Source organism: Microtus oregoni, unplaced genomic scaffold (genome assembly GCF_018167655.1).
Source record: "Microtus oregoni isolate MIOR12 unplaced genomic scaffold, Mior012 000050F_ref0000143, whole genome shotgun sequence".
NCBI classification, from domain to species: Eukaryota; Metazoa; Chordata; class Mammalia; order Rodentia; family Cricetidae; genus Microtus; species Microtus oregoni.
In genome coordinates, this window is record NW_024543256.1 from 8,730,850 (window position 1) to 8,874,536 (window position 143,687).

Below are 143,687 nucleotides of genomic sequence, written 5' to 3' on the forward strand. Positions count from 1 at the left end.
CCATGCTTTTGAGGCTCCTTTCTTATCAGTCTGTCAATACAGAAAGTTTGTGGGGGGCTATTGTTATATAGATTTGGCTGTGAGAACAAAGGCTTGATTGAATCCTTTTCCCACCATAGATTCATGGTGTGGGGGTAGGTATGTGGTTACCCCACAGGAAATTCAAGTTTATACACTGCTGGGAGACTATAAAAGGGAGAAAAGCCATGATTTCAGATTTCTACAGAATTGACAGTGACTTATCCACAGGACAAGTATGCCCGTAGCTCTGCAAAAATGGGTTAGTCCAGGTGGAGTGTACATATATGATGTGGGAGTCCCCTCTGTGTGCTGTGATTACCATTAATGAATAAAGAAACTTCTTTGGACTTACAACAAGGCAGAACTTAAGTAGGCAGGGAAAGCTAGGCTGAATGCTGGGAGAAGGAAGGGTGGAGTCAGAAAGAAGCCATGGAGCTGCAGCCGGAGACAGATGTGCTAAAATTTTGCTGGTAGGCCTCAGCCTCATGGTGATGCACAGATTAATGGAGATGGGTTAAATTAAGATGTAAGAGTTAGCCAATAAAAAGCTAGAGTTGATGGGCCAAGCAATGATTTAAATAACACAGTTTCTGTGTGATTATTTTGGGGCTAAGCTAGCCAGGCAGCTGAGAACAAGCGGCTCTCTCCTCCCAACACGTATACACTACCCGTGGATAGTTCAATAGATCTGTCAGCTAGAAATTCACTGTGTAATACTTGTCTCTTTACCTTTCCTTCAATTTTTTTATTTCCCTGTCTATCCTGCATTCTGTGTCTGATTAGTTAGTTGTGCTTGTTATGTGGTATACAATATCCACTGAGTTTATAATCCATTTGCTATGTGGTTTACTATATCCACCGAGTTTGTAATATAATTGTTATGTAGTTTACTATATCTATTGAGTTTGTAATGTAATTGTTATGTGATTTACTATATCCATTGAGTTTGTAACAGGTTTTTGTTTGTTGTTATTTTTCTTGTTTTTTTTTAAGTTCTCACAATGTAACCCCAGTTAGTCTATGACTTGTTATATACAACTCAGGGTGGCTCTGGATTTACAATCCTCCTGCCTCAGACTACAATTTAGTAGGGTTAAGGCATTGGTGCCAAAGAACTAGCTTCAGCAGGTAAAAGACTGGAGAGGAAATATGAAGTTAGTAAATATTAAACACACAGAGAGAAGTCTTATCTGAGGGGGCAAAGCTTAATTCTTTATTTTTCTCCTCCTCCTTCTTATTCTATTTATTTATTTATTTATTATGTATACAATATTCTGTCTGTGCATATGCCTGCAGGCCAGAAGAGGGCACCAGACCCCATTACAGATGGTTGTGAGCCACCATGTGGTTGCCGGAAATTGAACTCAGGACCTTTGGAAGAGCAGGCAATGCTCTTAACCTCTGAGCCATCTCTCCAGCCCCATCCTTCTTATTCTTATTTTTCTCTTATCCCTTTTATACCACCCAAGATAAAATTCTCTATGTAAGAAGGAAATCACTGCATAACCCCAAATTACATATTTTCTGAGAATGAATTAGAATCTTTACACAGGAAGATATCACATTATGATCACAAGTCACATGCTTTTCTTAGATGCCCACAAGTAGTTCAAAAATTTCCTTTGTATTAAGTTTCCCACCATAACGTCTTCACCCCAAAGCAAAGATTCTTTTATCATTGATCAACAAAGTTTTAAGTAGGCCAAGTATATTTGAGCCAGTTCCTTTGTACTGGCAGGCAGCTGTTTGTGGCTTCAGTGCAGCAGATTCCTAGCCTAATTCTATTCACAAAACCTTAAACAAGTGGTCTAGATGACCATCTACATTTCTTTTCTCTGTACATGCAATAGGGTCATTTAATTTTCTTCTACAGCTTTGTTTTTTTTTCAAGGTGCCTACAGAAACCTGTGATTAATTCTATAAGTTATATGACCAATGAATTCTGCCCTAACCTTGGGTGTAGGGACATGGTTGCTTTCTTTGATTATCAGCCTGTTTATCCACAGATAGAATTCATGGGTTTATAATGTATAAAACTTCCTTGTTCTTATTTTCCATCCTCGGCAAACCTCACATCTAGCATAAAGAAGGCGACGCCAATCTTATTTCTATCTTTTGCATTTCTCATTGGAGCAATTGGCAGAGCAGTCTAAACCATTTCCCTAATCATCTTTACTAATGGTACCAAATACCTGTATCTTTAAATCATTGACCCAACAAAGCATCATTGCTGTAAATGGAGACAGCTCTTTCGTTTCCCTACTGCTCAGACCAGAACAATCACACAGAAACTATATTAATTACCATACTGTTTGGCCAATAGATTAGGCATATTTCTAGCTAGCTCTTACATCTTAAATTAACCTATAAATATTGTCTTAAAAACTGCTTTAATGGCCTGGCATGCTGTCTCTCACCTTTAAGCACTCAGGAGGTAGAGACAGATGGTTCCCTTATCTTCTTTTTTTTTCTTTTTCTTTTTCTTTTTTTTTTTTGAGACAGGTTTCTCTGTAGCTTTGGAGTCTGTCCTGGAACTAGCTCTTGTAGACCAGGTTGGCTTCGAAATCACAGAGATATGCCTGCCTCTTCCTCCTGAGTGCCGGGATTAAAGGCATGTACCACCACTGCCTGGCGAATCCCTTATCTTCTAGGATGAGAGTCTCTCACTGAATCTAGTGCTTACCTGTTGACTAATAATCTCCAGTGAGTCAGCTGCCTCCCAGCTCTCAGCCTTGCTAAGGTTGCAGATGTGTGCATGACTACACCTTGATTTTTATGGGGTGCCAGTAATTGCAATTCATGTCTCCTTGCTGGCACAGCAGGTACTTTACTGAGTCATCACCCCAGCCCAAAATTATACATTTTTAAGGATTATATATACATTTTATAACTTTGTATGATATATATGCTTGTGCACCAGAAGAGGGCACCAGGTCTCAGTACAGATGGTTGTGAGCCACCATGTGGTTGCTGAGAATTGAACTCAGGACCTCTGGAAGAGCAGTCAGCACTATTTATTTATTTTTTTGCCACAATAATCATTTTTATTGAGAAATAAAATCACATGATATGAAATTAGGATCATCAAGGAAAATTCGTGCCATAAGGTCACCAAGGTCAAACAGCTGCAAAATGTCTGGAATGAAAACACTGTGAGGGCCCAGGGAGAAATTGTTTTATTAGCGTTGAATAATGCCTGATGTTTGGAGTTAGAATTTTCTCCGTTTCAAGTCAACTATAATCACCTCTGAGGGCTAGATTGATTGGTAAAGGACAAAATTAGCAGAGCAATGGTCATCTTGAAAAAATCCTTGTGTAATTGAGAAGTTAGTCTTGCTTTCATATTACTCAACACACTTCTTTGTGGGTGGAGCTGGGAAGCAAAGTGTCTTGCTGTCCTACTAACAGAATGTTTAAGCTATTCTGCACACCAGGAATATGGGGATTTGGGCATTTCCTCAAGGTAGTGTGATATGAAGGGTTCAGATGGCTGTACCTCCCAACTGGAGGGGAGAAGGGGAGTTATTCTGAAAGGGTCGCAGGGCACAAAGGACAAGAATTTGGCAGGGAAGCTACTTCGTTTATAGTTGAGCTAAAGATCTAAGAGCTTAATTTGGGTAAAGCCATAGTTTCAGTTTCTTCAGCCTAGACAGAAAGTATAAGGCATTTTACGAGAGGCAGAGACAAGTAAGGCAACAGATAATATATCAACGATGAAAGGAACAAGGACAGAGATCTGCGCGTGTCTGGCTCTCAGCTTTTGTCCTTGGCTATAGCCAGTTTTTTGCTCCTCTGGATAGTCAGCATGACAATGTCAGAAACTAGGAGAAAGGATTTCCAAAAGGGCTTCTGCGGGCATCAGAAGATGCAGGCTGAGAAGCCATGAGAGGGAAGGACTGTGATGAACTTAAGCATCCTTTGAAGAAGGGATTCTCAAGTGAATTGTCTGCAGACTTGGTACCCGAGAGGAGATCTTGTCTGGGAACTGGCTTGGTGGTTCATTAATCTTGCTCAACAGTTGATTGGCATGAAAATCATCATGATTTACATGCTCCTAAGGAATACCAGCTTCATTGTTGAAATAACTGGAAAAGGCACTTGAAGTCCCTGTGGGAGGTGTCTCTCCCTTCCTTGAGGGTACAACAAGGAGCAGTCAGCACTCTTAATCTCAGCGCCATCTCTCCAGTCCAAAAGTTATACAATTTTGATGGTAGTTTAGTGGTCAGTGTGTTCTTTGAGTGGCAGTCCCTGGGTTTAATCCCAATACCACAAATAATAATAAAAATAATTATTATACGTTATGTACGGAGGCAGAAGGAAAGGGCTCCTGCCCTCTTGGCGTTATGTCTTCGGTGCCTGCGGCCTCCCATTCGCCGGTTCTATCCTCAGACGCTGGGACATCTCTCTCAATGCAGAAATGTAGCCAGAACCGGCAGTCCCCTCTATGCGGTACTCAACGCTCTTTTATTTTGGTTTCAGGTCTGTGGATGACGCCCTGGAGTGACAGCTAACGTCTTTTCTTTTGCGGTTTATTGTTGAACCAGTAAAGTCAGTGAACCCTTAAAAAAATTATTATTATATTATTTTGAATAAGGAATGTAATCATATTATTAAAAAACTAAAGTATAACTAAAATCATATAGTAAAAATGTCCTTCACATTGCTACCCTCAACCACCTAGACTACTTTTCCCACTTGCAACCAATATTAATAATATCCTTCAAGAGATCATTTATGGGGGGGCTGGAGAGATGGCTCAGCACTAGCTGTTGTTCTAGAGGTCCTGAGTTCAATTCCCAGCAACCACAAAATGGCTCACAACCATCTGTAATGAGATCTGGTGCCCTTTTCTGGCCTACAGGCATAAATGCAGACAGAATACTATAAACATAATAAATAAATCTTTTTTATAAAAGAAAAAAAGAACCTAAAAAAAAGAGAGATCATTTATGGGGGCTGGAGAGATGGCTCATTGGTAAGAGCACTGGCTACTTTTCCAGAGGATCCAGGTTCAGTTCCCAGCATCCACAGCTCACAACTGATTGTAGCTCTGATTCCTGGGGATCTGGCACCTTCACAGATATACATGTAGGCAAAACAACAATGCACATAAAATTAAAAAAAATAAATCTAAAAATGAGATCATTCACAAAAATGGGTATATGCTGTAATTTCCATTTTTACACAAAATGATAACTTTATCAAGACTGATTCTTGGCATTTTGACCCAACAACATGTACTGATATACTGGAGCTTATTCTGTATTAATATGAAGAAATTCCTCATCTTGTCTGTTGCTGTACAGAATTTCAATACAGGATTGTTCTGGTTGGTTTTTGTCAATCTGACAGAAGCTAGAGTCATCTGCTATGGGATAATGTTCTTGTACCCTGTAAAGATTTGTCACTTGTATTGGTTTAATAAGATGCAGATTGGCCAGTAGCCAGGCAGGAGGTATAGGCAAGATGATCAGAAAAGGAGAATTCTGGGAAGAGGAAAGCCTCAGTCTGAAGTCACCAGCCAGATGCAGAGGAAGCAAGATGAGAATGCCTTACTGAGTAAGGTACCAAGCCATGTGGCTAAACATTGATTAGAATAATGGGTTAATTTAAGTTGTAAGAGCTAGTTATAATAAGCCTGAGCTAATAGGCCAACCAGTTTATAATTAATGTAAGCCTCTCTGTGTTTTGGGGACTGAATGGCTGCAGGACCATGCAAGACAGAAACTTCCATCTACAGTCATCCAAGAATAGGGAATCTCAATTAAGACAATGCCTCCATTAGATTGGCCTGAAAGCAAGCCTACAGACAATTTCTTAATTAATGATTAACGTGGAAGGGCCCAACCCACTATGGGTGGTGATACCCTTTGGCAGGTGGTCCTGGAGTACATAAGAAAACAAACAGCAAGCCATGGAGAGCAAGCTGATAAGAACCATTTCTCCATAGATTCTGTTCCAGGTTCTGTCTTGAATTCCTGTCTTGGCTTCCCTCAGTGGACCATGACTAAAGAAAGGTAAGCAAAATAAACCCTTTCCTACTAAAGTTTCTCTTGTTCAGGGTCTTTATCACAGCCACAGAGAGCAAACTAACACAGAGATTATTCAAGTACTACATTATTGAGAGTCCAATGGTTTGGCTATAGTTCCTTTTTATGGCAACTTTCCTGTGTGTCAATCTTTACACATGGGTACATTCACAGGATGAATTCATAGAGGTCAGATTCTGGAATGAAAACCGTGTACATTTGCAACCTGTCAAATGCTATTAATATGAAATCCATGGCTATAGTGCCAATTTACAATCCCACCAGTAATAGAAAAAAAATTCCTGTTTCTTTACACCCACACATAACAGGATGGTATCCGATTTTTGATTGTATGTTTTAAATATACAACCAAAAAAATCCCAAAAGAATAAAAAAAGTCATATATAAAGTGACATTTTTATTTCTTTTAGATATAAGCGACTATTCTCCTTGTTGTGGGAAAACAGGAATGGGAACCACCACACCCAGACCAGGCACCAGGGACTGCATGGAGAATCGAAGGAATGTATTCACTTTGGCAGGGACTCGGGAGAGTAACCTCCCAAAACCTGGGCACGCGGGCCACGGTGTCTTGGATAGGCTAGTCAGCATCATTTCTGACTTCTTCTGTCATTGGTAGGTTCGAATCATAGCCTACGTGACCGAGGACCATGAGTGAGAACTCAGCCTATTTGACTGAGGATGAGGAGTGGGAAACTCCAGAAGTAAGCACATTTACAGCAACGGAAAGAGGGACAGACAGGGCAGGTCTTTTACAAGCAGCTGCAAATTTGAGATAAAGCCCTGTGCTTTTGCTTCCTGAGACCAGTGTTTTTTTCCCAATGGTCAAGAGCCATTTGCATTTCCTTATCTTTGAACTGTTTCATCCCTTATGCTTGATGGTATGTGGATTTGAGTAGGTAAAGGGGTACCCTGAGGGTTTGGAAACACTATTTCTGGATGTGCCTGGTGACAGTGTTTCCAAAAGAGGTAACATTAGAAACATCAGATGGAGCCAAGAAGACTCATGTTTATGAGAGTGAGCAGCTTTCCCTGTTTCTGAATTCTGTATTTAGTGGGAACGTCTGATTGAAACCCACTCAAGGAAATAGACCGAGAAGGACTTGGGTTCCTGTTGTTTTGCTTTGATTTTAAAAGCAGTATTATTCCTTGTAAGAGGCATCATGCCATAATGTGAACTTGGTGGTCAGAGGACAAATGTGTGGTATCGGTTCTCTCTTGTCACCCAGAAGTAGGATCCAGGGATTGAACTCCGGTTGTTCTGAGTAGCATGGCAAATGCCTTTGTCCACTAAACCATCTAGCTATCTCTGCTTTTCTTTTAGAAATGGCACCCCGCTCTATAGCCCAGGTTGACATCAAAGCTAGATTAGCCTTTGCTGCACCAGGGGTGATGGGATTGAGACATGGGGGCTTCTTTTCAGGTGGAAGAACAGAAAGCTTTATCTTGCCCCAGCAACCTTTTATATCTCTACTGCTTCTGTGGAAACCCACCGGCCAGAACGAAAACAAACATCCTTGTCAATTACAGACCACAAGGAAGTTCAGCTGTCAGTCAGGGGGAGTGAGGGCAGCTATATCCCAACAAGCCTTGAATTCAAGAGCTTCTTGCCTCAGCCTCCTGGGTGCCTAGATTTCAGGGATATACCACCAAGCTTGGTTCCTGGGAGGGATCCATATCAGTAAGAAATTGAATGTGAATCAGAGTTTCTATTAGAAATGTGTGTACACCCTTGGAGATAACCCTTATAAAGTGAAATAGATGGCTGGGCAGTGGTGGCGCACACCTTTAATCCCAGCACTTGGAAGGTAGAGGCAGACAGACTTCTGTGAGTTCAAGGCCAGCCTGGCCTACAAGAGCTAATTCCAGGACAGGCTCCAAAGCTACAGAGAAACCCTGTCTCAAAAAACAAAAACAAAACAAAACAAAATAAAAATGGGAAATGGATGGGACTAAAATACTAAGAACCACCGACTGGTGATCATAATCAATGGGAAGAAGAGCCCCAGTGTTAGCAGCTTTGAAGAGGAGCAAATGTCCATAAGACCTGCCTGAGGGAAGGAAAAATCAGAAAGTACATGGAAATAGAAATTAGCCCGGAAAGATACGGTGTGTCCTTATACACAAGGATGGCAAAGAATCGCTGTTCAGAGGATAATTAGGCAGTGTTGATAATCTTTGCTTTGTAGCAACCAACTATGTCTAGCAATGCTAGGTTATGTTAGATTAAATTGGAATGATACTGCATTACTAAATCAGGCCAGTCACATTATGTAGCAAGTAGCCTAAAGCTTGAAAAACCATAACCACAGGGCTAAATCACAGCCTAACAAATAACTGCTGAGTCCCTGAGGCAAGATGCCTTGGATACAGCCTTCTAAAGACAGCATGATACAGGTTGAACATACCTAATGCAAAATTAGAGGATCTGAAACACTCTAAAACTTTCTGTGCATTGCAGAGACCCAAACCCAGGGTCCCATGCATGGTAACAACAGTTTCTTTACTTTTTTATTATTTTTTCTTCCTTTCTTTACCAAAATAAGATGCGAAAAGCCAAAATAATCTGGGTGTAGTAGTGTTGGCCTGTAACCTGAACACTTCAGCAGACCGGGCAGGTGGATTAGGAATTTAAGATTTACCTTGGCCTGCTTGGGTCATATGAGATCTTGTCTCAAAACAAAACAACAAATGATCGATAGTTCACCTGTTTTTTGTTATTCTTGGCTTGTTTATTCATTTTTCTGTTAATATTTTATAGACTATTGTGCGTTACCCTTTAATTATTTCTGAACTTGTAGGAGGCACTAAATAACTTCAGGGGGTTACTCAGTCTGGGAAGTGAGGATCTCTGAATGTCAAACTCCATGAGGCCCATTCAACTTGATAAGTAACACTGTCTCCTTTCTGGCCATGTTGTTTCCACCCCCACTGCCACATTATTCCCCAATTTAGCTCTTCCTCCACTGCTTTTTTTTTTTTACAGCAGTAGGGATTGAACCCAGGGCTGTGTTCATGCAAGGCGAGTGTTTTATCACTGAGTTACATCCACCACCCCTTTTAATTTTTTTATTTTGAAACAGGGTCTTGGTACATTGCTCAGGCTGACCTTGAACATGCAAACTTCCTGCTTCAGCTTCAGGAGTGGCTGGAATTACTCCTACTCCTTTCCTATACTACCCACCATTCTACCTCACTCCAAATTTCTCTCCCAAAGCTTCTTTCTGTTTCTAGTATTGCCCCTCTTCTTCATCTGCACTTCTACCTTAAGTCTTCCCTGTTGTCTCTTCTCCCAACTAGTGAAATATCCTTACTACTATTTTCTTTTTCTCCAACCCAGTGTATGCACTGCTGTTAAAGTGATCTTTCTAATCTGTCAACGTAATCCACCATATAAACAAACTGAAAAATAAAAACCACATGATCATCTCATTAGATGCCGAGAAAGCTTTAGACAAAATACAACATTCCTTCATGATAAAGGTCTTGGAGAGAACCCAGATACAAGGAACATACCTAAAGATAGTAAAGGCAATATACAGCAAGCCTACAGCCAACATCAAACTAAATGGAGAGAAACTCCCAGCGATCCCACTGAAATCAGGAACAAGACAAGGTTTTCCACTCTCTCCATATCTATTCAATATAGTTCTTGAGGTCCTAGCTAGAGCAGTAAGACACCAAAAGGAGATCAAGGGGATACAAACGAAAAGAAGTCAGACTCTCATTATTTGCTGATGATATGATAGTCTACATAAGCAACCCCAAAAATTCTGCCAAGGAACTTCTACAACTCATAAATACTTTCAGTAATATAGCAAGATACAAGATTAACTCAAAAAAAATCAGTAGCCTTCCTCTACACAGATGATAAAAGGGCTGGGAAAGAAATCAGAGAAACCTCACCCTTCACAATAGCCACGAATAGCATAAAATATCTTGAAGTAACTCTAACCAAAGTGGAAGACCTGTATGACAAAAACTATAAATCTTTGAAGAAAGAAATTGAAGAGACACCAAAAAAATAAAAATGGAAAGATCTCCTATGCTCTTGGGTAGGCAGAATTAACATAGTAAAAATGGCAATCTTACCAAAAGCAATCTACAGATTCAATGCAATGCCCATCAAAATCCCAGCAAAATTTTTAAAAAACCTCAAAAGAACGGTACTCAACTTCATATAGAAAAGCAAAAAGCCCAGGATAGCCAAAAACAATCCTGTACAATAAAGGAACTCCTGGAGGCATCACAATCCCTGACTTCAAACTCTGCTACAGCTACAATATTGAAAACAGCTTGGTATTGGCATAAAAACAGACAGGAGGACCAATGGAATCGAATGGAAGACGCAGATATCAATCCACACATCTTCAAACACCTGATTTTTGACAAAGAAGCAAAAAATATCAAATGGGAAAAAGAAAGCATATTAACAAATGGTGCTGGCATAACTGGATATCAACATGTAGAAGAATGAAAATAGACCCATATCTATTACCATGCACAAAACTCAAGTCCAAATGGATCAAAGACCTCAACGTAAAGCCAGCCACGCTGAACCTTATAGAAGAGGAAGTGGAAAATACACTTGAACACATTGGCACAGGAGATCACTTCCTAAATATAATCCCAGTAGTACAGACACTGAGAGAAACAATTAATAAATGGGTCCTCCTGAAACTGAAAAGCTTCTGTAAGGCAAAGGACACAGTCAACAAGACAAAACGACAGCCTACAGAATGGGAAAAGATCTTCACTAACCCCACATCAGACAGAGGTCTGATCTCCAAAATATACAAAGAACTCAAGAAATTGGTAATCAAAAGAATAAATAATCCAATAAAAATGGAGTACAAACCAAATATGAGTGAGTTCATCCCATGTTCCTCTTTTTGGGTCTGGCTTACCTCACTCAGGATAGTGTTTTAGAAGGAGGTGGGAGGTCCTTGGACTTCTCACAAGGCAGGGAACCCGGACTGCTCTTCGGGCTGATGAGGGAGGGGGACTTGATTGGGGGAGGGGGAGGGATATGGGAGGCGGTGGAGGAGAGGAGGCAGAAATCTTAAATAAATAAATAAATAAATAAATAATCCAATAAAAAATGGAGTACAGACTTAAACAGAGAACTCTCAACAGAGGAATCTAAAATGACTGAAAGACACTTAAGGAAATGTTCAACATCCTTAGTCATCAGAGAAATGCAAATCAAAACAACTCTGAGATTCCATCTTACACCTGTAAGAATGGCCAAGATCAAAAACACTGATGACAACTTATTCTGGAGAGGTTGTGGGGAAAAGGGAACACTTCTGCATTGCTGGTGGAAATGCAAGCTGGTGCAACTCCTTTGGATGTCAGTGTGGCAATTTCTCAGAAAATTCGGAAACAAGACCCAGTAATACCACTTTTGGGTATATATGCTAAATCGTGCTACAAGGACATGTGCTCAACTATGTTCCCTTTTCTCTTACAGATTTCTCTCAGATTAAAAAAAAAAGCAGCTAGATTCCTTTTCTACTAATCCTTTTGCTTACCCATTTTATCTCTTAATCAATACCAGATATTAGGAAAGAGTTAAGAAAGGTTGAGGAGGGTCCCCAAACTCCTATACAAAAATTGGTGAAAATGGCCTATAAAGTTTTTAATGCCCGAGAGAAATCAGCTGAGTCTTTTTGCACCAGATACTAGGAAAGAATTAAGAAAGATTGAGGAGGGTCCCCAAACCCCTATACAGGAATTGGTGAAAATGGCCTTTAAAGTTTTTAATGCTCATGAAACTGAGTCTTCCTGACAGACAAAGCTACAACAATCTACAGGCCCAGACCTTAGCAGCTGCCCTAAGGTCACAGGACAGGGACAAGGGAAGGCAACCACAAGGCTCTACCCTGATAGAGCCCAGCCAAAGTCAACCTCACAGACAAGCTGTTTCAAGTGTGGCCTAAGTGGTTACATGGCATGATATTGCACTATGCCTCCTCCGAGGTTATGCCCTCTCTGCCAGCAACCTGGACACTGGAAACCACAATGCCCCCGTGTGGGCTTGTCCTCTGTGCCACACCACAGAGGTCCAGCATCACCATCAGCAAGTGAATCTGTGCCAGCCAGCCCTCGAGCTTCTCAGCCTTGGTTGGTTTATCCCGTAACTCTATCCAAGCCTAAGGTAAAGCTGCAGGTAGTGGGTAAATCCATTACTTTTATTCTCACTTGGGGATTATGTTCCCCTCACCAATTTCAGTTATGGGGATAGATGGTACCTGTTACTCCCCCACTTAAAACTTTGCCACTGCCCTGCATTCCTGCAAGACAATTTTTCTCTCATTCTTTCTTAGTGATACCTGTTTGCCCAGTACCTTTACTGGGTGGAGATATCCTTAGCCGCTTCCCCAAAGCTTTGTTCTGCTTCTTGGAGCCCCTTTTTGACCCCACCCATCTCTGAGATCATATTTTACTGGTTCAGTTCTGCCAGATGTGTGCCTGGGCCAACCCACGAGGGGCTCTCCACATATACCAGCTTCGCAGACACCAACCAGGCGAAGATTGGAAGGTTAATTTCACTTATATGCCTACTCATAAAAAACTTCGTTATCTCTTAACACTTGTGGACACTTTTACAAGATGGATATAAGCATTTCCGGTCTCCAGGGAAACAGCAGATGTAGTGGCTCAGGTACTCCTGGACCACATCATTCCCTGGTTTGGTGTCCTATGAACCATCCAGATGGACAAGGATGGACTAACTAACTAAACAACAACTTGATGGAGGAAGGTCATTGGTTAATTAATAAAGAAACTGCTTGGCCTGATAGGTTAGAACATAGGTGGGTGGAGTAAACAGAACAGAATGCTGGGAGGAAGAGGAAGTGAGCTCAGACGCTATGCGTCTCCTCTCTAGGGCAGACGTGATGAAGCAAGCTGCCAGGTCAGACATGCTGAATCTTTCCCGGTAAGACTGGTGCTACACAGATTACTAAATATGGGTTAGGCAAGATTGTGAGAATTAGCCATTAAGAGGCTAGAACTAATGGGCCAAGCAGTGTTTATATGAATACAGTTTGTGTGTTGTTATTTCGGGGCATAAGCTAGCCAGGTGGCCAGTAGCTGGGCGGCAGGAATGCAGCCCGCAGCTCCATCAACAACAACTAACCCAGCTCTCTATTGAACTCAGGTCTCTCGAACCTCGATGGACAGGACCTCACATGGTAATTTTCACCACCCCCTCGACTGCCAAGCTCTTGGGACACCCATGCTGGTACCATCTCTCCAGGCTCAAGCAGGCACCTACTTAGTACACTTGGTCTGTCCAGCAGACAGGACCTTCCACCCTCCGGTTTTCCAGGATGCCACAATGAAGGGTCTACCTGCTCCTCATTCTGGCACACTCATCTTTGGTGATAACAGTCTTTTTTTCCTAGACACCTGCCTTCTCACCTCCCCCAAGGAACAGATGCCTGCCTTCTCCGGGATGACAGTTCATGGGATGCCTCTCCAGCCACACCTCTCGCTGAACATGGACACCTGGCTCTCACCTTCCCCACATTGCCCCATGCCTGCAGGAAGTAGTCAGATTTGAGTCTATCTCCTTTTTTCCCAAAAAGAGCCTAAATGTTTGTCATAATTATCACTTCAATGTTCTGTCTTTCCTATATCTAAAGAGTCTGAAATGCTAAGTTGGGAGCATAGGCCCAGGCCCCTCGCATCTATCCCAGCCCCCAAGCCTGAGAGTTATATTGGTCTGGGCTCCAAATCCCAGCAGACCAGGTCCTGACCCTGAGAGTTATATTGGTCTGGACTCCAAATCCCAGCAGGCCAGGTCCTAACCCCCCCTGGTGGGGGGGGAGGGTCAGGACCACTCCCACAGTATTTAAATGAACTCCCAAAAGAGGGACACTTGGTCTATTTTTCTTCCTCCTGGTGGTTGTGTTCATGGCCTCCTGGTTCCCCCTTGGGGCCACCCGAGAGTGCAGAACTCCCATTAAACCTGGATATTCCTTTTTTAAAAAGAAAATATGTATTTATTTATTATGTATACAATATTCTGTCTGTGTGTATGCTTGCACCAGACCTCATTACAGATAGTTGTGAGCCACCATGTGGTGCTGGGAATTGAACTCAGGACCTTTGGAAGAGCAGGCAATGCTCTTTACCCCTGAGCCATCTCTCCAGCCCAAACCTGGATATATCTTAATTTGGCTTGTTTTGATTTGGCTTGATTAGGATTGTGCATTGGCAGAGAGCTCGTGTTAGGAAAAATTCCTAACAATATATATGACATTTATTAAAAGTAATTAAAAATATTCAAAAATATTATTGCTTCACTGTCTTAAATCTTCCAATATCTTTCCATTGATTGTAGGAAAAACTCCAAAGTATATTCATTTTATGTGTATGGATATTTTGCCTGCATATATGTTTGTACACCCCCTGTGTACCTTGTGCCCAGCAAAGATGTCAGATCTGGTACTGAAATTATAGATGGTTGTGAGCCACCATGTGGGTGCTGGGAATTGAATTCAGGTCCTCTGGAAGAATAACTGGTGGTTTTTAACCACTGAGAAATCTTTCCAGCATTTCAAGATACCCTTTTTAAAGGTTTATCTTGGCTCACAGTTCCAGGAGACATGGTCTGTCATGCAGAAAAGGCAGGAAAGATCTGGCCACATTGCATCCACAATCAGGAAGCAGAGACTAGTGACTCCAAACTCAAAATTCTTTTTAAAAAAATATTTATTTATTATGTATACAATGTTCTGTCTGTGTGTATGCCTGCAGGCCAGAAGAGGGCACCAGACCTCATTACAGATGGTTGTGAGCCACCATGTGGTGCTGGGAATTGAACTCATTGGAAGAGCAGACAATGCTCTTAACCACTGAGCCCTATCTCCAGCCCCCAAACTCAAAATTCTTAACATAATACATTCCATTGGCTCTGGTACTTCATCAGTTAATTAGCTATTGAAGTGACTCTTTAAAGGGGGAGGGAGTGGTTAAAAGGTTTCCTGCTCTTCCAGAGCACCTGAGTTCTCAGCACCCACATAAGGGGACTGTGTAGGCATTCAGAGGCTTGGATATCCTCTTCTGACCTCTACAGGCCCACAGCCACATGTGGCCTGCAGACACACAGACACACAAAGAAAAAATAGAAAATAAGGGCTGGAGCACTGGCTGTTCTTCCAGAGGACCTGAATTCAATTCCCAGCACCCACATGGTGGCTCACAACCATCTACAATTTCAGTACCAGATCTGACACCTTTGCTGGGCAAAAGGTACACAGGGGGTGTACAGAGACCTGGTGCCCTCTTCTGGCATGCAGGCATGTTTGCAGGCAGAATACTGTATACATAATAAGTAAATAAATCTTTTTTTAAAAAACAAAAACAAAAAAAAAAAACTAAGACATACCCTCATGTAGCCTCACACTCACTATGTAACCAAAGATGAATTTGAACTTCTCATTATTCTTCTTTCATCTACTGAATGTTGGGATTGGAGACACATGCTGCCACAGCAGGCTTTAAAATGATTTCTTATTTTTCTCTTTTTCTCCCAAGCGATTACTTTGCCAGCATTATCAGAGATGCTCAGTTCTGGGAAAAAGCTACAATGGACTTTCAATAAAATTTGTCCTTGAGCCACTGAGATGGCTGAGCTTACTGCCAAACTTGACGACATGAGTTCAATCCCTGGGACCTACATAGTGGAAGAAGAGAAATGAATTTTGTGTTCTCTGATCTACACTCACATACATACACACACTGTAAATGGAGACTGCACTTTCACTTCCCAGCTGCCTAGATTTGAATAATCACACAGAAACTATATTAATTACAACACTGTTTGGCCAATGGCACAGGCATATTCTTAGCTAGCTCTTACACTGTAAATTACCCCATTTTGATTAATCTATGTATCGCCACAAGGTTGTGGCTTACCAGTAATGTTCTGGCATCTTTCTCCTTCAGCAGTTACATGGCATCTGCATGACTCCATCTTCTTTCTCCCTGCATTCAGTTTAGTTTTTCCGCCTAGGTATATTCTGCCCTGCCATAGTCCAAAGCAGCTTCCTTATTAACCAATGGTAATAATACATATTCATAGCATACAGAGGAGAATCCCATATCTCACACACGCAGACACACACACACACACACACACACACATCTCCCCTCTCCACATAATAAATAAATAAAAAAAATAAATTTAAAGTGTTCAGTTCTGAGCAACAGTAATAATAGTTAGCATTTACAGTATGCCAAATGCTTTTCATGTTATCTCATTTTACAACCCTCTGAAGTAGGTTTAATAGATGAAAAAATGATGATTAAAGAGGGCTGGGTGAGGAGCTAGAAATGACTCAGAGGTTAAGAGCACTGACTACTCTCTTCCAAAGGTCCTGAGTTCAATTCCCAGCAACCTGTTGGCTCACAACCATCTTTAATGAGATCTAGTGCCCTCTTCTGGCATGCAAGGAGACATGTAGGCAGAACATTATATATGTAGTAAATCAATCAATCAATCAATAAATAAATCTTTAAAAAGAGGGCTGAGAGATAACTCACTGGGTAAACTGCTTGCCCCACAATCATGAGGACCTGAGTTTGGATTCCTAGCATGAGCATAAGATGCCAAGCATGGAGGCATGTGCCAATTACCCCAATGCTGGGGAATGGAGATATGCAGATCCCAGGGACTTGTTAGCCTCCCACTCTAGCCAATATGGTGCTCCAGATTCAGACTCTGCTGTAGCAACAGGCCACTTATTGGTTCCCGGCTGCTCAGCCCCAAAATAATCACACAGAAACTGTATTATTTAAATCACTGCTTGGCCCATTAGCTCTAGCTTCTTATTGACTCTTTTTTTTTTTTGATTTTTCGAGACAGGGTTTCTCCGTAGCTTTTTTGGAGCCTGTCCTGGAACTAGCTCTTCTAGATCAGGCTGGCCTCGAACTCACAGAGATCCGCCTGCCTCTGCCTCCCGAGTGCTGGGATTAAAGGCGTGCGCCACCACTGCCCAGCTTCTAATTGGCTCTTACATCTTAACTTTTACATCTTAATTTAATCCATCTCCATTAATCTGTGTATCACCATGTGGCAGTGGCTTACTGGGTAAAGTTTTCAGTGTCTGTCTCAGGCAGAGGATCCATGGCATCTCCTCACTTTACCTTCCTCCTCCCAGCATTCAGTCCAGTTCTGCCCACCTACCTAAATTCTGCCCTATCAACAGGCCAAGGCAGTTTCTTTATTCATTAACCTATAAAAGAAACACATAGACAGAAGGACCTCCCATACCACTCTATATCTAAAAATAAGGTAGAGAATGATATGGAAAGATAATGTCAATCTCTGGCCTCCATCTGTGTACACAGGCAAGGGTATGTGTAGTGTGCATGCACACACACACACACACACAAAGTTGGGCTAATAATATAGCTAATGTAATGATGTAACAATTCTAATGATTGTTAGAATGCTTGCCTAGTATACAGAAAGTTCTGGGTTCCATCTCCAGCACCATATGAGCCCAGTTTTCATTTGTGAGTTTTTAAAAATTATTATTAATAGTAGTGGTGATGATAGTAGTAGGTCTGTGTCTGTGTGCATGTGTGACAGAGAGTGCAGGTACATGTGCCATGATGTCTTAGTGTTCTGTTGCTCTCAAGAGACACCATGGCCAAGGCAACTCTTATAAAAGGAAACATTTAACTGGGGGCTCGCTTATAGTTTCAGAGGTTTAGTCCATTATCATCATGGCAAAAAGCATGGTAGCACACCGGCAGACATGGTGCTGGAGAAGGAGCTGAGAGTTCTCCATCAGGATCTGCAGATAGCAGGAAGGAGACTCTGGGCTTGGAATGGGCTTTTTAAAACCTCAAATCCCATCCACAATGAAACACACAATTCCTCCAACAAGGCCGCATCTCCTAATCCTTTTAAATAGCGTCATTCCCTGATTACCAAATATTCAAATCTATGAGCCTATGGAGGCAATTCTCATTCAAACCTCCACACATGGCATGTGTGTGAAGTTTTGAGGACAACTTTTGGTAGTCTATTCTCTCCTTCCACCATTTAAATCCTGGGGATGAAATTCAGGTCGTTAGGATTGGTGACAAGCACTCCTAATTTTACCTGCTGAGTCATCTCAGCAAACCTTATTTGGGCTTTTTGGCCCGTATTTCAGAGCCTTGGTTTGCCATATCCTATTGTCCCTTCTATACATTTCTGTACAGCAGACTGCCATGATTATGCTGCATAGGCTTTACATCTGTGAGACTGATTTTTGCAAGATGTAGGTTTATATATACAAGTCTATTTTTAATCAGTCCAAACACGAATTGTTCATGTGTTCAAATGATGCTCATTGATTAAGGTGCTAAGGAACCAACTACCAACCAAACTGCTTCAGCTTTCTTATGAATCAAAAGAGCAATTCAATTCCTTTATCACAGGAGCTGTCTTTTTGGTCCTGGGTATAGTAGTCAGTTCTGCTTTATTCATCCTCAGTGAGGCCTTCCTATAGCCAGAGTAACTAACCTAACCCCTTCGAATATTCTTTTTTTTTAAAGATTTACTTATTATGTATACAGTGTTCTGCCTGCATGTATGCCTGCAGTCCACAAGAGGGCACTAGATCTCATTACAGATGGCTGTAAGTCACCATGTGGTTGCTGGGAATTGAACTCAGTACCTCTGGAAGAGCAGCCAGTGTTCTTAACCTCTGAGCCATCTCTCCAGTCCCCCTTTGGATATTCCTATCTGTTCTTTAGAGTCCCACTTTTTGTTAGGTGACAAGAGTTGGACACCATCTTGAAAGTACTGACAATTTTAAAAAGCTAATTAGGAGCACAGCACTAACCTGGATGTGCTTGATTTGGCATGTGAGCTTTGTAAGCATTTAAATGAACTGTCTAAATCGGGGCTTGGATATATTCAGCACATCTGTAGTCCTTCCTACGTTGTCCTTTTCCTAACTCAAGCAATAACAACCTACAGTCTTAGAAATTTTATTGGTATTATCTATGGTTTTCTTTATGTATTTTTAGCCTCTTTTTTTCTATGCCTTTGGAGATGTTCCTTTTAGTTCATACCTGTTGGCATTTTGAGAATATGGCAATCTGGGACTTTTTGTTTTGTTTTTCAAGAGAGGGGTTCTCTGCATATCCTTGGCTGTTTTGAAACTTGTTCTGAAAACCTTAGGTTGACCTCAAACTCACAGAGTTCCACTTGCCTCTCCCTCTCTCCCTCCAACTGCTGGATAAAAGGCATGGGCCACCATTGCCTGGCTGGGTAATATAGTAATCTGCTTTTTTTTTTACTTTAATAAAATGCCTCTAGCAGGCCAACTCTATAAATGTATATAAAGATGTATATAAAGATTTAAAGTGAGTGTTCAAACACATTTGCTGTGGCAAGGGCTCCCCTAGAAGCTCTGTCACTTTATGGCAGCTGTCAAAAATGGGAGCATGGATGGGGTGAAGAGATCAAAATGCCAAGTAAGAAGGCAAATAGCAACCCAGGTCAGGTTTGTTCTAGTAGTTCAGTCTCTGAGGATCAGTAAGTAGCCTGTGAATGGTACCTTAACCCTATTCAAGGTCAACTTCACCAAAGACTTAATGACCTGCCCTCAGGTCCTACCTCTATTTTTTCCCACAAGAGGGCGCCAGAGCTCAGGACGGAGGGCTGCAAGCCACCGTGTGTTCAGCGGGAATCGAACTCGGACCTTCTGGCAGGAAGGGCGATCGGGCCACGAACCGCTGAGCCATCTCTCCGGACATACCTCTATTTTTTATATGAGTGTTTTGTCTATATGTATGTCTATGCATCACATGCATGCCTGGTGCCCACAAAGGCTAGAGGAAGGAGCTGGATCCCCTGGAGCTGGGGTTACAAACAGTTGTAAATCACGGTGTGGGTGCTGGGAACTGAACCCTGGGAAGGTCTCTTCAAGAGCAGCAAATGCTCTTACCACTGAGCCATCTCTCCAGCCTTAAGGTCCCAGTTCTTAAATAGCCCTTTCATTACCACCACACTGGCCAAGCTTTCAGTACCTGAATGCATGCTGAATACTATCTAACCCATACACTTGGGATGGTTAGTCTGAATACCCGTATGCCTACATAGACAAATGATGCAAAATATGAGACATTGCTCCACCAGCCTTTGATTCTATTATGTGCCAATAAACATAGGCCTGAAGGAAGTTCTAAGGGAACTGTGCCAGAATAACTGCTCCCTAGGCCAAGATTGTTTCAGTAGTATATCAGAGGAAAGTTTGGTATTGTGATTCTTATTTTTTGTTTTGTTTAAAGAAAGGGCTATCAATTGTTTCCTGTAAAGACTTTCCATGGGTTGACTTGTTACATTTTAGACTTCAAACTCCTTCTAAAGGTGCTTGTTCTCATTTTGAAGTCCTGGTTTCCCTTCTACCATTGCTAATATTAGTTGGATTTTAGACAGAACACTTAGGGTCTCTAAGGCAATGGGTCAGGCTCCAGTCAGTGTCTGGGCAGACAAGGCAACAGCACAGCTCCCAAGTAGGTAGTAGCATCCACATTAGAGCAGCCTGGCCTTTGTTATTACATATTAGACTTCTAAGATTCATTTTAGACTTTCCTGTCACATTTACTAAGTTAAGCCTTTTATTTTACAGTTCAGTCTTGAGTTTTCTAATGTAAACATATCTGAAATCAAGGTTTGGAATTTCAGGACTAACAGTATTCCACTTTTAATCAAGGCGTGAAAACACATTCCTGAGACTGCCAAACTCCCAGTGGTTGCTCATAATTACTAGAAGCTAATTACTAGAAGCAGGGGCATATGTCATGCTTTTTCTTCCCCATTATCTTGTATCTAGTGGTGCTTAACTCAGCAACGGTGCCAAAGCATAATGTATGCAGCTGGCAGAACCTTCCTCATTGTATTCACTGATTACGTGGTAAGATTGGAAGAGAAGACATGTAACTTTGTACATACATACAATGAGAATACTGCTAAGTGAGAAACCAGAAGGAATAACGATATAACACAATATTTTAAGAATGGAGAATAATTCTAGGCATAATAGTACATGTCTTTAATTCCAGCTCTTGGGAGGAAGAAGCAGGAGGATCTCTTTGAATTTGAGGCCAGTCTGATCTATCTAGTGAGTTCCAGGACAGCCAAGACAAAGAGAAATTCTGTCTCAAAAGACAAAAATAGAAAAACAAAGAGCAAATAAAAATAAAGAACACTCTATGCCACTTGTTTTACTTTAACATATAAAAGGTATGTGTGTCAGATACCTGAGAGCTTGAACTCTGCTCAACATGAAAATGGCATTATTTTTAGTAGCACTACTACACCAAGCAAAAAGTTATATGACACCCAACATGTTAAAAAAAAAAAGTCACTCGCCGGGCGGTGGTGGCGCACGCCTTTAATCCTAGCAATTGGGAAGCAGAGGTAGGCGGATCTCTGTGAGTTCGAGGCTAGCCTGATCTACAAGAACTAGTTTCAGGACAGGCTCCAAAGCTACAAAGAAACCCTGTCTCGGGAAAAAAAAAAGTCAAATGGCTTCCATCATGCCAGGTAAAAACCAAAAGGTCCCAAACTGTCTTACCTTTCTCAATGGCTTGTTTCAACCTACTGGACTTTATAGTTTTATCTCATGGCATATAGCTTCTACCCCGAGGCACCTGGACTGTTAGCTCTCCCCAGAATTCTCCCTGATACTCATAAGGCTTGCTTACTTGGTTCTTTCAGGTCTCAACTATTTGTTAGAAAATAATAAAGCTCCATAAACATTTCCTATCACCCTTATTGCACTTTTTCTTTTTTCAACTTCTTCTTAGAATTATTTTCATGTGCATGAAGACCTGCCTGGATGTCTGTATGTGTAGCATATGTGACTGGTGCACTAGAAGTCAGAAGACAGCCTTGGGGGAGGGTTGTGAACCATAAGGGTAATGAGAATTGAACCCAAGTCCTCTGCAAGCGCACACTGGAGAGATGGCTCAGAGGTTAAGAGCACTGGCTGTTCCTCCAGAGGTCCTGAGTTCAATTCCCAGCAACCACACGGTGGCTCACAGCCATCTGTAAAGAGATCTGGCGCCCTCTTCTGGTCTGTGCTCTCATGGAGGCAGAATGTTGTATACACAATAAATAAATCTTTAAAAAAAAGAGCACAATGTGCTCTCTAAACCACCTAGCAATCTCTCCAGTCCCATGCAGCTTCCTAATGGAGCTTATTACACCAAAATCTTTATGCCTATGAAGAAATGCTAGAGGTATATATTTGCCCAGATTCATGGATTAGTATTAAGCAGTTTTCCTTTAAGTCTACACTCCAGTCTATGAGGGGAATTCACTCTAAGGGCCCTAGGTATTAGCTAAGATTTTCCTCTTCTAATCATATCTTAAAGTACTCTCTTCTCAAAAACTTCAGGGACCTCTAGAAGAGACTTAACTACATTTCTGTCTTGAAATGCGCCCACATGAAATCTGAGTTGCAGATAAAAACCCAAAATAGAAAGCCTCTCCATCACAAGTTGATCTTGCAGAGCTTTTATTTCAGTGACCAAAAGAATGCAGTTAATGAATTTATGACTAACGTCAGGCATGCAGGTCTACCTGAAACTGTTTCATTTTTGACTGGCCTAAATTGTTATCATTTTTAGGCACATCTGTGAATATTCTGTATCCTGCTATACAGAGTAAATTAACTTCCTCCTGCGCCAGTCTGGTAGTAAGAATTATACTCAGGAGCTAGAGTCCTTTTTAACTAACTAAAGCCCTCTGGATTCTCAGGCTGCCACTACCTTGAGATTGTGTTTACATTCAGGATTGAAGTAAACCACGGCATGGGGAGAAAGACAACCTAAAAGGCTGGATTGTATGAACACCCAGAGAATTGCTTTCAGCTCCGATAGTCAAACTTGAACTATAAGAAAGCTTGCGGTTAACAGTGCCAGGTTGTTTCCTCACTGCTGCTCTTTCTGATGCAAAGGGCTCCTTTAAAAAATCAGAAATTAATCCATACAAATTTAGAGTTACCCTATGTGGTCCCACTATCAAATTATAGAAAGCACTTCCACTATCAAAATTATATAAAGCAGTTAAGGGACCTTGAGAAAGCAGAGTCCCATATACAGTAAAATGCATCTTGTAATTTCATTTATCTCTCAATTATTTTCACAGATTAGCTTTAAAAAACACAACCAAATACACATGACTCTCAACTCCCATACATAAAAATTGGTCTTTGTTCAATCTCAGGTGACAAGATGTCCCAAGAAACTTGGGAGCCAACCCCCCCCTCCCAGAACCATTTCTTCAGTTATCCCATCAACAGCTTTTCGTTTCTTGAACTACTTTTCCACAGAGGTAATGCTGAGATCAGTCAGAAAGGCTTTCTGAGAAGACTGGCTTGGACTTCTGGGTCTGTTCCAGTCGATTTAAGATGAATTGGCTTGTATCAATGAAGCACTCAACACAGTTCATAAAACAGGCCTCAGCCCGACTGTCCAACTTTGGCCCAGGTTTATCCATGCACTTCTCCTGTTCAGAATAAGACACAGAATCACAAAGGGCACTTACAAATAAGCCTTTTGCTTGTCCAAATAATTTCATCTAAATTATCTTATTTGCTAATTTGGACCCCAATTTTTCTCTTACCTGTGACACCTAGATTTAAAATCGCATAGTATGTATCTATACAGGTGTGATGTAACTAAGAAAAAGACTGTGAGGAAAGAAATTGTGAGGGAGGCAAGAAAAACACATGAAAAGAACAGATATGATGAAGCCCATGACTTTTTAAGCAAAAAAAAATGAATATAAAAAATTTCACATTTGGCATCTTTCCAATTGGACACAAGCTTCTATTACATTTTTCAACAAGCCAATGGAAAACACCATTCTCCATCCTCATTTTTACCAGTGGAATCTCTGGCAGTATTTGCTCAAAAGTCAAGGAGCCAGAATATGGCACATCTTGAATATAACAGAGAAAAATGCCAAGCAAAATAACCTTTTCCAGGTGGTAGCACACACCTTATCTCAGCAGCTGGGAGGCAGAGACATCTCTGAGTTTGATGCCGGCCAGGGCTACACAGAGAAACCCTATCTGGAAAAAATAAAACAACAACAAAAACCACTTAGGTGCCCTAAAACCAATCAACAAAGGAAATCTATGAATGAACATTTTTTAGCCTTGTTTATTTAAGACAGAGTAGTTTGTCTTTTGAGACAGGGTCCCAAGCTGGCCTGGAACTTGAGATCCTTTGTTTTTCATCTTTGCTTCCCAAGTTCTGGGACTGTACCACCTACCCAACACGCATCAAAGGCTCTTGAATCCCCTTGGGAGGAGTGAAAAACTGGAGTTTTGTAAAGGCCCTATAGTTCACAGATTAAAAAAAAAAAACACTGACAATGGGCGGTGGTGGTGCATGCCTTTAATCCCAGTACTCGGGAGGCAGAGGCAGGTGGAACTCTGTGAGTTCGAGGCTAGCATGGTCTACAGAGCTAGTTCCAGGATAGACTCCAAAGCTACAGAGAAACCCTGTCTCAAAAAAAAAAGAAAATAAAAAAGAAAAACATGGACAATTTCATACATATGACACTCATGTATATAATTTGACCATATTTCCCCATTACCCTCTCAACCCCCTCTACTTCCCAACTCCTCATTCCCAATAAGTCCTCTTCCTACTATATGCCCTTTCTTTAGGATCCACTAGATTTTGGGTTGCCTGCAAGAGCATATAAGGTTCTTCTACTGGAGCATGAGAAACTTTAGGGACTATATCATTTATTGAAGAAAAATGAATTCTCCTCTCCTGGTTCATTACTCTTAAAGTAGTTATTAACCATACCACTTTCCACCCAAACCTAAGGCATCAGAGACTTTTTTTTAAAAAAAGAAAAAGCTGGGCATAGTGGTGCACGCCTTTAATCCCAGCACTCGGGAGGCATAGACTTGATCTCTGAGTTCGAGGCCAGCCTGGTCTACAAAGTGAGTTCCACGACAGCCAATGCTGTTACACAGAGAAACCTTGTCTCTATCTTGGTGGCAAATACCTTTAATTCTACCAACCAGGAGACAGAAGCAGAGCGATCTCTATAAATTCCAGGCCAGCCAGGAGTGAATAGCAAAGCCCAGTCTTAAAAGAAACAATTTAAAAACCGAAGCAAAAAAAGCTGGAGGAGGCAGGAAGCCCATTTTGAAGGTCATTTTCGGCTATTCTCAGCTATCCATTCAGTATGAGACTAGCTTGGAATACATGAAAACTTGTCTCAAGAAAAAAAAAAAGAAAACAAAGAATTGAAGCCCTCTGATCCAAGGCAAACCAGAATTAATCCAGTATTTCTAAAGAGCATAGTCCAGCAACACATAAGTTTACAGGACCAAGCAAATCAATGCATTATGGTTAGAAGCTTTTAGAGTAAATTTCCTTCATGCTTTATACACAAGACTTAGAGTCTCTCTAATTCCAAAGAATTTCCCTGGCCTCTAAATTCTTTAAGTTTTTATATCACAGGAGGGCAGTGTGCTTGTCCTTGGCAACCAGAACGCTTTGATCTCAGCTACAAAGGAATGCCTTCTGCCCCTCTGCCAAAGTCCCCTCACCGAGACGATTCAATTTCTCAACCTTCAGACCTTAATCTTAGTATTACACAACAACTCACAGTGAAGGCAAATAAATGTGTATGCTGGGAGAGATTATGCCGCTTTCATACTTAATGAGCTAGAGCCGCTTTTCTTTTCATCAGGAGGGGTTATGACTGGGTAACCCAGGCAAATTCCCGAGGAGTCCAGAAATAACTGTCACGGACTCTCTGGGATTCGGGCTCCCTAAAATTCCAGGACTGGGGCTTTGATTAGTCTTAGTGGCCGGCATTACTGCCTCAACCTCAGGTGCCTCTAACACCTCCGAGTGCTGGGTGGGACAGCGGTGTAATCCCTTGACTCCCAACCCTTTGCACCTACGGTCTCCCAAAGTAGTCACCATGGTCCCTTCAGACCTGGCCTAAGGAAACCAGAGTGCAGTCCGAACCACCCACTCTGGAGTTCCCTACAACCCAGCAAGACCCGTGGGGCAAGGACACAGGGAAAAGTAGGCACAGCGTCCAGATCCGAGCCCAGGGATCCTCACCCAACAAAGTTCCGTCATCTGGTGCACCAGCTGCTGGAAGCGCTGTTTCTGCGTCTCCACCTCGATGAAATGCTGCAACTGCGGGTCCACGGTACCCAAACCCGCGCCCGAAGACGACGACGAGGAGTCCATCCCGGGGCGACCACGCGGGCCGAAGCGAGCACAGAACCGACTCGCCTACCTTCACGTGTCTGGGTGATGGAACCGGAACCACAACCTCCCCCGCCCCACGCCCTCCCGCGTGCGCGCCGCCCCGCCCCGCCCCGCCCTGTCCCGCCTCAGGAACCGCCCTGTGAGCGCACTGCATCTGCGCGGAGCCCGCGGCCAGGCCGGTCCTGGAGGGATACCGCGCTGCGCTGGCTCAGTGGGCAGGGTCCGCTCCCCGCCACACCCCAACCGCAGCGCTCAGCTGTGGCCTGGAGCGCCATGGGAGCGGATAGCCAGAAGAAAAGAGCAGTGTAGAGGAAAGGAGGAAATTACTTCACACCACATGGTCCAGCAAAGGGCCAGCCCTAAAACTCCGCCCTACCCTCTTCCAAATTGGCCCGCGCTTTCTCAGCCTTGGCTTTGCCCCCAGCAGAACTCTTTTGCGAATTAACTGGCTGTCTTGGGCCCCTGGGTCCAGTTCTGTGATGGGGTTTTCGTCTTGATGTAGGGAAATGAGGCGCTGGCTGAGTTTGTCCCTAACGCTAAGATTCGGTCAAATGATAATCGTATGTCCACTGTGTGCCAAGCACGGAGGAAGGCTTGTGCATTCGTCTACAATTAAGAGGCAAGCTTTAATAAGAGAGAGAAGTGAAATGTGTCGAATTCTAGATTAGGAATACGCCGCGCTAATAATACGGTTTTCTGCAATTCTCAAACAGAGAGCTTCAGGGCGGCTGTGTAATGAATTAAAATAGGAGATACCTTTACTCTTTCTAGTAATTTTATTTTATCAAAACAACCCCTCCCATTTAATGGCACCATTCCAGTCTGTCCTGCCTTCAAACTCTTAACACTTACCCAACAAGCTGTTAGACAACTAGTGGAGCTATTTACATCTTTCCCTCCCCCAGAATGTTCCCATCCCAAATCCAGTCTGTTAGGAGTCTTGAAGTTATGGTCAATACCAGGCACAGAAATCCCTTGGCCTTTGCTCAGAAGCGTTATGCCAGGGACTGGAAGAAGAAAGGTGTTCCTAGATGTCTAGGGGCCTTTATGCATTCAGTAGGAGCATGGAAGGCTAGAGCCCGGGAGCCTGGGAACCCTCAGAAAAAGTGGAATTAGGGCTTGAAGGAGAGAGGAGGAGATCCACGAAGCTTATCAGCCAGTTCAGGATTCTTCATCCATGACATCTAGAATGTTACTCAAGAGAACTTTGAAACTAGGACGTTCATCTGCTTTCTAAAACCAAAGAAAACAGATAGTGTTACAGTGTAGAATCCAGAATCCCCAAGGAACCCGTATTAATCACAAAGCATGAAGCTGATTAAGCATATCCTAAATACCTAACTGTATACCTTCTTGCTACCACGAAAAGCAGAAAAATAAAAAAGCAGGTTTCCAAAATGTGCTTGTATGCTTTTCATCTCAAGTTATTTTTCATAATTTACTTTTATGTGCATTGGTGTTTTGCCTGCACGTATGTCTGTGTGAAAGTGTCAGATCCCTTGGAACTGGAGTTATAGACAGTTTGAGTTGCCATGTGGGTGCTGGGAATTAAACCTGGGTCCTCTGAAAGAGCAGCCAGTGCTCTTAACCACTGAGGCATCTCTCCAACCCATCCCTTGCATCTCTTTCCAGAAATCAGACATAGACTTCCCATCCCCACTTCCACCTGGTTGTTATACAAACAGTTCTAGGATTGCTCTTTATTTGCTTGTTTTCAAGACAGGGTTTTTCTGTGTAGTCCTGGAACTCACTCTGTAGCTCAAGTTGACCTCAAACTCACAGGGATCCTCCTGCCTCTGTCTCCTGAGAGCTTGGATTAAAGGGGTGCACCACCCACCACCACTGATCAAAACTGTGGACACATTCATTGCAAATTTATACACACTATCTCATTATTTCAGAGCTTGGAATGAAGATGGCTGTTGAGTATACTTCACTGGTTGGCAGAACAGAATTCCTACAGGCAAGGAAAATGTTTAGTTTCCAAATGTACTTCCTGTCATCGCCAAGCTAAACGGACAAAAGATTTAACTTTGCAAAGGCCTGAAATGGACCCTGAACAGCCAAGGGCTTTTGTTAGTCTGACTTTAAGATTACAGCTCTTTTGGAGATCCATGGTCAGATTAAACACTGGAAAGAGACCAAGTTGGCCTCGAACTCACAGAGATCCATTTAGCTCTGCCTCCCAAGTGCTGGGATTAAAGGCATGTGCCACCACACCTGGTTAAGATTTGGTCTTTTTTAAAAAAGAAAATTTGTTTTAGTTTTTGTTGTTTATTTTGAGATAGGATGTCACTCTATATCTCAGGTTGCCCTAGAAGGCAATATATAGCCCAGGCTAGCCTAAAATCATGGAAAACCTTTCACCCTCAGATTCCTGAGTGTTGGGACTACTTTAACCTTCTTGCCTGGAAGTGTTTGATAATTCAGGAAGGATTCATGACAGAATGGCTTCAGTCTGTCAGAACCAAAGGGTCATCAATTTCTTAGTATTCAAATCGTGGTTTTCAGAAATAGACAAGTATCAGAAGTTCCGGGAAACACAAAAGCCTCGATGAGTTCCACCGCAGATGTACTTAGGCAGACTTTCTGGAAAAGAAGCCCAGTAATTTCTGTTTTTGAAAATGCCTTAAGAGGCTGGACATGGTGGCACATGCCTTTAATCCTGACACTTGGGAGGAAAAGATAGGTGGATCTCTGTGAGTTCAAGAATGGTCTGGTCTACATAGTGAGTTCCAGGACAGCCAGGGCTATGTAGAGAGACTCAATCTCAAAAAAAAAAAATCTTTAAAAAATCCTTAGGAGTACGGCATAAAAAAGTATATGCCTGTGACCTCAGTGTCTGGATGGTAGAGGCAGGAGAACCAGAAGTTGAAAGTCAACCTTGGCTACATAATGAATCTGAGGCCAGCCTGACAATTCGAGACCTTGTCTCAAACAAACCTCTGAACCACACACCTGGCTTGTGAGGTGCTGGAGACCAAAGGAAAGCTTCATTCATGCTAAGTAAACACTCTACCAATTGAGGCACATTCCCCAACCCCAGCAAAGCATTTTTAGAATAGTGAAACCTGATCCTTATTTCTAAAATACTACAAGTGCACCGCCTCCAAATCTATAAGATATCATTTTTTTAAAATGACCTAGAAAGTTGTCACAGGCATTTAGAGCACCGAGTGCTCTTCCAGTGGACCCAAGCTTGATTCCCAGCACCTACATGGTGGCTCCCAACTGTCCATAACTCCAGTTCCAGGACATCTGATGCCCTCCTCTGGCTTCTATGGGTACCAGGCATGAATGTGGTACATAGACATACATACAAGCAAGACACACATACATGTAAAATAATATTAAAAATATTTTAGAATCAAAACCCAAAAATCAAAGCAGACAAACAAAAGCTATTTTAGGTTGTTCCTTCTGAGAGACAGGGTTTTTTTAATGATTTATTTAACTTAATTTTATGTGCATTGGTTTATTTATTTATCTCGTGGAACTGCGTTTTCAGACAGTTGTGAGCTGCCATGTCGGTGCTGGGAATTGAACCTGGGTCCTCTGGAAGAACAGTCAGTGCTTTTAACAGCTGAGCCATCTCTCCAACTCTGAGACAGGGTTTTAAATGTCTCACTTAGATCCTCAACCAGAAAAGGTCGGCAGCTAGTAAAGTAGAAGAAGGGTCAAAACTCCTAGGTGAGGCCCAGATGATGATTATAGAAACTGTAACCCCCACTGTCTCACCTGAGTGCCTTTTGGGAGATGGCATGGTCCTACAAACTTCCTGCTCTTAAAGCTGATATAGGTATTAGGGTGTGGTCTGCTCATGATACTCTAGCGAGGTTTAGAGTAGGCACAGAGAAGCCATCAGAAGACTAGGACACAGGGCAGAGCGAGAAAGCGTGTGGAGCTACGTCTGTACCCAGGCGACAAGTGACCATGGAGAGAGGAGACTGGCCAGCTAACTGAGACATTAAGGGAAGAGTTTAAGCGGGGACACTACAACACTTACCTCATGCCAGCAACTGTACATGATGGTATATACCCTTTCTGATGCCAGATGAGGCCGGTAGAGGCGTAAGCCTTGAGCAATATGTTCTGCTGTCTCACTGTTAGTAAATCTCTCATACGGCATCTTCCCCAGGGAGTAAATTTCCCACATCAAAACCCCTAGGAGATAAAAAGGAGAAGTGTATTCAGTCTTGTTGGAATATTTGGGCCCTAATCCTTCTGGATGAACCCTAAAGATTAGAATAAGTTGATTTCCTCCTCTGTGAATTTTGCATCTTTTCAGACATCTGCCATGGTGCCGGCTGCACTCCAGCTATGGGGAGTTGCACTATGCTAGATTATTAGTCACTCTAGAAGAGAGACTGGGACTTGTTTGTGTTGGTGGCTTCAGGGTCTGGCAGGGTGCCTGGTACATAATCAGTATTCAGAAGCCTTTGAATAATGAATGGTTTGTTTTCCGGGATATACTGTAAGTTGTAAGAAAACACAGATTATGTCCAGTTTGCTGTGGTTGTCCTCAGAAACCCCCATGGCTCCTGACACATAAGAGGCACCCAAGGATCAGATGAATGATGACAAGAGTGCAAATTTGTACTGTCCTGTTATGTTCTTTTCTGAGCTATATAATCTATATTCTCTCTTCTCCCCGCCCTCCAGTATGTATGTGTGTGTGTGTGTGTGTGTGTGTGTGTACGTGCATGTGTGTACATGCATGCCCATGTACATCACAGCATACAGTGGAAGTCAGATAACAACCTTGGGTGTTGATCCACACCTTCCTTCTTGTTAGAGACAGGTCTCCCTTGCCGTTTTTCTGGTAGATTCTACAGGCTGTGTGGCCCATGCGCTACTTGTGATTCTCTGGTCTCTGCCTCTCTGCTGCTAAGGGCATACTGGGATTACAGAAGCCTATGCTCATTATTGCTTCCAGGTTTTATGTGGGTTATGGGGATCTGAAGTCAGGTTGCAAAGCTTACATGAGAAGCAATTTGGTTTGCCCACTGAGCCATCTCCTCACCTTGACCAATATGTTCATATCTACTTACCAAAAGCCCAAACATCAGATTTGCTGCTGAACTTGCTATACATAAGCACTTCTGGTGGAGACCACCGGACCGGAAATTTGGAGCCTACCGAGCTGGTGTATTCATCATCTAGGACATACCTGCAAGGGATTCGAGATTTGTGGCCGTGAAGATTTAGACAGCTTGAAGTGTGCCTGAGTCTTCTCAGCACGTGCAAACAGCTACACAAACATTTACAGTCTTTCTTGAAAGTTTCTGCTAGCCAGCCATGGCATTCTCCAAATATTACTTTTAATAAAACCTCCGTTTTTATTTCTTTTTCTTTAGGAAAGTATTGATTTGCCTTCTATGTGGTTGAACCCAGAGCCTTGCATATGCTAGGAGAATACCCTATAGTGATATACACTTCTGGCCCTTTTTTGTATTTTCAAAAAATTGAGACAGTGTCTCACTAAATTACCCAAGCTGGCCTTGAACTTTTTTTTTTTTGACACAGGCTTCACAGTGTAGCCTTGGCTGCCCTGGAACTCACTCTGTAGATCAGGCTGACTTTGAACTCACAGAACCTCTGCCCCTGCCTCCAGAGTGCTGGGATTAAAGGTGTGCGCCACCACCACCACCTGGCTAATTGTGAGCCACAAGCAGCCAGGGTTCTTATCCACTGAGCCACATCTTCAGCCACTTGAACTTTCAGTCATGACACGGCTTGAGCCTGCAGAGGAGCTGGGATTCCAGGCCTGCACCATCAGGCTCAGCTTCCATATTGACTTCTGATTTAGCTTTCCTGATCCACAGGGGTTACAAAGAATAAACAACAACAACAACAAAAACTAATAAGGACTTCTTTCCTTTTTTCCACTCCACCTTTTTCCTTTTTTCTGCATTTCTTCTTCCCCTTTTCTTTCATCCTGCAGTAGGCAATCATGGTTAGACCAAGAAAGGAGTCATGGAAGAAAGTCAGCAGATTTAATAACAGGACAAGATACCTAGGAAATAGAGAGATGAAGAGGGAGGGAGGATGCAGAGGAAACTGAGGAAAGGGAAAAGGGTTACAACAATAAAGGAAAGGATGAAGCTGGGCTGGTGGCGCATGCCTGGAATCCCAGGACTGCAGAGGTTGAGTCTGGTGGAGGCACAGAGGTCCTTGCACCCATAGATCACTAGGGAAAACTGGAATGTTCAACACACAGGGGCTCTTCTCCAGTGGAGGGGATAAAATACCTGCTTTCCTACCGGGAAAGCTGGGAGTGGATTTTAACAACTGGTGACTTTGTTATCTGTGGAGGCAGACCTCACCCCAATTCCCCAGAATGGTTATCCCAGACTCCTCCCTCCTAGACCATTACCCATCCTTAGGGGAGAGGTCGCACACACTTTATGCTCTGCTGACCTCTATGCTACCAGGGACCACACTAGATTCTAGGCCTTTTAGCTAGGAACCCACCCTCATGGTCACACGTACTGTGTAAGTCTTTCTTTGGTGGGGCAGGGAGAATTCAAGGTAGGGTTTATCTGTGTAGCCCTGGCTGTCCTGGAACTCTGTAGAAGGCTGGTCTCGAACTCAGACATCTGCCTGCCTCTGCCTCCTGAGAGCTGGGATTAAGAGTGTGTGTGAGCACTGCCCAGTGATGTAAGAGTTCCCATGCAGTCACACCATAAACTTTATCGTGCACCTAGAATGGACCAACTGTTGCCTGGAAATCTTTCCCCAAATTGTGCTGTGTTTTGAAATATGCTAACAGTGAACCGCCTGGCATCAGACTTCCCAAAGTCTGATACAGGTTAACCAAGTCATGCTGCACTGGGTTTCAATTTCATCTCTTCGAGAGTTCTCTTCCCTGCCTGGATATTTGCAGGGTCTCCCTCATGAGGCAAGACACTAAAGGAGGGGGCTGGAAAGATGGCTCAGTGATTGACTGCTCCTCCAGAGATTCTGAGTTCAATTCCCAGGAACTATATGCTGCCTTACAACCATCTGTAGTAGGATCAGATTCCTTCTTCTGGTATGCACGAAGACAGAGGACTCATATATATAAAATACATGAATAAATACATCTTTGATAAAAGACACTAACAGAGGGTAATGTGGGAGGACAGCTGTAAGTTTCAGACCAGCCTGGGCTGCCCAGTGAGTTCCAGACTGGCCTGGGCTGCTGTAAGTTCCAGACCAGCCTGGGCTGCCCAGTGAGTTCCAGACTGGCCTGGGCTGCCCAGTGAGTTCCAGACAGGCCTGGGCTGCCCAGTGAGTTCCAGACCGGCCTGGGCTGCCCAGTGAGTTCCAGACCAGCCAGGGCTGCTGTGAGTTCCAGACCAGCTTGGGCTGCCCAGTGAGTTCCAGACAAGCCTAGGCTGCCCAGTGAGTTCCAGACCAGCCTGGGCTGCCCAGTGAGTTCCAGACCAGCCTGGGCTGCTGTGAGTTCCAGACCGGCCTGGGCTGCCCAGTGAGTTCCAGACCGGCCTGGGCTGCCCAGTGAGTTCCAGACCGGCCTGGGCTGCCCAGTGAGTTCCAGACCGGCCTGGGCTGCCCAGTGTGTTCCAGACCAGCCAGGGCTGCTGTGAGTTCCAGACAAGCCTGGGCTGCCCAGTGAGTTCCAGACCAGCCTGGGCTGCAATGAGTTCCAGACCAGCCTGGGCTGCCCAGTGAGTTCCAGACCGGCCTGGGCTGCAGTGTACCAGCCAGGGCTGCTGTGAGTTCCAGACCAGCCTGTGCTGCAGTGAATTCCAGACCATCCAGGGCTGCAGTGAGTTCCAGACCAGCCTGGGCTGCCCAGTGAGTTCCAGACCGGCCTGGGCTACAGTGAAATCCAGACCAGCCAGGGCTGCTGTGAGTTCCAGATCAGCATGGGCTGCCCAGTGAGTTCCAGACGGGCCTGGGCTGCAGTGAGTTCCAGACCAGCCAGGGCTGCAGGGAGGTCCAGACCAGCCTGGGCTGCCCAGTGAGTTCCAGACAAGCCTGGGCTGCCCAGTGTGTTTCAGACCAGCCAGGGCTGCAGTGAGTTCCAGACCAGCCAGGGCTGCCCAGTGAGTTCCAGACCGGCCTGAGCTGCCCAGTGAGTTCCAGACTAGTCTGGGCTAGTCTTAGAGAAAAACTAAAAAGATAAGAAATATAACCAAAGAAAAAGAAAGAAAGAAAGAAAGAAAGAGGGAGAGAGAGAGAAAGAAAGGAGTGAACTAAATAATTCAGAATATGCAGCTATTAGAAGACAGTATAATGAGAACAGAAAGCCCATGCATGATGGTGCATGCCTTCAATTCTACCTGCTCTATATAGTGAGCTCCAGGGCGGCTAGACCTTCATAGAGAGACCATGTCTCAAAACACAAAAACAAAAAAACAAAACAAAGAGATTGAAAATTATAATGTGCCCTTGTTTGCTGTGTGTTGTTTTTGCATTTAAAGTGGATGAAAAAGTCAGGTGTGGTAGCAATGCCTGTAATCCCAGCAGCAGAGAAGTGGCAAGATAGCATACTGATGAGTTTGAGGCCACCATGGACTACACAGCACAATTGTTTTTCCAAAAGAAACAATAAACAGGAAGATGAAAAAGACACACTCACCTAGACAGGCCAAAGTCGGATACTTTCACAACTCCTTGATCGTTTACCAAACAGTTTCGAGCCGCCTGCAGTACAAGAGATACCAGTGAGCCCTTGGCCCCAGGTTAAAGACATGATGCTTCTGCCTACCAGCAAAATGAAACTGGGAAGACTGATGGACTTCAGCTAAAGGCACCTCCCACCTAAAGGAGTTATTTGATGCTACTGAGGTGTGTGTGTGTGTGTGTGTGTGTGTGTGTGTGTGTATGTGTGTAGTCATACATATACATGTATGTGTGTGCATGTGGAAGCCAGAGGTTGAGGTCAGGTGTCTTCCTTGATCACAGGGTCACTGAACCTAGAGCTCACTGGTTGGGCTAGGCTGGCCAACACGCTTGAGGCCATCTGTCTCTCTGACCAAATCCCTAGTGGTGGAATTACAGATGTGGGTTGCCACACCGGGCTTTTACAGGGGTGCTAGGGATCTGAACTTGGCTCTTTTCTTACCTTGAAGGCACTTTACCAACAAAAATATCTCCCATGCCCTTAATTTTGAGGTTTTTGTTTGTTTTTTAGCAAGAGGGTCTTAACCTGTACTGCAGGCTGAACCAGACCTCACTACGTAGCTCAGGCTGGCCTCAAACTCATGGGACACTTCCTGTTTCAGTCTCGAAAGTGCTGAAGTTATGAGGGTGAGGCAGCCTACTTGGGCTGAGCCTGAGAAATTCTGCTGCTTTCTCATGACATGGAGAGCAACCCGCTCTGCATTCCTAAACTAAGCATGCTGAACAGTTTCATTCATGTGGACCACTCCGCTTCATTGAACCAATAAGAGAATTCAGAAGGAACGCTGGGCAAGCGTCTTTTGTCTTCTGGAAGGGAGACTAGAGGAATCTGAGTCTCCATCTGGCTGAAAGAAACAGAGGTACAGACTGATGCCTGCAGGGGCTAAACAGGCAAGCAGAGTGCAGTGGAGTGGGCAGAGAGTGCAGGAGCACACAGGCCTGGCATGAAGGCGACAGCTGCAACCCAACTCAAGGTGACTCTTAGCACAGACAGTGGGATTGTGGGTCCTGCCTTCTCAGATGGTCTAGATGTTCAAGAAAAACTACAAAGTGCACTGTTTTTTAAATGTAGAATATGCCTCTTTAAGTATTATAATATGTTAAGTATAATAAAAAGAGTTTAGGGCTGGAGAGATGGCTCAGTGGTTAAGAGCATTGCGTGCTCTTCCAAAGGTCCTGAGTTCAATTCCCGACAACCACATGATGGCTCGCAACCATTTGTAATGAGGTCTGGTGCCCTTTTCTGGTCTGCAGACATACACACAGACAGAATATTGTATACATAATAAATAAATAAATATAAATATAAATAAATAAAATAAAAAGATTTTAATAACCACAAGAGAGGGCTGGAGAGATGGCTCAGAGGTTAAGAACACTGGCAGCTCTTCCAGAGGTCCTGAGTTCAATTCCCAGCAACCACATGGTGACCTGCAGTCATCTATAATGATATCTGGTGCCCTCTTCTGGTCACAGGCATAACACTGTATACATAATAAATAAATAAATCATAAAAAGGGCCTGGTGGTGGTGGTGCACGCCTTTAATCCCAGCACTTGGGATGCAGAGGCAGGGAGATCTCTGGGAGTTTGAGGCTAGCCTGGTCCACAAAGCAAGTTACAGAACAGCCAGGACTGTTACACTGAGAAACCCTTTCTCGAAACAACAAAAAATAAAATAAAAATAATAAATAAATCATATAAAACCATGAAAGAACTGGAGATGTGGTCAGTTGGTAGAACGCTTGACTAGCAAAGCCCTGAGTTCAGTTGCCAGTACTGCATAGACCAGGTGTGGTGATGTCCACCTAGAATCCTAGCACTCGGGAGTAGAGAAAGATCAGAAGTGCAAAGCCAGCCTGGTCTACATGTAACCCTGTCTCAAAAATAGAATAAAATAGAAAGAAAAGAAAAGGTGGATCAGAATGTATCCATGGGTCCTCTCTGTGACTCTGCTGTAACCGAATGGTAGCCCTTGTACCAGGAGTGGCCCTAGTGGGCGACACAGGACTGCTCTTCTCTTCCAGGTCTAGAATGGGTAGTGTTTCCTCACAGGTAACAGAGACTCAGGGTAAGTGGCAAGCCTGTAGAAACTGAGGCTGGAGACAACTGATGGGCTCAACACTGGGCCAGATGTACACTGAATCTGTGATGTTTTCTAGAGAAAATCTAAACCTTGGGACTCGCAACCCCCCGCAACATTGTATGCTATATCTTCCAATGCTCGTCCCACATACTGCTCCCCACCCCAGTCCTTCTGAGGTCCCACCAGGTCTTGGTGAAGGAACTGCTTCGACTCCAAGTACTCCATTGCTTCACAGACGTCTTTGCACATCTCCAGCAGCTGCTGAGTCTGGAAGCGGTGGCGCATCTCCCGCAGGTAGTTCAAGAGACAGCCGTTAGCCATGTACTCAGTGATGATGAAGATGGGGCGCTGTTTGGTGCAGACTCCATACAACTGCACCAGCTTCTCATGGAAAAGATTACTACAAGAGAGACAGGGAGCTAGTCCTCCATTTTGCCCCTGCAGACCAGTTATAAAAAGGAAGGGGAGGGAAGGGGTTGGCCTAGCATAGAACATCCAGTAAGATAGCACTCGAACTCACAGAGGTCAGCCTGTCTATGCCTCCCGAGTGCTGGGATTAAGGTGTGTGCCACCAGCGCCCAGCACCTCTGGAGCTCTTTAAGGTAACCCACCAAAGGTCCCTCATAACAAACCTCAGTTCCTGTCACTGTAAGTAATATTAGGCCACAGTGTGCGGTCTTTATGGTTTCTAGATTCCTTCTACAACTGGACGGAGAGTTGAATTTAATATGTAACTCACATCATGACTTTGGCTTCTTCAATGAATTCATCCTCAGACATGGAGCCTTCTCTGATGATCTTGATGGCCACGTCATATTGGCCCCTCCATTTCCCATATTTCACTACACCAAATTGTCCGGTTCCAAGCTCCTTCAAGAAGGTCAAGTCCTTTGGATCGATTTCCCATGATCCTACCAATAAAGTCTTGTTGTGATTCTTTAGGATCTATATATTGCCTATACTACTATATAAGATTCCCAATTAGGGAACAAATAGGAAAAACAGTAAAGGGTGAATTCTCAGGAGTACTAATCTACCTTTCTTTACTCAGGTAACTCTCAAGGGGAGGGGATTACTGGTTGGAGAAATCTGGGGGTTTTAGGTACAAAATGGCCAAAAGGCAAGAAGGTAAACCAAACAATCTTCCAAAATCAGTTATGATTAGGCTAATTATGACAGTTAATAAACTTATGAATGATGTTGAAATTATTTTACATACTAAAATAGAGCTGGTGAGACGGCCCTGTAGGTAAAGGTGTTTTCCACCAAACTTGAAAACCTGAGTTCGATCCCCTGAACCCATATGTTGGAAGGAGAGAAACAACTACAGGTTATCCTCTGACCTATATCTGTGTGCTAATGCACATTTGTGTGTACACACACAAATAAATAAAGGTAAAAAGGTAAACCATCAACAATAAATCCTTTCCTGAAGCTGCTTTTGCAGTTCCAGAAGAAACCACCAGAGGGAGAAAATTGTTAAATATCTAGAGACAGCTGGCACAGAACAGTATATCATTTTTTGTTTTGGTTTGGTTTGGTTTTCTTTCTTTTTTTCTAGACAAGGTTTCTCTGTGGATGTCTGGCTGTCCTGGAACTCACTCTCTAGACCAAGCTGGCCTCAAACTCACAGAGCTCTGTCGGCCTCTGTCTCCTGAGTGCTGGGATGAAAGGCGTGTGCCACCACCACCCAGCTATCAGAGCAGTATATCTTAAGAACATTCCAGAAGACAAGGTCTACTGAGGCAATTCTTGTAACTGCCAGTCCGCCCAACTCAACAGAAAGAAGCCGTTACCATAGCCCAGGCCTGCAGTGGACGGTGCATTCTTGTTTTGTTTAGACACGGGATATTTCAGCCTCGATATGAGTCCTGAAAAAGAAGTTACAGTGTCAGCATAGGGAATAGGAATCCCGTGCTCATCATCTTAAATTCTCACAATTCCAGCATGAATCTTTCTAAGTAATTTTGAATCCAAGATCTCAAATAACCCACATTGTCTTCTGAAGGTTTCTTTCTTCAAAAAAGTTTTTGAGGACAAAAAAAAAGGAAAATGATAACTGAAATATATTCCTTATTGTTGGGTATGATGGCTCGCACCTGTAATTTCATCAGTCTGGAGACTGAGGCAGAAGGATTACTGTGCGTTTGAGGCCATCCTGGGCTACATGACAAGATAGCAAGACCTTATCTCAAAATAAAATGTGAAAGAAAAAAAAGACAGAAAGAAATATCCTTCTTACTGAATGACTGAATGTATCCCCACTTGCCAGCCTGGGCTTAGTTCACATCCTGCTTTCTCAAACATGGCAGAAACATGAGTAATTGCTAGTGAACACTTGCTGACTTATTCGTCATTAGGCTCTCCATTATGTGTCCTTAGCCGCAAATAAGAAGCTAGTCATGGCCTGGAGAAGTGGCTCAGTGGTAAGAGCACATTCTGTTCTTTTTGTTGTTATTGTTTGTTTGTTTTTTGTTTTGTTTTGTTTTTCGAAACAGGGTTTCTCTGTGGCTTTAGAGCCTGTCCTGGAACTAGCTCTGTAGACCAGGCTGGACTCGAACTCACAGAGATCCGCCTGCCTCTGCCTCGTGAGTGCTGGGATAAAAGGTGTGTGCCACCATCGCCCGGCACATTCTGTTCTTATAGAGAAACTGAATGCAGGCCCCGGAATACACATAACTATAGTTCCAGGGGATCCAGTGTCTCTGGTCTCCACAGGCACCTTCTCTCATATACACATAACCATACACACACACACACACACACACACACACACACACACACACACACTAAATAATGAAAATATGTTAAGAATGAGGAGGGAGAGAAGTAGTCTTGCCAGTCCTGGTGTGCAGGCCTGTAATCCCAACTCAGGAAACTGAGGCGGGAGAAGCATGAATTCAAGGATGGCCTGAGCTACAGATTAAGGTTCCAGGTCAGCCTGAATAACATAGAGAGAGCCTTGGAAAAATATAAAAATGTAAAGCTGGACATAGTGGTACAAGCCTTTAATCCCAGCACTGGGAAGCAGAGACAGAGAGGCAGCTCTCTAAGTTCGAGGCCAGCCTGGTCTGCAAAGCAAACGGACAGCCAGGGCTACATAGAGAAACCCAGTCTTGAAAACCAAAAGAAAAAAATATAAAAACAAACAAGACTGGGAAAATCGCTCAGTGATAGAACACTTGCCTAGAATGGCGAGTTCGATTTTCTGGCACTACATTAAAAGAAAAATCATTCCATTGGATGCGAGGTATGATTCCATCTTAACTGGTACCCTAGCCAGCATCCCAGGGATTAGCTTTCCTAACTACACTGTGTGACCACACTTCCTCCATCCCTCTGTCTTGGGCACTCACCTGCAGAGTTATGCTGATGGTAGTTAATGAGCTCCGGGATGGTGCTGAAAAGGTGTTTCTCAGCCAGGTAATACTGGCTCTGCGGTGTTGAACACACAACGTAATGGCGTATCACCCCTTGTGGGTCCCTGAATAAACAATATTTAGTCATCAACTTGAGGACCAGATACGGGAGAACCCAGAGAGTGAAGTGGGGTGCCTTTTGAGTTTAAGGCCGATGAGGTGAGAGAGGCAAACCATCAGGAAGTGTTGAGAGGCTACCCTTGTCCTTTGTCCTCATGACATTGGAACAGTAACACTTACCCAGTGGATTTAGCAAATACAGACACGGTGTATTTTCCAGCTTTGCTGGAGTCTCTGACAATGAAACCACCTTCTTTTCCCTGAAACAACGAGAAAGCAGTTCACCATAAGAGAAATTTGTGCTTATGCCTGCATCCTGCCTGCCCAAACACAGGAGAAATGCCCCTGATTTTCCCCTCAAGGTCCAGGTTGGAGACACAAGCTCCTTGCTTTTATTTATTTATTTTTTTGAAATTTATTTATTAAAGCTTTCTGTCTCTTACCTGCCACTGCCTCCCATTTCCCTCCCCCTCCCCCAATCAAGTCCCCCTCCCTCATCAGCCCAAAGAGCAATCAGGGTTCCCTGCCCTGTGGGAAGTCCAAGGACCACCCACCTCCATCCAGGTCTAGTAAGGTGAGCATCCAAACTGCCTAGGCTCCCACAAAGCTAGTACATGCAGTAGGATCAAAAACCCATTGCCATTGTTCTTGAGTTCTCAGTAGTCCTCATTGTCCGCTATGTTCAGCGAGTCCGGTTTTATCCCAGGCTTTTTCAGACCCAGGCCAGCTGGCCTTGCAACTGACAAAGGTCTGATCTCCAAAATATATAAAGAACTCAAGAAACTAGACTGTAAAATGCTAATCAACCCAATTATAAAATGGGGCACGGAGCTGAACAGAGAATTCTCAACAGAAGAAGTTCAAATGGCCAAAAGACACTTAAGGTCATGCTCAACTTCCTTAGCGATCAGGGAAATGCAAATCAAGACAACTTTAAGATACCATCTTACACCTGTCAGAATGGCTAAAATAAAAAACACCAATGATAGCCTTTGCTGGAGAGGTTGTGGAGCTCCTTGCTTTTAATGAATTAAAAGGTAGAACTGAGATCCCAGTTGAATGGGGACCCAATCCTTGGCTTGTATTTACTGTGTACGGAAAATGCCTTTTACTTGTGGCCCGCACTCACCTCTTGCTTTAGCAGTTGCTCAGCCTGACTCCGAGTCATGTGCTTGGAATACCACCTGTGAAAAGGGAATACTCGATTGGCTGCTAGGCCATGTCTAGTGCCTTGAAAGTGAGAGAATCCTCAGGTCTTGCTGGTACTATGATCCCATCATTTCATTCCAACACTATCAAGTATCTATCAGTATAATCCACACAGCAAACTCTTAGGTCTTTCAAAGCTCAAGCTGACCCCGAGAACTGATGTGGAGGGCAAGCAAGTAGCAGCATTTATAAGTATTAGGAATGACTCTCTCAAGGACAATCCACTTCAATGGTGTAGGAAAAAAAGGCCACCAGTTCGCTTTTGGGGTTTTTATGCTTGTAAATCTTTCCTGTGAGAGTTTCAGTGCCTTGAGTGAGATTCTTCTGTATTATGGAGTATGAGTGAGATTCTTCTGTATTTGGGAGTATGAGCGAGATTCTTCTGTATTTGGGAGAATGAAAAAACTTTCCAGCATTCATAGGGATAGGGATTTGCGGGTGAGCATCCTAACAAAATATAGACACTAACTTTGCATGGTGGCATCATTTGACTGAGTTGGTACTAATTTTGACATCAATCTTTAAATAAACAAAACTCATTAAAAGTATATATATACATTAATATATATTATGTAGTATTATGTATAAGTATATATGTGTGTGTGTATTATTCCCATAGGAATATATATACATTAATATATATATACATTAATATATATTATATAGTATTATGTATAAGTATATGTGTGTGTGTGTGTGTGTGTGTGTGCGTATTATTCCCAACACTCGAGGCAGGCAGATCTCTGTGAGTTCAAGTCCAGCCTGGTCTACAGAACAGCCAGGCCTACACAGAAAAAAAAAACCTTGTCTTGAAAAACAAAAAAGTATAAAAAAGTATATACTGGGAACTAGAGAGACGGCTCAGCAGTTAAGAGAACTGGCTTGTTTTCCAGAGGACCTGGGTTCAATTCCCAGCACTCACATTGCAACTCATCACTGTCTGTAACTCCCATTCCAGAGGATCCTCACCCAGTATCCTCACACAGACATATGTGCAGGCAAAACACCAATGCACGTGAAATAAAAATAAATGAGTTATTTTAATGTATAAAAAGCATGCACTGTGCCGTTTCCTGCAAGTCCATGCGCTGAGAACCTAGGCATACTCACTCATACATCTCTATGGAGTCTTCTGCTTCAGTGACATAGTTATTAGGGATGTAGCCTTCCTGCCTGTAGAGGAGACAATATGGTCACGCAGTGCTTCTTTACCCTCAAGTAGACAGACTCCTGTACCCACTTCCCTGAGTTCAAACCAAATCTCAGAGATATAAATATAACCCTTAAAGAAGACTATATCGCTGATACATAGTTAAGCTAGTAAAGGGTGGAGCTTCTGAACTTTGGCATTGCACTGTGTGCATCACTACAGATGTTCTTAAAGGTGACAGGTGCTGCATTAGAGCTGTACACTGGGAAATACTTGAAGGGAGAGTGAACTCATTGTGTTGTGAGAAGAATACGCTCTGGTCCAGACACAGCACAGGAGAATTCTATTCGCAGCATTTTGTGTGCAGGTGGAGCAGGCAGGCAAAGGCTCAGGAGTGGCTGCACACACTCACCCATTTTTATCCCGCGCTCGCCACCATGTTTGGCTGCTTTCCTCCAGGATAATGTACTCCTCGCCCTTTAGCAATTGCAAGTCATTTGCATTCATTGGCATATAATCATAGAGGGCCACGACCTTTTTCAGTTCACTTGTGGCTACTGGTGCTGCTGTTGGCTCAGGGGGGAGTGGCTTTTTCAAGATCTGTGCAGTTAGGAGGAAAAGTAGAAGGGGAGAAGGTTGGCTAGTCATCAGACATTTTCTTCTCCTCCTTTCTAACTCTCTGGATTACAGGAGGAAGAAACCACTCTAACTCACATCAGGCACAATGAATATCTTAGTCAACTTTCATTCCATGACGTTTTAAGTAAGCCCCAAGCAGGTGTTCCCAGCTGCAGTCCACGTGAAGATCACCTAGGGAGTGTTTCAACACTCCTATCTCCAGAAAGTTTTTTTTTTCTTTTTCGAGACAGGGTTTCTCTCTGGTTTTGGAGCCTGTCCTGGAACTAGTTGTAGACCAGGCTGGTCTCGAACTCACAGAGATCCGCCTGCCTCTGCCTCCCAAGTGCTGGGATTAAAGGCGTGCGCCACCACCGCCCGGCTTCCAGAAAGTTTTTAACAGACCAACTACATCACATTTTCTGCTTGCGGGACCCAAACATTAGCATTCTCTATCTGCGACCAGGAAACCTACTTGATACACTGATCCACTAACTGATTCAGAACCTCAGGTTCCTTCTTTGCAAAATGATCATGATAAAACCTAAAGTCAAATGGAGCCCCAAATCAAGCTTTTTAACTGATATTTCTTCCCCCACCGTGTGTGTGTGTGTGTGTGTGTGTGTGTATTCATGCAAGTGTGCCACAGTGAACATGTGGAAGCCAGAGTACAATTTTTCTTTAACCACGTGTATCCCAAGGATCAAACTTGGGTTGTCAGACACAGTGGAAGACGTCTTTACCCGACAAGCCATCTCAACAGCACCCCAAAGCACTCTGGAGTCAGAGGCAGGGGGATTAAGAGTTTGAGGTCAGTCAAACATGATACCACATATGGCAGCACTTGGCATGAGGACATAGAAAGATTAGTAGTTAAAGACCACCTGAAACTAGATATTAGTTTGAGACCAGTTTTGGCTACCTAAGACCATGTCCTCCCCCTCTACTCCACCCCAAAAAAGGAAAAGAAAGAAAGATTGAGGCCACCTTGGATTACATAGTGAGACTCTATCTCTATCTCAAAATGCAAAGGAGAAAGCAAGAGAGAAACAAATGGAAAATGGCAGTGGTAGAATCTAAAAATGTTCAGTGATAAATTCTTTTAAGATTTATTATGTATACAGTGTTCTGCCTGCATGCCAGAAGAGGGCGCCAGATCACATTACAGATGGTTATGAGTAACCATGTGCTTGTTGGGAAATCAACTCAGGACCTCTGGGAGAACAGCCAGTGTTCTTAACTGCTGAGTCATCTCTCCAGCCCAAGTGCTAAAGTCTTTAACGTTACTGTATGTTTGAAAACACTTTTAACTAAAAGAAATAAGTTGGGCATGGTGGGGCATGACTTTAATCCCAGCCCTCTGGAGGCAGAGGCAGGCAGATCTCTGTGAGTTTGAGGTCAGCCTGTCTACAGGATGAGTTCCAGGGTAGCCAGGGCTAAATAGGGAGACGCTGTCTTATCCTAGTTAGAGTTCTATTGATGTGAAGAGATACCATGACCACGGCAATTCTTATAAAGGAAAATCTTTAACTGGGGCTGGCTTACAGTTTCAGAGGTTTAGTTCATTATCGTCACGGCAGGAAGCATGGTGGTTACAGGCACACATGGTGCTGGAGAAGGAGCTGAGAGGGCTCTACATCCAGATCCAAAGGCAGTAGGAAGGGACTGCGCCACTAGGCCTGGTTTGAACATCTAAATCTTTAAGATGTATTTATTATGTATACAGTGTTCAAATCCCACCCTCTAGTAACACAGTTTCTCCAACAAAGCCACACCTATTATAGCAAGGCCACACCTCCTAATAGTGCCACTCCCTAGGAGCCTATAGGGGCCATTTTCTTTCAAATTACTGTGTCTCAAAAAATTGAGACTAAATACATTAAATAGCTTCCAAGAGCTATGTGATAGACCTCATCGAAGAGGAAGTCTAAGTAGCTGGGCAAACCCTTTTGCTCAGTGTCAACAGCAATGGGCACTTCCAAGTTCCAGGCAAGTCTAAGACTCTAATGTGTGGTCAGCAATTCACAACAGTTTTCTGTTGTTTTGTTTTTTGAAACAGGGCTTCCCTGTGTAGTCCTGGCTGTTCTGGAACTCGCTCTATAGAGCAGGCTAGACTCAGTTCGGAGATTCTCCTGCCTCTGCCTCCTGAGTGCTGGGATTTAAAGTATGGGCCACCATGCCTGGTGACAAGTTTACATTTAGCTTACAGCTGTATGTAACTTCCCATTATACCTGATCTTCCTCTGGAGTAGGGGGAAGAGGCTTTTTCGTTTTTCGATGAGAACTCCCAGGTTTTAAGCCTGTAAAACAAGAAGCCAGTGGCACTATAAGATGCATTTTAGAGGAGGGCCCAGAGACGGGTTTGGATTTGTTGCTGTATACATCGCATCTGGCAAGACAAAATGAGATTCTGGGTGCTCAGCCACTCATCTTAGAATAACACCAGCTGAATTTCAGCCCACATTAACTAACACCCCCAGCAGTCAAAATGTGCAAATTTGTGCCATGTCCTTGAATTTGACAGGCCCTTGAGACTGTGATGGAAATAATCTCAAAGGAAGGAGAAATCAGAGTGGGGACACAGTTGTCTGAAGCCTTGGGTTCCATTCCAGGCAACACACACACACATACACACACACGCACGCGCATGCACGCACGCCTGTGCACACACACAGGAGAGGAGTTGTATCGATCAGATATCTTACTTCCATTCCTGTTCTCCAAAATTTGGCAGCCCATGGCATTTTTGGCTGTCTGAGAGCAGCAGAGATACTGTCCATCAATCCAGAAGCAAGGGTGGTATTTCTGTACCAGGTCACTATTGTAGCGGATTACTGTTGCGAAAGAGAAGAGAGATCACACAGAATAGGCCAGAGAATATGCCATCTGCCTGTATCCTCTTTGCCAGAGGTAAGTGTTGATCATCAAACAACTCCTCTCTCTCCTTAACCACCCTGAAGGACACAGACAGCAAGGAGCCAGACTGGTTCACAGGGGTAGCCTGGCCTGCCTGTTCGCACTGATTTGAATTATGTCCTGTACACTTGTCTTCTTTTTTTTGGTTTTTCAAGACAGGGTTTCTCTGTGTAGCCTTGGCTGTCCTGGAACTCCCTCTGTAAACCAGGCTGGTCTGGAACCCACTGAGATTCACCTGTAGCTGCCTCCCCAGTGCTAGAATTAAAGGCTACACCACCACTACATAGCCACAGTTACCTTCAGTGGCCTGTCATAATGAGTATTCTCCAACCACAACACAATAAAACTGGCGGATGCCTCCAGAACCCAATGACAAAGATATGCGTGTTTTCCCAGTAGTCATTATAATTATTGTACCAGGCAGTTGTTAACTATGATGTTTGTTTTTCAGAAGAGGGAAATACATGAGCCTAGGTCTAACTCATTCCATATTTTACTATACCGATTTCCTGGCTCCCAATTTCTGAGTCATCTTTGTTATTGTTTGTTGAGATAGAGTCTCACTGTACAGCCCAGGTTGGCCTGGAATTCACTATGTATCCTGGGATAGCCTTATACTTAAAATGAACGACTACTGCCTCAGTCTCTCTTATCTTGAGGTTCCAGGTGTGAGCTACTCTGCTTGGATCCTAAGTCATATTTTAGGGACACCTGCCTTAGGGAGAACTTGCAGCATTTGGTTTTCTGTGTGCATAGATAGAATAGTCACCAGAACTGAGCTTGAGAGAAATTGTGTGTCTGCCTTTAGGAGAAACCAAACACACATATAAACCAAAAAACCCCACAAAATTCCACTCTTCCTTGGCCACTGAGTAAGACAAGTATATACACTCATATATATATATGAGTGTGTGTATAAATATATATAAAGATAATTATATACATAAATAATTATATATATATAATCTTCTTATTGCCAAAATACACATGCAGTTCCATTTCCCTTACAGGGCTGGTAGGCAGGCTCTAAAACTCTTCTAGAAATCAAAGTAATTGGCAAATAGTGGTTTACAGGTATGTGCAATTATTGTTCATAATTAATTAACTCAGTGGCATCTCAAGAACCTTACAGTTGGCCAGGCGGTGGTGGCGGATCTCTGTGAGTTTGAGGCCAGCCTGGTCTACAAGAGCTAGTTCCAGGACAGGCTCCAAAGCCACAGAGAAACCCTGTCTCGAAAAACTGTTTTTAAAAAAAAGAAACTTACAGAGAACTCAATTTCAAAACATTTTTTTTTTTGTCTTAGGGGTTCTTCTTGCTATTTTGTCTTGATTTTCATTTTTTTTTAGAGAGACAATATAAAGCTGGGTAGGAAGATGGGGAAGATTATTCTAGAGTCTAGGAGGAGTTGGGGGAAGGGGAAACCATGATCAAAATATATTGTATTAAAAATAGTTTCATTTTTAAAAAAGGATCCAGGGCAGGACAAATAGACAGATGGTGAAAGTACTTATCACTGAAGCCTGACACCCTGAACTGGATTCTCAGACCCCACTTAGAAAACTTAACTGCGGTCTGCAAACTGTAACTGAGATGGATGTCAGAGAAGGAAATCAAGGTGGGAGGTGGGGGCAGGAGAGTCCCATTTAAAAGGCGTCTAGGATGGTGTGGGATAACTGAGAAAAGTCAGACAGTGGAAACAAGAGGTCCTGAGTTCAAATTGCAGCAAGTACATGGTTTCACAACCATGAGATCTGGCGCCCTCTTCTGGCCTGAAGAGATACATGCAGGCAGAACACTGTATACATAAAAAAAATAAATAAATCTTTAAAAAGTGGGGGTGGGGAGTGGACAGTGGAAACAGCTGACAACATTGGGCACTGGGACAAAGACCCAGGCTGCTCCAAACACATGCACACTACTGCCAAGAAGACTCTTTTATAACATGAGATCAAAACCAGAACATTCCAGTGTAGAAAATACCTTAAGTTCTGAGAGCTTACTAGTCATTCCTTATTCGTTTAAAGCTGTGGGAAGAAGCCTAGAAATCTGAAGGGCCATTTGTATTTTACAGGTGAACAAGCTAAAAGTAACATAAAAGTAAAAAGTGCATGACTATAATCCCAGCACTTGGAAGGCTGAGACAGGAAGATCAAAAGTTCAAAGTTTGGCTGGGCTACATACAATACAAAACCCCTAAGCTAGCCAGGTGGTGGTGGCGCACTCCTTTAATCCCAGCACTCGAGAGGCAGATGCAGGCGGATCTCTGTGAGTTCGAGACCAGCCTGGTCTACAGAGCTAGTTCCAGGACAGGCTCCAAAGCCACAGAGAAACCCTGTCTCAAAAAACAAAACAAAACAAAACAAAAAAAACCCTAAGCTGAAGATGTAGCTCACTAGATAGAGCACAAGTTTAGCGTGCACAAGACCACTAGATAGAGCACAAGCTTAGCGTGCACAAGACCCTGGGTTCAATCCCTCATGAAACAGGTGTAGGGAGCCAGGTGGTGGTGGCAAAGGCCTCGGGAGGTAGAGGTGGGCAGAGTTCGAGGCCAGCTGGTCTACAGAGTGAGTTCCAGGACAGGCCCCAAATCTACACAGAGAAACCCTGTCTCGAAAAACAAAACGAACAAAATAAAATGAAACAAGACAAAAACAGATGTAGTGGCATGCACTGGTAATCCCAGGACTCAGGAGTAGAGGCTGAAGTTCAAGGCCATCCATTCTTAAGTACGTAGCAAGTTCAAGACCAGTCTGCGCTACAGGAAACCCTCTCTCAAAAAACAAACAAGCAAAACAACAAAAAAAGGTGCTTTTCACAACATGAACGGGGGGTGCAGCATGCACTGGGGAAGGGGTGCATGCAGTGCTAGGAACTGAGCGCACTAGGCTAGTGCTGTACTACCGAGCCGCATTCCCAGTTCCTCATCACGACCTTTGAGACTTTTACCCACTTTCCCCTGCCAACTTCTCAGGGTTCCTCTTCACATTACCACGCACAGTGTGGTGGCAGTTGCATCACCTATAGAGACTTGAAAAATACTAATGTAATACAAGTGACCAGCAGTTCATCTACCTGTAATTATTAGCAGGCGCTGGTATTTCTAAATAATGCCACTGAAACTCCAGCCTGCCTGGGCTAATTGCTCTGACCACAAGCGCCCTCTGTTTCTCCCCGCTCCCTTCACCAAGGGCTTTAAGACCTCCAGTTCCTCTGTGCCTTGTGGAGGACAGGCACCGATAGACACTGCTAGAATACTTAACACTGGGCCACTCTGACAAACCAGTCTATGCATATAGGCTACTGGTGTGGGTGTAGGATAAAGCTTCCTACTTTCTCCAGTTTCAAGATACTCAGTATCCTCTCAGTACGTGCGGACTGTGGTGGTGCAGCCTTTAATCCCAGCACTCGGGAGGCAGAGAGAGGCAGGCAGATCTCTGTGAGTTCAAGGCCAGCCTGATCTACAAAGGGAGTTCCAGGCCAGGACAGTTTCAAAGAGAAACACTGTCACAAAAATAAGAAGGAGGAGGAGGAGGAGGAGGAGGAGGAGGAGGAGGAGGAGGAGGAGAAGGAGAAGGAGAAGAAGAAGAAGAAGAAGAAGAAGAAGAAGAAGAAGAAGAAGAAGAAAGGAAGAAAGAATCCTTTTGCCACCTGGTATAGCGGGCTATGCCTTTAATTCCAGCACTCAGAAGGCTGAGGCAGGCAGATCTCTGAATTCCAAGCTAGAACTATCTACAAAGGGAGCTCCAGGTCTTCCAAAGCTGCATAGCAAGTGAGACCCTGTCTTAAAAAAAAAAATTATAGGCCCACGTCTGTAATCCCAGCACTTGGGAGTCTCAGGCAGAAGTTCAGGGTCAACCTGGGTTACAAAACAAGTTCCAGAGCAGTCGGGGCTCTGTGGTGAGACTCTAGCCCCAAAGGAACAACAAAAAGGAACTACTTACATTCCCGAATAGTGTCTGTTTCTTAAGAAGTCCCTCTGGGAGGGAGGGCTGGAGAGTAGGCTCAGCTGTTAAGAGCACTTGGTGCTCTAGCGGAGGACTTGGCTTTGATTCCCAGCCCCCACATAGTAGGTCACAAACATATGCAACTCCAGTTCCAGGAGACCCGATGCTGCCTTCTGACCTCTGTTGGCACCCAGCATGCACAAGGTGCACATCCATACATAGAGGCAAAACACTAACATGCATAAAATAAAATAAAATAAAATAAGAAGTCTCCTGGGATTGGTAGTTCCAAGGTAGAAGGGTTGCCTACTCTGTGGCCAGGCCTGCTGCATTATGGCTGCTTCAGCACTTGGAACTTTAAAGTAGGAAGAGCCATGAGTCTGAGGCCAGCCTCAGGGGCACAGTGAATTTTAAACTAGATTGGTCTACATAGTGAGACCCTGTCTCGAAACAAACAAGACAAAGCCAAAGAGCACAAGGACAACAAAAGTTTGAAGACAGCATCCCTACTTTTGTTGTACATCGAAGCCTGGCATTTCCAGCGACTTAGAAACGAATTATAAAAGCGGGTGTTCCATCAGGAGAACAGAGGGGAGACTGATAGCTTCAGTAAGCTCAATGGTTGGTGCTTACTCTCTGAGTATTTGAAAGCCTGATCTATGGCACTCACGCTACCAGAAGACTGTCTAAAATTCTGTTTCAAACAGGCATAATTCGCTGCCCTTATTTGTTATTGAAACTCTGCTTGTGCCATTGCGCCGTCAATTTTGATGAGATCAGGGCGGTTGTATCTGAAGGTCAATTAGGATAGGCTTTGTTGAGCTTGACCAAACAAATTCAAGAATAGATGTGAGACTGAGGTGTATAGTTCAGCAACAAAACAAGTGCCTAGCATGAGCAAGGCCCTGGTTTTCTGTACTAGCACTAAAGAGGAGGAGGAGGGATAGGAGAGAAATGCGTGTTGTTTTAATGTAGAAGTACCCATTGTTGTGTTCAAGAAAAACGGAACGAAAGAGCTCGTGTCTAAGTTCTGGTGATATGGCTATTTTATGGAAGATTCCATTGAGAAAGTCACCATAAACCTGGTGTGGTGATTCACGCCTGTAATCCTAGCACTGATAGGGTTGAGTCAGAAGGCTGGCCCTAAGTTTAATACCGGCCTGGGCTACATTATGAGATACGGTCATAAAGTAAAATAAAAATAGAAAGAGGCAGGTAAAGGCTCCTACTAGCAAATCTGCTAACCTGACTTCAATACCCAGGATCCACATGATGAGAAGAGAGACTTGAATCCCACAAGGCAAGTTGTCCTCTGACCTCCAGACTTGTTGCATGGTGCTCATGTTTGTACACACATGCTCTCAAATTTAATAAAAGGTGGAGGAGGAAGAAGAGGAGGAGGAAGGGGAAGATGCGCTGGTAAAGGAGGAAGAGGAGGTGAAGGAGGAGGAGGAGGAGAAGAAAGAGGAAACAGAAAACACAGCAGCTGGATATTAGGTCCTGCTTTAAAAATTGAGGTACAACGTACTTAGGATAAAGACGCAGACCTATGGTGTATAGCAAGCCACTTCTGTCCCTCGGTGCTTCCCCTCACTGAGATCGAATACTTTGGAAGGCGCCTCCATGCCTCTCTACGATTAATACCTCTCAATGCTACCTCCTTTGGGCACACCAAAGGAACGAACGGCGTGCACTACCACAAGCAGGACAGCTCCCCTTTTCCCCCATTATTAGCACCAAAGACTATCCTGAGATTATTAAGACTTCCATCTGAATCTCTCAGCAACAAAGCAACAATACAAATCGCCAGAAGCTGCTCCTGCTTCGTCTGCTCAGGGTGACTCAGGCAACTGAAAGCCTAGTTGATTCTAAAAGAAGTCACTGTTAGGTGAGCTCTGGCTGCTGTTTCCATGCAAGCCAGTGACACACCATACTTGTCCTTAGCCCAGCTTTAGCGCATGGAACTACTTCCACACTGAAGTTTTGCCTTTGTATTTTAATAGTCTAGGTAGCAAGGCCCAGGGCTTGCACATGCTAGGCAAGCCCTTGACCACTGAGATACATCTTCAGTCCTGTAGGTTTTTTTGTGGGGGGGGGGAGAAGAAAGAAAGACCACAATTTAAAAATAGCAAGCAATGAAACACGGTTTCTCATATAACACCTCTGTAACATTTTTTTGTGTGTAAAGTATGTTCTGAAGATATCTAAAAATAATTAAGGACAGTAATAAAGCCCAATTAAGTTGCGAAGAAGAAGAAGCAGCAGTTTCTGCTTTGTCCCCTGTGGGATGGCCAAAGAGGTCTGACAAGTTATACCGGGCGCATCTTCAGCAAAGCAGAAGGGAGCGCAAAACTGCACCTAGGTACCCTGACCTAGGTCTACTGACCATTAGCAAACCAGCTGAAGAGACAGTGTTTTTGTCATCTTGGCTTTATGCTTAGCCTATTGTAATTTTGGTTAATGAGCTTGGTTTGGAAATTAATGTTTGAAGTGTAAAAGAACTGCCAACTCACACATTTCTCCCTTGCTTCTCCTCAGATAGGCTGCCCGTGGCTTCCTGTTTCCTAACTCACTGTCAGCCATTCGTGCAGAGCCTAAATTGGTGGCAGGTACTTACTCCCATAGAAAAATCTATTTGGGTATCTGTTTATCAATGGCTTTCTGTGTGATTGAATGCAACACTGTCGAAGAAACCAAAGAGGTACAAATCTCGATGCCTCGGTAGTTCTTATACCAGTCACTAGGAATAGTTCTCTGGCCTGGCGAAAGTCTATTTGTTTTGCGAATCGAATCTCGAGCCTGTAGCCAGGCTTCACCACTGACTGGTACATGCTCATGAGCGGGCATGTCGTTTCTTTGAGTCTCAGTTCTTTCACGTGGAAATAGGAGAGAGCTAAATCAGAAAATTATTGTGAGGATTGAATAAGCCGACACATTTGAAGCACTTATCACAGATCCTGGTATACAGTCATTGCCTGTAACGTGCTAGTTACTGTTGCTCTTAGTCCAAGATTACTGTGAGAACGAAACACAGTTAATCCAGAGCTTTTTACTTAGCTCCGTGTCGGCTACACAGTAAGAACTCAATAACTAAATGGTCCTTCCCATCCTTTTCTCCTTCAGTTTGAAAGAATTGGTGATTTCAATGTGTACTAAGTATACTTTTAAGGCAAACCGCTGAGTATTGGAGTCTAAATGTTCGTGAAGACAAAGGGCTGTCGTGCAATAACCCAACTGTGCCGTTATCAGGCTGCCCTCCTTCCTGTTTCTCGAGGCAGCCTTTCCTGATGTCAACTCAACCAGTTAATCTCTCAGTCACTTGACATGTCGCTATATATACACACGAGACTCTGTGCATGCATCCTGTGCTGCAAGCATCTGCAGCGAAACTTATCTCTACCACTGTGTGGTGAAGCCCTGAGGAAATATTCAAGTTTAGGTCTTCCCAAAGCAATGACTACAAGCTAGCTCCTTCAGAGATAGTGCCCCACAGTGAGGAGATGCTTGCCCCATTCTATCTGGTGCCTTATGGTTTTTCTCATACTTTCACACGTGTTATTATTTGTTTGATTCTTAGGCAACTCTGGAGGTGGGTATGGCAGGCATTAGCATCATTGCCATTTGGGAGGAAAAGCTAGACCACCAAGAAGCCCATGGCTTACTTGCCTAAAGTCAATAATAGAAAGTGGCTTGAAACTGAACTCTTTGTCTCTGGCTTCAAGCACTGCCACACCCCAGCTAATTAATTTCTAGAGCTAGGTATTTCATATCCAGGACTTGAAATATTGGATAATCACTGAGCAACATATCACCTTTGTAAATGGTGCAGCATTTGCATGATATTGTTAGTGAAAGTTTTATATAAATAAGAAAATGAAGGTGTTCACAGTTACAAAACTGCATTAGAAAGGGCTACTGAAGCTTTGTTTGTCATAGTCAGAACCTGGAAACAACCTAAATGCTCCTCAGTCGAAGAATGGATAAGGAAAATGTGGTTCATTTACACAACGGAGTACTACACAGCAGAAAAAAATAACGACATCTTGAATTTTGCAGAAACATGGATGGAGATAGAAAACATTATTTTGAGTGAGGTAACCCAGACACAGAAAAACAATTATCACATGTACTCACTCATAGACAGTTTTTAAACATAAAGCAAAGAAAACCAGCCTACAAAGCACAATCCTAGAGAACTTAGACAACAATGCAGACACTAAGAGAGACTTACATAGATCTAATCTACATGGGAAGTAAAAAAAGACAAGATCTCCTGAGTAAATTGGGAGCATGGGGACCTTACAGGAGGGTTGAATGGGGGAGGGTAGAGGCAGGGAGGGGAGCAGAGAAAAATGTAGAGCTCAAAAAATTGTAATAAAAAATGCATACATATATATTAAAAAAGAAAGGACTGCTGAGATGGTTTCCTGGGTAAAGGAGCTTTCATATGCAATGCAAGGAGAAAGCCAACTACTGAAAGTATCTCCACATACATGTTGTGGCAGACAGACACACACATCACCATCATCAACATCATCATCATCATAGTATAATAAAGCACAAAATTGCACTGGAGAGATGACAGGACTAGGTTACAATTCAGTCTAGTATGTCATCTTCTGTTCATATGTTGAGGCAAACCGTCTCGATCTTTCTCTCCCTCCTCTGAGTCCTTTCTCTTCCGTTAATTCATTCTTTCTTTCTCTATACCTCAATTTTCCTTCTCTCTCTCACATCTCCTCTCTTTTTTATGATTTCTTTCTTTTACTTTTGTTGTTGTTGTTTTTTAATCAGGGTTTCTCTGTAGCTTTGGAACCTTTCCTGGCACTAGCTCTTGTAGACCAGGCTGGCCTTGGACTCATAGATATCCACCTGCCTCTGCCTCCCCAGTGCTGGGATTAAAGGTGTGCTTCACCACCACTCGGTTCTCTTTTCCTTTTTAAAACTAGTTTACTTTCCAAGTAAAACTCACCATTTTTGAGCTGGTGAATCCAACGCTTTCTCAGCTCTTCAGTTGGGGAGAAAACATAGAGAGGTCCTTCATCATATACAACCTGGAATTATGAACATACCACATTTCAAGGTTAGGGATCAGAAAATAGAAGAAAAATCTTAAAGCAATAAGTGAATCTTAAGAAACAACATTGTATATCTGTTGTATAAAAGAAAGAAAGAAAACCAGGGTCTTCAGTTAGCTGTGGTCTGGGGGTCAGGTAAACCAGTTGAAGAATTCCTGAACACTTAAGTCCAGGGATGCAAGACCTCAAAGCCCTTGGCTTTTCAATACTCTTAAGCCCTTTTGATGTATATTTTAATTTATGTGCCTATTTAGTCCACAATATCTCACTTAGCATTTGGTAGAGTTTTTTTTTTTTTTCTTTAACAAGGGATATTTTAGCCGGGCAGTGGTGGCGCATGCCTTTAATCCCAGCACTCAGGAGGCAGAGACAGGTGGATCTCTGTGAGTTCAAGGCCAGCCTGGTCTACAAGAGCTAGTTTCAGGACAGGTTCTAAAACTACAGCGAAACCCTGTCTTGAAAAACAAAAACAAGCCCCAAAACAAACAAGGGATATTTTATTATTAAATTTTGGTTTTTATGGAAGTAAATTGAAAGGCAATGTATATGACCTAAACTTTGATTAGTATTTGTGGGTTTTTCAAATTGGAAAAGAGGAAGTAAATTTTCATTCATGACTATTAACAACCCTTTTCAGGGGCTTTCTCTCATTATTTGCCAAAAAAAATTTAGAGCTACAAAGTTACTTCAAATTGAGTAAGTATACTTCAGGGACTATCATCAAATCAGTATTGTTTTTTAACACTTAACACGTTCATTTTTTAAGTATTTATTGATCTATTTATTATGTATACGACATTCTGCCTCCATGTATGCCAGCATGCCAGAAGAGGGCACTAGATCTCATTACAGATGGTTGTGAGCCACCATGTGGGTGCTGGGAATTGAACTCAGGCCCTCCGGAAGAGCAGCCAGTGCTCTTAACCACTGAGCCATATCTCCAGCCCATCACTTACCACGTTCATTATGCTGGGTACTACACAGACGCATAAAATATAAAAGATTTTATTTTGGAGTCAAGCATGGTAACTTACACCTGTAATCCCATCGCTGGGGAGGCTGAGGCAGAAGAAGGCTAGCCTAGCCTGAGGTACACAGTGAAATAGTGTCTCAAAAAAGAGCTAGGTCTAACCCTCACAGAGTTAGTAGGCATCATGGAATGAATTCTAAAGTCAAATAAAAGTTATTTTTGAATTATGAATTAACGTTCTTTATATAATTCATCATCATCGGCTCGTGCAGCCAAGTGAGATCATCGGGTTAAAAGACAGTGGTAATAAAAACCATGTCACAAACACCCTTCCCTCACGAGTTTTCTAACAGTCAGCCACGAAAGAGATCATTTTACATTTTTCTTTTTGCTTGCTGGTCTTGTTTGTGCTCATACATCCCTGACAGAAAGCCCCCTCCCCTGAGACTTTCCACTTCCTTTTCTGGCTTTCACTGCTGCCGAGGCTGCTACATTCACTGCGTGTTGCCTCCACAGTTCTCAGGATACAAGCAAGCCCATTCGAAGGCCAAATCGTACTCTTTGCTATGGCTTATGCTCTAGCTATCAAAACAATGTTGTTGACCTATTTCAGACTAGACTGGAGCATAGGTTTACATCTCATAAGCCTTCCCCACACTGCACTTCCTAATACTACCCCTTTCCTCTCTGGTCTTTTCAACCCACGTGACCACCAATAAGTAGACATGCAGAGCCAGAGGGAAGTGACATGAGCAGTCAACAAGCAGAGTGTCTCTTTTAATTCAGCCATCATAAACAAGACATATCAGAATAGGACTGGCATTGATTTATAGTATTTTTGAGGTGTAAATATAGAAAGAACCTGTATAGATGCGGAAAATACAAAATCAAACATGCTTGTCAATCTCATACATTGTAAAATTTTTAGATGGAAATAAACAAACAATCCTTTGCTGGATTGCCAAGAGGCTTCTGCTGCATATTTAATAAGTGAAGGGCTTCCAATAGCAAACAGATCTCATTTGCAGCTCAGAAGCATCTCGTGGGGACCTGAGAGCCGTTCTCATGAATGTTAGCATTCAAAGAATAAGACCTCTCTCTCTAAGACTCTATGGAAAGCCAGCATCATAGCTTCTGTTGTTCCCAGCCAACAAACACAGCTGGCCTAATCTCATGTACACAAGCCTATGTTTTGTTGCTTTTATTTGACTTCAAAAGAAATCATTAATCCTGCAAGTGACACAGCTGGGATATGTATTAGCCAGCCCGAGCTTTGCTGTAGATAAGACCTCTGACATAGAGTTAATTACAATAATGGTTTCCTAGGTTACCTTTCAGAGGCTGCCAAAATCTCTTAGCAAGCAGTATCACCAGTTCTGACTAGATGTGGTAGCACTAGTTAATAAACCTGTAATCCCAGCAATTGGAAGGCTATGGTAGGAGGTTGTAAGTTTGAGATCTGCTTTACAGCTCATAAAGAGACCTCATCTTTTTAAAAATTGGAGGAGACAGGAAGAGGAAGATTAAGATGGAGAGTTTAGAGTTTAGAATAGAGACAAAGAGGACTAAAAAGAAGATGGGGGTTAGGAGGGAGAGAAAGAGGGTTATGGCAAAAGCGGAAACGGCTAGGAGAGGGCGTTAGAAGGGACAGTGAGTGGGAGAGAGAGAGAGAGAGAGAGAGAGAGAGAGAGAGAGAGAGGAGAATTAGGAGAAAGTAAAATGGAGAGAGATACGAAATTAGGAGAAACCATTGACTCCCCCCTTGAGCCTGTGCAGATTCTCAAAGAATGGTCTAGTAGAGCTGAAAACCCCACCCCCATATTATGCCATTTTCTGAACACAGGTCCCATGAAGAGCTGTGACAATTGACTGTGCATTTGCTGATGACTGGTTATCTTTAACCCTGTCTCCACACGTTAAGAAGCCCCACTTATTTTTCTGATAAATGCCCTTCAACCTTTTCAGGGAAGACACTTTGAGACTCGTGTCTCCTATTTCCACGAGTGTCTTCCTTGGAGATAAACTTTTTCTCTGCTGAAAACTCATCGCAGTGACAGCATACCATGCAGGGGCCTGGTTCCCTAACAGGACTTCCTTGACTACTTCAATTTCTGCTCACCGGAACCTAGTATCCTTCACCCGATCCCTAGTGACTTCATTACAGAGGCTTTTCCGGAGTGGGTTACACAAAATAACTCACCTGGAATGGGTACGGGAACCTTTCAATGATTGAAATCTGTTCCATTTCACTAGACTCCTCACCCCTCCTCTGTAATGAAAGAAGAAAGGAAATATGGTTACCTGTGGATGTTGTGGAGGTTTGAATGTGAATGGCCCCCATTGGTTTACATATATTTGAATACTTGGTCTTTGATTGGTGGAACTTCTGTGGGGAAGGATTAGGAGGTGTGGTCTTGTTGCAGGAGGCGTGTCACTGGAGCGAGGCTTTGGGGTTTCAAAAGACTCATTCCCAGCCTCTCAGTTTCCAAATTGTGGATCAAGATGTAAGCTCTAGGCTGTTCTGTGGACATGCCTTTACTCTATCATCATGAACTAACCCGCTGAAGCCAAGCCCCAAACTAAACATTTTCTTTCTATTTTTTTTTGTTTTTGTTTTTTTGTTTTTCTATACAGGGTTTCCCAGCAGCTATGAAGCCAGTCCTGGAACTAGCTCTTGTAGACCAGGCTGGTCTTGAACTCAGAGATCCGCCTGCCTCTGCCTCTCGAGTGCTGGGATTAAAGGTGTGCGCCATCACCACCCGAACACTTTCTTTTATAAGTTGTTTTGTCATGGTGTTCTATCACCGTAACCAAAACATAAGTAAGACAGAAGTGCTGCTCTTTTCGGAATTTCTTTACGTTTGGGAGATATTTTAGCATGGATGCAGAAAACATTTGCAAAAAGCTCTTATTTTTTTAAAAAAAAATACTTATTTTTTTTTGTGTGTGTGTGTGTGTGTGTGAAATGTCTACTGAAGCCAGAAAAAAAAGCACGTGTGCCCAGGAACTGGAATTATGGTGACTGTGAGCCATCCACTCTGGGTGCTGGGAACTGTACTTACGCTCTCTGCAAGAGCAGCAATTGCTCTTAACTACTGAACCAACTCTCCGGGCCTGAAAAGAATTTCTTAATGATTATTTCCCATATACCCATAGATATTCCAAATCATTAGCAAAACTGTAGCTTCTCAATAATTGGTGCTAGGAATTGGATAGCCACTTCGCATAATACCCCAGTGTAAAGTTCAAATGGATTTAAGAGCAGACAGTGAAAGTAGAGCTATGAAGGGATGGGGCTGCAGCGCAGTGCTAGAGTGCTTGCCTTATGCGCATGAAGTTCTGGGTTCAATTACCAGCAAGGCAAAAACATATAAAGAAATTATGATCTGGGAGTGATAGAGTGCACCTGTAATCCCAGTGCTTGGAAGCCTGAGGCTCCAGAGGGAGATCAAGCCAATCTGGGTTATACCCGAGCTGTAAAAACACCCACAGAAAAAGAAAGACAGAAACAAAAGGAAGACAGAGCTGTATGTGGTGGCACATGCATTTTATCTTACCACCTGGGAGGCAGAGGCTGCTCTCTGTAAGTTCAAGGCCAGCTTGGTCAGGCAGAAATACATAGTGAGACGAGAGAGAGAGAGAGAGAGAGAGAGAGAGAGAGAGAAGACTAAGGGAAAGAATGAAGGAAGGAAAGAAACCACTAGGTGGGCAGAATAAGATAAACCAAACCAAAGTGAGAGATTTAAAAAAAACTGGAAGAGCCGGGGCGATGGTGGCGCACGCCTTTAATCCCAGCACTCGGGAGGCAGAGGCAGGCGGATCTCCGTGAGTTCGAGACTAGCCTGGTCTACAGAGCTAGTTCCAGGACAGGCTCCAAAGCCACAGAGAAACCCTGTCTCGAAAAACCAAAAAAAAAAAAAAAAAAAAAAAAAAAACTGGAAGAATATTTTCAACACACTAATATTGACAAAGGACTCTTATATCAAGATGTCTTTGAAAGTGTTAAAAACACATTAAATATCTCAATAAGAGTGGGCTAAAAGATGAACATGCAATTCACAAATGAAAAAATAGAAATGAGCAGTAGACACATTGTTTAGTCTTATAAGTAAAATTAAGTCACTAATGAAATATTTTTCTTCTCTGAAAAATTAACTAGTATTTAAAATATTTCAAGTTATAAAGATGGAGAAAATACCACCCTACATAGTTAACAGGACTGTAAGATACCACAATTCCACTTCTAGAAAATGAAATGAAATAGAAACAAAAATACCAAAAGCATTGGGGCCAGAGAGATGGCTCAGCAGCTAAGAGCACTTGCTGCTCTTGCAAAGGAGTTTAACTCTCAGGATGCACGCCACAGCTCACAAACACCTATCACGTCAGGTCCAGTGGATCCGACACCCTCTTCTGGCCTCTAGTCTCACCAGGCACATACACACACATGCTACATTTATATACATGCAGGAAAACACTCTCAAGCATCTTCAAAATGTTGGGACTGAAGGTGGCTCAGCAGTTAAAAACACTTGCTAACCTTCAAAGGACCCAGATTTGATTCCCAGTACCTACATGGAGGCTCACAATTGTCTGTAACTTCAGCTCCATGGAATCCTACGCTAGATCTGAAGCAGTGTTCTGACCTCCACTGGCACCTGGTACTAGGTATGTATGCAGGGCACATACATACATGCAAACATTCACATAATAATAAGCCTTAAAAAAAATAAGGGCGGGGTGCTGGAGAGATGGCTCAGCGGCTAAGAGCACTGGTTACTTTTGCAGAGGACCCAGGATTGACTCCCAACACCAACATGGCCGCTTACAAATGTCTGTCATTCCAATTTCAGGGAATCTGACTCTCTCTTCTGGCCGCTCAGGCACTGTAACCATATGGTACACATACAGTCAAAATACCCATATACATAAAATAATAAAATGGTTTTTCAAAATAAGGTGGAGAGGGCCAACAAAATGGCCCAGAGAACTGATTTCCTCAAGCTGTCCTCTGGTTTCCTTACTCATGCTGTGGCACGTTGGCCCTCAACCACTTACCTGCAATAGCAAGCCAGCTAGATAGCTAAATATAGAGATAGGTAAGTATAGCCAGGCATACTGGTACATGCCTTTAATCCCAGCACTCAGGAGGCAGTGGCAGGTGGATCTCTGAGTTTGAGTTCAGCCTGGGCTACAGAGTGAGATCCTGGCCAGCCAGGTGTCCATAGTGAGAACCTGTCTCAAATAAATAAGTAGACAGACAGATGGATAGATACATATAATGAAAACATTTCAAAGGGAAAAGGAGGAGGAAAATGACAGAGAATGGCCCCTGACTTGGACCTCTGGCTTCCACATGCACACAAGCAGGTGTGCACACATTTGCATACACTTAGACCACATACACCCAGAAAAAAATAAATCAAAAAATCCAAAACACCAACTCCTTCCCAAAGAAAATAAAGGTAAATTGCAAAGCAAGGTATATAGTAGTATTGTGTTCTAATTATATAATATATATTAGTGCATGTCTGCTGTTAGTAGAGAAGATATATTAAAACCTGTATGTGCCAGGATGGTAATTATTATTTAAGTGAATAGTGGGATTATACATCATTTTTCTTAGTTTTCTTATTTCTATATTTTCCAGTTTCTATACTAGATAGGCATACTCCTATAAACAGGAAAAATAAAATGATAAAAAAAAATCAGCTCAGGGCTGGAGAGATGGCTCAGTGGTTAAGAGCATTGCCTGCTCTTCAACCACATGGTGGCTCACAGCCATCTGTAATGAGGTCTGGTGCCCTCTTCAGGCATGCAAGCAGACAGAATATTGTATACATAATAAATAAATAAATATTAAAAACTCACTTAAAAAATCAGCTCAATAATCAGCAGGTGCTATTCCCTGGAAAGAGCCTGGGAATTCAGGGAGAATAGATCTTAAGATATTAAAGAATCTAATCTTGGAGATGGAAAGATGGCTCAGCAGTAAAGAGCACTGACTACTCTTCTAGAGGACCCTGGTTTAGTTCCCCGCACCCATATGGTGGTTAACAAGCATCTGGAAGTAAAGCTCCAGGTGATCCAATGCCTCCCCTGGCATCTTCAGGTAGGTACAAGGCGAGAATGTAGTGCACAGACATACATACAGGCAAAATACCCCCACACAAACAAATGATAAAATAGCAATTGTGAAATTTAAAAAAATAGACTCTAATTTCATGCTTGAGATTACAGCACTTGGAGGGCTGAGGTAGAATTGCAAAGAATTAAAGGTCAACCTGAGCTGCATGGTGAATCCCAGACAGAGTGAGACTCACATACATACATACATACACACACACATACATACATACATGCAACTCTTTAAAAATCAACTCTCCCGTGATTCAGCCTTGGCATGGAGACTTCCTCAAGCCATAACTCTGACACTGACAGCTGAAGGAGGAAATTCAGTCCTCTTTGCCCCTGTGAGAGGGCAGTCCAGCAGTATTTTATGTCAGGGGTTGTAAAGTTTTCCAGGTTAAGTGTGTACCTGCTAAGAAGGAAAGATGCTGACTTGGTATCACCAATTTGTGGGAGACTGAAGACCTTTCAGGCTGGAAAGGATGGCTCAGTGGTTAAGAGCACATAACTGCTCCCCCAGAGGGTCCATGCTTGTTCCCAAAAAGCCATGCCCACTCATAACTGCTTGAAATTCTAACTCAGGAATCTGACACTGGCCTCTGGGGGTAAACACACAAACACAAACATGCACACGCGCGCGTGCGCGCACACACACACACCACATAATTAAAACTAAGACAAATTTTTTTTAAAAATGCAAGCAAGCCCGGTGGTGGTGTCACACGCCTTTAATTCCATCACTCGGGAGGCAGAGGCAGCAGATTTCTGTGAGTTCGAGGCCAGCCTGGAACTAAGAGATACTTCCAGGACAGGCTCCAAAGTTACAGAGAAGCCCTGTCTTGAAAACAAAACAAAACAACAACAACAAAAGCAAGCAAATTCTCTTTTGGCAAATTCTTTCTTAATCTCTCTCTCTCTCTCTCTCTCTCTCTCTCTCTCTCTCTCTCTGCATGTATGTGTGTCTGTGGAGGTCAGGGCATAGCCTCAAGTGTCAGTCCTCATCTTTCACCTTCTTTGAGACGTGATCACTTTTTTAGCTGTTGCATATGCCAGACTAGTTGTCTCCACCTCCCTTACCATCAGGGTGCCAAGATTACAGATGCACTGCTGGGTGTGGCTTTAGGATTCTCAAGTCCTCCTCGGGCTTGTCTGGCAAACACTTTACCACTGAGCCATCTCCCAATCTGAATAAAAAACTGACTTTTCTTTCCTTTCTTACATTCTTACATTCTCTCTGTTTCGTGTGTGTGTGTGTGCATGGGTGTGTGTGTGCATGGGCATGTGTGTGTCCACACTCGCGCCGCAGTTCTCATGTGGAGATGAGAGGATGATTTTCAGGAGTTGGCTCTCTGCTTCCACTATGTAAGGTTTACGGATAGAACTCAGGTCATCAGGCTTGGCAGCATTTTCCCTTACCCACAGACAAGCTCGCTGGCTCCCTACAGAAACAAGACTGTTATATAGTGCACAACAGTGCCATTCTATTTGGAGTACTTGGAAGTTCCAAATGCCTTCCAACCCCGTAGCTCTCCCTCCTTGACCCTGACTTCTTCTTACCGGAATCTGTCTTTCTGGTGGAGGATTTTTTTCAGGAACCACTGTTTCAACGCAGGTGATCTTCTCCACATCTATTGAACCTTTCTTGCTGCCTCTTCGCTGAAGGAATGAGGAAGAAAATGGAAAAAGATTAAGAATGTTCAGGCAATCAGGCATTTACACATTGTTATTTAATCAGTCTCTGTGGCGAGGTGGTACATAAAGCCTAACAGAACCCTGAACCCATTTCTGTTTATTTTTGGGATGGGGTCTCACTATGCAGCCCTCGCTGGCCTGGAACTCACTATGTATACCCAACTGAGTGCTGGGATTAAAGGTGTGTGCCCATGGCAGAACCCAACATCTATCTAACCTTTAAATACCAAATTGGAGACACATTACATAGAAGGATAAACAATTATGTGCAATTTTGTCACAAGAAATAGGCAATGATGACTTCTTGGATTTTATTCTCAACAAGCATATGAATTGTGGGTTTTTTGGAGGGGGGGGTGGTTCGAGACAGAATTTCTCTTTAGCTTTGGAGCCTGGCCTACAGAAATCAGTCTGTAGACCAGGGTGGCCTCAAACTCAGAGATCCACCTGTCTCTGCCTCCCAAGTGCTGGGATTAAAGGAATGCACCACCACCGCCTGGCTCATATGAGTTATTACCAACCACAAGATTCTATCACCTTCTTCTGTTTTGTTTTGTTTTGTTTTTCGAGACAGGTTTTCTCTGTAGCTTTGGAGCCTGTCCTGGAACTAGTTCTGTAGAACAGGCTGACCTTGAACTCACAGGGATCTGCCTGCCTCTTCCTCCTGAGTGCTGGGATTAAAGACCTGATTTTTTTTCCCCTGGCATGATTGTACCTAGTCCTAGGCTAGGAAATACTTGTCAGAGTTTGTTGTACTTAGGTCAATTTTATTTCTACGCCCTCCTACCCTGACCATGGAAGACCCATCTCGTGTCTCACATAAGGCCGAAGATGACTAAATCCTTGAAATGGTGAATTTCAGACTTCACATTTGGGAAACTTACCCCACGTTCAAAGTCATACTCATAGTAGGAAAGTTTCTGCACAGTCAAGAGAAAGAGGCGCTGCTTGAAGTTTAAAGGGGATGTTTTCTTTTTCTGTTGGGAGCGCTTCAGAAAGATGCTCTCCAGGATCACTGCAGCCATGGTTTCCTCTCGCCGGGACTCGCTGCTGTGCTATGGATAAGGACAGAACGTGAGGTTTTATTTAGCACAGTCACCTCTATCCTTCCTGGGTCCTCCTCAGCCCTCCTACCTGTTTGAAATGAAACACGCATGCGCAACACTAGCAAGGCGCCTTCTGTCTGTCTGATCTCTTCCTTCCACAGTCCCCAACTCTTGTCAAATTTCAGGTTCAGTGAAATGAACACTAAACCACACCTGGCTTCTTGTGTAAGGGAACTGAATGCTCTAGCTAACCAACAACATATACCAGGCCTTTGGTAACGTCGAGACACCACTTTACACTGTTTATCCTTTTCTGCCAAGTGGCCAGAATCTGTAAAAAGGCCAGCATTTCTGTGAAACTCTTGACCCAGATATTCTCAGAAGGGATAATTCGGGCACCAGAACTTCACTATGGCAGATACTGGACTTTCCGTTGCCAGTTTCCTGAACAATAGATATAATTTTTTCAAGAGATGACCCATTCAGGTTTGTCACCAAAAGGACACCGGAGTGTTCACCTGTACTTATGAACACACAATAACTGCCATTCGACTGATTCAGCTCATGCCCTGCTGTAGTAATAGGGGCGGCGGGGCTGCATTCCCAGCACCCCGGCCGCCTGCCCGGCTAGCTTATGCCCGAAATAACAACACACAAACTGTATTCATTTAAATACTGCTTGGCCCATTCTCTTCTAGGCTAATTCTCACATATTAATTTAGCCCATCTCTAATCATCTGTGTATGGCACCCCAAGGTGCGCTTACCAGGAAGATTCTAGCCTATGTCCATCCTGGGTCGGAGCTTCATCCAGGGAGCAGGGCATGGCGTCTCTCTCAGGCGTCTGCTCCCGAGAGCGCTGTGGAGTCTCTGACCTCACTTCCTCTTCCTCCCAGTGTTCTGTTCTGTTTACTCCTCCCACCTATCCTCTAACCAATAAAATGGGCCAGGGCAGTTCCTTTATTAGCCAATGACCTTCCTCCATCATTTCCCCTTTTTCGGTTTAAACAAAAAAAAAGGCTTTAACTTTAACATAGCAAAATTACATATAACAAAACAGTTATCAAGTAAAAGTTACAATAATCTTTATCATAACTAAGGAAAACTATAACTATAACTAACTATTCTTAACTCCATCAAAGACACCAGAAAGATACAATACTACCTAAGCAAACAGGAAAAAAGCAACTTTTAAAACTCTAGAAATGACAGAGACATCTCGCTGCCTGGACAGTCACCCAAAGTTATTTTGTACCGTTGGGGCATCCATCTTCAGCCTTCCGGCCCATGGTATCCAGCAGACATTTCCATAAAGCAGGAAAATTCAAAGTCAGTTCAGTCACTATCTGTTGTGTCCTGCAGAATGTCTCGCAGACTCTTTCAAAATGAATCAGGAACCCCGAAAGATCATCTCACCTTAGGCAAGTTCAGTAGTCCTCTCTCTGCGGGTTCTCTGTGTCCAGTTTATGCAATAGTCCAGGCAAGAGCAGTTTCTTGCCCAAATGGCTATCAAAACTCCATAACGAGCCTCTTCGATGCCCATCTTCCTCTTGAAGTAGATTGGTGCTGCCAGGAGCAGAGTGTCTCATTGTCATGAAAAGTCCTCAGTTATTAAAACATTAAATGTCCTATTCTGTAATCTTTGAAAGACATGAAGAATGTCTATCTAACTGAAATACATCTCTATATATCTAGAAAATCTAACTAACATGACTACAAGCTTTACTATTATCGATGATTATCCATTAACAACCTATATGTCTTAATTATACAGTACATATTTAAATGAACTACACAATCACAATACCTTAATCAAAATCAGAAACACTTATACATATAACAAAATTGACCGTAAATCTCTATCAATAAAGCAAAATCTATACTAATGTAAATTATTCATATCTATATCATCCCCCTTTAAATGTAAAAGGACATTTATAAACCATATTTGGGAATATGGGCGCAGTTTTTTCTCTCCAAACTGCTTCCGGCTGAATGGGGGCGTCGTTAATTAGGTCTTTCATGGTATAACCTGTGTGCTAGTTTCATCTCAGTTGGCAGTTGAGCGAAGCAATTTTCTGAAGATGTTCACTGCAACCCTTCAGGAGGGCGTGGTCCATCTTACCAAATCGGAATAGAAGAAATGAACAGCATCTCATCCTCTGTGAAAACAAAATAAGAAACTCCTTTCCAAAGTTTCATGTCCTTAGATCCAAATTTCAAAGTCAAGGCATTTACAAAATATCTATGTTGGATTAGTTCAGCAGCATTTATAAACAAATATCTTTTAGTAGCTGTTGCTCCTTCCTCAGCATTCAAACAATTTAAAGAGAGCATAATAGCATACAGTATCAAGATTCTCTGTGTATTTTCCATCTTTGTTCGTTTTATTTTAACCTCTATTTTGTTTATTTTTACTTTTAACTTTTTGCTTTTTGAGATAGGTTCTCTGTGTCTTTGACCTGAAGTAACTCTGTAGACCAGGCTGTCTTTGAACTCTCAGAGATCCGCCTGTCTCTGCCTCCCAGGCATTGGGATTAAAGGTGTAAACTACTACCCCTTGAACTCACAGAGATCTGTTTGCCTCTGCCTTCTAGGCACTGGGATTAAAGGCGTGTGCTACCACACACAACTCTCTTCCTTTTTTTGTTTTTTACTTTAAGAACTTCAACTTTTAGTCTGCATATATTTTTAACACACTGTAAATCATTTAGAAATTTTCTCTGTCTTTGAATCTCTCTTTACTGTATATCTCTCTTTTTCTGACCACACGAGTCTTTAATTTACCAAGCAATGTTGGTAGGATTAAAGGCGTGGTTTTGCCAGCTAGATCCAGTCCATTTCTTAGCTTTCCAGCCTCATGGCTGAGGTACTGGCTGTAGCCAGCAAGCGAGCTTCAGCAGCCTGTGCTAGCAAACCGCACAAGCTGCCTGCGTAAAAGAGTCAGAGTTTGCCCTGGCAGGACAGCCCAGAAAACCGGCGTTTTTAAACGGCGCAGCTTTTTTCCTGCTATGGCTGAAAACCGAAAAGCATGCATTCAGCTTTTCGTCAACACCGTTTAAGTGTTTCGTGGTAGGACCTCTTAATGAGCTGCAGGCTTTGCAGCTAAAGCTGAGTCAGGAAGCCTCTCTTAGATGAGGCGCTTGCTTGCCTCTAGCAAGCAGAGCAGACCCGAGAACACAGCGAGTCTAGTTGCCATCAAACAAATTGTAGCACTTTACTCCAAATGCTCTATTCAAAAGCTCTGTCTCCCGCAGGAACCAGACAGAGATCGCAATGGCGGCACAGCCCCAGGAAGTGGCATTTTAAAATGACACAGCATTTTTTCTGCTACTGTTGCCGAATCAGGAAATCTCTCTACAGCACGCCACCAACAAACAGCAAAAATCTGTGTTAAACTCTCTCTCCCTTATTTTTAAGCCTTCTCAGGTTTTTTAAGTGGGTTTAGGCTGTCCACACGTCTGGGCGCCAAAATGAAGGCGTAAGTCACAAACAATGCCACACCAATTCGGGGTTATGATTATTAGGGTGGTATTTATTTAAAGGGGAAAAAACTTACAGATAACTGTCCCAGGCAACAGCCCTCTTCGCAACCAGGAAAGGAGTCTAGTCGCAGGCGGAGCAGGAAGTGAAGAGAGAGAAGAGGGAAGTGGCCGCTTTTTTAAAGGGAGAGAAACCACGCCCCAGTGGGCTGGTACCTCAGCGGTGATAGGCTGGAGGAGTGGGAGGACCTCCCGCAACACCCTGCTGTCTGGGTTACAAAGGAGAGAAGTTTTGTCTTCAAGTTGAGAACAGTTTTACTGCAGTGGATTGGTGCTTTGGCCTCCCCTCCTCTTTCCTTAGTTTCTTTTAGATGGCAGGCAGCAGTAAGGTAACTACGGAGCAATGGTTAAGATGGTTTAGAGCACTTGCTCTTGCAGGCATCCAGCGTTCCATTTCCAGCGCCCATACAAACGGCTCACAAGCACCTGTAACTGCAGTTCCAGGATATTTGGTGCTTTCTTCTGACCTCCACGGGCACCAGACACTCAGGTGGTGCATATATGTAATTGCAGGCAAAACACTCATGCAATAAACCATGCAATAAAAATTAAAAAGTAAATCATCCTTTTCTTTAAAAAAAGTAATGTAGGGCCGGGCGGTGGTGGCGCACGCCTTTAATCCCAGCACTCGGGAGGCAGAGGCAGGCGGATCTCTGTGAGTTCAAGACCAGCCTGGTTTACAAGAGCTAGTTCCAGGACAGGCTCCAAAGCCACAGAGAAACCCTGTCTCGAAAAACCAAAAAAAAAAAAATAAAAAAAAAAATAAAAATAAAAAAAGTAATGTAACTATGTTGCTTTTAAGAATGTCATTTGTGCTCGTGTAGGAAGAACAGTATGCTTAGAACACTCCAGAAAATTTCATGAACCACTAAAGAGTCTCTGTGGTGCTGAAGATGAAACACAGGGCCTTGCACGAGGGAGACAAGGACTCAGCCACCGAGGTGCATCACTAGCCTATTTGAAATTTATATTATATCTCTGAGACAGCATCTCCCTGTGTAGCTCATGCTGACCTTCAGCTCATTTGGTGGCCCAGGCAGGCCTAAGCTTGCTGCCTCAGCATCTAGAGTGCTATCTAGATTATAGGCCTGCAGCATCAGGCATGGCTCACCGATGGCTTCTTTAGACAGACAGACAGACACACATACACACGCCACATCAATCCATCTCAAGTTTATGCACAATTTTATAAATTCAAAGTTTTTATTGGAATCATTAATGAAAAGATGGTATCCATTAAAATGGAACAAAAACAATTCATCAACTCTCCCCGGAGCTTTGGGAGGAGCAGGACACTTTCCCTGCAAGGGTGTGGAGCTTTATTTCTTTATTTTCACCAGATTCCTTTTGCTTCTGATGGCACCACGGAAACCAAACAAGTCAAGTGTCAAGTCACTTTCCTTTTTTTTTTCTTTTTTTTTTTTTGGTTTTTCGAGACAGGGTTTCTCTGTGCCTTTGGACCCTGTCCAGGAACTAGCTCTTGTAGACCAGGCTGGCTTCGAACTCACAGAGATCCGCCTGCCTCTGCCTCCCAAGTGCTGGGATTAAAGGCGTGCGCCACCACCGCCCGGTGCACTTTCCTTTTTTTTTTCACTGATAAACTGACTTCTTTTTCAGTAGGGAGAGAAAGGGGCTGTCTTTTTTCAAAGCCCAGTGCTCTCCACAGTTATTTGGCGCTGTCTTGCTGTGCAGACAGTCCTATTATTATGACAGGAAGACAAGAACGGATCCCAGGAATGTCCAAATGCTCACGATGACCTTCGCCATCTTTCTACTGCAGAGCTGCTGCTCTCTTCTGGCAGTGGATTGACGGGACTAATGTTTTGTTGGTGATCTTTAGAGAGAAAGGATACAGAAAGGCAAACCTTTCCCTGCACCTCGCTGCATTAGTCTCCTTCTTGGCCTCTGCCTAAAATGGACTCCCACCAGAGTGACAAGCTGGCAAGATTATGAGCAATCCGTCCTACCTTCGGTTTCAGCCCAAACACCTAAGAAGTTCCTCTTAGAGCACTGCCCCCCATTTCCTAATGAGTAGTGGTAAAAGCGCAAGCATACTCCAGTCTTCTTAGCTGTTAAGTCGTGGAGACCTTTGTAATAATAGCACTCATGCATCATGGTGAATGACATCAAGCACCTTTTTTAGAACGCAGACCCAAATTACAGAAGACAAAATAAAACCCTAAGGCAAGTGAGTAGCATAAGCAGTACAGAGGATCAAAAGCATTCCAACAAACCATGCCCAGTTGTTTGTGTGTGCCAGAGAGTAAAGGTCGCGGGACCTTTGACCTTCAATTATGTTGTGAATCTTAGTGGACACACTCCCTGGTTAGACCCAGCATTGTTTTCAGTCCTGATAATGTCTTCTTATGTCCTGTAAGACATATGCTGGATGTTGCCTCTGCCTTCCTTCCTTCCTTCCTTCCTTCCTTCCTTCATTCTTTTCTTCAACTCATCTAATTCATACAAGAGGAAGCCTTCTGTTTCTCTCAAATGCCTGTGCTGAGGTAAAGTTTACTGCTGCAGTATGAGGAAGTAAGCAACCATCACCCCTCTGAGCCAGGAGTGAGATGGCCTCTAGCTAGAGCTGCACAGTTATTGCAATTTCCATAGTTTGTTATCCCCTTGACTGTTTCTCTCCCATTCCTTAGAGTAAAATCCAGACTCCCACAACCTCAAAATGTGGCAGTTCTTCCTTAGGCTCCTCTGGTCCTTTAGTCAATAATAGAAAAGGAGAAACATCTATCTCTGCATCTCCCAGAAGGCTGGTATAGTGTAGCGGACTGCTCTGTGTTAGCAGGTAGAACCTTGTAGCTACTCATTGTGGGAAACTCCTATTTTGTCTCTAAAAAGTCCATTGGCTAATAGAAGTGATCCAAACACAAAACATGCATGATGAGGGCTGCCCCTGCTCATGTTAATCAAGGGGTGGGAGACAGGGTTGAAACAGAAGAAATGTCACATATACTGAAAGAGGATCATAGAGATGATGCAAAAGAAGAGGGAGAAAAATGACAGCAAATCTGAGTTGTTTGCATGACATATGGTTTCAGTATTATAACATTACTGAAGTCTGAATACAAGGAATACACAAAGCCACCGTTTGCATCCTTCCAGCTCTATAAGCAGCAGTGGAATTCAGAAAGAGGAAGCCTGTTTGTAAGAGTTCAGTCATACAAACTGCACTATGCCAGGGAGTTAATATAAATAACACATGAAGAGTCAATAAATAAAATCATCTGTGGCAATCATCCTCACTTATGATAAGACAAAACACTGCCAGGGACAACAGTGGAGCGACATTCCATAACTACACAGCTTGCCTGTGGTTGAAGAGAGTTCATGAGACAGATGCGAATCAATAGTACCCCAAACAACTCCTTAGCCACAATATTCAAGAGGTATCATTTTCTCATTATTTCTCCTTCTGGTCATTTCGATTCTCTCTATAGGGATATGGAAGAGAACTCCTGCTCCAGTGTCATTCACCTGTCAGGCACTTTTTTTTAAAATTAGTATTTCTGGTTGTGGTGCTGGGAATGAAGCTCAGGGTCTTATTCCTACTTGTCTAGAGCTCTCCCACTGAGCCATATAGCCCAGCTTCTGATCAACATCTTATGTGTGTTATTCCAGCTGTTCTTCACAACAGACACATGGGCACTAATATCTGTAGGCTGTGTGACTTGTCCAGCGCCATCCCTCTATAGCTCTGCTGTGTAGCTCTTGCAGTTTGTGAGCATGCCATTACTTCCCAGATTGATTTAAATTGAATTCTTTTTTTTTGACACAAGGTCCCATGTAGCCAAGGTTGTTATCAAATTTTCTATGTCGTCAAGATAGACCTTGGGCTTCTGATCCTCTCCTGCCTCTATCCCCTGAGTGTTGGGATGTGTGCACCCCCACACCCAGGTTATGTGGTGATATCAAACTCAGTGGCTTTGCCTTCCTTTCCCTTTCCATCTCTCCTCTCCTCCCCTCCCCTCCCCTCCCCTCCCCTCCCCTCCCCTCCCCTCCCCTTCCTGTCCTTTCCCTTCCCCTTTATTTCCTTTTCTTTGAGGCAGGGTCTCATTATGTAGCCCTGGCTGTCCTGGAACTCACTACGTAGACCAGACTGGCCTTAAACTCCCAGAGACCCTCTTGCCTCTGCCTTCCAAAGTCTAGGATTAAAGGCCTACTCATCATGCTCAGGTAGAAGAAAGGTCTTTAAAATGTCATCTCCATAGTAACAAAGTAACCCAATTAGGAGTGGTAAATTCCCAAGGAACGCTGTTTAGACTCTACTGAAACATTGTTTAGACTCTACTTATTTTGTCAGCATTACAGGTGACCAAATTCATGGTAAAGCCTAACACTAACACTAGCAATTTTTAATTGAATTTTTGTTTCCCTTTGGTTAAACGTTTATTTTTCCTTATTATATCAAAATAACACAAATTCATTGTAGGAAATTTCTGCAAGTTCAGGGATATTAAAAATTTAAAAATCAGTTATAAACCTCATATATAGATGTGTTAGTATTTTTGGCATCTTCTTCATTTTTTCTGTGCACATTTCTTATTGTAGTTGCATTCATATTGCACATATCATGTATAGTTTGCTTATGTTTAAAATTATCTATGTATCCATTCATCTATCCATGCAACAATACTTTTTGCGAAAACAAAGTTTCTAAGATTCTTGTTTACCATTATTCCTAGCCATGCCTGTGAAGTAGGCGTGCTATCTCAGCCCTCCGGAGGCTGAGCTAGGAGGCTCACATAGTGAGTTTAAGGCCAGTCTGAGCTGCACAGAAAAACCCTACCTCAAAATCTAAATAGCAAGAGCAATACCAACAACAATAATTAATAATAATAATGAGAAAGGATCGGAGTGATGGCTCAGCAGTTAAGAAGAGGGCTTTCTACTCTTCCAGAGGACTTGAGTTCAGTTGCCAACATCCACATCAAGCCTTTCACAGCTGCCAGGAACTCCAGCTCAAGGGAATCTGACACTCTCTAAAAGCATCAGCACACACTTATGCACACACACACACACACACACACCACACAGACACCACACACACATGCATGCACACCAGACACAGACCCATACACCATATACACCCTGACACACACACACAGATACAGACACACACATACACACCACAGACACACATCCATCCAGACACACACATACCACACACAATGCATAAAGAAACGTGAAAACGGTGTGTGCACTTTGCATTTTGATACTCATTGCCAAAATCCTTTCCAAAGAGCAGGTTTTGAGAGCCTGAGTCCCCTTTGCCCTCCAGTTTTACCTCATTTCCACTTCACTGCCAGGCATTTTCTAGTCTGCCTTTATTGTCCACTAAATTTTTCACTGGGTCAGTGGTCTCAAATTCTAGTTTGTCTTAATCTCCCACTTGCCTACACTTCAAGTCCTCAGAACTCTCCGAACTTTCTTTCGAGGAGTGAGACGTCATTTTCATTTTGGTAAGGGTCAGCAGTGAGAAGAACTGAGGTTCAGATAACCAGTGTTACCCAAAGTCTTTACGTTTTGTGGCTCATTGGAAGAGGCCTTTCAAAGAGTGGGGCATGGGGAGGAATGCCTGTGCTTAAATGGTCCAGGTTTATGAAGCTCTCCCAATCATACTCAATTGCTCTATATGAACCTCTGCAACAAACTGAAAGTTACACGTGGCCCAATTGTTTCAGGCTCCTCAGAGGCGTGTTCCCCTCCCCCTCCCCTGACGGTTTCATGCATAACCAAGCAGGTTTGGAGTAAAATAAGTCAGTCTCCTCCATAACAACAACTACTTCTTCCTCCTCCTCCCCCTTCACCCTCCTCCTTCTTCTCCACATTTGTGAAACAAGGTCTAGCTCTGCTTTTCAGGTTGATCAGGAACTCCAGGTAATCCTCCTGCTTCAGCCTCCTGAGCGCTGGAATTACAAGTATGTGCCACCACACCCAACTCTTCTTTAACCGTTCCTTGAGCTTGGTTACACTCAAATGTCTAGGCCTCCTTTATCTTCAGGAATTAGCAATCAGACCCCAGCATTGCTGAGGGGAACGTAGGCACGCAGACATGTATGACTCTTGGGAGAAGGCCCAAACTTTGGTTTTCAGCAGCCATATCTTCCCCGTTAGAACTGATTTTCTGCTATGGCTCTAGACCACTGACAAGAGACTCTATGGGAAATTTGCTCAAATGGAAACAACAAATCATAGTGACTATTTAAATTGCATCAAGACCCTATGAGAAGATGGAAAGTTACACTAGTTCTTCGCCATAAGGCATTTGCAAAGTGTCTGAACAAAACATCAACAGCCATAAGCAACAAGAACCTGGATTTTTGCACAAGCAAATAGATTAAACAGCCTGAATTTTTTTTAAAAAGTCAAGTCAGGTGTGGTAATGTCCACAAGCAATACCAGCACACAGGAAAGTAAGGCAGAAGGAGCACAAGTCTGAGACTAGTCTGGGCTACATAGCCTCAGCTAAATGGGTAAAACTTTAGTTCCAAATAAAATAAATCAAAAAAGTCAGAATAGAGTGGATAAGGCAAGTCTTAAAGGATACTGCATGAGTGTAATACTTCAGGTTTCTATGAGAATTTGCATTTTGTGGCTTATTTCAAATAATTGAAAAAGGCAATAGTCTACTTGCTTCAGAAGTGTGGCATGCAAAATGAGGGAAGGAGCAGAACTAAAATGTTCATCTAACAGCAAAGAGGACAGCCTCTGAGCTGCCTGCAGTGTCCCCTGGCCAGTCTCTGGACTGCTGCTTCTCCTGCCTCTGGAATTGCAGGGCTTGGGATCAACACCCCAGCCCCACCCCCACTGCTGCTCTAGAACCGCATAGCAGGGGATAAACCTTCCAGCCTTGAGAACTGGGTAGTAAGGAAAGTACCGGCTCATTTGGAGGTCTAGCCACTCACTCCATAATGCCTCTGTCGGCTTGATCAGAGCAGCAGTCTGAATCTAAATCTCACACCATTTGCTCCTAGGCCAACCCTATGAGGCGTGGTGCTGGCAGGGCTCGGGAGGAACAAAACTAGTAAGGACCGCTGAGATACAACACTTACTTTGGCCAGGGGCCTGTCTTAATGACTTTACGTTTATTTACACACATAGTCCTGGCAAGAACGCCCAAGCAAAGCAACAGGCAGGTGAAAATGGGGAAGAGAAAGGAAAAATAGCTTGAGGAGAAAGTGGCAAGATAAATTTTATACAATTTAAAGTGCTGCTTCTGGATCAGGGGATAGCGGCCAGGAAATGAGAGGAGAAATAATGAAGGCAGTAGAAAAGGTAGCCATGCACATGGTAGGCAATGGTAAGAGGAAAAACTTTCCCGGAGACCTCAGGGGTTGGCCACACTGTCTCGGCTGGGGCGGAGGCTGCTTTGCGCTGGCCCTGTCTCCTACCCACTGTTACCACGAGGTTCCCACAGCCTCCACACAATCCTTCCTAGAAGCCAGCTCTCATCCTCGTAATATTTGGTCTGTTGAAGGCCAAGCCAAGTCGCCTCCGCCCCATGCAGCACAGGCCTTTACCCAGTTAGTACTGCCATTTGAGACCCATGAGCTATTTTAGAGGTTTTGCAGCTTAAGCGGCCTCTTAGAATTCCTTCCTCTAAGGGTCTCATTGATATGAGAACACATTTTGGATTTTCAAGCAATATCTGGTGAAAACGGCTTGCTTTCACCCTGCGGCTGTCTGTAATGTTGCTTTCCTACCAAGAGCTGCAGAGCTCCATTTCCAAGGTTGGCTACCTTTTCAGATGGTCACCTCAGGTCACTGTCTCCTCTTCCTCCAGCCACCCCACCACACTGACCCTCTCCAGAAGACCTTTACATTCCCTTCCATCATTGGAAGGGCATGCCAGGGTCTTCTGCTGGTGACACACCCACTCTCCATGAGTCTCCTCCACCAGTAGATACATGGAAGCAGCCATGTTTCCTGTCTGTCCTTTCAGGGTCCCAACAGAAGTCCTTACGGCTGCTACCCCGTCTCTGCGTCACCTCAGACCCACCTCAGTTCTGACTTAATGCAGGCAGCTTCCCAGATGTAATGAGATGCCGGGACTTGGAAGGTGGGACTCGCTCTCTGAAGACACTGGCCCTGGAGACATATTCTTACAGAGAGGAAGGACAGTCTGAACAAACCCCACCCTTTTGCAGCCACTCAGTTCCCTTTTTTTGTTTCCTGACTTAAACCAATGCCTTTTTTTCTTCTTAGCAATATGGTCTCTGGTTCCGTGCTGCTGTCCCCATTCTGCTCCCCCCAACTCTCCCCACCCTCATTTGCCTGGGACCTCTTTCGCTAATAGAGTCCAGCTTGGAGAGAACCATACCTTTACCGGGGCTGCTGAGTTCCCTAAGATTACGGGGCAGGACCGAACACACAGGTCATCAGGCTACCCTTCCTGGGGTAAAGGGAAGACATACCTAAAGAGCTGGGGTGGGGGGGGTGATCAGCACAGGAAGAGAGATGTCCAAGCTGGCAAGACACAAAACCAAGCCAGTGTCTTCAAGGTCTCTTGTCCCCTCAGGAGGGGAGACTCAGGGTCAGGCAGTTCACCTTGAAGGATGAAGAGGGCTCCCTCAGAGACCCTGAAATACATAGCCTGACAGAGGTAGAGACAAGACTTCCCCTGCTGAGTCATTTTCTAAGAAAGTTTTTTTTTCTACAGATAAATATGCCTGAATGTAAGCCCGCACAAAGACTTGTGCCCTTCCCCATTCTTTGGTGAATGTTCTTTCGTGAATATTCTTCCTTCAAGATTCAACCTCATGAGGAAACACACTTCTAATCCAGTTGCTAGGGTGATGCAGGTAGGTTGGTCACAAGTTCAAAGCCTGGACAGCATAGGAGAGTCTGTCTCATTTTTTTCTCTCTCAAAGATAAACAGTTTACAGCATTTTCTTTGATTCTGCAAAGCAGTAAACAAGACATGTTATTTGAAACCTGCATGTTACCTCAGCAGGCCCCTAGTTTGTGTTCCAGCTTCTGTTTTCTCCCCAAGGATTCTCTAAAGAAATGCAGGCAGTATCTGCCACAAACTTGAAGGTGTCAGAGCCCCTGGTGACTGATTGTCTTGTCCGTGTCATGGGGCACCTTTGTATCGCCTTCCCCTGAGATGCTATACTCTAAAATGGAAACATATCAGTGATTCTAAAAACAGATCAGAATGTCGAAAGCACCGAGAGTTTTTAAAAAAGCATTTATAAAATGGCAGGTTGGGAAATCATTGCATTGGTATAGATGGATGGGCACCAAGTGTCATATGGCTCTCTCTACTTTACTGACAAGTTATGTCCTTTCCCTGGTCACATGTAGTAACTGTTCCAGTCACCAATGGAGTGACCACAGACATTGACCACCCCTTCCCTTTTCTTTAGTCCGATGCTCCCTGTCACATGCCCCATCCTTTCTAAAGGTCCGTTTGCGATAGGAATTGCGAGTTCATAGGGGCACCGTGGGAAAATAGACAGGGAGGCAAAGGGGAAGGGTAGAAAAAGCTACTTCTTCACCCTTGGCTCCCAGCCACTCAGCTAGCACACTCATTAGTACCAACAGAACCATGCCCAAACGGAACAGTGCGGACAAATAAGCTTATAGCACAGATGCAAGTGACTACCACTGGATAGACTGGCGAGACGGTCCAGCAGGCAAAAGCACTTGCTGCCAAGCCTGATGACTTGTGTTCAATGTCCACGGAAGGAGAGGAGGTGGCAGTAGTGCTTGTGAAAATGGTACCTGGGCTTTGCTGACAGCAGCTAAAAGAAATGGCAAAGCAGAAACATATATGATTGAGAATCGAGATGACATGGGGCTTTTTTGTAGAAGTAAAATATCTGGAGGAAAGTGAATGTCTCACACAACTGTGCAATGCCCGACTAGACCTTGATTTTTGTCTTTAGTTCTGAATGTTTCATTTTAGGGAAAATAATGAGCAGAGACATGTAGACTATTGCTAAACAAATTTTGAACTATAGGATGAATAATTTGGGGGGTCTAATTAATATTCTATTGTTTGTTTGAAATTAGATAAGAGAGCTGACTTAAGTGTTTTTACACACACACACACACACTCACGTAGGCAATATTGGATGGTGATGGTTGTGTTGACTATGGCAGTTATGCAAGATAAGTGTATATCATCATATTGTATACCTTAAACAGATGCAATTTTGTCAATGAAATATTTCAAAATAAAAAGTTCTGCTGGGCAGTGGTGGTGCACGCGAATCTCAGTGCATTCCGGGCCAGCCTGGTCTACAAAGAGAGTTTGTTACACAGAGAAAGCCTGTTTCAAACAAACAAAAAAAGTTCCCCAAACCACATCATATGGGGAATGAGTCAAGAAACAAAGTTTAATTAGATGAAGAAGGCTAATTGTCTTTTTATCTCCAGATTACTTACATGGACAACAAAAACAAGACAAAACAGAAAAACAAAACAAAGAATAACTTTAGAAACTCCCTAAAGGCCAGTGAGGTTTTTAAGAGTCTAGACAGAGGAAAATACTGCTGGACTTCAGGTTGGCAGCTTGGCAAAGAAATGCTGCGGGCTATGGTGGTGTTGTTATCTTAGCCCTGGGGACCACCCAACAAAAATGTGGGTGGAGTCAACTTGTTTCTGGAGCATCATACAAGCAGATGTCCCGGGCCTCCTAACATCAGCTCCTGGGCCACTGCTGCCTCCTCTTGCATTCTAGCCCAAACATCTACCCTGTAGGTGCCTCTTTCCCTGGGCAATATACTGGTTAAGACTAGGAATTATGTGTTGTTAAATGGCCGAAGGTTGAATTCCAACTTCCAAAATAACCATGGGTGTGACTTTGGATAGGTCAGGTGCCTCAGTTTCCTCATTTGGTAAATACTAGTCATAGGAAACAGCTGCTGAAGATTGGCAGGATTCAAGAAGCAGGCATCCAGACACGGTGGCACATAGCACATACATGTGGCCCCCAGCACTCAGGATAAGGATCAGGAGTTCACAGCCATCGTCTGCTATGTAGGTGAGTTTAAGGTCACCCTGGGATGTCTGAGGCTCTCCCCACCCCAAAGACAGCTGTTATAATAGGCAGGTCATATATTATATGATCATATTATAATATTATGTGATAGTAAAGGAAATAGAGTTCTGGAATCACAGAACGCATGGGGGTTAGGTGTGCTTCTACTACTGTTGACGGTGGACCAAAGCTTTCACATGCTACTGGATGAATGCCCTCCCCCTGGAAAATAGAAGTAGCATTACCACGTTCCTCCTAGACTAACTCTGAGAATCTATTTTAAAACTCAGCTAGCTTCCTTCAACCTTTCTCGGTTGGACTAACTTGAAACTTCATACATGCCCGCTGCCAAGTACTCAGGGAAGCTGAGGTATGTTTTCTTGGTTGGCCCAACTACCTCAGAAGCCGGATAAATTCATTGCTAGTTTTCATAACTATTTAAAATCAGCCAATTTACTTCCTCAGCTAAAAGGTACTGCTTTCATTTTTTTTTTCTTCAAAGTACTTAGCCTGAGATTGGACAGTAATGAACATAATCAATTACTATGTCCTGCTCCTACAACAGTGCCTGAAACAGAATAGACATTAACTAAATGAGTTGAAGCAACTGGCTACCTCCCAGGGCTTCCGTGAGCCACATTTTGCTGTTTAAGATCGTTTCATTTTCCTTGAAGTGGAACAAGAATGTTAGGCTGAGATGGAAGACCCCTCCCACTTGATCCTAGTCCCTGGTCTGCTCCAACACGGGAGATCAGAGTCTGGGAAGAGCATTGCTTTCTTCCCTTAAGCTACTAAATTACAAAGTCCGCCAAAAGGGGTGGAGTAATGAAAGCTGACGGGCGCTAGGCGGGAGGAAGTGGAGGAGAGAGCCGTAGGCTTAAGGCGGAGCCTTGGCTGAAGCGCCTGTCTGCGGCTGATGCAAATCATCCAGCCATCCGAGGGCGCTGCGCTGGGATCCTTACAGACTCTATGGTAGCTGTCTCCCACGGCTCTGAGGAAGTGCACCCAAGCACCGCCTATAAACTTCCGTTGCTGGCTTTCCCTCTTTCTTTCTGTGCCAATATCGCACCCGCCAACATGGTATGATCGCGTATCGGGGTTTCGTAGTATCCAGCACAATCCTTGCAGCCGGCGTGGACAGTATTGTTCCAGATTGCGTCAAGGCTCCGTTAGGACCTCGATGTACCTAAGAAATCTAGCATTGCCGAGAGCGAAACGCAGGGAGCGAAGTTCTGGGCGGAGGAATTGAAGTGGGCAATTTAGCTGCGGGTGGATACAGTTTGGCGCGTGTGACTGAACCACCTTTTAAATCTACGTGGTGGTTGTGTTTTACTGAGTAGCTGTAGTTAGCTTCATCTGAATCCAGGGAGGGTGCTGGGTCATTGCGGTCCGGTAGCTGCACATTCTGAACACTTATTTTTTTTTTTAAACTAGGTGAACGTTCCTAAGACCCGCCGTACATTATGCAAGAAATGTGGCAAACACCAACCCCACAAAGTGACCCAGTACAAGAAGGGCAAAGATTCTTTGTATGCCCAGGGTAAGCTGCTTATATGTAATTTGATGATGGCTAGGGGGATAGGGATGGGGAGTTGGTGGGAGATAAACGCCAGCTATGTAAAGCAAGCTGGTCCGGAATAAGCAATCCTACCTCAGCCTCTCAAGGGTTGGGGCTGTGCCTGTTTCCTGCATGTAAACTGGTTTGGATGTGACACTTGTGAGAAGTATTAACAAGTCCAGGCATTCCCCCCTCCAATTTAAACTTGAGACTTCTACTTGTTTTGACATAGGATCTGTGTACAGCATACCATAACAAATAACTTTTTTCAGGAAAGCGGCGTTACGACAGGAAACAGAGTGGCTATGGTGGGCAGACTAAGCCTATTTTCCGCAAAAAGGTTAGTGATTCCTAACTGACATGTTTCTTGATTATTGTGGTAAGGACCTTGGCATTTGCCATCTCTAGTCTACAAGCATTAGTATAGTGTTCCAGCTAAGATATCCCCCTTAGCGGCAGGAATGTTTCCAAGGCAATGGAGCTGGGAGTCAACCCAGATCTGACTATAGTCTTGAGTAGAGCATCTCACTTTAAAGAGGCAAAAATGAAGGAATGTGCTTTCCTAAGAAGGGAATGATGTGTGTACCCAGCAAGATCGTTCATTCGTTTATTGTCATGTGTGACTCTTTGTTGCTGGAGGCTCAGTGGTAGAGTTTGAGGGCAACCCAGGTTCGATTCCCTGTATTGCCATGAAGGGCTCTCTGGATTTCTCAGTCTCATGAAGTCTTACAGTGCATGTGTAGGCCTTCCACTGGCGAATTCTAGATTCTTCTCCAGTTTCATGAAGTTCCTTCTTTAGGGAACCTGCATTTATTCATCTCTTTGTTCCTACTCTGCCAGCCTGGTTGTAGAAATTAAATGAGTTCTTTGGGTCCTGGAGTGGGTGTCGTGTAATGGGAATGCTTGTTTGTTTAAATGTTAAGCCCATTTTGTACAGAAGAGGGAGGTGTTTCCGCTTTCAGACTGCAAACTAGCAACAAACCTATCACTAAATTAGTGTATTTTTAAAAGTTGATTATTAGCCAGGCGGCGGTGGTACATGACTTTAATCCCGGCCCCCGGGAGGCAGAAGCAGGTGGGTCTATAGAAACCCTCTACTTAAAAAAGTTGATTATTAGTGGGGAGTGGAACTGATTTTAGGGCTAATTGAAGTCTTGAGAAAATTGGTGAATCCCAAAAGTTCTATTTCATATTTGCATAAATTTGGCTGGCTTTTATTTGACTTAACCACTAAAGAATACAAATAGCCTGAAAGGCTACAAATTTTAAAGTAGCTTTTTTGGGGGGTAGGGGGCGGCAATGTCATGTAGCCCAGGCTGGCCTCATTCCTGTGGTTGCAGCTTGTCTCCACCTCCAAAGTGCTGGGGGTGTGCACAACCAGATCCACCTTCAGTTTTCCTCCTGTTTAGCGCAAAGTGATTGGCTTCTGGATCTTTTTTCTCTCCATACCTGAATACAGATTGTGGCAACCTAATTTTGTGAAGGATTTGACTTCATTTCTTTTGTAGGCAAAAACTACAAAGAAGATTGTGCTGAGACTGGAATGTGTGGAGCCCAACTGCAGATCTAAGAGGATGCTGACTATTAAGAGATGCAAGCATTTTGAACTGGGTGGTGATAAGAAGAGAAAGGTACTCTCCTTTGAAATTGGCCTTACTTGTAGAGGAAACTGTTGTGAGCTTACTGTGCCACAGGGCATCCTCAACAGTAATCGTTCACAGCTGAAGAAACAAGTTCCATAGCCCACAGCTGAAATGCTTGGGACCAGAAGTTTTTTGGGGGATTGGTTTTTCAATACAGAGTTTCTCTGTAGCTTTGGAGTTTGTCCTGAACTTGCTGTGTAGACCAGGCTGGCCGCAGACAAAGAGATCCCTCCTGTCTCTGCCTACTGAGTGCTGGGATTAGAGGTGTGCACCACCACTGCCAGGAGGATGGTTTTTTTGTTTGTTTTGTTTTTTCGAGGCAGGGTTTCTCTGTGTAGGCCCAGCTGTCCTATAACTCCCTTTGTAGAGCAGGCGGGCCTCAAACTTAGATCTGCCTGCCCTTGCCTCTCGGGTGCTGGGATTAAAGGTGTGCACTACCACCGCTTGGCAAGTATTTTATTTTTAGGTTTTGTTTTTCAGATTTGTGAGCTTTTTATGTGCCTTATTAGCTGAAAATCTAACATCAGTATATCTGAATGGCTTAAGGATTTTAGTGTGTGGGCAACAGGGTCTCCTTAGAAATGTTTTGTGGTCTTGGATTGAAGCCAGGGTCATGGTAGGCAGGCACCCAACTACTAAGCTACGTACTGAGCCCACGGATAATGGAAGGTTCCTTAAAAACTACAAGCACACCACTTTGTTCTTCTGTTCTGTTTACAGGGACAAGTGATCCAGTTCTAAGCTGACCTTGTTATGAAGACAATAAAATCATGAGCTTTCACTCAACCTCGTATGATTGCAGTTGGTCTTTTGGGAGGGAAAAAAAACTGAAGCTGTCAAGAAATTCCCTCAGCTTGCTGGCTGAGTGCTACTTTAGGATTGAACCTTGTTGAGCTGGTGTGAAATGTGACTAGTCATTGGGATCCCACTTACAGCTTAAAATACACGAGTTACTGGTTATAAAATCCTAAATACTTTTATTTTAAGGTATAGGAGTCTTGCTACTTCTGGCGTATAGTGGGGCAATTTGGCACAGTTCTCCAGACAGCATAGTAGACTCCCAATACACATTGCTTGCTTTAGATTATGTTCCTGTAAACACCTTGACTTATCCACATACCTTTTAGGTGAGGCTGTTGAAATGCCCCCCAACAAACCCACCTCTTGTGGGTGCTAGGAATTGGGTCCTCAGGAAGAGCAGCAAGTGCTCTCAATATGCTGAGTTAGCTACTACGGCCCATGTCTGGGGTTTAAATTTTTTGGTGTGAATTTAGGGGGTCAGAAATCAGCTTTTGAAAGTTTCCTACTAAGGGTTCCAGGGTCAAACCCAGGTCATTAAGACTTCCTGAAAAAATTATTTGCTACCTTTAGTATCTCAGGTGGGAGATTTTAATACCATTTTTGTGGATTGAGAATATCGGGTATATATGCTTGCTCATCGCGTGGGCAACCTTGGTGGTCCTCCAGCCTTCTGAATGCTGTGGTTATGTGTATGCACAATTGCTTTGTGAGAGTATATAGTTAAATGGATGGCACGGATTGGCACGTCTGCTAATTTGGTTGAAACTGCCTGAATACCTCAGTTTGTCAGGGTAGTTCATCATTTGGTTGTCTTTATTTGCAGTGCCTCCCAGTACTGGGATTAAAGGCATGCTACCACACCTGACCATCAACTGCCATCTTTCTACCGAGGAAGCTGATTTCATTTTTCTTTTGCAATAAACTAAGCAAATCATACCAAGTGACTCACCTAGTGGTCATCGTGTGGTTGGCAAGTCTTTAAATCCAGGCTCTAGAGCTAGTGAAGTAATCAAGAACAATCCGTTATTCTGGTTCCTGAGGACCTATACCCTTTTGACTTCCTGGGCATCATGCATGCATGTGGAACACATACATGAAGGCAAGACACTCAAACATATAAAAATAAATGTAGATTTTTTTTCCCTAAAATCCTGGCTTTATGGATTCTTACTCAAATATGAACCAGAACACCTGAAGCATCTGTTAGCAGCATCTGACACAAGAGTACCCACTTTTGTTTCAAAAGCCTTTCCAAAAACTTACCAGGACAAGAAGCTTTTAAAGGCCATGACTTTGGGATACTTTATTAAAGGGATCACAGGAAAGAGGCAGGGAGCGTTTTGGTCTTAGTAACACTGGCCATTTAATGTACATCTCTACCTTCAGACATAGTCTAGCCGAAGCAGAACAGTGCCTGAGGGATTTATTCGCGTTTTTAAGGTTAAAGTCCATTCATAGAAGCCTAGCCGTTCTTTCACGGGGAGGAGCTGCGTGATGATGCAACCAGGATTGCAGGCTATTCCTTGACCTAGAGAAGAAACCTGGATGGTGTAAGAACGAGGTCCGCCAATTTCCTGCAGGTTTCTCACAGCTACAGCCCAGGCTAAGTTTGAGAGTGGTTTTTCCCAAACCTCAATGTTGTCTTCCTGAAAAGTCAAGAAAAGAAGTATGAGCATGTGGGGACCCCATTACTGGCCTTACTTGATATTCAGCCTTATTGTCAGAACTATCATAAACTTGGAGGAAAAATTAAGATCAGCCAGCAGGATGTTTTAGAAATTAAAAAGTAGCCAGGCGGTGGTGGTGCACGCCTTTTATCCCAGCACTCGGGATACAGAGGCAGATCTCTGAGTTCGAGGCCGGCCAGGACTACAGAGAAACCCTGTTTTGAAAAGCAAGCAAAAAAAAAAAAAGCCACTGGGATCCTGAGCGCCTTTAATCCTCCCAACACTCAGGAGGCAAAGGTAGTGGGTCTCTGACTTGGAGGCCAGTCTGATCTACAGAGGGAGTTCCAGGACAGCCAGGGCTGCACAGAGAAACCCCATCTCGAAAAACCAAACAAAGGAAAAACTCAGTAATAGCTCTAATTACTCAGTTCGCAAATTCAAGGGAAAAACAACTAAAAAATAAGCCAATCATTTCTTCGTGTATCACAGTTAGGCTTAAGATAATTTGGTACTTAAGTATTAAAAGGCCATCATAAGATACTGCAAATGATAAACTTTAAGGCAGGATAGTATCTTCCTGGTCAGTTTTCTCCCAGGAAGTACTACTTACCTTTCTAAAACAGTACCCCTGCTTGCCCAAGGGGTCTTGGTTGATGGCAATTACATCCTCATTCTGAAGTAGAGCTTTGGCTTGAGAACTGATTTGTCGGAGATCATTGGACATGAGTAGAGGCGCTGCCATGATAGCCCAGAGGGCCATCTGAGTTACCTGCTGGTCCCAACTGAGGCCGAAGTTGCCAATCACTAACTAGAACAAACAGGAAAGGAATGAGGCAAGGGAAAATTCAAATGTTTGGTTTTTTTGTTGTTGTTGGGGCACAGAGATCCTTGCATTCACATTGAAGCATTAAGGAAAACTGGAATGTTCAACACACAGGGCCTCTTCTCGAGGGAAGAGATAAAATACCTGCTTTCCTACCGGGAAAGCTGGGAGTGGATTTTAACAACTGGTGACTTTGTTATCTGTGGAGGCAGACCTCACCCCAATTCCCCAGAATGGTTATCCCAGACTCCTCCCTCCTAGACCATTACCCATCCTTAGGGGAGAGGTCGCACACACTTTATGCTCTGCTGACCTCTATGCTACCAGGGACCACACTAGATTCTAGGCCTTTTAGCTAGGAACCCACCCTCATGGTCACACGTACTGTGTAAGTCTTTCTTTGTTTGGTGGGGCGGGGAGAATCAAGATAGGGTTTCTCTGTGTAGCCCTGGCTGTTCTGGAGCTCCGTAGACCAGGCTGTCCTTGAACTCAGAGGTCCGCCTGCCTCTGCCTCACAAGTGCTGGGTTTAAAGGTGTGCGCCACCACACTCTGCTGTGTAAGTTTCAATGTAGCCACACATAAACTTTATTGTACACCTAGGATTGGAGTGATCACTGCCTGGAAACCTTTTCCCAAATTTTACTGTGTTTTAAATATGTTGACAGTGAACCGCCTGGCATCAGACTCCGAAGTCGGATCCAGGCTGACGAAGTCAATCTGCACTGGGACTTCATTCTCATCTCTTTGTGGGTTCGCTTCTCTGACTGGATACCTGCAACCCCGCTCCCCTCCCCCCCCACCGCTCAGTTGTTCTTTTTCTTTTTTTTGGAGATAAGGTCTTACTATATAGTCCAGGCTAACCTTTCAGCCTTGAATTTGGAGCCACTCTCCTGCTTGTCTCTGGAGTGCTGAGACTCCAGCTACACAGTATCTGTCAGAACATTTAAACAATTTCCTAGATGGTTGACTGAGAGAAACCATTTTCCACAGCACTGTGATGGATGTGCTCATGGAGAACCTAAAAACCTTGCTTGGTTTGTGCTAGGTCCTGCACTCAGACCCAGGCATCAACAGAAACAAAGCTACCAGCTCTTGAATGAGGAGGGCTCAGATCTTTACCATGTCTGGGTCATTCCAACCCCCTGGTCCAGCGACGTCAACAATCTCTTTCTGGTTAGTTGTTGTCCAGGTCAAGATATTCTTTATGCTTTCCCAGGAATCATAAACATCATCATAATTTCTCCAGTGATTGCAATAATATTGGATATCTGTATAATTGGGCTATAAAAAGACAGAATTGGTTAACTTGTTATGAGATGCTAATGATCCTGTTTAAAGGAGGCACTGATGGCCTCTATAGTATACAGATCAAAAGTCTCCCCATAACAAATAACAAAGCCTGGAGTTCTAAATGTAAGGGAATTTCACTAGAAGATGTTCAATTCATATGTAGGCCATATAATTTTAAGTTCCTGATTAAAGTGACTTTAATATTATTTATGCTGGCTATGCACTTTACTGCCTACGTACTGCCTGGCATTATGAAAGAACTTTGTTTTTGACTGGAATCTGTAAACTAGCCTAAAGTGGGCATGTTTCTATTTTTGTAATAAAATAATTACAATGATCTAAATAAGTAGAAATAAGGCTTATAAAATTATATAGGATGCCATTAAACACAATAAAATCTGAATTCGAGACAAGTAATTTGTGGAATGAATCAGTTTATGTAGATATGTAGGTGTGATATCCAAGGGCTACAATGTTGAGGAAAAAGACTATCTAAAAATTTCAAGAAAATAATAGGGCCGGGTGGTGGTGGAGCACGCCTTTAATCCCAGCACTCGAGAGGCAGAGGTAGGCGGATCTCTGTGAGTTCGAGACCAGCCTGGTCTACAGAGCTAGTTCCAGGATAGGCTCCAAAGCCACAGAGAAACCCTGTCTCAAAAAAAAAAAAAAAAACCAAAAACAACACCAAAAAAAAAAACAAAGAAAGAAAAAAAAGAAAATAATAGGGATTGATTCAGTGAGAAAGACCTACCGTCCTGGATTTACATTCTAGTGGGGAGATGGACAAACAAGTAAACAATAAAGATACGCTCTTACAGGGAAACCAAGCAGCAAATGATGAGAGAGTAAATGGACAGCAGACTATTTTAAAATGGAGAAGACTCAAGTTTGCAGCATCTGGTCAGATTTCAATGTTAAGTAGCCAACCCTTTTAAAATCTTGGTTGCAGGCTTGTCAGCAACTTTTCTGAAAAGACTTTATGTCAGCAACTTTTATGAAAAGACATAGACTTTTATGAAAATGTCTTTGTGTTGCCCAGTACCATGCACAGTGAATACACACCGACAAGGTAAATACAGTATGTGATGAACAGAAGGAAATATAGCGCAGGGAGGGAAAGAGCTGTTGGGGGATGGAGAGGCGGCCAAGAGGCAGGTTAATGGAGCCTGATGTATTCCAAATGCAATGGAAGGAAAGCGGGGGGGGGGGAGTTTTAAGGAGGGGACTGATGGGATGCCCTTGACATTTCTCAGAAGACAGTTCTGCTGCTGCTTGGAAAATGGTGGGGGCAGGGAAGCGAGCAGAAGTAGAGAGATAAGGCTGTCAGAGCAGGCTGGGTGAGAGATGAGAGTGGCCTGGAATGCCAGTGTAGATGTGGTGGGGATGACAGATGTTAGTAATTCAAGATAGAATTTGGTGCAAACATTGGCAGGATTTTCTGGTGAACAGTGAAATAAAAGGGGAAAGAAATCAAACACAGTTTTCTGGTTAGCGGAAGCTTCGGCTGTAATTATAAGCGTTCTGAAATTTAGATTCTGGGCTCACTAGCTCACCTTCTGAAAAGGTCTTATATAAAGAGGCCACTCACAGGAGTACACAATGCTTCTCCCAGTCCTGTTCAAGGCCAAGGACATGTACTTATAACCTGTGTGAGAAAACAATGGGTAAAATAAGGGAGAGAAGGAAATCCCCAGCTCGTGCTGAACATTTGAAGAAGCTCCAATCCATGTCTATATTATAAAGCAGTGACAGGGACAGGCTACTCTCTGCTGGGATTGCAATGAGGAGGTGGTGCAGAGAGGATGCAGATAGAGGGAAAAGCAGGGGTAAAGCAGCAGGTAGGATTTAGTTAGAATTACTCATTATAATTCATTTTCAGAGTCCTTGAATCACAAGTGCACAATATATGCCATGGTTAGGCATGGATGAATTCCACATGTATGAATAAATGACCGGGATTATTTCTTTTAAGGCTCAGCTTCCCTGTGGCCCTCAAGTTCTTGTCTCTGTGGCTTGATCTTTCAGCTGATGTTAACCAAAAGTCTGAGAAATGATTATGGCTGTATTTCTGGAAGAAACCATATTATTTGGGCTGGTAAAATGGTTCAGCCAGTAAAGTACTTGCAGGCAAACCTGATGACCTGAGTTTGATCCCTGGAACTCGAAAGGTTGGAGAGAACCAATTCCTGCAAGTTGTCGACACTCTGACTTCAACAGGCATCATAGCACACACCCCCACACAAAACAGTCAGTCACACACACACAATTTTGATTTTGTTGACTATAACATAATTTTAAAAATAAATGTAATGAAAAAACATACCATCTGCCAAGGACGTCATGCTGTCACAGTGACAACCATCAAATTTTAGCAGATCTATACCCCAGTCAGCAAATGTCTGGGCATCAATGTCATAGTATCCAAAACTCCCAGGGAAACCTGCACAGGTTTTATTCCCAACATCTGCATAAATTCCTAGCTTCAATCCTTTGCTGTGGACCTGAAATGAGAAGAAAGATGAATCAGGAAGTAGTTTTCTAAAACAGGAGGCTAACTTACTAAGGCTAAGAGCAGAGAGCTGTGAGCTTTCCCCAAGGCTTCGGGGCTTCCCTAAACCACTCCAGTTTCTTAGCTGAGTTTGCTGGAAGCAGAGCACAAATCCTCCAGCTCTGCTAAGAGAGTTCTAACTATACATGGTGAACTGGAGCACAGAAGTGAGGAAAAGCTGTGACCACTTTAATATTCCTCATGGGATCCCACAGTCTCTTTCCAAAACTGGAACAAATTTATCTTTTTTTTTTAAGTTTTTCAAAACAGGGTTTCTCTGTGTAATAGCCCTGGCGTCCTGGAACTCTCTGTAGACCAGCCTTGCCTCAAACTCAGAGATGCACCTGCCTCTGCCTGCGGAGTGCTGGGATTAAAGGCATGCGCCACCACTGCCTGACAACAGATTTATCTTGAGAAAGGCTAACTACATTTCAGTTAAGCCTCTCTGAATCTGGGTGAGCTTACTTAATGCAAGAATCCTGCTAAGTCATACCATTTCCTGACTTGATGTCTCCTTTCCAGTAGTTTTCCATCTACTGAACTCCCAGTATTTGCTCATTGGTTGTAGATTCTCATTTGTCCACCTGGATTGACCCTTTTTCCTACAGTCCTGAATAAAACCTGCTTAATGACCCTTAGCTAACATCAGGCTTCTTCTGTCTTTAGTAGTCTCTGCAATGTATGCGCTTTCATTTTTTAAAATTCATTAGTGGTATAACTGTGGTAGTCTTGTCACGTTGCCATAGAGATAATACAAGCATGCTTGACACAACCAAGCTCTCCTTTTCTTCTAGAGAATTCAGTGGTTTCAGAAAAAAAAAAGTTTCAACAAGACAGACAGGCCTCAGGCTCAGGAACTATTGTGAAATGTGTATATGCTGATGTGATGATAATTCCATCAGGATAAATATAATGAACAGCTAACAGCAACCATTTTGAAGTATCACGTGGCCTGTTTCTCAATAAGCTTTTTTAAGTGCACACAGACCCATAAGTAAAGAAACATTCCACTCCAAACTCACATAATTAGCTAGGTGCTGGATCCCACTAGGAAAGTGCTGGGGATCTGCCTGAAGGCGGCCCTTCGAGTCCTTTCAGGAGCCATCCAGCAGTCATCTATACAGAGGTATACATAACCTGCGTCCTTCCAGCCATCAGAAACCATGAGCTCTGCCATCTGCATGAACAGCTGCTCGCTGAAAGAGAATTTCCAATAGTCATTCCAGTTCATGAGATGAAGGCCCACGGGCTCCCAGTGTAAAGCACTTTGGGATTTGGGTTTCTAAAAATGCAGTGATACTGTGGTAATAATTACAACCCATACGAGGTAAAATTAACTCTTTCCTGTTTCTCCTCTCCCTCTCTGCCCATGATCTCTGCTCTAGGACTCACACAAGGGGTGGGGCCCTCAGTTCCATCCCTAACCACAAAAGAAATAAAACCTCCAAATAATTGAACTAAGAATGAGACATATGAAAAAAATCGCAAAGTTATTGTGGCTAAGAAGTTGTGGTGACACAGGTTTGAAATGCTGGCTATTGAGGAAAATGAGGCAGGACGATTTGCAGGTCTAAGGCCTGCCTGGCTTATATCCAAATAGAGGAACCCCAACAGAGTAAGAGTCAGTAGAATAGACAGCTTCTGCACCAGCTTTCTCTGTGTACAGGGAAACAATCTCATTCACAATAGTAACAGAAAGAAAAACAAACAGAAAAGGCCAAGCTATCTAGAGAGTATTATGTTTATCAACCATGTTAAAATTCTCATGCTCCTTAGTGGTTTGAATAAATAGAGAAACATAATCTTACTCTTGGCTCAGAAAACCTTGAACCCCAAACAGACTTTTGAAGGAATTTGGCAAAAGATTTGAAGAGCTCACCTAAAAGATGAAATGCTATAAAAGATGTGCTATAAAAGAAGGGAAGCTACTGCATGTAGCATGGCATTAGAACACAAAGATTACTGTTATTTGAAACTTCAGAAGGAGCTCCACCCATCTCATGCCATGAGTCTTGTAGTTTCCCCAGAGAATACAAGGTTTCACAATCACCTTCCTGTTTTTCTCTCTTGAGACAGGATTTCTGTGTAGCCTTGGCTGTCCTGGAACTAGCCTTGTAGACTATGCTGACCTAAATCTCCCAGAGATCCACTTGCTTCTGTATCTGATTAAAGGTGTGCACATTCCCACCAGGCTCACAATAAAAACCCAGCTCTTGTAGACCAGGCTGGTCTCAAACTCAGAGATCCGCCTGCCTCTGCCTCCCGAGTGCTGGGATTAAAGGACGTGCGCCACCACCGCCTGGCCACCCCAGCCCAATTTAAAAAACAATTAAACTGGGCATGATCTTGCATGCCTGTAACTCCAGCAAAATAGGAAGTGGTGGCAAAAGACTAGCTTGATCCACATAGGGTGACCATGTCCCCAAATCCAAAGGCAAGGAATTCAGCTTAGTAATAGAGCACTTTCCTAGCATGTGCAAGGCCCGCGGCCACGTCCCCAAATATCAAGAAAAACAAACAAGACTTAGTCTAAAAAGCCGGTTTCTTTTATGATGTCTGACCAACACCCTGATTTTATCTTTATAGGCATTCAGAGAAATAACTTGTGAACATAGAGAGGGTGTTGTGGCAGCTGCCTGTAGAGGCAGTTTTGCGCCACTGGGTGACCTTTTTATGTTTTCAATAATATTTTTAAAGAAGCCACTAATACTTGGTGCTTAATCTTTTTAAAATTACAGATTCATTTAAGAATTTGAAGGAAGGGGGCCAGGCAGTGGTGGTGCATGCCTTTAATTCCAGCACTCAGGAGGCAGAGGCAGGTGGATCTCAAGACCAGCCTGGTCTACAAATGCAAGTTCCAGGACAGGCTCCAAAGCTACAGAGAAATCCTGTCTCGAAAAACCAAAAAAGAAGAAAAGAAAAGAAAAGAAAAGAAAAAAAAATCTCTTCCCTAGAAAAATGCCCACAGATTTTTAAACTTACAATTCAGTTTTCTATACATGCCAGGATAAAGACATCTGTTTCATTTGCCTAATTGAGGAGGTCAGGGCAGGAATGGTGGTTGGTTTTTAGAATGGGTTTAACTGCAAGTTCATCTGTGTGAGATAACCGTTTTAAAGGTCTTACTTTTTGAGACAGGGTTTCACTTTGTTGCCCTGGTTGACCTTGAACTCAAAGAGATTCGTCTGCCTCTGCCTCAGGAGTGCTGGGATTAGTCCTGTGCCACCTCGCTCAGCAATTTTACAGCTTTGTGTGTGTGTGTGTGAGAGAGAGAGAGAGAGAGAGAGAGAGAGAGAGAGAGAGAGCTCCTTGAGTTAAAAAAAAGATGCTAGTTTGCAAACTAGTATTGTAAACATCAGATAGCTTTAACAAGGTCTCAACTCTCACCTTTGATGTGTAAAGTTCCTTCAGGTCAACTTTCCAGCCTGATGCCACACTCAAGGAAAAGGGGTTGAGGGACATCTCAGTGATCTCATGGTTTCTCTAACTCTCGCTTCAGTACAGCCAAAGAACCCGTGATCCAAAAAGAAAAAATGACATTGGTCTTAGTCATCCTCCTACCCATTCCAATTGTGCTTATGGCTAGCTCAAGGCTATCACTAAACAAAGGCAGAATACAAACCCAAAGTGTCTGCATTGAACCAAATTATATATGAAAAGCTCCCAGTGCAGAAAGAGAGGGAGAGGGAGCAAAGCAGTGGCTTGCTGGCTGTTTCTCATCTCGGGGCAGCTCACAGTTTAGGGGCAGTCCAGATCCCGGATGGATGTTTTGTTGGGGATAAAGAAGCAGCAACAGTAGGGGATCTACTCCTTCAGCTCAAATGTTCCCATTCCTTCTACCAAATACGCCCAAAGAAACACACGGAAAGAGAAACGGCCACTCAATATCTCATACCTGATGCAGGAATCAGGCTCTTCTTGGCAGTCGAGGTTGCACATGAACCGTTCCCAGTGCAGCCAGCCCATTGTAGGAGTATGTGCCAAGCCATTGTCCAGTGCTTTGGCCCCAAGAACGCCCAAAAAAACTAAAGCCAGGGGTCGAAGCGCAAGCTCACAGACCAGTCGCGGATCTCCGCTAAAAAGCTTCATGGTCACAGGAATTCTTTAGTTCAGTTTCCTGCAGCTATCAGCTTTAAGTTTACCCTTGGGGCGGACCAATCATGGATGAACTATTTAATAATGACATCATCGTTTCTCAGGCAACTGGACAGTTAGCGCCAGCGGTAGACCAATGAACAATCACGTAAGACATACATTAACCAATAAGATTGGCGCTCTCTTTACCTTGGTCCACCCCATTTCCAAACCGGGAGGAAGTGCGGCACCTCAGTGATCCCGAGTTTAAGCCGAGAGTTGCTCACGTGACCGAGATCTCACATGACGTAGGCGCTCACGTGATCAATCGCTTACGTGAGCAGAAGTAGTTCTGGTCGTCGTCTATCGCCTCGCTATAGCTGTTTGAGGGAAGAAGGAGGAAAATCCCCCGGTCTCGTTGGAGGTTGGTGCGTGGGTGGGAACTGGGGACCCTGGGTGGTGATAAGGAAGAGCAGAGCGGAATCCGGGGTCGCCTCCGCCTTTTTCGTGCTCGGCTTCCCCCCCCTCCGCGTCCTCCCCCCTCCCCCTCCCCGAGTGTCGGGAAGCGGCCTGCGCAGCGCCTGGTGGGGAAATGGTGGACGGTCGTGCGGTCGTGACTGTGTGCGTGTTTTTGTAAATCGGTTCGTGTGGCCGGGTCTCGGGGACCTTTCCTCCTCTTCTCGCAAGAGGGACCCATAAGGTGAAAAGCGTTTCAAAAACACGGCCCGGAGTTAGGAGAAAACCCCCCAAAAACATAATGAGACCCGCGGTCGGAGTACCGCTCCATCCATTCAGGCGCTCAACTGTTCAAATCGCCCGGTGGTCGCGAGGGGTCCCGAGTGAATTCCACCCTTAGAGTGTGAGCTGGGCTATTACTGCGTGCTCGAGAGGCGCCCAGTAAATGCGTTTACTTAATTATTCGAACGTTTGTTTTTCTGCTTATAACGATCTACGCGTTGAATTTTGGTCATTCGAAAGGTAATATATTCGTTTAAAAGGGACACTTTCCAGCTCTTATTACTGTTACAAAAAGTGTGCTGTAACACAGGTACAAATACACAGATTCTTAACTCACAAATCCTGGTTACTACGTTAGGTAACAGAGTCCTGGTGGCCTTCTCAGGAAATGTAAGGAAGCAAAACCTCCCAGCCACAAGGGAGGACCTATTGAGGCAGAGTGCTGTAGAAATCACCGTCGTCCCTGGGATGTTTTGTCAAATTATTCTTTCAGCAGACCGTTAGGCATGCATAAAAAAAGAATGGGAAAAACGCATCAATAGCCACTGCTAACATGTGAGGTCCAGTCGCCATCAGCTCACACAAAAAGGTTTTAAAATTTTTTTGGTCGTATTTCCCATGCTTGTATTTTTTTTCTAAGATTACGTTTGTTCCAATACAGTGAGTTTAAAGGATTAAGACTACGAAATTGTATAGTATTAAAGTGAAAAGCCACCTCTGCTGCCTTGCCCTCCATTTGGTCCCCAAATTTATCTTATACGAAGTTCCTTTCAGATCATCTCTCACACGTTTATACACTGTGTTTTATGCTTGTATTGTAATAGGAGTAGGATTATACTGTATATATCCATTCATTCAATGTATTTTGGAAATCTTTCTAGGTAAGCGCAAATGTCTTTCATAAGTGGTTGCATAGAAATCCGTATAAAGGTAGAAATAGAATTTATCCGTCTCTGTTGAAGGCTATTGAGTTTTCTCATTTTCTGCCATTACAGTGCTGCAGCAAACATTCTTAAGTATTTCTGTCGAGCAGATTCCTGGAAGAAACTCTAGCAGGGTCAAAGGGTATGTGAATTTTTACTTTAACATAATTGAGGTTATAAAATGGCTTTGGTCTTGACTCATTTAAAATTTTTATAACTTTATATTAATTGTATACTGGTCCACTTTTCTCCCTAAAATGCCTTTCCAGCAATAAGTCCTGCTCTTAATTTCAGATAATTCCTTAAGGCACATACCTGAAGTGGATTGATTTTCTTTCAGAAGGTGTGGTAAATACTATGAAAATATTTTTCCAGAATAGTTAGCAGTTTTTATCCTTCTAGAGAACTCTAGTTGTAAATAATGTTGACTTATTGTCACAGTTTAATCTCCACTGTTTTTGATTGGTGTTAAAAATGTTTACTTTACTTTAAATTTCATTTCCAGTGATTGAAGTTTGAAGCTTTCCCAGACATTTTCCCTATATACTCCTTTTCTGCTGTATTTAAATTTTTTGAAGTTATGATTACATCATTTTCCTCCCTTCACACCCTCCTATGTTTAATTACCTCCCCATTTTCCTCTCTTTCAAATTTGTGGCCTCTTTTTCTGAGTTGTTACTTGGCGGCGAGTGTGCATGTTCCTGAATATCCAACTCCAGCCTGCTCAGCCTAGTGTATGGGTTTTCAGGACTGACCATTGGGTGTTAGCATGTTTTGACTAATTAGTGTGTTCTTCCTACTTCTCCCACTCATTATTTCTTAGTTGCCTGCAGTCCTATATCTTCTTTTTTTTTTTTTTGGTTTTTCGAGACAGGGTTTCTATGTGGCTTTGGAGCCTGTCCTGGCACTAGCTCTATAGACCAGGCTGGTCTCGAACTCACAGAGATCCGCCTGCCTCTGCCTCCCGAGTGCTGGGATTAAAGGCGTGCTCCACCACCGTCTGGCTAGTCCTATATCTTCTTTTGTTTGTTTTGGGATAGGGTCTCACCCTGCAGGCCTGGCTTTCCTGGAGCTTACTAAACAGATCACGTTGTCCTTGAACTCACAGAAATCCACCTGCCTCTGCTTCCTGAATACCACCACACCTATCAACTCTTAATATTCATAATCTTTTTTTATCAATTCCTACAGATTCCACTTTATTATTTAGGCAGATAGCATTTTTCCCCCTACCTCTTTGCTGCTGTTTAAATGGATCTCTTGACACATCTCTAAGAGGTCATTTTTTAATTTGCTCTTTTCACCTAGCCCCCCGGTCTTCTGTTTGAAGGCTCCAGTTGCCTGGGTGATAAGTCTGAAAGGGCTATAATGACATCACTCCTGTTTAAAATCCATAAAAGGTGCTATATATATATTCCCTTCTCCACACCCAGCGTCAGAGCAGTAATGTCCCAATGTCTTAAGGTTTGGGGGAGGTATATGTCACACAGTGGTGTGAATACTGAATCATCATGCTTGGGAACCAAACAAGAGTCTAGCCTCCTTGTATTAAATAGAACCCTCAGGATCTTACCTCTTTCTTGACAGCCCTGTCTTTTGATTTCTGTCTCCTTCCATTTTGTACTCTATTAATTTTTTTTTATAAATTGTTTCTGGATCCCTGAATAGGATCAGGATCGTGTGATTCAATTAACCATTCTGCCTCCAATTGTTAACACTTCATCAACCGATCCTCCTTTATTCTGTGTATTTGCACTTACCTTTGGTAAAGGCATACAGTTCTCCTTTAGGACTGTAAGCCCTTTCTGGGCTCGTTGATTCTTATGCATCAGAACTGAGTACTGGTCCTAGCATCTAAAAGATGCTTGAATATGTAAATTCCCATTAATGTTTTTTCTCTTAGGCTTTAATAGTTCTGTATTTTATTGATTTGCATGCATTGTTTATATTCTTAGGATATTAATGGCCTTGTATCTTATTAGTTTTGTTTGTTTTTTGATTTAAAGAAAATTTTAATTGTATATAATGAGATATAGTTTTATTTGTTACCTTTAATTTTATTTTATTTATTTATTTATTTATTTATTAAGTATACAACATTCTGTCTGTGTGTATGTCTGCAGGCCAGAAGAGGGCACCAGACCTCTTTACAGATGGTTGTGAGCCACCATGTGGTTGCCGGGAATTGAACTCAGGACCTTTGGAAGAGCAGGCAATGCTCTCAACCACTGAGCCATCTCTCCAGCCCCTGTTACCTTTAATTTTAATTTTCTCTCTATGGTGTTAATGCATTGGGTCAGTGCAGAAAATTTAGAATATTCAAAAAAAGTACTAAGATATTCCATGTATATATTCATGGAAGCAAGTCTTATAGTACTGCTACCAAGAAATAATCACTATTCATTATACTGGATATATGCATATAGAAATGGAATAAGAAATTGTTAATTGAATGAATTAATAGTTTTATGCAGTCCTTTTGTCCATGTGGCTATCTTTTGAAGTTACTGATGTCAGCTTCTATAACAGTTTTGTTTTCTCTTAGTATATTGTGTACAATTTTTCATGACAATACTTTTCTAATTTTTTTAAAGCCACATTGAAATTGTGTTGAACCAAGCTTGCCACCAAGAGCCCAACAGTCACCATGATGCTGAGCACAGAGGGCCGGGAGGGATTCGTGGTGAAGGTCAGGGGCCTCCCCTGGTCCTGCTCAGCCGAGGAAGTGATGCGCTTCTTCTCTGATTGCAAAATCCAGAATGGCACATCAGGTGTTCGTTTCATCTACACCAGAGAAGGCAGACCAAGTGGTGAAGCGTTTGTCGAACTTGAATCTGAAGATGAAGTGAAATTGGCTTTAAAGAAAGACAGAGAAACCATGGGACACAGATATGTTGAAGTATTCAAGTCCAACAGTGTTGAAATGGATTGGGTGTTAAAGCATACAGGTCCGAATAGTCCTGATACTGCCAATGATGGCTTTGTACGGCTTAGAGGACTCCCATTTGGCTGTAGCAAGGAAGAAATTGTTCAGTTCTTTTCGGGGCTGGAAATTGTGCCAAATGGGATGACACTGCCGGTGGACTTTCAGGGGCGCAGCACAGGGGAGGCCTTCGTGCAGTTTGCTTCACAGGAGATAGCTGAAAAGGCCTTAAAGAAACACAAGGAAAGAATAGGGCACAGGTACATTGAGATCTTCAGGAGTAGCAGAGCTGAAGTCCGGACCCACTATGATCCGCCTCGAAAGCTCATGACTATGCAGCGCCCGGGTCCTTATGATAGGCCAGGGGCAGGAAGAGGGTATAATAGCATTGGCAGAGGAGCTAGGTTCGAAAGAATGAGGCGGGGTGCCTATGGTGGAGGGTATGGAGGCTATGATGACTATGGAGGGTATAATGACGGGTATGGCTTTGGGTCTGGTAGATTTGGAAGAGACCTAAACTACTGTTTCTCAGGAATGTCTGATCATAGATACGGAGATGGTGGGTCCAGTTTCCAGAGCACCACAGGGCACTGTGTACACATGAGGGGGTTACCATACAGAGCCACTGAGAATGATATTTACAATTTCTTCTCACCTCTCAATCCCATGAGAGTACACATTGAAATAGGACCTGATGGCAGAGTTACAGGCGAGGCAGATGTTGAGTTTGCTACTCATGAAGATGCCGTGGCAGCTATGGCAAAAGATAAAGCTAATATGCAGCACAGATATGTGGAGCTCTTCTTGAATTCTACTGCAGGGACAAGCGGAGGAGCTTACGATCATAGCTACGTAGAGCTCTTTCTGAATTCTACAGCAGGGGCAAGCGGTGGTGCTTATGGTAGCCAGATGATGGGAGGGATGGGTTTATCCAACCAGTCTAGTTATGGAGGTCCTGCCAGCCAGCAGCTGAGTGGTGGGTATGGTGGTGGATATGGAGGTCAGAGCAGTATGAGTGGATATGACCAAGTTCTTCAGGAAAACTCGAGTGACTATCAGTCAAACCTTGCTTAGGGAGAGAAGGAACATCAAACAGCTCCAGGAATAACAGCTGTGCATTTATAGGAACTGGATAGAGTAGGAAGGATGTCCAGCATATCCAGTATGCTCGGTAAATGGGTAATACAATTGCTTCTGATCACTATTGGTCAGCTTCTTTCTTTCCTTTTTCTCCTTTTTTTTAAGAACAAAATTTAAGTTTAATAGTTTTGCATTACAAGCTTGTGATTCATGCTTACTGTAAAGTGAAAGTTAAGATTGTTTTCAAACTTTAAGCTCAGCAATTTTGAACACTGAAATATTCATCTAGGACGTAATAACAAGTTCAGTATTGACCATAACTGTTAAATCCACTTTCAGCTTTCCTCAAGTTAGTTATGTTGTAGGAGTGTATTTAAGCAGTAAGCATATTTAGGTTTAAAGCAGTTTCACTTATGTTAAATGTTGCTCTTATACCACAATACATCAAAAACTTCAGATGCATGTTGAGAAACATGCTTTTCTGTAAAAATCAAATATAGGAGCTGTGTCTATGATTCAAAGTGACAACATTTGGCATGTTTGTTAATTCTAGCTTTTTGGTTTAATATCCTGTAAGGCACGTGAGTGTACACTTTCACTTTTTTTTTTTAAAAAAAAAGATCTGGGACAATTTTGAGATGTGATACCAATACTTTAGGAGTTTGGTCATGTTGTTTGTATGGAATTCTGAGGCTTTGGTTTAAATCTTACCTTGTATTGTGAATTCCATTTAGATGTATTGTACTAAGTGAAACTTGTTAAATAAATCTTCCTTTTAAAAACTGGAAAAATCTTGAATAGTTTGATTTTTTTTAATTATGTTCTATTATATGGGCACACAGTAACTTTTAAAGTTCTCTGTAGTTTAAATGTAAATTTTCAGGTTTTTTTTGAGACAGGGTCTCAAATATTCCAGGCTGTGAATGACATTTAAATTTTGATGTTTTGGGTTTTTCAAAACAGGAGTTTCTCAGTAGCTATGGAGCCAGTTTTGAATCTTGCTCTATAAAACCAGGCTGGCCTTGAACTTACAGAGATCTGCCTGCCTCTACTTCCTGAGTGCTGGGATTAAATGTGTTCACCGCAGCAACTTTAACATTTTGATCCTCCTGCCTCTAGCTCCTAAGTACTGGAATTTTGGCCATGTGTCACTTTGCAGTGCTGGGGAGCAAGCCCGGGGCTTCCTGCATACACGACAAGCACTCTACTGGCAGGTCTACATCCAAATCCCTGTTAGTTGGATTTGTGTTGGATTTGTGTGTTCAAGTGTATGTGTACACACATGTTCACCATAAAAACATTGGGTACCCTGTTTTATTGCTCTCAATTGTCTCTCACTGAGCCTGCAGCTAGACTGGCAGCCAGTAAGTTCCAGTGATCCTCCTGTCTCTGCTGATGGCCACACTGAGGTTACATGTGTGGATGACTACGACTGGAGATGTGAACTTTGGTCTTCTATGTTTGCACAACAAGCATTACATATTAAGCTGTCTCTAGCCCTGCAATTTGATTTTTTGATTTTTTTTTCTTTCCATCTTTTTATGAGACAGGTTTCTTTGTGTAGCCTTGGCTGTCTGGGAGCTTACTTTGTAAACGAGGCTGACCTTGAACTCAGAGTTCTGCCAGCCTCTGCCTCCCGAGTACGGGGGTTAAAGGTTGTGCACCACCACTGCTTGATGATAAAAACCTTCAAATACCCTTTATGGTTTGCAGACGATGTAAAGTGTGTAAGCCACTGGTTCTCTGACACTGCATTAGTGTCATTGGAACGTGTTTAAAGACTCATTGCTGGACCCCATCCTGGGAAGGTTCTGAGATATTGTGCTGAGATTACTCGAGGCCACGTTTTGAGACAGCTCACCATTCTCCCACTGCTAAAGTCTAATCCTAAAAGGAACTGGTTTTGATTTTTTTTTTTTTTGGTTTTTTGAGACAGGGTTTCTCTGTAACTTTGGAGCCTGTCCTGGAACTAGCTCTTGTAGACCAGGCTGGTCTCAATCCTGGAACTCCCTTTGTAGACCAGGCTGGCCTCGAACTCACAGAGATCCACCTGCCTCTGCCTCCCGAGTGCTGGGATTAAAGGCGTGCGCCACCACCGCCCGGCCAAATTCTTTTTTTTTCTTTTCTCTCTCTCTCTCTTTTTTTTTTTTTTTTGGTGATTTTGTTTTTTTCGAGACTGTTTCTCTGTAGCTTTGGTGCCTGTCCTGGAACTAGCTGGCCTCGAACTCACAGAGATCCACCTGCCTCTTCTGGGATTAAAGGCCTGCGCCACCACAGCCCCACCCGACTCTAAAAGGAACTGTTAAGAGATAGCGTTCTGATTCCAGTTTTCTCCCCACTTCCAGTGCTAGTAGTTCAACATTTCTTTTGAAGTGCAAGCCACAGTTGATTGTCTGTTTACCTTAGTTTGCACCTCAGGGGAGTATTTTGAGCACCTGTGGCACTTCTGCTCCGGTATCTTACACTTCTGTTTCCCGGTGGGTAGCTGTTTCACCTCTCACTGATCTTTAATCCTGGACTCCCTCAGATCAGTAACAGCTGCACAGGAACTACCTATTTCTGGATAGCTAGCTGCCCAGAAACTAGATCTTTGAGTTGCCTATTCTTTAACATCTATAGAAATATCCGGTGGTATACAGGTATACAGATTTGGATGCAGATACCAAATTTATATTAATTGGTCCTGTATTTAGGGATACTTTATTAAGCATTGTTTCTGAAAATTAAAACAAAAGATGGCAGTGAGATTTGAGATTCGCTGATGGATTCTAATTTATATTTTTGGTTGTTTTTTTAAAATTATTTCTCATTTCTATTACAATTGACAGGAAAGTAGGAAATCCATTTGACTCCTATGCCATTGTGCCATAACGGATTGGAATGATTGCCCTTTTCTCCTGAGCTCATTTGGAACCCTTTCTGAGAGGAGTAAATAAATTCAAAGCGTTTTTGCTCTCCACATTGCTGAGTAATTTTTCCAGAAGTTTCTCTCAGTATGAGTGAAAAAGCTCCAGTTAGCCACTAGATGTCACCAAGTCCCAGAAAAGGAGAGCTGAATCCTGGCTTGCTAGAATGCCCTTCGCTCCATTGAATTGGGGCCAGCAAGGGGGCTCAGCGGGTAAAGGTGCTTCCTGCCATCCCTCATCAGAGTTTGACACCTGGGGACCCACCCCAGAGAGAACAGAGCCCAGCAAGTTGTCCTCTGCCCATATGGTGTGTCTCCTACCGCAATAAATTCGTTAAAAAAAAATCAGGCTCTATAGAACAGGCAAAGGAAAAAATGGAGGATTTCAGCAGCCAGTATTAGAGGTAGCAAAGAGTCAGCAGTGCCTGTCAGGGCATCAACAGCAGTCCCTGTGTACTGCACACATCCCTAGGCACACCCCACCGCCAAAGTTACCCAGGGGAGGATTGGAAGAGGTAAAGACGATGTCCCACTCCATTGAGTCAAGGTACCTGGTAATATTAGCAAAAAGTTGTCAGCTACAATAATCATGGCCTGAAACTGTTCCCACAATAGCTTGTGTCAGTGATCTGGTGTGGTTTGTGCAACAGCAGCGACATGATCTCAGGCTTCCTTGGGAATGCAATGTTTCACCCCAGATGGATTGAAGTGATTGGGAAAGTCAGGGAGTGAGTCCCAACAAGCTGTCTTTTAACAAGTACATAATGTGTTCTGCTAATGTGCTTATTTATGTATGTGTGTGGGTTCCGTAACTCATCAATTCATTCATTCCTTCCAGAATTCATTCATCTGACCTTAAAATGGGTATCCAAATATAGACAATCATATGTAGCCCTCTAAGACTGTTGACTCATCCCCCCAGCAAAACAATAAGAAAATGTGATGCCAAATTCATTTGCAAATGAAACACCTTTTCCTTCAAGAGGATTTCTCGTGCTTTCAGTAAAAATGAGATTTCCCCCCACTCAAGATGGGCCTTGAGAGCTATTGGCAGTTGGTGAAGGAGTGAAATCCATTTGCTTGCCCAGTACCAGGCTGAGTATCATGAGAGCCCTTTTACAACCCGCTCCCACCCTGACTGCAAAGCAGCCCTGTGACTACACAGCAGAATGGCCATGGGGTCACAAGGTCTCCACAGAGGAGGTGAGAGTTTAGGTCGGACCTGTCTTGAAACCTTTTTCCAGACTCCCACCTTCCGCAACACTGGCCCGGACAGACGTTCACAGATCACACACACTGTAGCCCTCTGATGGAAGTTAGGTTTCTGGAAGAAGAGGTCGGTACTGAGTGGCAACAGCTGAGAGTTATGGTGTCTTCTTAACATATTATCCCTTTTCTTTCCTTCCTTTTCTGAACATTAAAAAAAAATGATGCATATGGGTAGGTATCTCACCTGCATGTTTATCTGTGCACCACTGTGTGTGTGGGACCAGTGGAAACTTGAAGAGGGGAACTAGAATGAGCCACCCTATAAGTGCTGGGAACAGAATCTGGGTCCTCTAGGAGTAGCCAGTGCCTTTAATCTACAGCCTGCTTTTTCTACCCCACCCCAGGCTTGAGGACAGTTTAATTAATCTAAAAGAAAGATCTCAGGGCAGCAAACTGTAAATCTTGGTAGCTGCCTGGAGGCAGAAGATAGAGGAAAGAAAAAAGAAAACCATGCTCTTCAGGTTAGAGAAAGAGTGAAGTGCAGAGTGTTAGGGAATGCATGCTTAGAAACGAAATAAAGCAAAGGAAAATTGGAACCTTTTGCTGGGTGGTGGTGCACGCCTTTAATCCCAGTACTCAAGAGGCAGAGGCAGGCAGATCTCTGGGAGTTTGAGGCCAGTCTGGTCTACACGAGCTAGTTCTGGCACAGGCACCAAAGCCACAGAAAGAAACCTTGTCTCAAAAATAAATTGGAACGTTTTTGAAAAGCGAGCAGATTAACTGCTGCTCCATTAAGTGTCCAATTTATGATTCTCTCTCTCTCCTCTCTCTCTCTCTCTCTCTCTCTCTCTCTCTCTTTCAAGACAGGTTTTCTCTGTGCAGCCCTAGCTATCCTGGAACTTGCTCTGTAGACCAAACTGGCCTCTACCTCCCAAATGCTGCGATTAAAGGTGTGTGCCCCCACCACCTGATTCCATTTATCTATTTCTAATGTACTATTTGACCAACTCTTTGTTTTGTTTTTCGAGACAGGGTTTCTCTGTGTAGCTTTGAAGCCTATCCTGGCACTAGCTCTTGTAGACCATGCTGGCACAGAACTCACGGAGATCTGCCTGCCTCTGCCTCGGGAGTGCTGAGATTAAAGGCCCAGCTCCACCTGTTTTTTTGAGATAGGGTTTCTCTGTAGCTTTGGAGTCTACCCTGGAACTAGGTCTGTAGACCAGTCTGTACTCGCACTCACCGAGATACGCTTTCCTGCTTACCTCTACCTCCTGAGTGCTGGGATTAAAGGTGTGTGCCACCAGTGCCTGACTTTGACCAACTCTTGTTTGTTTGTTTTGATTTTTCGAGACAGGGTTTCTCTGAAGCTTTGGAGCCTATCCTGGAACAAGCTCTTGTAGACCAGGCAGGCCTCAAACTCAGAGATCTGCCTCCCGAGTGCTGGGATTAAAGGCCTGCACCACCACTGCCTGGCTTTGACCAACTCTTATCTGTTATTCCTATCTTTCTTTCATTTATATATTTGTTTGTTTACAAGTTGAGCCCAGGATTGAACCTTGCCTATGTCAGACACTAGCATACCTAACCCTTTTTTATTTTTTTTTTAAATATTTATTTATTATGTATACAATGTTCTGTCTGTATGCCTGCAGGCCAGAAGAGGGCACAAGATCTCATTACAGATGGTTGTGAGCCACCATGTGGTTGCTGGGAATTGAACTCAGAACCTTTGGAAGAGCAGGCAATGCTCTTAACCTCTGAGCCATCTCTCCAACCCCCCACCTAACCCTTTTTTTAGAAGGTCTAATTGAACATTGCCAGAATCTTTCCCAAAATCCTTTTTACCCTCCTTCCTCTTTCTGCTATTCTTTGTACTTTATCTGCTTCTCCTATGCACGATGCCATTAGGTTTCCTTGCCATTCCGAACTCTTTGGAGATGAGGAAACTGAGTCTCAGAAAGTCAACTATCTTGAGGAAAGAAACTGGTGCTGAAGGGAAGCAGGAAATAATGGGGGTCGGGGAGTGAAGGACATGTCTGGGATCCTCGTGGGATTGTGTAGCCATTCCTGGGAACCTGTGGGTGAGGGCATCTGTGAGCAAGCAGCACTGGAACCTCTCTCAGTCTGCAAGCTGGTTCTCACTCCGGAGCTCACAGTAAGGGGGATGGGAGTGGGGGCTGGGGCTCAGGAGGTTGGGGAGAATTTGGCCCCGAATCCATCTGTTCCTCTCCAGATTTCCGGGGGCCCTTAAACAACCCGCTCCCCCCAGCATCTTCCAATTCAGGGACAGGAGTTGGGAAGAGGCTGCCAGGAAATGGCGGCTAGAGCCTGAGGGGGTGGGGTGGGATGGGGTGGGGTGGCACCGGGTTACCGAAGCAAATGGGGGAGTGGTCAAGAGTGATGAATGGCGGACGCGGCAAGGAAAGGAAGACGCTTAAGGTGTCTGCAGAGCTAAGAGAGGGATAAATACCACCTTTGTTAGCCAGGCATCTGGAAAGTCTGAGCTGTCTCTCCCACCCTCTCAGACCTCTCCCTCCGCTCTTGGTCCTACCGAGCAAGGTGGGAAGGCTGGCATAGGCAAAGATAAGGAAGTCTGGACAGCCACCCCACTGCCAATAAGTGATCCCCTCCAGCCAAGGTTGTCGGAAGCTCGATAGTCTCCTCCCACCCCCAATCGGGGATTCTGCTTCGAGGGCAGCTTCACAAGCCTGTGGGAAGGGACCTGCAGCACCTCTAGAAGGTGTCACATTACCCTACACAGTACTCCTGGCTTGGCGTGCAGGAAGCGGCAGGATACAAATTTATTTTCAATTGAGTGTAGATCCAACTTTTATGGCTTGTGATTAATCTTTTTCCTTCTGTTCTTGAATCTCTCCTATCGATGACGGGATCAAGGACAAACAGCTCACCAACTGTCACAACACCATATTGGAACTTTTAAAAGTTCTGAAAACATGCTAGTTGTTTTCTTTCTCTACCCATAGCACTTTCCTTTTTTTTGTAGTAAATCTCTAAAAATGTTTTTACCACTTTTGTTGAGCCTCCTCTCCCTAGTTTACACTTACGTGTTCTCATTTTGCTTTGTTTTGTGTGAACTGTGGAGGCCCACTTGACCTCACACACATAATCTGCTGCCTTCAACTTCCAAGTGCTGAGGCTTCAGGCGTGCGCTACCGTGCAGAGATAGTTCACGCTGGTTTCTAGTCTCTAAATGTTTTTGAGCAAAAAACCGGAACGGGTAATATTTATCATTCTCCAATTTTTCTACGTGTGCTTTTTGTTTTTAAATATCTCTTCTGTGGTGACAGGGCGAGCACCTAGGGCTTGGCAGAGTTCATGTGGGGTTGTCGTTTATTCATTTGGTTGTTGTTATTATCATATTATTATTGTTATTATTATTATTTTGGCTGAGCTTCCACAGGCCATTCTTTTTAATCATTAAATGTGACGACTTCCAAAAACTGCCTGGCAGGTAGAGACTGAGGAATGGTTACAAATGGACATGAAGCAGCCGGGCGATGGTGGCGTACGCCTTTAATCCCAGCACTCGGGAGGCAGAGGCAGGCAGATCTCTGTGAGTTCGAGACCAGCCTGGTCTACAGAGCTAGTTCCAGGACAGGCTCCAAAGCCACAGAGAAACCCTGTATCGAAAAACCAAAAAAACCAAAAAAAAAAAAAAAAACCAACCAAAAACAAATGGACATTTTAAGAATGTCCGAAATGTCTATTGTAGTGATGGCTTGAACAACTCTGTGAATCTACAAAGGGCTACTTTAGTAGGAATCCTCCTTCCGTTAATATCTCTCTTAGTAGTCTTCCAGTCAGAGACACCCTCACTCAGATCCTTGGCTCTAAGTCTACACTATTCTTGTTAAATTTGGACTTATGAGGTACGTGGTGGTGGCACATGCCTTCAATTTCAGCATTTGGGAGGCAGAGGCAGGTGAATCTCTGAATTTGAGGCCAACCTGGTCTACAGAGTGTGTTCCAGGACTACAGAGAAACCCTGTCTTACAAAGAAACAAAAACCAAACACAGCATATGGAATTGAGTTGTTCTATATTGAAACCCCTGTTCCATTATTATAGGAATATTACCAAAAACCTATCTAGGAGCTACTCAGTGGTTAAGAGACCAAGTTGCTTTTCCAGAGGACTTGGGTTTAATTCCAAGCACCCATGTGGCAGCTCACAAAGTAACTCAAAGGGATATGATGCCCTCTCCTGGCCTTTGTGGGAACTGTACATGCACTGTTCACAGGTATACATGCAGGCAAAATGACCTTTACATATAAAATAATTTAAAAAATTTAAAGCCTATTTAAAAATCTATCTTTACTATTATTTTCTTTTTGTGTGGTATTTACAGTATATGCCTGTGGTGTGTGTGTGTATGTGTGTGTGTGTGTGTGTGTGTGTGTGTAGTGGTGGTGGATTTGTGTGCCCGAGGAGGCCACAGTTGGGTCACTTCTCTGCTCCATTCTCTCAAAACACATTCTGTCAATGAACTTGGGCTTCATTATTTCTCTTCAGCTAGGCTGGCTTCTCAGCAAGCTGTGCTGTCATGCCTGTCTTTTTTTTTTTCTGAGACAGGGTTTCTCTGTGTAACAGTCCTGGCTGCCCTGGAACTCACTCTATAGACCAGGCTGGCCTCGATCTTACAGAGATCCACCTGCCTTCGCCTCCCGAGTGGGCCTGTCTTTTTTGGACATAGGTTCTGGGGATTCAAACTCAAGTCCTCATGCTTGCACAGTAAGTACTCTTCCCCACTGAGCCATCTTTCAGTTCACACCATTACTACCTTTAACTAATAATGTAGCTCACTTTCTTTCGGAAAAAAAGATACTATTAGATACAACATTTATGCTAATATATAATAGTCTGGCTTCCTGGAGAACAATTATTATTCTTTTTAAAGATTTATTTATTTATTTATTATGTATGCAGCGTTCTGTCTGCATGTATGTCTGCAGGCCAGAAGAGGGCGCCAGATCTCATTATAGGTGGTTGTGAGCCACCACTTGGTTGCTGGGAATTAAACTCAGGACCTCTGGAAGAGCAGGTAGTGCTCTTAATGTCTGAGCCATCTCTCCAAACCTAGGAGGACAATTATTCTTTAAGGATTTAGTTTAGAGGGGCATGATGGCACACATCCTTAGGCCTAGTACTTGGGAAGCAGAGAAGGTCAATCTCTGTGAGTTCAAGACCAGCCTGACCTACATAGTGAGTCCCAGGTCAGCCAGAATTACATAGTGAGACTCTGACTTAAAACATCCACCTAAAACTTCCTAAAATAATTATTTTATTATTTAATTGCGTGTGTGTATGTGAGGGAAATGGAAGTAGTTATGTGCATGCATGTGAGTGCGGATGCCTTGGGAAGCCAGACGCTTTGGATCCCCTTGGAACTGGCTATAAACTGTTGCAAGCCATCTGATGGGGGTTCTACATTCATTTGGGTCATCTGCAAGAACAGTATGCATGACTTCGTGTGTTTGGTTTTTTATACATTTTTTATTGATATTTATTGAGCTGTACATTTTTCTCTGCTCCCCTCCATGCCTCTCCCCTCGCCCTTTGAATCATCCCCCAAGGTCCTCATGCTCCCAATCTACTCAGGAGATCTTGTCTTTTTCTACTATGTAAGTCTCTCTTAGTGTCTGCATTGTTGTCTAAGTTCTCTGGGATTGTGCTTTGTAGGTTGGCTTTCTTTGCTTTATGTTTAAAAACCACCTGTGAGTGAGCACATGTGATAATTGTCTTTCTGTGGCTGGGTTACCTCACCCAAAATAATGTTTTCCAGCTCCATCCATTTTCCTGGAAAATTCAAGCTCTCGTTATTTTTTTTTTCTGCTGTGTAGTACTCAATTGTGTAAATGTACCACACTTTCTTTATCCATTCTTTGCTTGAGGAGCATTTAGGTTGTTTCCAGGTTCTGGCTATGACAAACAAAGCTGCTATGAACATATATGAGCACATGTCCTTGTGGTACGACTGAGCATCCTTTGGATATATACCCAAAAGTGGTATTACTGGGTCTTGTTTCCTATTTTTCTGAGAAATTGCTACACTGACATTCAAAGGGGCTGTACTGGTTTGCATTCCCACCAGCAATGCAGAAGTGTTCTTTTTCCCCCACAACATCTCCAGCATAAGTTGTCATCAGTGTTTTTTATTTTAGCCATTCTTACAGGTGTAAAATGGAATCTCCGAGTTGTTTTGATTTGCATTTCTCTGATGATTAAGGTGTTGAACATTTCCTTAAGTGTCTTTCAGCAATTTTAATTTTTTTTTTTGATTTTCGAGACAGGGTTTCTCTGTAGCTTTTTGGTGCCTATCCTGGAACTAGCTCTTGTAGACCAGGCACTTTCAGCAATTTTAGATTCCTCTGTTGAGAGTTCTCTGTTTAGGTCTGTACTCCATTTTTTTTTATTGGATTATGTGATATTTTGGTGTCCAATTGCTTGAGTTCTTTGTATATTTTGGAGATCAGACCTCTGTCTGATGTGGGGTTAGTGAAGATCTTTTCCCATTCTGTAGGCTGTCGTTTTGTCTTGTTGAGCATGTCCTTTGCTTTACAGAAGCTTTTCAGTTTCAGGAGGTCCCATTTATTAATTGTTTCTCTCAGTGTCTGTGCTGCTGGGGTTATATTTAGGAAGTGGTCTCCTGTGTCAATGTGCACAAGTGTACTTCCCACTTTCTCTTCTATGAGGTTCAGTGTGGCTGTCTTTATGTTGAGGTCTTTGATCCATTTGGACTTGAGTTTTGTGCATGGTGATAGATATGGGTCTATTTTCATTCTTCTACATGTTGATATCCAGTTATGCCAGCACCACTTGTTAAATATGCTTTCTTTTTCCATTTGATATTTTTTGCCTCTTTATCAAAGATCAGGTGTTCTAAGATGTGTGGATTGGTATCCGGGTCTTCAATTCGGTTCCATTGGTTCTCCTGTCTGTTCTTATGCCAATACCAGGCTGTTTTTAAGTACTGTAGCTCTATAGTAGAGTTTGAAGTCAGGGATTGTGATGCCTCCAGAAGTTCTTTTATTGTACAGGATTGTTTTGGCTTTCTTGGGTTTTTTGCTTTTCCATATGAAGTTAAGTACTGTTCTTTTGAGGTCTTTGAAGAATTTTGCTGGGCATTGCATTGAATCTGTTCTTTTTGTTTTTTGAGGCAGGGTTCGCCTATGTAGTCCTGGCTGGCCTAGAGATCACTATGTAGACCAGGGTGGCCTTGAACTTATAGAGACTCCTGTCTTTCAAGTTGTGGGGTTAAAAGCATATGCTGCCAGACATCTTTCTGGCTCCTGCAATTATTTTTTAGGACCCCATGCCTGTTGCCAGGCACTGCGCTGGGTGCAGAGGATGAGGGAACAGTAGTGACACCCAGCTCTTCTGCTACTTACTACAGTTAGAATGGCAGTTAAATTTCAACATAAGTTTTGGGTAGGGCAAATGGAAGTTTTCACTACTGTTTCCTGACATACAACTTCTAAAACCTTTGGAATTTCTTAGAATGAATGCCTTTTGCTCCTTAATGAGGATCATAGTAGCTTCTCAATGGAAAACCTGCAAACCTGGTGATCTGAGTTTAAGCCCCAGAACCCATGTAAATGCTGGAAACAGAGAGTTGACTCCACAAAGCTGTCCTCTGACCTTCAGATGTGCACTGTGACAACTGCCTCCCCATAGTAATAAATAAATAAAATCTAAGACTAAGGCACAATAAGATGAATGGAACATTCAGCCCCACCCCAACCTCCGAGACTGGGAGGGGCGTTGAAAGCTAAGGAGGGCCAAAGATGGTTGATTATACAAATCTCCACAAAGACATGGCATCTGAGGTGTGTGGGGGCACATTCTTCTGAAACTTAACCCTCGCCCTGTGAAATATGACCCTTATTTTTCAAAGTAGAAATTGTTAGAGTTGTTGAAAAGACCCAGATGATGCCTGTTGCAGTACTGATAGTTTTTTTTTATGAAGAAATTGTTGATACTTTTGGAAATACAAAAAGATTCTGTCAACTAGAGAAGAAGAAAAAGATGACTTTGGTTTCTTTTCTCTATAACTTATAAAGAGAGTGAGGGGGTTAATAGGATTTTCTGTCTCCCAGTAATAGGTTTCTCTGCTGAACACAATAAACCAGATCAAGCCAAATTGAAAAAAAATATAACAATGGGTGTATTTGAGCAAAGCAACTCCCAGACAAATTCTCCAGTCCCAGAGATGGGACTGGAAACCATGCCCACAAATGAAAGAAAGAAGATTATATAGATTGTAGGCAAGGGGTGATAGCATGTCCGCCACAAGCTGGGTTTGTACCCAAGTATGGTCAAAAACTGACCGCTTTAGGCAGGGACTTGGGTGACTGGCAACTTCAAGGGCGGAAGCTGCCACAGCTGCCAAGAAAGTGGAACTGGGCTTTTTGGTGCCTTCCTTTGTTTGGAGATTCTCTGAGAGGGTGCGTTTTGGAGAGGCAGGAATGGAGCTTCTTAGACTGTCCAGGAGGGATCTGGAGGTTCTGACTGAATGTTAGGTAAGGTGTCAAGGACACTTTCTCAGCTGGGGAGATGCAAGCCTCTAATCCTGCTACTTGGTAGGGTGAGGCAGGAGGTTCTGGAACTCAAGTCTGTTCTTGGATGTCATATAGTGAGTTTGAGGGAGTCTGGACTACATGAGATCCTGTCTGAAAAAAAAAGGAGGTCAATTCAATTTCTTAGTTTCTTACTTCCCTCCCCCCTCCCTCCCTCCCTCCTTCCTTTCTTCTTTTTTTTTAACAGGATTTCTCTGTATATCAGTCCACACTTGTCCTGGAACTCACTTTTTGACCAGGCTGACCTCGAACTCACTGAGATCCGCCTGTCTCTGCCCCCAAATTCTGAGATTAAAGGCATGTGCAGCTACCACTACCTGACAAATATTTACTTATTTGTTTATTATGTATTCAGTGTTCTGCCTACATGTATACCCGCATGCCAGAAGAGGGCATCAGATCTCATTATAGATGGTGGTGAGTCACCATGTGGTTGCTGGGAATTGAACTAAGGACCTCTGGAAGAACAGTCAGTGCTCTTAACCTCTGAGCCATCTCTCCAGCCCCTTAGTTTCTTTTTTTATTCCTGGATATTTGATTTGAGGTACTGGTCAGAAAAATTGATACCAAATTCAGGGAAGAAGAGTGTGAGATTGGCCTTAGATATATTGTAATGTAGGTGACTTTGAATGTACCTAAGAGAAGCCATATAGATTGTTGCAGGGGAGGATCTAGAGTTTAGGAGGAGTCTACAGACTGGAGGTATAAAGTGTGATGTGAGCTATTTGTATTCAGGTGGCGTTAATTGAAACCACTGGTGAGACCGGACAATGGTGACACATGCCTTTAATCCCAGCACTCGGGAGGCAGAGGCAGGCGGATCTCTATGAGTTCGAGGCCAGCCTGGTCTACAAGAGCTAGTTTCAGGACAGGTTCCAAAGCTACAGAAAAACCCTGTCTCAAAAAACCAGAAAAAGAAAGAAAGAAACCACAGGCGAGGCTTAAGTCAAATAGTGTCAGAATGAGACTGTAGAAGACAAGAAATGGCCTTAAGAACTAGCAGCAAACATTTCATATAGAATAAAGGAGGACCGGCATGCAAGGGATACAGGGAAAGATCTAGAAACTTCCTTTAAAAAACAATAGGAGAGGCTTCAATCATTGAAGTCAATGATAGAAGAAATGGGGGCTGGTCAGTATGGACGCCTTAAGGTGAAGTCTTAAGGTGGTTCTCTTTCTTTTCCTATCCTTCCTCCCTCCCTCCCTTCCTTCTTTCCTTCCCTTTTTCATCTCTTCCTCTCTTTCTTTCTTTGAAAAAGGATCTCACTCTGCAGTCCAAGCTGGCTTAGAGCTCATTATGTAGACCAGGTTTGTATGTACTTATGGCAATCCTCCTGTTCCAGCTTCTTGAGTGCTGGGATTATAGGCATGAGGTACCATGCATATGCCAGATCTATTTTTGTAGAATGATGGGTAGAAATCCTGACTGGAGTGACTTGAGGTATGACTGGCTGATAGGACTATCCAATAAAATAGACAACAAGGACTATAGGGAATTATTGGAAGCAGTTTGCTTGTAAAGGGAATGTAATAGTGTAGCAGGAATTTGAGAGGTCAAGAGATACCACTATCATCATTATTATTTATTACGACAGAATTTCACATCGCTCAGACTGACCTCCTCAAACATATTAAGCAGCCAGAGATGTCCTGGAGTTCCTCCCTCACCTCCCAAGTGCCAGAGAGAAGCCCTTTTTAATAGGGAGAAATGTTGTGGCTGTGAAAAGATCCTAATTAAGCATCTGTTGGGAGTGATTAGTCGAACGGAGAAAGGGATTACACTCTATTGTACATCTCTTCAGAAAGAGCAGGATCTGGGTCCGAAAATGGAGGCGGAGCATAGGAGGCAAGGTCATGGATGTCTTAATTGAGGGACTCTTCCTAAGGCTGCTCTAGCAGCTGGACCCTGCAGTGATTGCATTCAGGAAGATGGAGGGTGCTCTTTTCTGACAGCGCACAATCATCCTTTTTTTATGTAAATAGAGTGTGGTCACGTGCACAGAGAGACAATGGGAAGGCAAGCTGTTGTAAGTTCAAAGAGAATGGAGAGGAAGGTTCAGTGAGCTGGAGGGTGAGAGCTGGTTGGGGGTGACTAGCGAAATGGAGAAGTGAGTGGCTAATTCTGATTGTCAGCTTGTCAATGGTATATTTACTATGAATCCCATTTTATTTTTCCTAAGGGCTTTCTAAGTGTCACCGTGTTTTATTTAATCTTCAAAGCTGCCTAATGAGTGGGAGATTATTTTTATCTCCTTTTCAAGATGATGAAATGGAAGGACAGCAAAGCTGTCTCATTTGTTTAAGCTAGGTTTGCAGGCAGGCATCACATCCATATTATCTCGACCATTAAAGGAGCCTTTGTCCTAAAATTGCTCCATATCATCCTTTACTATTGTTAGCCGTAGGCCTCCATAATCATATTTAATGACTGTGTTGTATTCCTTTGTGTGAACACAGCACACGTTATAATATGGTCTTTTTAGACGTTTTTTTTCTCCCATTAGGTGCATACTGAGTTGCCAGAGAAGAATAAATGCAGCACGCATTATGATGTGATCTAAGCATTTTCTCTTAATAGGCACAAGCTGGGTTGCCAGAGCAGAATAAACTGTTGTGTTCCTTTGTCTCCCGTGCTGTGTAGGAAGAAAGCTCTGGAAGGCTGGCAGTTGTTTGCCTTTCTGGGCCTGATTAGAGGCTCTGTGTGAACTGAGTCTCATTGTATATTGAGCCCCGATTCTTCCATAGAGAGCTTCTCTATGGATTTGCAAATTAATTTTATGCTTGACAGTCTGCTCAGTTAATTTTCCAGAAAATCTCTAGCTAGGATTCTGCAGTCTCAAGGCAGCCAGTAATCAACACTGAATCCCAGAAAGAAAAGAGAATTTTTGAGCCCTGTTATTGGAGATTTCATTTTTTCCCCCTTTTTTTTTGTATTTTTCCCTTGGATTTTCTTTTTTCTTTTCTTTTTCTTTCTTTCGTTCTTTTTTGGAGACAGGGTCTCATGTAGTCTCAGCTGAGTTCAAACTCATTATGTAGTTGGTACGGATCCTTGTGCCTCTAATTCCCAAGAGCTAGGATTAATAGGTGTGCACCACCATGCCTGACTATTTATTTATAGACAGTATCTCACTATATAATTCTGTCTGTCCTGGAACTCACTATGTACATCAGGCTGGTCTCAAGCTCACAGAAATCTGCCTGCCTCTGCTTCCTGAGTTCTGGGATCAAAGGCACGCACCACCATGTCCAACTCACATTTACTTTTTAAATTTCTTATTGATTGACTGATTGCTTAGAGGGGACTGTCCACATGCAATCCGTGTTGCATACGTGGAGGTCAGAAGACAACTTGCAGCGGTCTGTTCTCTCCTTCCACCATGTGGTTTCAAACACTGAACCGAGGTCACCAGGCTTGGTGGTAAGTACCTATACAAGCTGTGCCATCTCATGCCCCTCCCTCCCCAGCTCCTTGTGTTTGAGACAGGGTTTCCTAAGGAGCTCCAGTTGCCCTGGAACTCCGTAGCTTAGCTTTTGTGCAAACTCACAACTTTTCTGCTTCAGCCACCTGCGTGCTAGAAATACAGGCCTGCCCCACTATATTTATCATGTATTTTCCAATGTTCTATAGCAAGTATGTGTAGTTTCCATTTTGTGAAGAATAATTTAATTTACGTAAAATCCAGGCAAGGCAGGAGACTGAAGGGTAAGGCTCACTTTTTTTTTGAAACAGGGCCTCTCTATGGACCACGCTGGCTTGGAATTCACAGAGAACCACCTATCTCTCTCTCCCAAGTGCTGGGGTGAAAGATGTGAGCCACTCCACACACCCTAGCTGAAGACTCAATATATATGTGTGTGTGTGTGTGTGTGTGTGTGTATTTACTGATCACTACACTTTTCTGTGCTCCCCTCCCTGCCTCTCCCCTCCCCTCCAACCCTCTTCCAAGGTCCTCCTGCTCCCAATTTACTCAGGAGATCTTGGAAGGCTCAGTTCTTTAAAATCAGCTAGATAAACTTGTTTGTTCTGTGACCCAACAAGTTCATCTCTAGGGAAGATAAACACACACACACACACAGATGCACACACAGCCTTTTCTACTTATTGTTATTCATAGCTGTCCTACACTGAAAACAACTGATATGTATGTGAATAAGTGAGGGCATAAACAATCCGGCACACCCATACAATGCAGTTGAAATTATTAGGAAAATACTGAGTTTTACAGAAGGTTTGGCATCTTAGCAGTTAGGTGACAGCATTAGGAAAGGGTTGACTTGATCAGTAAAGTTAGCATTCTTTTTTTTAAAAATATTTATTTATTTATTATGTATACAGTATTCTATCTGTGTGTATGCCTGCAGGCCAGAAGAGGGCACCAGACCTCATTACAGATGGTTGTGAGCCACCATGTGGTTGCTGGGAATTGAACTCAGGACCTTTGGAAGAGCAGGCAATGCTCTTAACCACTGAGCCATCTCTCCAGCCCCCTAAAGTTAGCATTCTGACTCTTCACTATAGTGTTGTGTAAGTTGAGTGGGAAACCCTGGATGAATGGAGCACGTGACCTAGTGTCAAACACTAGTTTCCCTTGCACTTCCTGCTCTCCTACCTACACTCAGATGTTTTTAGAGAATAATCCCAAGTTGTTTGCCTAGCATGCAGGACACCCTCAGTCCTACCACCGGACGGCAATGAATGAATGAATGAGTGAATGAATGAATGCATGTGAGGTCCAGTGTAGCTTAGTAGAGGAGTGCATGCTCAGCAGCTGTGAGGCGTTGGGTTCAAGCCTCAGCACCAAATTAAAAAACAATACTGTAATGGGAAATATTCCTGAGTTGGAAGCTTGAGCTTCACTTGGTGTCTGCCCCTGTAGTCCAAAGTACATAAAATAAGTGGGTTCCAAAGAACAATTGTTTCCTTGTCATGATTAATTAGCATTTTCTCTTTCTGGTTTTTCTTTTTTTGTTGTTTTTTCGAGACAGGATTTCTCTGTAGCTTTGGAGCCTGTCTTGGAACTAGCTCTTGTAGACCAGGCTGGCCTTGAACTCACAGAGATCCGCCTACCTCTGCTTCCCAAGTGCTGGGATTATTCAGCCGGTTTATTCAGCATTTCTAAGCTATGTCCTAGTTTACCCTTTCAGCCAGTATTCTTCTCTTAAGTCATTTCTTAGGCCACTGTGAGACTAGTAGAGCACATTCAGTCACTGGCTTGGGAATAAAGATCTGCATGCCTCAGTGGGGGTGGGGGTGGGGGGGGTGGGGAGGCGGGGCTTGTTTCTTAAAAGGACAGGACAGACCTTTAAATTCCCATCTCTTTTTTATAATAAAAAGTGGAACTTTGTAGATTCATAAAGAGACTAGGGCTTTGAGAAATGAAATAGCTTTCCTAAAAATGATTTTAAAGGCTTTTTTATTGCATAGGAAACCATCATAAAGGAATAGCTTGCTGGATGGAGGTGGCGCACGCCTTTAATCCCAGCACTTGGGAGGCAGAGGCAGGCAGATCTCTGTGACTTCAAGGCCAGCCTGATCTACAGAGAGAGTTTCAAAACTACACAGAGAAACCCTGTCTTGAAAAAACAAACATACATACATAATTAAGTAAGTAAGTAAGTAAGTAAATAAATAAATAAATAAAGGAATAGTTAGGAAGCCCTTATTTGGTCCAGTCTGTTCTAGAGGTAGGGAATAGAGGACAGGAGTGGTCAGAGAGGGTTTCCTGGCTAAGGTGTTGTGGACTGAATCTGCTTGTGGCAATAAGTGAGAAAACATGCAAATTTAAAGGCAAATACTCCTGAGACATTGGTCTGAAACAGAGAACTGTCTTTTTTCTTTTAAGTTTTAATTTTTTTAAAATAAATTTATTTAGTATGTATATAATGTTCTGCCTGCAGGCCAGAAGAGAGCACCAGATCTCATTATAGATGGGTGTGAGCTACAACATGGTTGCTGGGAATTGAACTCAGGTCCTCTGGAAGAACAGCTAGTGAGTGCTCTTAACCTCTGAGCCATCTCTCCAGCCTCTTTATTTTTGTCTTTTCTCAATTTTCACAGGCAATATTATTTTATTTCTGAAGCAGGGTTTCTCTGTGTAACCCTGACTGTCCTAGAATTGGCTCTGGAAACCACACTCGGGAACTGTCTTAGGGTTTCTATTGCTGTGATGAAACATCCTGACCAAAAGCAAGTTGGGGAGGAAAGAGTTTATTCGGCTTACACTTCCACAAGGTAAGTCCATCATGGAAGGAAATCAGGACAGGAACTCAAACAAGGCAGGAACTTGGAGGCAGGAGCTGATGCAGAGGCCAAGGAGCTTACTGGCTTGCTCCTTATGGCTTGCTCAAACTGCCTTCATATAGAACCTAGGACCACCAGCCCAGAGGTGGCACCACCCACAATGGACTGGGTCCTCCCTCCTCAATCACTAATTAAGAAAACACCCTACAATTTTGCCTGCAGTCTGACCTTATGGAGGCACGCTTGTTGTTCTTTCAAGACAGGGTCTCACTATTAGCCCTGGCTGTCCTGGAACTCACCACTTAGACAAGACTGGCTTCAAACTCACATAGATCCTCCTGCCTCTACTTTCCAAGTGCTAGGATTAAAGGCTTGTGTTACTGTGCCTGCTAGAGGCATTTCCTTTTCTGAGGTTCCTTCCTCTCTGATAACTTTAGCTTGTGCCAAGTTGACATGGAACTAGCCAGCACAGTCGGGTGGTGGTGGTATGCACCTTTAATTCCAGCACTCAGGAGGCAAAGGCAGGCAGATCTCTGTGAGTTCGAGACCAGTCTGTTCTCCAAGAGCTAGTTTTAGGACAGGCGTCAAAGCTATACAAAGAAACTGTAATGGTCTGTCCTTTCCCTTTAAGAGACAAGGCCTGCCACTCCTTCCCACTCCACCCCCCATCCACTGAGGCAAGCAGATCTTTCTTCTGCTTCCAGCCTGAGCTCCTTTCTTTCCATCTCTCCTGAAGAGGCAGTTTCTGCCTCTTTCCCTTCTCCCCACTCCCCCCCCCTCTGTTTTTTTCTCTCTCTCTGTTTCTCTCTGTCTGCTCTTCTCCCTTCTCCCCTTCCCCCCTTTTCCTTTCCTCTCCATAACTCACTAAATAAATACTCTCTTTCTCTGCATAGCATGTCTAATACGTCTCTGTCTCTCACCCACTATATGGCTCCCTGCCTGGGACCAGCTACCTTTATGGCTCACCATGGTCTTGTGCCTGCTGCCCACTGCCACAACTTGGGGATCTGCAGCATTTTACCATAACAGAAACCTTGTCTTCAAAAACCTAACAAACAAACAAACAGAAAAAAAAACTAGCCAGCACAAAAACATATATGTTATAAAGCCAATTTTTGAAAGAGAGATTTTAAGATTATATAGTCACAGCTTGTTTGGTTGGTTTTTTATTTTTACAAACTAGAGAAAATATGCCCAGATGTCAACAGCAATTTCCCCTGTTCATATTTTTCTCTAAATAGTCCTGTGTTTTCATAAAATTGCTATAGAGCACAGTGCTTTTAAAAGATCAGGACAATACTACCTCTTAACAAAAGCAGGAAAAATGGCTATCTCTCTTTCTGCCTTAAAGGAATTTGCTATGTAAACTTTTCTAAGACCAGATATGGGCAATTCCTCAACTGTTTATCAGGGGTTTGGGAAAGACTTTGAACTTCTGGGAAGTATAGTGTATAAAGCAGAGAAAAGACCACATGCACAGTACACATTTCGAGACAAGTATGTGCAAAGCACATGTTTAAACCTAGGTCATAATGATTTATTCATACTTACTTCACTGTGTGAAGTAATAAGGGTGGCGGCGGGGCTGCATCCCCAACACCCCAGCCGCCTGCCCAGCTAGCTTATGCCCCGAAATAATTACACGGACACTGTATTCTTTTAATCATGCTTGGCCCATTCTCTTCTAGGCTAATTCTCACACATTAATTTAGCCCATTTCTAATCATCTGTGTATGGCACCCCAAGGTGCGCTTACCAGGAAGATTCTAGCCTATGTCCATCCTGGGTCAGAGCTTCATCCCGGGAGCGGGGCACGGCATCTCTCTCAGGCGTCTGCTCCCGAGAGGAAAGCGGTCGAGTCTCTGAGCTCTCTTCCTCTTCCTCCCAGCATTTTGTTCTGTTTACTCCTCCCACCTATCCTCTAACCAATAAAATGGGCCAGGGCAGTGCCTTTATTAGCCAATGACCTTCCTCCATCATTTCCCATTTTTCGGTTTAAACAAAAAAAAAAGGCTTTAACATAGCAAAATTACATATAACAAAACAGTTATCAAGTAAAAGTTACAATAATCTTTATCATAACTAAGGAAAACTATAACTATAACTAACTATTCTTAACTCCATCAAAGACACCAGAAAGATATAATATTACCTAAGTAAACAAGAACTAAGAAACTTCAAACTCTAGAAATGACAAAGACATCTCGCTGCCTGGACAGTCACCCAAAGTTCTTTTGTACCATTTGGGGCATCCATCTTCAGCCTTCAGGCCCATAGTATCCAGCAGACATTTTCATTAAGCAGGAAATTTCAAAGGCAGTCACTATCTGCTTGTCCTGAAGAATGTCTCGCAGACTCTCTCATGAATCAGGAACCCCGAAAGATCATCTCACCTTTAGGCAAGTTCAGTAGTCCTCTCTCTGTGGGTTCTCTGTTTCCAGTTTATGCAATAGTCCAGGCAAGAGCAGTTTCTTGCCCAAATGGCTATCAAACTCCATAAGGATCCTCTTCAATGCCCATCTTCCTCTTGAAGTACATTGGTGCTGCCAGGAGCAGAGTGTCTCATTGTCATGAAAAGTCCTCAGTTATTAAAACATTAAATGTCCTATTCTGTAATCTTTGAAAGACATGAAGAATGTCTATCTAAAATATATCTCTATATATCTAGAAAATCTAATTAACATGACTACAAGCTTTACTATTATCTATGATTATCCATTAACAACCTATATTTCTTAATTATACAGTACATATTTAAATGAACTACACAATCACAATACCTTAATCAATATCAGAAATACATATACATATAACAGAATTGACTGTAAATCTCTATCATTAAAGCCAAATCTATACTAATGTAAATTATTCATATCTATATCATATCCCCCTTTAAATGTAAAAGAACATTTATAAACATTATTTGGGAATATGGGCACAGTTATTTCTCTCCAAACTGCTTCCTGCTGAAAGGGGGCATCGTTAATTAGGTCTTTCATGGTATAACCTGTGTGCTAGTTTCATCTCAGTTGGCAGTTGAGCGAAGCAATTTTCTGAAGGTGTTCACTGCAACCCTTCAGGAGGGCGTGGTCCATCATACCAAATCGGAATAGAAGAAATGAACAGCGTCTCATCCTCTGTGAAAACAAAATAAGAAACTCCTTTCCAAAGTATCATATCCTTAGATTCAAATTCAAAATATCTATGTTGGATTAGTTCAGAAGCATTTATAAACAAATATCTTTTAGTAGCTTTTGCTTTTTCCTCAGCATTCAAACAATTCAAAGAGAGCATAATAGCATACAGTATCAAAATTCTCTGTGTATTTTCCATCTTTGTGCAGCTTTGTTTTAACCTCTATTTTGTTTATTTTTACTTTTAACTCTTTGCTTTTTGAGACAGGTTCTGTATCTTTGACCTGAAGTAACTCTGTAGACCAGGTTGTCTTTGAACTCTCAGAGATCCGCCTGTCTCTGCGTCCCAGGCATTCGGGATTAAAGGTGTACACTACTATACCTTGAACTCACAGAGATCTGTTTGTCTCTGCCTTCTAGGCACTGGGATTAAAGGCGTGTGCTACCACACACAACAACTCTCTTCCTTTTTTTTGTTTTTTACTTTAAGAACTTCAACTTTTAGTCTGCATATATTTTTAACACACTTTAAACCATTTAGAAATTTTCTTTGTCTTTGAATTTCTCTTTACTGTATATCTCTCTTTTTCTGACCACACGAGTCTTTAATTTACCAAGCAATATCAGTAGGATTAAAGGCGTGGCTTTGCCAGCTAGATCCAGTCCATTCCTTAGCTTTCCAGCCTCATGGCTGAGGTACTTGCTGTAGCCAGCAAGTGAGCTTCAGCAGCCTGTGCTTGCAAACCGCACAAGCCGCCTGCGTAAAAGAGTCAGAGTTTGCCCTGGCAGGACAGCCCAGAAAACCGGCGTTTTTAAACGGCGCAGCTTTTTTCCTGCTATGGCTGAAAACCGAAAAGCATGCATTCAGCTTTTCGTCAACACCATTTAAGTGTTTCGTGGCAGGACATCTTAATGAGCTGCAGGCTTTGCAGCTAAAGCTGAGTCAGGAAGCTTCTCTTAGAAGAAAGCGCATGCTTGCCTCTAACAAGCAGAGCAGACCCGAGAACACAGCGAGTCTAGTTGCCATCAAACAAATCGTAGCACTTTACTCCAAATGCTCTATTCAAAAGCTCTGTCTCCCGCAGGAGCCAGATAGAGATCGTAATGGCGGCACAGCCCCAGGAAGTCGCACTTTAAAATGACACAGCGTTTTTTCTGCTACTGTTGCCCAATCAGGAAATCTCTCTACAGCACGCCACCAACAAACAGCAAAAATCTGTGTTAAACTCTCTCTCCCTTATTTTTAAGCCTTCTCAGGTTTTTAAAATGGGTTTAGTTGTCCACACGTTGGGCGCCATATGTAGAAATAAGGGCGGAGGGGCTGGGTTCCCAGCACCCGGCCGCCCCTACGGCCAGCTTTACCCAAAATAATTACACGGACACTGTATTCTTTTAATCATGCTTGGCCCATTCTCTTCTAGGCTAATTCTCACATATTAATTTATCCCATTTCTAATCATCTGTGTATGGCACCCCAAGGTGCGCTTACCAGGAAGATTCTAGCCTATGTCCATCCTGGGTCGGAGCTTCATCCTGGGAGCGGGGGCACGGCATCTCTCTCAGGCGTCTGCTCCCGAGAGGAAAGCGGTCCAGTCTCTGAGCTCTCTTCCTCTTCCTCCCAGCATTTTGTTCTGTTTACTCCTCCCACCTATCCTCTAACCAATAAAATGGGCCAGGGCAGTGCCTTTATTAGCCAATGACCTTCCTCCATCAACTGTGCCTTGTGTTAGGAAGGGAGACCCAACCTTTCATTCCCCTAGATAGACTTGTACCCTGCGATAGCACCTCTGAAGTGGCAAGAAGTTCAAGTCTGATCATCCCAAATGAACAAGATATCCCTCAGCATGGGAGACAATAAACAAACAGCCAATAGCACCTTTATCTAGATACTATTATCACCATCTGAGACATACAGAGGACGAGAGGAAGAGGACAATGCTGGGTGTTAGTCCCTCAGAGTCCTACCTCCGGGGAAGACCCTAAGGTGCTGCTGCCTGCAGTCGAGAGTCAGCAATCCCCTTGGCAGTTAATAGGTTTTCCAGGATCTCATGAATATGATACAATCCATATTCAATAAATGTTTTTCTTCCTTCCAAAATTCTCCTCACTTTTGTACCCCAACTAGAAGGTTGTTCACTTATTTCATATTTACAATAATTATATAGTATTAATATTATTATACTAAAAATATATATTATTGTTTTATTGCACTATACAGTTTTCTCTGCTCCCCCCTTCCTCCCCTCTCCCCTTCTACCATTTCCCATGACCCCACAAAGGCTGTTCACGTATAAGAGGTCCCTAGAGGGGACTTGTTTCATTTGTGCAAGATAAAAATCTGTTAAACTCTGAGGTCCCCACCCCTCACCCTACACAATGCCTAGCACCTGGCCCAAGTACCCGTAAATCTTTGGGAGGCAATTGACCAAATAGGTGTGTAGGCAGGTGGCTACTAGATCAAAGACTTGTTGAAGATTATAAGCTTTTCTTGATCGATTACTTCTGTGGCTAAACTGAAGGGCTTTTAGTTTGAGGAAAACATCAACACTGTTGATATAATGAAATCGAGACCCACAAAGGTTGGACTATTGATACATATTTATTTTTTTTTTTTTTTTTTGGTTTTTCGAGACAGGGTTTCTCTGTGGCTTTGGAGCCTGTCCTGGAACTAGCTCTGTAGACCAGGCTGGTCTCGAACTCACAGAGATCCGCCTGCCTCTGCCTCCCGAGTGCTGGGATTAAAGGCGTGCGCCACAATCGCCCGGCTGATACATATTTATTAAACACACACACACAGCAAACCAAAGTGACAGCTGGCGGTAGAGAATAGTGCTTTTTGTCACACAACCAAGTGTCTGCCTAGAAATAAGTTCTCACCAGCAAGTTTTCTAAACTCCAAAACTCAATAGTGAGTTTTATTTTCCAGCCCCTCTATATGAAAACAAACCCTAGCACCAAGACCAACACAGAAGAGCCTATTCTCTTTCCACTGAATCTCCTCTGCAGGAGACAGCTCTGAGGTCAGCTAACTAGTACAGCATAAAATATTCTCAGAAGGGCTAGAGAGATGGCTCAGAGGTTAAGAGCATTGTCTGCTCTTCCAAAGGTCCTGAGTTCAATTCCCGGCAACCACATGGTGGCTCACAACCATCTGTAGTGGGGTCTGGTGCCCTCTTCTGGCATGCAGGCATACACACAGAATATTGTATACATAATAAATAAATAAAAATTAAAAAAAATATTCTCAGAAATGGGACAGCAAGGAGCGAACCGAACAGGCCTTGTCTTCTATTGACTCTGCCAGCCATTTCTATGGGGCAGAAATGAGTCATCTGGGAAAGTCTGGAGGAGAGAGAAAAATCACAAGATATTGTATTTACTGATGTTTCTGTAATGTTTTATTATACACGGTAAGACAGGTAGGCTAGGCCTATCACTAAGTCCGAGAGCTTCTCGAAGCCAAAAGGACCCTCTTGTCTTCAATTTTGTAACAGAATAGCAACTAGTAACTATTTCAATTTGACCACACAAGGCTGCTTATTATATAGGAAGAAATTGGATATGCACCAGGCATGGTAGTGCCTGCCAGCAATCCCTATACTCAAGGGGTAAAAGTGGGACGGTCAGGAGTTTGAGGTCATCTTTGGCCATGTGGTAAGTTCCAGGCCAGCCTGTGCTATAAGAAATCCTTTCTCAAAAACCAAAACAAGGCAAAGCAAAAGAAAACAATGAAAGGATGGAGGGAGGGGGGCCAGAGGGAGGGCAGGTAGGAAGGAAAGAAGGGGCTATGTGGTACATACCGCCAAACATGGCTCCACAGGCCTGCAATCCCACACTTGGAGAGCAGAGGCAATGAACAGATGCTAGCCAGCTGGGTCATGTGGCTCTGACAGGTCTTGCCCTTCTCCCCAATTCCCTCTGTCTTGCTAAAAACTGTGCGTTGGAGGGTCAGCTGGAATACATCAAAAACCCATCTCAAAAACAAATTTAAAAAGCTTTGTGATTGCAATGATAGATTTAAGCATTACATTGCAAGTATAATGCTTCTGCATACCTGAAGCAGTCAGTATAACAAAATTTTGATGTCCAGTGGAGGAGAGCCAGATGCCACCAAAGATTATAGGTTCTCAACCACCTAGAAAAAGAAAAGAGCCAAGCCCAAAAAAGTGGCTTCTCAGTAAACAAAGTATTTTACCTACATTATCTTGCTTAATTCTTACAACAGCCAAGGAGGTAGCAAGTGTAATCTGGTGCTCTGAATAAGAAGACTAAGGAGAGGCTTGCAGCAGTGCACGCCTTCAGTTTCAGCACTCAGGAGGCAGAGGCAAGCAGATCTCCGTGAGTTCGAGGTCAGCCTGGTCTACAGAGCGAGTTCCAGGACTGACTCCATACCTACTGGGAAACCCTGTCTCAAAAAACCAAAAAGAAAAGAACAAAAGAAAAAGGATTCCACTCTGTAATCCAGGTAGCCCTGGAGCTCACTACATAGCCCAGGCTGATCTCATAAAACTCCTCCTGGGTTGCTTCTATGAGGCCTGTACAAGACTGAGACTATCATTAGCCAATCACGGATTAGGGAGGGCCTTACTGGGTTCTCCCTCTCCCTCTCTCTCTCCCTTATGAAATATTGACTACTAGTTGATTCCTGGAGATAGGCAGCCATTGTCTTCAGTTCAGTCCTCGTAGATGAACCTACCAGACTCCAATGGATAGTTCCAAACTCATGGTCACACAGATGGCCTAGTTAGGCTCACAGGGTCACAAAACAAAGCAAAAAGTCATGCAGATAAGAGAGGGACTTGTAGGGAAGGAGAGGTTGACTGGACTGGGAGGGAAATTAGAGGGTTGGGATAATAATCAGAATATATTATCTGATTTTTTTCACATCGTATAATTATTTTGAGAGTTTCCTGTGTTGGTGTATATTATAAGAACATATGTCTTTTCAGCTAGGCATGGCGATACACTCCTATAACCTTAGAGATTTATTTATTTTATTTTTTTTAATTCTTTTTGGTTTTTCGAGACAGGGTTTCTCTGTGGCTTTGGAGCCTGTCCTGGAACTAGCTCTGTAGACCAGGCTGGCCTCGAACTCACAGAGAACCGCCTGCCTCTGCCTCCCGAGTGCTGGGATTAAAGGTGTGCGCCATCATCGCCCGGCAACCCTAGAGATTTTGTATTATTGGTTACATCCCTCATAATTGTGACAGAATATCGAATAGAAACAACTCAAGGAGGAAAACATTTATTTGGCTCACAGTTTCTAAGTGTCCAGTCCATGATCACTTCTATGTGTTTCTAGACCCTGGGTGAAACAGAGTTTGTTCGCCTCATGACAGACAGGAAGGAGAAAGTGAGGAGGGGACTGGGGACCCCGTATAACCTTCAAAGACAAGAACCCCCCCCATGACTGTAAACAATCCCATGATTCTTTCACCTCACCATGGTGAACTTGCTGAGAAACAAGCAACTAACCCTTTCTTTCATTTTCGTCAAACACTGATTTCAAGAAAAGAAAAGAGAGAGAGCCTGGAGAGGTTCCGTGGTCAGCATTAGAGACTTGCAAGGGTCAACCGTCCCCGCTAGAACAACAACACAAATGTGTATACAATCTCCCTCATCAGAGACCTGACACTCAAATCTAATGCCACCTAGGAAGGTTTGATGGCAGATAAAGTAGGCAGCCTACCCACATCCCTAGCTAATTAGTTTTGGATTGATTTTAATTTTTTCGTGGTGCTGAAGATTGAACACAGGGCCTGACCCATGCTATGGAGGCACCCTATCACTTCCATAGACTTTGAGTGTACGAGGATTTCTTTTAGATTGCACAGATGAGTTATTTGGCAGGATCAGACAGAGCGTGGGAGGGTATAATAATCACACTCATGTCCTGAGCTAGTTGTGGTATCCACCTATAATTGCAGTACTCTACTGAATATCAAAGTCCAGATTAGCCCAGGTTACATGGAGACACTTGGTTTCAAAAGGCCCAAACCAATAAAGACCAAAACCTAGGGCGGTCTCCAGCAAGGGCTTTGTGGATCACTACCGTCAACAGTAGCAGCAGTAGCAGGAGCTACAGCCACGCGACTTCCTTAGGAATGTGAATTTTCCCTTCAGGTGACTGATTTAGAAACCCTGAGAATGGGCCCAACAAGTTGCATTTTGACAAGTGTCTAGGGTAGTTCTGCTCCAAGATTCTTCATGGTTCCTGCAATTTGCGCGTTCTGTTATTCTGGAATAAGTCCATCCTATCCTAAAATAATTAAACAAGTGTAGTAATAGGGGCGGCAGGGCTGCGTTCTCAGCACCCCCGGCCGCCTGCCCGGCTAGCTTATGCCCCGAAATAATTACACAGACACTGTATTCTTTTAATCACTGCTTGGCCCTTTAGCCCTAGCCCTTACTGGCTAATCCTGTTATCCTGATCAACCCATCTCTAATAATCTGTGAGAACCGGTCTTACCGGGAAGATTCTAGCCTAGTCCATCCTGGGTCGGAGCTTCATAGCGTGCGTCTGCCCAGGAGCCAGGAGCATGGCGTCTCTCTCTGAGGCGTCTCTCTCTGGCGTCTGCTCCCGAGAGAGCTGTGGAGTCTCTGACCTCACTTCCTCTTCCTCCCAGCGTTCTGATCTGTTTACTCCTCCCACCTATCCTCTAACCAATAAAATGGGCCAGGGCAGTTCCTTTATTAGCCAATGACCTTCCTCCATCAAACAAGGAACATCCTGTGTGAGAGCAGGGTTGTTATGAAAATGCACGTCAAACTTGGCTATAAACTGTTAATCCAAAAACTCATGAGACCAAGGGGTTTCTGAAATAAAGGGGGTGTTTTAGTTAGGGTTTCTATTGCTGCAATGACCAAACACCATGACCAAAAACCAAGTTGGGGAAGAAAGGGTTTATTTGGCTTACACTTCCATATTGCTGCTCATCACTGATGCAAGACAGGACAGGAACTCAAGTAGGGAACCTGGATGCAGGACCTGATGCAGAGGCCATGGAGAGGAGCTGATTACTGAGCTCTTCATGGTTGCTCAGCTCCTTCCTTTTGGATGACTCTAGTGTGTGTTAAGTTGACACTCAAAACCAACCAGTACAAGGGTCCACTACAGAATCCACAACAACCAGAAGCAAAACTTAGTAGTAGCTGGGAAACTCTTCCAGATCTAGAACATGAAGTATTTGTGGCAAACCTTGGAGAGTGCGCTTGTTGGTTTTTGTCAACTCAGTACACACCTAAACTTATCTTAGAAGAGGGAACCACATCTGAGAGGTGTAGTTTTTGCTGGCTTGCTGCTGCCCCCTGTGTGCAGTCCCCATTTTCCAGGGGCAGGGGGTGAGAAGATGTGAAGTCAAAGGCACAGACTCAGGGAGATTCCCATACAGAAGCTCTTTATTGTAAACAGGTTGGTGGTTTATATAGGGTTAGGGAAATTAAGCCGAAGGAGGAACGTTTCTAGTCGGTCCTTTTGAAATTGGAGGTCACTGCTGGCGTGTTGTGATTGGCTAGGAGCACATCACTAGTAACTGAGCTTTTGGTCTGCTGACAGGTTGTGGCGGCCAATTTTTCTTATTCATTGTGAGATTGCACGCACTTGCTTGCGCTTGCGCTATTGCCGTGCCTCAGAGAAGATATTTCCATTGGCCCATAGGCTACCCTGTGGTACATTTTTGTAATTAGTGACTGATGTTGGAGGGCCCAGCCTCTTGTATATAAGAAAACAGGCTGAGCAAGCCAAAAAGAGCAAGCCAGTAAGCAGCCCTCCTCCATGGCCTCCGTGTGTTCCTGCCTTGAGTTCCTGCCTTAACTTCCCTTCATAATGGACTGTAGCAGTAAACAGAAATAAACTCTGGCCTCCTCTAGTTGCTTTTGGTCATGGTGTCTATTACAGCAATACAACCCCTTTGCTAGAACGGGGAGGGGAAGCATTCTTTCTGTCAGATATGCATTTACCATAGCTGAAGCGCAGAACAGTGGAGTAGGAGGCAGGCCATACAGAGAACTATTGCTGCTTTTGGAATAGCAGCCTCCAAAGCTTCTGGATGCAGTGGCCTTGATGGCCAGCTGCGCAGGGATGCAGAGCAAATATTCCACATGAACAGGTTTATGGTGATTCCATCTGTATCCATTAGATTCCTAACTTCTCTCAGCTCTCCTCCATCCATCTTCAGGCCATTATGTTCAAGTTTAGGACATCTCTGGAACTGGTTTTTTTATTTTATTTTTTTTGTCAAAACTGAGTTCTTTTATCTTTTCAACAGAGCTGATTCGTACCTAAAGGACGTTATTCTCCGAGGTGAGGGGAAAGGGATATTGTAAAACAGTTGCTGATGGGTAAAGTTCTGTCTGGTGCCAGACTAAGAGTATCCTGAGAACATTTCATAACTGTTTGGAAGGGGCTTCACCCAAGCCCCTGGCATCCATTTTGGAATGTTTGGGTGGAAAGTTCCATTTCAAGCCCCTTCCCGTGGGAGTTGCCATGGTGCAGACTCTACCTCTGAGAAAGCCCCCAAACGGTGACCCTTCCCCAGAGAGGGTCAAGACCACTCCCACAGGGTATTTAAACTGTCCCCCAGAGAATGAACATGTGGTCTTCTGGTCTTCCTTTCCCCTCTCTGTGGTCTTCCTGGTTCTCCTTCTCCCTCTCCGTGTTTTCCCAGAAGGCCACCCGGGAGCGATGGCATCCATTAAGCCTGGGCTTTTTCTAATTTGGTTTGATTTGGTCTGATTTGGATTATTGCATCGGCGAAGAGGCTTATTGAGCTGAAAAAAACTTTACAATAACTTGCTCCAACTTTCATTCATGGAATTCAGTCTTGTGAATGCAGAGCAGGCATATCCCTAGGCTCACCAGGTTCATGGGTGTGTCAGCACGATTTCCATCCATCTGAGGAGTTCCCCACTTAGGGATTTCCACTCACATAAAGCTTGCTCCTCCACTACAGTCAGAGTGAAGGGACATTGTCACGCTTATGAAGGAGTGATAAGGGACAGTACACACTTCGTCTTTAAATGTAGCTCTTTAGGAATAGGGATGTCTTTAGGAGTCTTCAGAATGGTTCTTGTGAGATGCTATGGCTTTTTGAGTTACATTTTCAAAGGTTCTAATTTACAAGATTTAAAGATCAAGCAAAATTTAAAATTAAGTCAAGTTTAAAAATTAAAAAACACTAGCTGTGGTGACACATACCTTTAGCCCCCACACTAGGAAGCAGAGGCACTCAGGAGGCAGAGGCAGGCAGATATCTGTGAGTTAAAAGGCCAGTCTGTTGTACTTAGTGAGTTCCAGGCCAGCCAGGGCTATCCATAGACACCCTATCTTAAAAAAAGGGGAGGTTTGGCCAGTCAGTTGTGGCACATGCCTTTAATCCTAGCACTTAGGAGGCAGAGGCAGGTAGAGCTCTGTGAGTTCGAGGCCAGCATGTTCTACAAGAACTAGCTAGTTCCAGGACAGGCTCCAAAGCTGCAGAGAAATCTGTCTTGGAAAAAAGGGGGAGGTGTTAATACAAACTAAAACTGTAAAAATGAGTCTGTTTACTTACTTTCTTTTAATCTTAAGAAATTTTCCTTTGTAACTTACAAGAATGTCTTGAGATGCAGTGTTTAGATTGAGGGATGAGAAATGATCTAAATACAGTTAAGAGCATTAGCATTCTGGCCCTTGATAAGTCCAGCTTGGTTTTCGTTTATTTGTTTGTTTGGTTTTTATTTGTTTGTTTTTTTGAGACGTGGTTTCTCTGTGTAGTCCTGACTGTCCTGGAAATTTCTGAAGACCAGGCTGGCCTTGAACTCATAGAGATCCACTCGCCTCTGCTTCCTGAGTGCCCAGATTAAAAGCATCGGCCACCACTGCCCAGCCCAGTTTGTTGTTTTTAGCATCTTTATTTGAAAAGCCTTTAGGAAAACAAGCACACCTCTATAAGCAGCTTTGATCTATCAGCTGTGTTGAAGCTTCTGATGCTAGCCAGATTCATTAGTGAGCGGCTTTTTCTCCATCTCTTGTGCTCATAATTTCCCGTCTTTCTATCCTGTCAGCAGAGCAAGACTCCACTGAGAAGGTGATGGGCTCTGCCTATCCTGGAGCTTGTTTCTGGATCCCAGCACACCAGCAGTGGTTAGCACAGAAGTGCAAAGAATATACACGGTTGCAGCCCTTTGGCAGAAATGAGGCTTCTGGAAGCAGAGATGGGTACTGAGTGAGAGACATCAGCTGAGGGTTCCTGTGATCTCTTCAGTGATTCAGTTCTGAGTCATTTCCTTGTACTTGCCTCAGGGCTGCTTTTTGCATCGCTCTACTTCCCTAAAGACAGAGCTTGAATTCTGAGCTGAGCTCCTTGTACTTAGCTCTGTTTTCCATTCGATTGGATGCCCTGCTAGTGAACGCTTCCCTACCTACAAGACCTGAAAACAGTCAGGTCTCCAAACCAGGTCTCCAGAGATTGCCTGGATCAAGCATGGGACGCAGCTTGAGTCCTTTTCTGGAGCATGTACTGCAAGTAGACTTTTAGTAGGTCCAATTTGTGCATCATTCCAGGATGTCTGTCAACCAACACATTTTTTCTGCTTTCCTCAAGGGTGGGAATTGTGAACATCTCTCAGGAGACTCCCCAGCCAACCCACAGTGGACTTGTTCAAACCTTTCCTCATGGTCTTTCAAACTTGTCCAGTCTTAGTAGTTTCCTAATATGCTCATAAGTCAGCTGCCAGAAAGACTCAGATCCATGTAACCAAAGCAAGTTTCAGTCCCCAACTATGTTTGCTGTAGTATTACTGGAGTTGCTGTGTTCAAAGCCTTGATCCTTCCTTGAAGGTCCAACAGCTAGGCTCTGCTACCTGTACTCAGTAGGCCAATTAAAGGGACAAGTATCCCAGCACTTGGAAGGCAGAGGTGATGGAGGTGGGTCATTTGTCTATCTGTTGCTTTTATTGGTTAATTAATAAAGAAACTGCTTGGCCTTTGATAGGACAGAAAATTAGGTAGGCGGAGTAGACAGAACAGAATGCTGGGAAGAAGGAAAGTGAGGCAGAGTTGCCATGATTCTCCTCTCCGAGACAGACACAGGTTAATATCTTTCCTGGTAAGCCACACCTTGTGGTGCTACACAGATTATTAGAAATGGGTTAATCAAGATGTGAGAATTAGCCAATAAGAGGCTAGAACTAATGGGCCAAGCAGTATTTAAAAGAATACAGTTTCCGTGTAATTATTTCAGGTAAAACTAGCTGGGCGGTGGGAAGTGGCCCGCCGCTCCTCACTACAGAGTGGCACCCAACACCGCTCCTCACTACACAGAGGCAACCGTATCTTTGAGTTCAAGGCAAGAATGATTTATATAGTGAATTTCAGACCAGCCAGGTAAAAACAGTTTATTTATACATATGGGTGTTTTGCCTGCATATAGGTCTGTGCACCAGGTGCATGCCTGGTGCCTGCAGAGGCCAGAAGAAGGTGTCAGTTCTCCCTGGAACTGGAGTTACAGACAGATGTGAACCACTAGGTGGGTGCTGAAGGTGGAACCCTGGTCCTCTAGAGGAGGAGTCTGTGCTCCTAACTGCTGAGACTTCATTCCAGCCCCTGCTGTGCTTTTTCCCCCAAAATGATTTTTATTTTTATGCATATTTTTATATTGCCTGCATAAGTGTATTGTATTGTGTACATTTCTGGTGCCCGTGGAGATCAGAGGAGAATATCAGATCTCCTGGAACTGGATGGTTATGAGCTACTGTGTGGCTTCTAGGAGTTGAACTCAGATTGTCTGTAAGAACAACAAGTGCTCTTAACCATTAAGACAATGTCTCCATCGAGACAATCTCTCCAGCCCCTAAAAAGAGGGCCAGGGTATTTGTTTGTTTTGAGATGGAGTCTTGTATTCCAGGCTGACCTCAAATTAGCCATGTAGCACAGGACTGCAGACATGTATCACCATGTCAGGTTTGTGCAGTGTAGATGGGGACTGAATGTTTCTTCCTGGCTGCCCAGACCCAAATAATCACACAGAAACTATGTTAATTACAACAGTCTTTGGCCAATGGCTTAGAAATATTGTTTACTTAGCTCTTAGATCTAAAATTAACCCATTTCTATTAATCTGTGTATCACCATGAGGCTGTGGTGTCTACTAGTAAGGTTCTGGCATCCTTCTCCTTCACCAGCTACACGGTGTCTCCTGACCCTACCTACTCTCTCTCTATATCTCTGCTCAGATTTCCTGCCTGGCTTTATTCTGCCATGCCATAGGCCAAAGCTGCTTCTTTATTAACCAATGGTAATAAAATGTATTCACAGCATACAGAGGAGCATCCCACATCAATGCAGTGCTGGGGATGAAACCCAGGACTTCATGTGTACTAAGCACTCTACCAACTAAGATGCATGCAAATCATTTCTGTCTTTTTTGATACAATATGTCACATAGCCCAGTCTGGCCTTGAAACTCACTGTATAACCTGAACTTCTTTTTTTATTTTATTGATATTTATTGAGCTCTACATTTTTCTCTGCTCCCCTCCCTGCCTCTCCCCTTCTCCCTTCAACCCTTCCCCAAGGTCCCCATGCTCCCAGTTTACTCAGGAGATCTTGTCTTTTTCTACTTTCTACTTCCCATGTAGATTAGATCTATGTAAGTCTCTCTTAGTGTCTTCATTGTTGTCTAAGATCTCTGGGATTGTGGTTTGTAGGCTGGCTTTCTTTGCTTTATGTTTAAAAACCACTTGAGTGAGTACATGTAATGATTGCCTTTCTGGGTCTGGGTTACCTCACTCAAAATAATGTTTTCTAGCTCCATCCATTTTCCTGCAAAATTCAAAATGTCGTTATTTTTTTTTCTGCTGTGTAGTAAGTACTCAATTGTGTAAATGTACCACATTTTCTTTATCCATTCTTTGGTCCAGGGGCATTTAGGTTGTTTCCAGGTTCTGGCTATGACAAACAAAGCTGCATATTTGAGCACATGTCCTTGTGGCATGACTGAGCATCCTTTGGATATATACCCAAAAGTGGTATTGCTGGGTCTTGAGGAAGTAACCTGAACTTCTGATCCTTTTGTCTCCCCATCCTGAGTGCTGGTGTTATAGACATGCACCATTATATCTGGTTTGTGCAATCCTAGCTTTCAATGTGCTAAGCAAGCAGTCCATTAACTTCGTGACACCGCCAGGGAGGTATAGGCTTTACCAGAGGATAAGAAGTATGCATAACTGAGCAATTCCAGTCAAGATATATTTTACCCATCATGGACATAGCCCTGTCACGGGACATAGTCTGTCCCGTGAGATGGTCTGATAATTTTTAAATACTGTGTGAACTCTCTTTCTTGGAAAACATCACACCTTTCCATTCCTCCCCACCCAGTGGTACAAGGGTCCCAGCCTTTTCCTTCTGGGCTAATGCCAATTCCTTGAGGTTCATTGCCTCAATTGTCTACTGGTTGAGGAGAGAGGCACAGTCTGTGAAGTGAAGCTTGCATTCCATTGGAATCATCTTCCAAGTGTGGCAAATGAAGCCGGGACAGTACCGTTATAAGTCTGTGCTATTTTTTAAAAATATTTATTTATTTTTTATGTATAAATAGTCTATCTGTATGTTTAGATAGGCCAGAAGAGGGCATCAGACCTCATTACAGGTGGTTGTGAGCCACCATGTGGTTGCTGGGAATTGAACTCAGGACCTTTGGAAAAGCAGGCAATGCTCTTAACCACTGAGCCATCTCTCCAGCCCCCAAGCTTGTGCGATTTTAACTGACTAAATGTGCCTTACCAGCTCATTGCTGTCATTTTCCTTAAAACCGAGATTGGCAGGTATAACCCTTCAGGTTTCTTAGGAGTTTTTCTTTGCTGAGATGATGGTCTCACTCTGTTGCTGTGATGGTTTGAATGAAAATGTCCACCACAAGCTCAGATCTTTGAATACGAAGTCAGTTGATGATGCTGCCCAGGGAAGTTTGTCAGGTGATGGTGCTGTTCAGGTAGGTTTCAGAGGTGTGACCTTTCTGGAGGAAGTATATCCCTGTTGGTGGGCTTTGAGGATTCAGATTCTCTCTAGTTCTAGTTCTCTTGTTTACTGTTGCCTGTACATGATTTGCACATGATTTTACACCTCAACAAAACACTTGCATCTACTAAAAACATTTTTTAAATGACATGGAAAATCTTTCCTTCCTATAAATATGAATTTATAGCCTTGTGTGTTGGCTCCCACTTACCATCTCTCAGCCCTGGACAGGATGAGGCAGGAAGACTGGCACAAATTTAAGGCCCTGCCTGGCCGTAATGAGTTCCAGGTCAGTCTGTGAGACTGTTGCAAAGGCAGCAACCCTGACAAGAACATCGCCAAGTGGCTTCATTTTCAGCTGGCATTGTGACATCCACTTATAATCCCATCACACAGGACGTGGCAGCTAGAGGGTCAGGCGTTCAAGACAAGTATACAGTGAGTTTGAGGTTAGTCTGGGCTACATGAGATCATGCCTCAAAAAATGTGTTCCTGGAGCTACTGAATACTAAAACGTGTCCATTTTAGAGAGAATTGGTGGCAGCCATGACTCTGTGCTACAGGAGGGAAGTACTGGGGTCAGCAATGAGACTTGATATAAAGATGTCAGTTGTTCTTGGATTTTCTGTTCAGTCCCAACAAGGGTGGGGCTGTCCTTCCTCGCTTTTGTTTCCTGCGGTCTTTGCTAGCCTCTGTTGTGCGATTTCATTTTGCCTCTCTTTCCTGAATGCTTGAACTTTTCCCTCAAGGCTTATCTTCTTCCTGTTGACATTTGCTTTGGGCTTTGTTTCAACTTTTGCAGCAGCAGTAACTTTAACCAGCAGGCTGCAGATCTCCCGACCTCTTTATTTACTGCCTCTTTAACTGAATTAACTTTCTTTGTAGAAATCTTGGTATTGTCCACAGTGGGAAAGGTGGGCTCCTAGGTGCCTGTGGATCTTCACAAAGTTCATCTGCCCAGCTACTTTCAATACACACCCCTGAGCTACTGGGGTCCTGAATTAAGAAAAATTGTCTATTTTCTATCCATCGCCTGCTTGTCTGTCTGTCTGTCTGTCTATCTATCTGCCAGTTTCCTTCCTTCCTTCCTTCCTTCCTTCCTTCCTTCCTTCCTTCCTTCTTGTTTTCCTAGACAGGGATTCTCTGTAGCTTTGACTGTCCTGGAACTCCCTCTGTAGACCAGGCTGGCCCTAAACTCACAGAGCTTCGCCTGTCTCTGCCTCCCTGAGTGCTGGGATTAAAAGTTTACACCACCACTGCCCAAATTTGGTAGTTCTATCTACCAAATCTTATGTCTTTTTTAAAAAAATATTTATTTATTTATTATGTATGCAGTGCTCTGTCAACATGTATCTCTGCAGGCCAGAATTGGGCACCAGATATCATTACAGATGGTTGTGAGCCACCATGTGGTTGTTGGGAATTGCACTTAGGACCTCTGGAAGAGCAGCCAGTGCTCTTAACCTCTGAGCCATCTCTCCAGCCCCCAATTGAAGGGGCGTGGTCGATCGGTATTTAGAATTAACCAGACCAGTTTAATATAATAGACTCAGCTTTTAATAAATGGAAGAAAGAGAACTTACAAACCCAGGGTTCCAGCGATCCGGAAGCACAGGGAACAAGAAAGGAGAAGGCAAGCACACCTGGATCTTTTATCTGTTTTTCTGTGGCTCCAGGAGGACACACCCTAAACAGAATGTGATTGGCTGAAGTTCCCCATCATCCAATCTTATGTCTTATATGAATGCAATGCCCCTCTTTTTCTTAGATAAATAGTAGTATACTTATGTTTTCTCCATTTTGATTTTGTTCACCTAGTGATAGATCAGAAGATCACTTCAAGGTATATGGAATGCATTGTCTTCATTTTTAATTGCTTCATAAATACTTCGTCTAATTAATATACTGAAATTGTTCCAAATAGTCTTACTGATGAACATTTTAGTTTGGTGGGTTTTTTTTTTGGTTTTTCAAGACAAGGTTTCTCTGTAGCTTTGGAGCCTGTCCTGGAACTAGCTCTTGTAGACCAGGCTGGCCTCGAACTCACAGAGATCTACCTGCCTCTGCCTCCCAAGTGCTGGGATTAAAGATGTGTGCCACCACTGCCCAGCTCTAGTTAATTAAAAAAAAAACTATCTTGGTATTACATAGAGAGCTGTAAAGAATGACCTCATACATATGTCATAGTGGGTTTTTGTCAGTGTTTCTTTGGGATGGATTTCAAGAAGAGGGTTTGTTAGGTGAAAGGGGAAATTGAGCAGGATTTCCACCATCTCCCATCCAGTGGGGTGGTACAGTTTTACATTCTTACCATCAAAGTGACATGAAAGTGCTTGCCCATAGCTTCACCAGAACACTATGCAGACAAAACTTTGGATTTTCGCCAATCTGATAAGAAATCATATCATTGTTTACTTTTAATATATATCCTTATGATAAATACTTTTCATATGACTGAATAATTTATTCTGAACGTTAACTTCTTTTTGATTACTTAGAAAAAATTCTATGTATAAGTATCTTGCCAGTATCTGTGTCTGCACACCATATGCATACCTGGTGCATATAGGAGCCAGAAAAGAGGAGGTCAGAGCCCCTGGATTGGAGTTACGAATGGTTGGTTGCCACTATATAGGTGCTGGGAAAGGAATCTGGGTCTTGTGTAAGAATGACTAGTGTTAACTGTTGAGACACCCTCCAGGCCGCAATGAGTTCTGTCTTGACCATTAAGATATCTATTTAATGTGTTTTGAACTATTATCATTTTTTAAATTGTTCAATCATTATTTTTTAGAAATGGGGGGCATGGAACCCCGGGTTTAGTTGTCTTACTTCTGTGATACCAGCACTCTGTAGGTAGAGGCAGGAGGATCAGAGGTTCAAAGTCAAATTCAAAACCCACTGGGATACAGAAGACCCTGTATTAAAAAAGAAAAGTATTACACTGTCGGTCCCACCTTTAGGTGAAGAGCTTAGGTCATTAATGGCTGCTGAAAGAGGAAGAATCAGCTTCCTTCAGGGACTAGGTTACCCAGTCTCAAGTGGTCATCTCTGGACACACATGCAAATAAGCAATGCTAAAGGAACTCAGTAGGTTGCATATGCTTGTGTGCATCTATATACATACATACACACAGATATGTAACAATAATAACTAAGGCACAGATCACGAATTTGAGAGGAAAGGATGGGACACAGGAGGAGTTGGAAGAGTGGAGGGAGTGGTAGGAGAGATGTAGACAGATTCAATATTTCTGTGTGAAGTTCACACACACACACACACACACACAAAGAAAAGTACTGTCTTTGGTCAGTAAAAGCATTTTTAAGTTTTTAGTCATGTCCTTTTGCCATGACCTTAATATCCTTTCATTTTCCCACTGAAATAGTTTTTGACAGATTCTTTAGTAAATTGGGTGACAAGATATTTTACATTTATTTTGCACATTAAATACCCTAGAACTGGAAGCAACCATTTCCCAGAGTGTTGGTAGAGTAATAACCCCCATATCTGCAAAAACTTCCGCACTCATAACTCTAACACTATCACTAACTGACTTTATATTCATATGACATTTCATTGTTTATGATGTTTCTTCCTCATAGTCTAAAAATGTAGGACTTCTTTCACGTTTCCTAAACACAGAACAGGACTTGGCACACTGGCAGAGTCAGAAGCTGCTTCTTCCCATTGATCAGAAATTGTGATTACAGCCCCGGCATGAGGGGAGTAGTGGCCTTCAGGGACCGATCCTAGTCATTCCATCATTTATTCCGCTGACTGAGAGACAGTTGCAGGCATCATTCTGGTCATGAAACAATGTTTCGTTCCACTGGGGCGCAGACTGGCCAGTACTGCCCTGGTCAGCAGTCTATCTGACTGGGAACGCATAGGTGGAAATGATTGCTCTACAATGCCAAGCTCTAAACTTACCTGATAAGGCCAGCTGAGCCCTTGGACTCGAGGGAAACTGGAGCATTGTCTCCTTCAGGGAGAAAACATTATGCAACTGTTTGTACATTTTATTTTTTTCTTTCTTTCTTTTTTTTTTGGTTTTTCAAGACAAGGTTTTGCTGAAGTTTTAGAGCCTGTCCTGGAACTAGCTCTTGTAGACCAGGCTGGCCTCGAACTCACAGAGATCCATGCCTACCTCTGCTTCCCGAGTGCTGTGATTTAAAGGCGTGCATGTGCTACCACCACCACTGCCTGGCACATTTCATTTCTTACCTTTATTTACAGAAGAAGCAGTGATTACTTGCAGCTTATGTCAGTGTCATGTATTTAACATTTTCAAATTTACTTTTAGTGTGCACACGCATTTATGTGCACACTCATCGTGCTTATGGGGGTCAGGGGACAATGTTGTGGAGTTGGAGCTCTTTCTATCTTTGCGTCAGTTCCGGGGATTGAATTTGGGTTGCCAGGCTACAGCAGCAGCCTTCCGCGCACGCTGCGCCAGCCATCACCTCACTGGCTCCTGGAAGTCACATCCTTTCTGTGGGGGAGGGAGCAGCTTGGGTGAGGCTAGCAGTTGTTCAAGTCCTGCTGGCTGCCAGGCATTCTCTGCAGATTTGCTCTTAACGTTTTCCCCTTACCACTGTGTAGAAGATAAAAGAGGACAGGAAAGCACGTTTTAGGAATAGGAAATCAAATAAAAAATTTTCTATTCTTTTCTGAAGCCCGGAAGTAATTAATCTCATAGCTCTGCTTTATCTCCAGATACCATCTGCACAGGATTTCCTGTTTACTCCTCGCACTGCTATTACAGTGGGCCTGTTTGGCCGCTTCGCATTGTATCAATCACTCAGATGGTTTTTTCCCCCACAAAACAGAGTTCTCAGGACATTCAAGGGTGGAAGAAGAGACCTCTACCTCTCAGTTCTGCCTCCCCTAGGGTACAGTTTTGGGACAGTGATGGGACTGAGCTGATTTAAAGTGTAAGGGAAAAGTAATCAGAAATGAAGCCATCAGGGGTGTGAACATTTATAATAAGTCTCTTCATGATACTTCACAGGATGCTCATTGAGAAAATGACAGACTTAGCATGATCTGAGGGTGGAATATTTGAGGTTCTTGATACCAAAGGTCAAATGCTAGTGCAGGTCCAAGTGAAGAGTCAAGAGTTTCTACAAAAGTGGCTTACAAAGTAATCTAGGAAACTGTTTCTACCATAGCCAATGCTTCCGATGTTTACAATTAGTGCTATCTTTTTTTTCTTTTTAAAAATTTTATTTCTTATGTATACAGTGCACGTTTGCCTGCAGGCCAGAAGAGCACACAATATCTCATCATAGATGGCTGTGAGCCACCAGGTTGTTGCTGGGAATTGAACTCGGTCCTCTGGAAGAACAGTCAGTGCTCTTAACCTCTGAGCCATCTCTCCAGCCCAGAATTAGTGCTATCTTAATCTTTATTTGTTCCCTCTCTCTCTCTCCCCGCACCGTGTGTGTGTGTGTGTGTGTGTGTGTGTGTGTGTGTGCATGCCATGACATACATGCATGTGGGGGTCAGAGGACAACTTGCAAGAGTCAACTCTTTCCTTCTACACTGTGGTACTCAGGAATCAAACTCTGGCTTGGCAGCAGCAAGCTCCTTTACCTCTGAACCATCTCGTCTGCTGCCCAGAATTAGTGATATTTTTATAAGACAGTGTTCATTTTTGTTTTTCGTTGTGAGCCTAGCTTATAATGGCTGAGCCATCTCTCCAGCCTGAGACAATTCTTTTAATGCTCCAGCCCAAGACAATTTTTTAGAAAATGTTTTGACTTTTTTTTAAAATGTATATTGGTGTTTCCCCTGTATATTTGTCTGCGCACCACACGTGCTTGAAGCGCCTAAGGAGGCAGAAAAGGGTGTTCTGGATTTCCTAGAACTACAGTCACAGGTGATTTGTAGGCCCATATTTCTATATGGTATGGCAGCCAAGGTATTAAGCCATAGGCCACATCTGAAGTGGCCACGTGACCTTCCAGACAGGCTGTCGCTAACTTAACAAAAGGTCAGGATGTTGCTGTGCTCTTTCTCTTTAATTTGGAGGATGCCTGAAAAGAGATGCTAATTCAGCCTATACTGACCAGGAAGACATGACAGCAAGCACAGGTAGATGTGGATGTGACTAAAAGGCAGTCATCTGGTTACCTAGGAAACCGAATGCTAATGATTTTCCCTCAGTTTCTGTTCTGGTATAAAAGCTGTTTTGGAGAATAAAGGAGAGGAATTCTTCAGCATGTGAACTCAGGATTTCATGAGGGATCATAGAGAATGTCCCTCCCGATAAAGCCTTATGAGTTGTGTCTTTATACCCGTGCCTCCATGCTGGTCAAGAGAGAGATAGCTTATGTTGGGGTCTGGTCAAGAGAAATAATTTATGGTGTGGGCTGCCGCCAGACCCCGACAGTGATTGAGCTACTTTGGTTGCTGGGAAACAAACCCAGGTCCTCTAGAAGAACAGCCAGTGCTCTTAACTGCTGAGCCATCTCTCCCTCCCCGGAATTAGTGATTCCTAAAAATCAATGAAAAACAATGAACTGAAAGAAAACAAAGCTATAGGATTTATTTAGTTTTTTATCCTCATTTTAAGTCACTTTAGTGAGGAGGGGAATTTAATGGTTCTGCCAAGGAGACTGAAGCTCAGGAGAGTATAACGTATAAAACTACCAGCAATTAATCAACGGGAATGGAAGGGCTGGAAGTTCAGCACAAGGCACTTATAGACATGGAAGCACCAACTGCTGGCCCTTAGCCTTGGAGCTTCTGATTCAGATGACCTTGGTCAGACCCAAGGACATACATATGGACCCAGAACCACAGTTTAAAAATCGCTGATATGGGCTGAGGAGATGGCTCAATGGTTAAAATCACTAGCTGCTCTTCTGGAGGACCTGGATTTGACCCCCAGCACCAACCATCTATAACTCCAGTCCCAGGGGATCTGACACCTCTTATGGGAACTGCATGGACATGGGGCATAGACATACATGCAGGCAAAACATCCATATGCATACAATAAAAATAAATAGAGACAATTTAAAAATTACTGATATGAATACCAAACAAACCATAGAAACCAGGTGTGGTGGTTGAATAAGAAAGCTCCCTCCCATCCTTCATATATTTGAGTGCTTTGTCATCAGGGAGTCACAGTATTAGGAGGTGTGGCCTTGTTAGAATAGATGTGGCCTTGTTGGAGGAAGTGTGTCATTAGGGGTGGACTTTGAGGTTTCAGAAGCTCAAACCAGCCCCTATGACTCTCTCTTCCTGCTGCCTGACAATCCAGATATAGTACTTTCAGTTCCTTTTCCAGCATCATGTCTGCCTTTAGGTTGCCATACTTCCCACTGGGATGATAATAGACTAAACCTTGAAACTGTAAGTCAGCCCCAATTAAACTTTTTCTTTTATAAGAGTTAACCATGGTCTTGGTGTCTCTTCACAGCAATAGAACTGTAACTACAAATCAAGAAAGTAGAAAGTGAACATTCAGGAGGAGAACAAAAAGAGCTCTAAAGAAGATGCTAATAAAACACAAGTGCTATAGTAGGAAAAAGGGAAAATAAGGAGACTTATGTGGGGAGGAGGATGAGAGAGTAAAGCATATCAAAAATGAGTGGGAGAAATAAATAACACTAAAAATGGCTTAATTTGAATTAACACACATTGAGAGCTAATGCTCTCCCCAAAAGCCATAAAAGCCCAGC

At 43.3% G+C, this 143,687-nt stretch overlaps 5 protein-coding genes and 2 non-coding genes across 7 annotated transcripts; 3 read left to right on the forward strand and 4 right to left on the reverse strand.

Moving 5' to 3' along the window:
- The first annotated feature begins 4,249 nt into the window (after positions 1–4,249).
- On the forward strand, positions 4,250–4,424 carry LOC121437288. The gene has a single exon (XR_005972950.1). It is a non-coding gene; the product is annotated as a small nucleolar RNA SNORA57 (small nucleolar RNA).
- An 18,301-nt stretch (positions 4,425–22,725) lies between these two features.
- On the reverse strand, positions 22,726–26,371 carry LOC121437201 (mitochondrial import inner membrane translocase subunit Tim8 A-like). The gene is made up of 2 exons (XM_041637055.1): positions 26,202–26,371; positions 22,726–23,604 (listed from the first exon to the last, which is right to left on the reverse strand). Exons 1-2 carry the CDS (start codon positions 26,331–26,333, stop codon positions 23,443–23,445), a joined length of 294 nt encoding a protein of 97 aa, XP_041492989.1. The 5' UTR covers positions 26,334–26,371; the 3' UTR covers positions 22,726–23,442.
- A 785-nt stretch (positions 26,372–27,156) lies between these two features.
- On the reverse strand, positions 27,157–76,931 carry LOC121437155 (tyrosine-protein kinase BTK-like). Its single transcript, XM_041637000.1, has 19 exons — positions 76,852–76,931; positions 65,138–65,303; positions 64,119–64,217; positions 58,633–58,701; positions 55,357–55,438; positions 46,229–46,357; positions 45,756–45,823; positions 43,321–43,508; positions 42,869–42,931; positions 41,679–41,733; positions 40,730–40,809; positions 40,427–40,554; positions 38,867–38,941; positions 37,810–37,981; positions 37,254–37,470; positions 34,942–35,006; positions 31,406–31,524; positions 30,361–30,518; positions 27,157–27,587 (listed from the first exon to the last, which is right to left on the reverse strand). Exons 2-19 carry the CDS (start codon positions 65,276–65,278, stop codon positions 27,516–27,518), a joined length of 1,980 nt encoding a protein of 659 aa, XP_041492934.1. The 5' UTR covers positions 65,279–65,303; positions 76,852–76,931; the 3' UTR covers positions 27,157–27,515.
- Positions 76,932–80,907: 3,976 nt separating this feature from the next.
- LOC121437099 (60S ribosomal protein L36a-like) lies at positions 80,908–83,781 on the forward strand. The gene is made up of 5 exons (XM_041636937.1): positions 80,908–80,919; positions 81,274–81,379; positions 81,670–81,737; positions 82,906–83,028; positions 83,761–83,781. The coding sequence occupies exons 1-5, from the start codon at positions 80,917–80,919 to the stop codon at positions 83,779–83,781; spliced, it is 321 nt and encodes a 106-aa protein (XP_041492871.1). The 5' UTR covers positions 80,908–80,916.
- Positions 83,782–85,223: 1,442 nt separating this feature from the next.
- Positions 85,224–94,383, reverse strand: LOC121437100 (alpha-galactosidase A-like). The gene is given in 8 exon segments (XM_041636939.1): positions 85,224–85,487; positions 86,119–86,316; positions 87,452–87,613; positions 89,176–89,267; positions 89,946–90,123; positions 91,193–91,263; positions 91,266–91,366; positions 94,066–94,383. Coding segments are annotated over 8 exon segments (1,260 nt in total). The 5' UTR covers positions 94,260–94,383.
- Positions 94,384–97,338: 2,955 nt separating this feature from the next.
- LOC121437290 lies at positions 97,339–97,439 on the reverse strand. Its single transcript, XR_005972952.1, has one exon. It is a non-coding gene; the product is annotated as a small nucleolar RNA U13 (small nucleolar RNA).
- Positions 97,440–98,526: 1,087 nt separating this feature from the next.
- Positions 98,527–100,667, forward strand: LOC121437182 (heterogeneous nuclear ribonucleoprotein H2-like). The gene has a single exon (XM_041637033.1). The coding sequence runs from the start codon at positions 98,553–98,555 to the stop codon at positions 99,900–99,902; it is 1,350 nt and encodes a 449-aa protein (XP_041492967.1). The 5' UTR covers positions 98,527–98,552; the 3' UTR covers positions 99,903–100,667.
- Positions 100,668–143,687: the final 43,020 nt, after the last annotated feature.

What these genes read in the sequence shown, in the direction of transcription:
- LOC121437099 (XM_041636937.1), top strand. An exon ending in AGATTCTTTGTATGCCCAGG is followed by an intron (nt 81,380 to 81,669) that starts GTAAGCTGCTTA and finishes AACTTTTTTCAG; the next exon opens with GAAAGCGGCGTTACGACAGG. An exon ending in AGCCTATTTTCCGCAAAAAG is followed by an intron (nt 81,738 to 82,905) that starts GTTAGTGATTCC and finishes TTTCTTTTGTAG; the next exon opens with GCAAAAACTACAAAGAAGAT.
- LOC121437201 (XM_041637055.1), bottom strand. Translation starts at nt 26,333, where the DNA reads ATGGACTCCTCGTCGTCGTCTTCGGGCGCGGGTTTGGGTACCGTGGAC. An exon ending in AGATGACGGAACTTTGTTGG is followed by an intron (nt 23,605 to 26,201) that starts GTGAGGATCCCT and finishes TATTCTGAACAG; the next exon opens with GAGAAGTGCATGGATAAACC.
- LOC121437182 (XM_041637033.1), top strand. Translation starts at nt 98,553, where the DNA reads ATGATGCTGAGCACAGAGGGCCGGGAGGGATTCGTGGTGAAGGTCAGG.
- LOC121437155 (XM_041637000.1), bottom strand. Translation starts at nt 65,278, where the DNA reads ATGGCTGCAGTGATCCTGGAGAGCATCTTTCTGAAGCGCTCCCAACAG. An exon ending in GACTCCATAGAGATGTATGA is followed by an intron (nt 41,734 to 42,868) that starts GTGAGTATGCCT and finishes CCCTTTTCACAG; the next exon opens with GTGGTATTCCAAGCACATGA. An exon ending in CCATCAGCATAACTCTGCAG is followed by an intron (nt 38,942 to 40,426) that starts GTGAGTGCCCAA and finishes CTTCTTTTTCAG; the next exon opens with GACTCATATCGAGGCTGAAA.